At 36.4% G+C, this 102217-nt stretch overlaps 1 protein-coding gene across 9 annotated transcripts; it reads left to right on the top strand.

Moving 5' to 3' along the window:
• The first annotated feature begins 9396 nt into the window (after window positions 1-9396).
• On the top strand, window positions 9397-82935 carry CEP152 (centrosomal protein 152). Of its 9 annotated transcripts, XM_045528610.1 has the most exons (29): window positions 9415-9514; window positions 9753-9969; window positions 15022-15115; window positions 22272-22375; window positions 22602-22674; window positions 22763-23041; window positions 24095-24260; window positions 25994-26137; window positions 26978-27117; window positions 30120-30320; window positions 35196-35343; window positions 37342-37433; window positions 38240-38403; window positions 46919-47120; window positions 53637-53765; window positions 54396-54505; window positions 55168-55296; window positions 55435-55567; window positions 57914-58096; window positions 59309-59590; window positions 61701-61832; window positions 65973-66623; window positions 69719-69860; window positions 73387-73554; window positions 75970-76066; window positions 76645-76748; window positions 78648-78804; window positions 79054-79157; window positions 81565-82935. In XM_045528610.1, exons 3-29 carry the CDS (start codon window positions 15029-15031, stop codon window positions 82617-82619), a joined length of 5376 nt encoding a protein of 1791 aa, XP_045384566.1. In that variant the 5' UTR covers window positions 9415-9514; window positions 9753-9969; window positions 15022-15028; the 3' UTR covers window positions 82620-82935. The 9 variants fall into 9 exon arrangements, with proteins under 9 accessions (XP_045384573.1, XP_045384566.1, XP_045384582.1 ...); XM_045528617.1 differs by lacking the exon at window positions 9753-9969 and having other exon boundaries at window positions 9397-9514; XM_045528626.1 differs by lacking the exon at window positions 9753-9969 and having other exon boundaries at window positions 25997-26137.
• The last annotated feature ends 19282 nt before the right edge of the window (window positions 82936-102217 follow it).

Below are 102217 nucleotides of genomic sequence, written 5' to 3'. Positions count from 1 at the left end.
ATTTCGGCTATGTAGATACAACTTAACCTTTGTGATTGTGATATAGTTGCTAAGTTTTAAATAAAATATGGGAAACTTCTTTCGGATAGAAATCAACAGCAACCAAGCACACTGAACTCTAATATTTTTATGTAAAGCTTATGATTTTATTTCTACTGCCATTGATTTTTTAGAGAGGTTTGTTTCCTTTTATACAACTAGGAAATAATGTATTGTCATCAGTTTTCCATATACTTTAGTTCTGGATCATTTGTCCTCATAAAGAGGATCAGCATGGGTCTAGATAATAGAAATTTATGGGTAATCTAACCACTTTTACCAGAGACGGACCGGGCAGGCCTGTGGTCTCAGTTTGGCTGTGTAGAGTATTAACCAGATAGTAAGAAAGAGTTCCTGATACAAATAGATGCAAAGAGTTTCAATGGTGTGAGCAGTGCACATGGATAATCAGTATTTGACTGTAATGGGATAGTAGTTAGATAAGCAAATACTGCACTTACAAACACCACAGACACAGTTAAAGCAAACGAAACAACAAAAGAAATGTCTGCATGCTATTTTAATCTCTCATTTTTATCTTCATCTGTCTTAAAGTGGAAATCCCTTTCTATAAATACTTGTAAATGACTTTTTAAAAAATAAATGCTGTGTGAAAATTGACATAATATGCCTGGTGTTTAAGATTTGAAACTTTACCATTTGTAGGATGTATCAGGGTCCTGGCAGTAAACATATGGCTCACTCAAATTGGGTAATTCTAGGAGAGTTTAATAAAGGGACTATTTACAAAGGTGTAGTCAAAGTATAGGAAAACCAGGAGAGAGAACCCAGTGCTCTGGGGCCAGTGAAGGGGAAAGGAGAGGGAGCAGTTAACAGAATCCGGAGAGAGTTGTGTGCAAGGGCTGCCTTTTGGGAGCTGTGGCCTATAGTGGAGGGATGCAACCAGCCCTGCTGACTCAACAGGGAGGCAGCTAAGGACATTAATACCCTGAATTTTTTTCTGCTCCCTCTCTCTGATCTCCTGTTGAGGTTCTCCACTGGCCCAAGCAACTTGAAAACAGAGCAAGGGAGCTCTTTGATGCAATCCCGAAGGTCAGCCTCCTGGGTCACAGAGCAGGATGGAAAAGAGGAGAGAGGGAATCTGGAAGGGCAAACAAAGCATATCCAGCTCAGAGGACTTTGGAGGCAGTCAAGCTTCTAAAATCATCAAAGGGTTTGGATTAGCCAGTAAGGTGAAGCTAACTTGCAGAGGAATAAGTACAAATTTTCAGATAACCCAATATGAATTACAGCAAAAATGTCAACTTTTTATTGTTAAAAACCAAATGAGCTATATTTTGAGGCATTGGTTATTTTGCTCAAGAACAATTTTATGTACACTTCAGTCTTGCAGAGATAGTTTTAATCTTGTTTCTTTCAAGTCTTTCTACTTATTTTGCCATTTTCTTACCTATAATTATATATGGAAAAATAATGAATCTGACCCTGCTACCTTTTATGATTAGGATTATATTAATAGATCCACAGAGATTACAATATGAGATCATTTCATACTATGTTAAGCACACATGTGAAACATACCATCTGCATTTGTGGAAAATATTTAAATATCCACATATTTGTGTTAAAAATGAATTATTAATTTAATGTCTTTGAGCTTTTTGTCTTATATGAGGTAAAGAATGGCTCTTTTCTTAGTTGGTATGCTCTTCTTGCTCTGGTTGTGGGCACTTAATCTGTCTATAGTTTGCCACAGTCTTACTAATGAGCCAAATGGACTTAGTGTGGGAATTAAAGAGACATTATCACCACAGATCCTGAAAACATCAAAGGAATAATAAGGGAATGCTATATACAATTCTGCACAGATAAATTAGACAGCTTGGGAGAAATAGATCAATTCCTCAAAAAGCACAAACTACCACAATTTATCCAGTATGAAATTTATCATTTGAGTAGCCTTCTAACTATTAAGAAATTTGAATTCAATATTAAAAATCTTCCCAAAAAGAAATTCCAGGCTCACATGGTTTCACTGCAGAACTGTATCAATCATTTGAAGAAAAATTAACATAAGTGCTATATGATTGCTTCCAGAAGGTTGAAGAAAGGGGAAAACTTCCTAATTTATTTTTTGAAGCTAATATTACTCTAACATCAAAACCCAAAGAGAATACAAAAGAAGAAAACTACAGATCAATATGTCTATGAATATAGAGGCAAAAATCCTTAGCAAAATATTAGCAAGCAGCAGTATTCATCAATATATAAAAAGAATTATACACCATGACTATGTAAGCTTTATTCTAGGGATGCAATGCTGGATCAATGTTTGAAAATCAATCACTTCATCCACCATATTAACAAGCTAAAGAAAAAGAGATCACATCAACACATCAATTGATGCAGAAAATACATTTGACACAATTCAATACCCATTTACGATAAAAATTCCCAGTAAACTAAGAATAGCTAAAGATCACCTACAAAAAACCTACAGCTAACATTATATACTTGACAGTGATAACCTGAGTCCTTTTCCCGTAACATCAGGAATGAGGCAATGATGTTTGTCACTATTCTTAGTCAACATAGTACTAGTATTTCTAGCCAGTGCAATCAGACAGGAAATGGAATTAAAAGGCATACAGATCAGAAAGGAAGAAATAAAGCTGTCCCTATTTGTAGATAACATGATTGTCCATATACAAAATCCCAGGAATCTACAAAAACAAAACAAAATTAAAACCCCCCCAAAAACCTCCCAGAACTAATAAGTGGGTTTATCAAAGTTCAGAGGATATAAGATAAACATAAAAAATTCAGTTGTTATTTCTATATATTAGCAATAAACACACAGACACCAAAATTTAAAATGCAATACAATTTACATTGCTAAGAAACTAAGTACATGTAAATCTAACAAGATATGTACAAGATATATGCTGAAAACTACAAAATACTGATGAAAGAAATCAAGGAAGACCTAAATAGAGAGACATACTGTGGTCATAGATTGGAAAATTTGACATAATCAAGATGGCAGCTCTTCCCAAATTAATACACAGACTTAATGTAATTCTTATCAAAATTTCAGCAGGATATTTTGTAGATATAGATAAGATTATTCTAAAATTTATGTGGAAAGACAAAGGAACTAGAATGAGTAAAACAATTTTGAAAAAGAACGAAGTGGGGGGAATCATCCTATGATTTTTGAGACGACTTATATAGTTGCAGCAACAAAGACTGTATGAGTCAGGCGTGGTGGCTCATGCGTGTAATCCTAGCACTCCGGGAGGCCAATGCAGGAGGATTGCTTGAGCACAAGAGTTTGAAACCAGCCTGAGCAAGAGCGGGATACTGTCTCTACTAATAAATAAATAAATAAGTAAAATAAGTCCTACTTAAAGAAGAAAAAAGACTGTATGGTATTGGTGGAGGTATAGCCTCATAGATCAATGGAACAGAATAGAGAACCCAGAAATAGAACCACCCAAATATGTCCAATTGGTTTTTGACAAAGTTACAAAACAACTCAATGGACAAAGGATAGCCATTGAAAAAATGGTGCTGGAACAATTGGACATCTGTAGGCAAAAAAGTGAACCTCACACTTTACACAAACATTAACTCAAATGGATTATGGATTTAAATGTAAGACATAAAACTATTAAACCTTTAGGATAAAAAAATAGGAGAAAATCTCTGGGATATAATGTTAGGCCAAAAGTTCTTAGATTTGACATGATCCATAAAAGGAAACACTGGTACATTGGACTTCATCAAAATTACAAATTTTTGCTCTGTGGAAAACTCTGTTGAGAGGACGAGGGACAAGCTATAGACTGGGAGGAAATATTTGCAAATCACATATCTAACAAAGGACAAGTATCTGGAATATATATATATATGTGTATATATATATATAACCTCTCAAAACTCAACAGTAAGAAAAAAATCTAATTAGAAAATGGGCAGACATTTCACTGAAGAAGATAAACATATGCCAAATAAGCTCATAAAAATATGTTCAATATCATTAGCCAGTGGGGAAATGAAAACCATAATAAGCTATCACTATACACCTATCAGAATGGGTGAAATGAAAAATAGTGACAACAGCCTATGCTGGCTAGGAGGGGATAAAGTAGATCACACATAGATTCCTGGTGGGAATATAAAATAGTACAGCCACTATGGAAAACAGTTTGACAGTTAACTAAAAAACTGAACATGTAACTAACATTCAACCCAGCAATTGCACTCCTCGGCACTGATCACTGAAAAATGAAAGCTTATGTTCACACAAAAACTTGTAAAAGAATGTTCATAGAAGATTTGTTTGTAATAAGCCAAAACTGGAAACAACCCAGATCCTTCCATGGATGAATGGTTAAACACATTGTGGTACATCTATACCATGGAACATTATTCAGCAATAAAAAGAAGAACTATTGAGAGGTACAACAACTTGAATGAATCTCTAGAGAATTACAAAAAGTGAAAAATGCTAATCCTCAAAGGTTATGTACTGTATAACTACATTAATATATCATGCTTGAAATGATGAAGTTATAAAAACAGAGAACAGTTTAGCAGTTGCTATGATCAGAATGTTTGTGTCTCCTAAAATTCATATGCCAAAATCCAATCATTGATGTGATGATATTAGGAGGTGGAGCCTTTGGGAAGTGATTAAATTAGTACTCTTATAAATGAGGCTTCAGAGAGCTGCCTTGGCCTTTCCACAATGTGAGGATGTGTAAGGAGGTGCCATCTATGAACTGGGAAACAGGCTCTCATAAGACAGCAGATCTGCTGATGCCTTGGTCTTGGACTTCCTAGTCTCCAGAACTTTGAGAAATAAATTCCCATTGTTTGTAAGCCACCCAAGTTATGGTATTTTGTTATAGCAGCCCCAACAGATTAAGGATTTTTTTGAGACAGAGTCTCACTTTGTTGCCCAGGCTAGAGTGCTGTGGCATCAGCCTAGCTCACAGCAACCTCAACTCCTGGGCTCAAGAAATCCTTCTGCCTCAGCCTCCCGAGTAGTTGGGACTACAGGCATGCGCCACCATGCCTGGATAATTTTCTATATATTTTTAGTTGTCCAGCTAATTTCTTTCTATTTTTAGTAGAGATGAGGTCTTGCTCTTGCTCAGGCTAGTTTCGAACTCCTGAGCTCAAACGATCCTCCCGCCTCGGCCTCCCAGAGTGCTAGGATTATAGGCATGAGCCACCACGCCGGGCTCAAACTAAGGATTAAAGAGGGAAGTAGTAGGAGGGAGGAAAGTGAGTACAATTAGAAAAGGGCTACATGAGGGATCCTTTTGATGAAGGAATTGTTTTGTATCTTGATTGTATCGATGTGGATATCCTGGTTACGATATTGTACTATAGTTTTGCAAGATGTTATCATTAGTGGAAAATGGGCAAAACTTACAAGAGATCTTCCAATATTATTTCTTGCAAGTGAATCTACAGTTTTCTCAAAGTAAAAAGTTTAATTAAAAAAAATTTGGGGGTAACCTAGATATGTCAAGAGATTTTAAGAAGACTGCTACTTTACACTTGGCAGCTTCCACAGGACATGGTGGTAGGATCATCTTGGTGGTCCTAGGTCCTATCATACTAGGACTAAGAAGAAGCTGCATGAGTCCTCACATTCTTAAAAGGCCTCAGATGGAAATGTTTGATATCATCTCCTGATATATGCTGACAAGATCAAAGGATGGAAAACAACGATTGACACAGTCAATGCTCTGTCCGGATCCCCTGGGGTCCCTTAAACCATTTCAGTCTACCCCTCCCCTGGCTCCTGTGTGTTTTGCTTCTAACGGCCTGCACTGTCACTCTGTTCATCCCGAGGACAGACTCAGGCTAGTAGAGCCACTTAGGTTTCCCCAAGAGCCAGGGGTGCCTGTGAGCTTACTTCTTGCCCTTCCCCATCACCACCACTCAGGCAAGAGTGTGACAGCTCAGGTCCTTTGGTTCTGTCCCAATCACACACCAGAGAGTTCTTAGGGGATCAGGCTGGGGCCTGTGCTTCTCCTGAAATCACACAATTGCCTGGCCTTTCCCCTTCCCTGACCATCTTCCTCACTCCATTATTGGCTGCTTTTGAAAGTTCTTCCTTAAAAACTCATGTGCACCTGATTTTTCATCTGGGAACCAGATCTAAGACAGATATACATCAAACAACTTTAAACATATATCCCATAACTGGAATATACTATCAAAGTATTCAAATACAAGAATATTTTTAATAAATTCTGTAATTTTCTTGTGAATGGTATCATACTATACTGTATTTTGTCAATGTGCATTAAACATGTTATGTAAGCATTTAAAATATATACCAATTTTATAATATGGTTTTGGTACTTCTTTCTTTTTTAAACTACTGTTTCAAGAAGCAGAAGTGAAATGGTCTGAGCATCTCTTGGCATTTGGGTGGGTCTGTGTTCCATGTGCAAATATAATTCTTGCAGCTTTGGATCTTTATCAAATGATCAATATCACTTTTGATAGATTTTACTGGTTTTCCAATTAAAAATCTTGTTATGATTGAAAATCCTAAACATTAAATCCAGGCATTTGGCTCTCATACTCTTTTGACCAAAGAAGCAAAAGGCCTGCTGTCCCACATACCTTTTATCCAGCCCATCCCTTTTTTCTGGTAGGGAGAAAAGAAAGAACTGGATAGGAATAATAGGAATTGTTTATTTACTTACTTTTAAGAGAGGAATATCATCTCATTCATATGATTTTATATTCCAAAATATTGCCCTAAAATTTTTTCAAAAAAACATAAGTAATTTTTCACACTTGCCTTTATAATATGTTGAGTTATTTAAATAGAACAAATTTGGAGCCAGTACATTTCCATAAAGTATAAGCAAATTCCAAAGGATTTACAAGTTGATTGCTTTAGTAACAGATCATTAGATTTACGCCCACCTGGATCCAGAATGGTCTCATATCAACCAATTACATCTGCAAAGACCCTATTTCCAAATAAAGTCCCATTCTGAAGTTTCAGGTGGACATGAAATTTTGGGGAACAGTATTCCATCATGATCCAAGCCAGCTCAAATCAAAAGGTATTTTTAGGTTCAGGTTTCACAGAATCCAAGGCAAAACAGAATTGTCCTGCTTTTCAAGGTACAGGAACCAGGCAAGATCCATGGCTTTCAGCAGCAGAAGTTCATGGTCTTCAGTCTAGGCTCTACCATATATATGATACCGCTATGGAGGCAGCATATTTCCCATAAAATACAGACAAGTGTAATAAACGTCTGTTTCTCTTCTATGTGGCTCCCACCTTACTTAGTTCCAGGGAGTCTTATTTCAGTTATCTAGGAAGGGAATATGATTGGCCCAGCTTGGGTCTTGTGCTACCCCTCTATTCAGTCAGGTATGGCAGGACTGGGGGTGGTAGGGTGGTGATGGTGGTGAGGTCATAATGGCTGTGAACAGGCACAAATTCTATGACAAGGGATTGAGCAGGGCTGGCATTTTGACCCACATGTCAATATTAAATGAGCTTCTAGCACAGTGCTTAGCACAAGGCAGATGTTCAAAAAATATTGTTGAATGAATGAGCTACAAACAGTGGTCCTATCTTCCTCAGTTCTTTCCAAGCACTCCTGTTTCCATCTTCCTATTTTTGTCCTGTTCTCACAAAGCCATATCCTTTGGGTAGGTAGACTCCTTGTTTGTCCTATCCCATGAGCTCCTGTTGCCCTCAGAACATGTTCACCTTTGTCTTTCTCTGCCATCCACTCCCAGAACACCTCAGTATTTGGGCTGTGGCAATTATACCTTCCTGGTTTTTCCTTACTACCTCAGACTCCAGTGTGTACTCTAGTCCAATAAGCCACAGAACATAGAAACACAGCAGAAAAAAAATCTTTAGTGTTTCTACATTTAAAAGCTCTTTCACACGATCTTATTTCATTTTCTCCACAATCCTGAGAAGTAGGTCTTATCATTCCTATTTTCAGACAAGGACTTTGAGGTGTTTGAGGGTTAAATTGTTGTGGACAAAAGCTAGTAGGTAGGAGAGCTGCAAATTGAACTCAGATCTTCTTTAAGTTCAGTGTTCCTTTGAGGATAGCACTCCAAGATGACAGAATTTTAGATAGCACTTTCGTGATGGCATTGCTTTGGCCTGATAGCTTTGACATCAAAGAGAAGGAAGGAAAAAAGAGAAATGATGGTTTAGCTCCACCTTTATACATTCTTGTTAGTAGGAGGGACCCCATCTCATCAACAACGTGACATTTTTCCTTGAAATGACTCACCCAGCTCACAGGTGTGTCTGTTTGAAACATGCAAGGCAAACATTGACCCAGCATTTCACAAATAATCTCCTGTCCAGGCTTCAAGATCTTTGGCAGTTTTTCTCTCTTTCCCCACACTTGTCTTTGTTACTCCAGAATGCCTCTGTCTGCTTGCATTTCTCTGGACATGTTAAGTTCATTCCTGTGTACACCATACCTTACCTCTGTAGAACGCCTTTCCTATTCTTCCAGGATTCATGCTCTTTTATGGACCACCTCCTTCCTGCTTACTTCTCCAGTCTTACTTCTAAATAATCCTTCACTTCTGCTAGTTTGGCCTTCACACTCTACTGTCATGCTGATCAACCTGCCTGTTGAGCTCTTTCCTTCTCTTCCTCCTGGAATCTTCCTTGATAGATTCCCTTTTCACACGTTCACTTTCCCGGATTTATTGCCTACTCTACCCATATTACACTAAGTAAACAATTTTTTGTGTGTAAAACTGTGTGAGGAAATTCAAGTAGTGAATAGACATGTGGCAAGAGGTGCCATCTTATAATTAAAAAAACACAAATTTAAACAAGGCGGGACCTAGCAAGCTAGGAAACGAAGCAAAACATCTAACGGTGTTAGGTGATGCGGAAGCAAGCCCTTTTAGAGGACAAGGACAAAGGCAGAAGCCTCTAAGGCAAGCGTTCAGTGGGACAACTGTGGGATTCTGTGTGCTGAAGCGCGGGAGGCACGACTCACAGCTCCAGTGTCCTTCTGCACCAAACGGGCGAGGGGTTAGCCCGGTCCCGCTGAGTCTAAAGCCAGACGCTTCGGCGTCTCTAGGCAACCGAAAGCCCGCCCGCCCCAGAGTAAACCCTTTTGTAATTGGCTCACGAATCCACCAATGGGCCCACAGGGGCAATTTCCCGCCACCTCTGGCGCCCGCTTTCAAACAGCAGTGCATTTGCAACTGCAGGCGACGTCTCAACCAAGCTTGAGGAAGGCGGAGACTTCCGCCTCCTCGCCCAGCCCCAAGCCGGCATGGCCCCGCCCCCCAGGCGAGCTTCTAGCCGGCGATTGAAGGAGACGGCTGCTCCTCAAGGGCCTCAGCTCCTCGAGTTCGGTTGTAACTAGGAAGGAGCAAGTGCATTAGATCCAGGGCAAGGGGGTTCAGTAGAAGTTGGTCTTTGACCCAGGCTGGAATTTCCTTGCTGTGACAGCGTCCGTGTCCGCCGGTGAGTTCTGATTTTTGGGCGGGCTTGGGGCTGGGGTTAGAGGAATTGCGAGGTCCTTGGAATCTTGGTGGAGGCTTCCCGGAGGGCTGACCTACCCACTCCCCAATCCTGCAGTGGCGGACTGCCCGCGGGTTGCGGGGCTCAGCTTTTGACTTTGAAGTGTCATCAAGACCTCTTTATTCCTCCAAGATCTTCCTTAGAAGTGGCATATGGAAAGCCCTCCTCGTCTCTCCTCCAGGTTGCTGGGGTGGCCCCGAGACCCTACCGTCGGGACCCCGCCGTGGTCACCCTGGCGCCACGCCTGGCTCACAGTGGGTGCTCTGTGCACGTGTGTTGACCGAATGCAAGTGGTGCCGGCACCCAAAGCCAGCAGCCCCAGTCATCCTGGGCTCCGTGCAGCTTTGGTCTCGTGGTACCTGTTTGTTGTGCCGTGGCTAACGCCAAACAGTTCCTCGGTAAGGTCATTCGTTTATATCTTCGTTCAGCCTGTGGGTGCCTACTATGTGTTAGGATTACTCGTTTCGTCCTCTGGGCAGGTTGAATCGATTTGTCCAAAATGCTTGTCATTAGCACTGATCACAGATGTTGTTATCATTTGTTTATATGTATATTTTCTTGACCTCCGTTATGTCTTGTTAAACTTTGTAATCTTGAACAGTGCCTTGGTAAATTGTTGAATGAACGACTGGGCTTCTTTAGCCAGGTGTTGCAGGTCTAAAACAGCCTATGCGCTCTAGCCATTTCCGTTCTAGAAGGGAAGGTAGCATGTATGCAAAAGTAGAATTTCCTAACTCCCAGGGCAATTCTTATACACCCCCTTTGTGGCACTTACCCTTTCTATCTTGTAGTCATGAACTTGAGTCTGGTTTAAAACTAATTTCATTTCATCAATTTCATAATGGGTGACAATTTATATGCACTCCCTAGATTGGTGAATGCACTCCGTTAACAAAGAGAGGCTAAAGTTGAAGCCATAAGAAAAGTGTAAGAAATACAATCTGCAAGTGCAAGGAGTGATTAATTCCATAGGGGAACAGGTTTGGGGAGGGCATCTTAAGGGAGGTGGCATTACTTGAAGTAAGGTTTTCCACAGCCTGCACATTCACCTTTTCTCAGATATGCTGAATCTCTTTGTTTCCTTAACCCTTCCATAGCTGGGAGGCTCCCATTCATCAGTAATAATGTCATAATAGTAATAAAACTAAAATGTATTGATTGGTACATAGTGCTAAGCAGTTTATTATCTTGTGAATCCTCATAACCAATCTTTCAGGTACTGTTTTTAACTCCCATTTTATTAACAAAGAAATAGAAACCGTTTGCTCAAGATTGCACAGTTGATCAATAAAAGAGCCAGAATTGGGCCCAGGTTGTCTGATTAGTGTGCCCTCATTCTTTTGCCACTTGCACTCATAGAGTGTCCTTTAAGGTTTATTTCTAATCTAAAGTCTTTTCTTTCTGTGAAACTTCTCTAAGCCTTCCTTTCTTCTTAGGCAAAATTAATTTACTACAGAATTTATTACAATGTATTATTGTAAGTATTAGTTTGTATCATTGTCTAAGAGACTGTGAGCTCCTGTGGCTGGTACCATATTTTAGATGCATCTAGGATGTATTCTGGCACACAATAGATGCTTGGTGAAATTTTACTGAAATAATAAATTCCTATAGGGTAACATGCATATATTATATTCAGTCAAGAAATATTTCTTGTGTTTCTACCATGTACAAGGGGGCAGATAAGTTTTAATTCTGCCTTTAGGGTGTTACAGTTTATTAGATGAGGCAAAAGCAATGTTATATTTGCTTTGTACCCTTTTGTCCAACTAAACACCCATTGGTCTTCTTGTTGCAAGGAGGCCAGAGAAAACATAACCAAGGACAACAAAAGAAGTGCTGGGTCAGAGGGCTGTGTGTGACAGATCTGAGAGAATAGAGAAAGGACATACTTTTTATAGTCTTATTAATGGGTTCAGAAAAAGTTATCTAGCTAGGAAGAAAGTCTTCACCAGATTATTGTATTTAAAGAAGCATACTATACACTTATTCTGACCCTTGATTTTTTGAATGGTCAGCCCTCTGAGTCAATAAATATTAGAAACATTTTATTAGTTTTACTAGTGGCATAGTATTGCCAAATTAATTAAAAAATAATTTCAGTCGGGCATATGTTCATTCTCAGTATGTTAATATTGATAATTTTCAAGATGGTTTTAGCAGTTCATATTTTCACCAGCAATTCATGAGCCACACAAAATACAAAATAGCCACCACTGGGTGATAACAGTTTTTTTTTAAATCTAGTGTTTGAAAATGGCATTTTGTTGTTTAGATAGCACTTCTTTGAAACTCCATGAACTTCAGCATCTTTTCAAGTTAATTGAGCATTTACATTTCTTTTTTTAATGAATTGTCATTTCAGATGCCCATTTTTAAATTGGATTGTTTGTCTTTTTCTCATTTCTTTGTAAGAATTATATATTGGAATTTTGTCATGTGTTTTACAAAATTTTTCTCATTATTTATTATTTGATTTTTTGACTTTATTAGTGGTGTATTTTTCCATACATAATATTTGACTTGTTAATAATGTCTGCCTTACACAAATTTTATTTTCATAGTTAGGTTTTCATCAAGTTTTTTCTTTATGGCTTCAGGATTTACTATCTTGCAATTTTTTTTAAAGCAGTCTCTTTTATTCTGAATATTAAAGTCTCTGATAGTGGTGGTAATTAATTAGTGGTGATTAATAAATTAAAGAAAAACATTAGGTTTTATTTTAAATTTCATTTGAAGTACTAATTACCTTTTTTAGTTTTTTTTTTTTTTTTTAACCACAATAAGTTGATCAGATTTCCCTTTATTTCTCAAAAGGTCTCTGGTAGTACACTCTTCAGGAGGAAATTTTATTTATACCTTTTCTTCCCAGGTGGAGGAGATTTTGGTCTTTTCAGATATTTTCAGATTTCTTTTTTAATGACATGGTTTGGATTTAAAATGCCATTAAACAATATATTTCGGTTTTTTACATTCTCTTCACTTAAAAATCCCTTTTAGAATTAATTATTCTCTGAGAAAAAGTGGCTCTTTATTTACAACAGCTATATTTAGCAATAGGCTCTTGTAAATCTTAATGTTCTTTTTTGGTAATCAACGTCAATTGATGGCAGGTTAATGTGAAGGACTGGAAAAGAATCTCGCTCTTCTTACCTAATAAAGGAGAAATTAACCCAAATTCCATATTTTGTGTTGTATTTATAGTTACATACAAGAAGAGATAGAGAACACAGTAAGAATTCAGAAGCAGAAAGGTTTGTTTTTTCCTAAAAAATTCAAAAATGTCTTTAAGGTCCAGCTTAATCTCATCTCTTTTAAAGAGATGGGATTTAAAGGGACTAGTATTTTCATTATCTAGGTACAGCGTTCTGTAGGCTATCAAGTTCACTTGCAGTAGTGAAAGAACCTGGAGACATGAGATTCTGTGTTTTCCCCTCATTATTTCAGCTATGTTATAGGCTCTTTACCATACTCGGATCTTCATCTTACGCTGGTATACAAGAGGATTCTTTTAGATGGAGTTATATTTACATTTCCCAAGCTTATTTATTTTCCCCCTCAGTGAAAGAGTATGCATGTCCCTTATGTCTTTAGCCTGGCACAAGGGGAGAAAGGAGTAGGTCTGGTCTAAGTAGCAGAGGCTGGAAGGGTTTAAGTTCATGTGAAGAGTTTGAGTTGATGTGAGTTGAAAGGGACGGGCAAGGTGTAAGGACCAGAGAGGAAAAGATTAGAAGGTGGACAGCAAATTAGAGCTTGGCCAAGAAACATAACTCAGTCTTTGAAAAACAAAAATTTGACCTATGGGGATTTTTAGCACTGAAGTTGATATTTGTGTTAATCTTTAATACCTTATTTATTCTGACTTGCACATTTTCTTTTCACATTTTCACATCTACAAGATACGCTGCATTTTGAAATTAATGATGTGTCATAATTTAATTGGCTACATCTTTTTCTTAGTGGAACAAATAGAACTGCGTCATAGAATCAAGGCTGCCTTAGATCTGATGAAATAGAATATCTTCCGCTGTGGAGCTCTTGGCTTATGTAAAAGTTTGTGGTGTAGTTCTCAACTGGTAACACAAGGGAGCTAAGTTCTTTATGGTAAAATCCACTTGAATTTCTGGGTCTCTATGCTTCTAATTCCAATTTAATGACATTTTAGAGCCTAAAAGGTGTAGTGAATGAGTTGTGGCTCAGGCCCACATCCAAGTGCATTTCACTGGCATGGACAACAGTGCATTGAATGGAGGGCAGTGTTAGGCCAGGTAATTGATGACACCTACCTACTTTTTTTTTTTTTTTGTCAGGATTGTTCAGAGCTTTGAATTTCTGGGGGGGTTATGTGTAGTGTCAGGATCCCTAAGTATAATTTAAATCAGCAGCTGCCTTTCTGACTGTAAGTAGTTGAAAACCCATTTCCTGCTGCTGCGTCTGCCACAGCAGTGCCTGTTCCCCCGGGAACTCTTGCTGTTGCTTTTGGAATTGGAACTCCACAGTGGTGTAGCTTCACAGCCTTCACTTCTGTTTTTCTTGAGTATTTTGCCAGAACCTGATTTTATCAAGTTTAAGGGCAGGACATTTAACACTTATATTTTTGTTGTGTGCTCTATGGAGTTTACCAGCTTGTAAATGTTTTCTGGGTTAGCAATCATTAACTCAGGATTTAGGAGCCCTCTTTTTGGAAAGCATGAAGTTTGGATTTGTGACATTCAAAGAAGCAAATTATAGAGAATACTACCTGTGCCATGTTTAATACATCAAATTTGAAATTTTGTTTGAGCTTATTCTTAAGATTTTTATATTTGGCACATTTCTAGTTTATTATTATTACCATCTTATTTTTTTTGTGGGCAAAAATCTTACTGTTTTGAATTATACTTTACAGACCAGTAGAAAAGTCTGTTCATAGTTTTATTACCTATTTGCATTTTTTCTTTTCTTTTCTTTTTTTTTTTTTTGAGACAGGGCCTTGCTCTGTCATCTGGACTAGAGTGCAGGGGTGTTATCATAGCTCACTGCAACCTCAAACTCCTGGGCTCAAGCGATTCTCCTGCCTTAGCCTCCTGAGTACCCTAGTAGCTGGGACTACAGGTGTGCACCACCACACCTGGCTAATTTTTCTCTTTTTTTGTAGAGACAGGGGTTCGCTCTTGCTCAGGCTGGTCTCAAACTCTTGGCCTCAAGCAATCCTCCCGCCTCGGCCTCCCAGAGTGCTAGGATTACAGGCGTGAGCCACCTCGCCCGGCCTTGCAGTTTTTCTTTTCTATGAATTGCTATCATACGGCTATTTTCTATTAGTCACAATTAATTTGTATTTTTCATACATGAATTATGAAACTCAAAACTTGTTGTTGTCTTTTGACTTTGTGTATGGCATCTCTTATGTAGTTTGTTCTGGGGAGATTTTATGGGATATTTAGAAACCAAACATCTTCCCCTTCCCACAGGAGGACCATGTCATTAGACTTTGGCAGCATGGCACTATCAACACAAAATGAAGACGAAGAATATGACAAAGAAGACTATGAAAGGGAGAAAGAGGTATGTCACTCAGAAAAAGACCCTGAAAACTCAATTCTTAACAAGTTTTATTTCCTGATCAAAATTATATCATCTTGTGCCATTTTGAAGGGATTTATAATACTTTTTTTCCTTTTTTAAAAAACAAAACAACCCTAAAACCTGATCAATATTTGGACTTGTAAAAGGTGGATGAGTGCTTTCTTTTTTGAGACAACAAAACACAACTGTGAATGATGCCATCAGACAAATGGTTAAATTTTTCAAGACCTTTTCATTTAGGAGGTAATGGTTGGCTTTGGAAGCAGAAGCCTAGTTTCTAGGTGCTTGGAACATTGCTGTGAACAAGTCTGAAAGGGCTCTTTGCTTCAGGTAGTTTACATCCTAGTGGAGGCAGATAGTAAACAAGTAAATGAGTAAATAAAGTAATTTGATAATTTATCATGGATAAATGATAGGGAAACAAACTAGGGTGATATGAAAGCAATTGGTAGGAGACTGCAGTAGATAGAGTGGTGAGTGAAAGTCTCTTGGAGGAGGCAATGTTTAGGCAGAGACTTGACTGTTGAGAAAGAACTGGCCTTGCAGCAGCCTGAGGAAGAGCTTTCTAGGCCAAGTTACCAATGAGTGTAAAGGTGGGAAGTCAGGAAGAGACCCCATGTATCTGTGGAACAGCCAGAAGGCCATGGTATTGGGAATACGTGAGCCAGTGGTGAGTGGTGGATGGAGGGTGAAGACGTGGGCTGGGGCCAGATCATGGTAAGTCATGATGAGATGTTTGTATTTTATTTTAAGAGCAATGGGAAGCCAGTGGAGGAATTTAAGTGGTTAAGGATGATATCTGATCATGTTTTTGAAAGACCTTTTGGAAGGCTGGGTGGTGAATAGATTATAGCAGGAAAGGAGTAAAAGAAGTAGATCACATTATTTACATATAAAGTGTTTAGCAATATTCTTGGCACACAGTAACAGTTCAGCAAATGGTGGCAATAGTAACAGCAGTAGTAGTGTTATTGGTGGAAGCCAATTTACTTGTTATGATTGTTTTTAGTTTGAGTCAGATTTCTTGGTTGACTATGAGATGCTTCTTTTGTCCTGAGACAATTTTTGATAGCACCTGTTTCCTACTATGTAAAGTAATCCTTATTAATAGTTGCTGTGGACCATTAGTATTAACAGGAAGAAAGGAATAGGGCCAATTGACCATCGCTCACGTGGCTGGCGGAAGAATTATGGTAGAGATAGAAAACTGGCAGCTTGCTGGGTTTTGTCCATAGACATGTATTGTTTGGTTGCACAGTGCTTTTTAAAATTGATCTATATTTAAAGATTGGAAAATTTCATGGAGTACTCCAGAGTTCCTGGTTTGTCTTAAAACATCCAAAGCCCTGGCCACACCTGGCCTGTGTTTGCACATGGCAGCGGGTGGGCTGGAGCTGAGCAGTGACGCTCCTTTCCCAGCTGGCCGTGGTCCCCACTTCTCACACAGACATGGGGTTATGCGCTCAGACCTGCCTGCTTTGCTCTTGTAAATTCTCTGCCAGGTCCCTGAGGGCATTTGAGTTTGTGACCCTGGTGAGAGTTTCTGGAGTTTGGCAGGGTCCCTCACAACAATTGTCGTGGCAAGGATGGGGATGAGGATTTTCTGTTACTTTTTGAACCTGCAACATGAGGTTTTCATGACTGTGATGGCTTGGATAGTTGGCTGGGATTTAGCCACTGGGATTCTTGAGAGGGTCCGGTTAAGCAATCACTACTGTAAAGAAGAAAAAAATATTTTGACAGGTGATTTTTCATTGGAAAAGATTATTAGAGAGATGCATAATGTATTAGAGCTTACTGCCAGTGTATTGTGTGGTGAAAATTTTAAAGGGGCTATTAATTAAGAAGGTGATTAATTCTAGATAATATAGAAAATAGCCATTAGGATCACCTCTGATAGATTGTTTGCTGGAGTAGGGAATTTCCAGAGGAAAAAAAGAGTTCTTTAAAAGATGAAGTATCTAAAAATGAGTATTTCTAGCAGAGAGGAAGAAAAGAAAATTAAGCTAATTTGACTCTAACATGGTGATTATAGTTATATGAAGAAACATCATGTTAATAATAAATGTTTTTACTTTTTACTTTTTTAATTTTTTTCTGGAATTCTAAAATTTTTCCTGAATGTTTTCACTTAAAAAAAATTGCTGCAGGGGAAAAAGTGAGATTAGAGGCTAGAGAGTTCCAGATTTTCAGTAATAAAATTCAGAATTATTGATAAAAATTTACCTGTATGTATACTTTGTCACTGCAAGTTAAAATAACAAATTGGCTGATCAAACCCAAGCTTGCTTGCATATCCAGAAGCCTTTTCAACCCTCTTGGTCTTTATGACCCTACAGTGGCAGAAGAGTTCACAGCCTTAAGAGATTAAAGAAAAGAGCTTCCTGACAAACCTGGCTGGTAGCTTTGGGCTTGTGGCTAGGTTATAACTGTTAGCAGTGCTTTAACGCATATTGTTTTCTCTACTTAGTGAATCACTTTGTGTTCAATTATGTAAGAGAAATGCCTTTATTCCCAATACCAAGTATACCACATGTGACTCATAGGCTGTCCTGTAAACGTTTGTGAGAGCCTCTCTCTGTAAATGGTAGCATAATCTTGATTTTGACCTTCTAATGTGAATGGCTAGTTGGTAAGGCAACATTCTTTGCCAAACTGTTTAATTTTGTTGCTTTGATGCTAGTTGGGATTTTGTCCACATTTGCCCATGTCTCTGTGAATAAGGCGTAGTCAAACTCCAACCTCTACACCATCCTAATTAATAGCCTTACAATTATTTCCATTTCTATTCCTTCCATTGTTTGCGTTGAAGATGAAATAGAGAAAGTGTATTTAATCTTTAGAAAAGGAAAGGATTTAGTAAATAGGTGATTCAGTATTTAGAGAACATTTAGACCAGTGGAATCTCAAGCCACAGACCACCATGAATAGATCCATATTTTGAAAAAAAAAAAAAAAAAAAAAAAAAAACAGCCTCCAAGAATTTTGCATAAAAGCAAGGCATTGTAATCATTTCTAAATTGCTTCAACTCTTAGTGGTACATTAGTGAAAGTTGGGCCACTGTGGGCTAACACGCAGCGGAGAGGTGCTTAACCCACAGTTTGTCACAGTGTTCCAAATGAAACTCCATCTCTTACATAGTTGACAGAGCAGATTAGGGTGTGAGTGAATGAGGGTGATGGCACCATGGAGATATGGTATCATTTCAATTAACAGTCACATGTTACATTCCTCACAACTTACCGGAGCATATTACTTTCTTGCTGTACCACTTCAGAGCTGCTGATATATTTGTCCTTGGTACTAAGTAGACCTCATCCAAAGCAAACTTTTACTTATAAAGCTAGACCAGAAAATAATTCAAAAGCTCTTTTATTAACTCATTCATAATATAACAATGTGACTTTGTAAAATACGTTTCACATAAAGTCACTATACTTTGTGATTTCATAGTTAGATATTACAGAGATATAGTTGTTGTTCTCTTGGTCATAGGAATGGTTGTTATAATAAGCTCCTAAGTTATTGGGAAAGCCATAACTTAAGGTAGATTGTCTTTTGGGAATCTCAAAGTCTGTAGAATGTATATATACTTTATTCAGTGTCACCAGATGTAGCTTCATGATTATTGCTTGGTTCTAGATAGTAAAATTATCTATGTATGTATGTGTATATTCTGAAGCTGGTGATTTGTGGCAGAAATACTTGCTAAACTGTGATATCAAGATAATATTTACTGATGATGGGTCACTTAGTGATGATGTATTTGAAATAATCTTATGTAGAATGGTAGGTGGTTTAAGTAGCAGATGGCAGACAGAAACTTGCACCTGGCAGTATGGATTTCGGTTCCTCTTGGTTTTTATATTGGTACTTCTCTAATAGAATAATGAAGCTCCATTGAGCTTGGAATCATGTATTTTAGAGGCAGGGTTTCCATTGCATAGCCTTTCTTCCACTTTCTACCTTGTTTGATGTAATTATAGAAGCATTTTGATCTTTTGTGTCCACTAGAGGGAGTTGTAAAGCTAGTATTTGTTTACATTTAGTGTGTATGCATGAAAGTATTATTTAATAGTTCATATTTTTAAATATCAGAATCTTTTCAGAAACATACTTAATGAGGTAACCTGTTCAAAGGGAATATGACTGTTAGCTAGTCCACTTGCTGCTTGTCTCTTGGGAGAAGAGTATGGTTTGTAATTTGATGACTTTTGCTTTCATGAATATGAGAGGATTATGGGCTTAGAATACAGTCTGTTTAGTTAATTTAAGTTGAAAATCCTAACAAAAGGTTTACATGTTCTCTGTTTTACATTATTACTGAACATAGGCTTTTTGGGTGTTCTCCATGAGTTAGTTGTAAAGCGTTTGTTGACAAAGTTCTTTGAGTAAAATGCCCCCCCTTTTTTTTTCTTGTGAAGAAAGAAACGGAAGTAGATAGGGAGAGGAGTTTATAGAATGATTTGGATTTTATTTCAGTCGAAGCCTTAACAATGGCAAATTATCTTTTTTCTAGGGAAGGTATCTCTTAAATTTTTAAACTCAGTTGATACATAATAATATCCTATGAGAAGATTGCTACTTGTAACCAAAAAGCAGTCTGATGAATCTGAAATTAATGAGTGAGACTAAATCTTGTCATTTATAAGGATTGTTATCTCTGTCTTTGAATCTCTATTTGGAAGTTGAGTGGATCTTTAATGAGGAAAATTTATAGTTTCTAAAATTTTCTATTTTGTAACATGCATAAATAGATATGGCAATTTTGTGTTTTATGACACACAGTTCAATGAAAGAAAAGCAAAATCTATTTGACAGTGTATATGAGGAGAGTACACATTGATCCTGGGAAATGGAAACGTTGTAGGTGGGATTTTGTCCCTGAATGGCCTTAATTAGGAGGACTTCATTTCATTTAGCTTTTCTTTGCCCTGAAAATTATAGAAGCCAAGGAATATGACCCAGCTATGCCAAAGAACTTGATGGAGAAATTTTTTGAAGGTGAATGAAACTATTTAAAAATGTTAGCACATATATATTATTAAAATATCTTGTGAGACTCTAAATACTATAGGAATGATTTTGCTAGTTAATAAGTTTGCCTGTGGATCCAGAAGCATTTTGATTAGCTGATTGCCCATGCTCAAATTAATTTTCCTCCATGGAGGCCAATTTTGTTAATTTTGTTGTGTCACAAAGAAAGCTACAATAACTGCTTAATCATTATATAGCTTTTTCTGTTTTTGTGAGGGGAAAAAAAATGTACTGTTCGGATGTCCCTGTCATGGTTCCTCTGAATTATAAGGCTATGTACTTGAACCTTACCGAAGGTTTAGAAAAAGATATTCTTTCTATTCAGGAATCTCTACTTGATGTAAGTATAGAAGATTTATTTTGTTGTTATTTTTCCCTGTGTAACATGTGGGGGTAGTCTTTTTCTTTAAAGTAGTGGTACATAATTATAGACAAAACAGGCTGGACTACTTTTAAAAGACCTCATATATGTCATTTTTTTTTTCTAGTGCATTTTGTGTCTTTGTGGAATTACTTTGCTATCTTTCACTTGAGGCAGGTAGTATACTGATATGTTGATGTGTTCTGTTTTTAGTGTGTTTCTTTTGTGTTTCTTGTTCTTTATATCTTTGGGTGAATTCTGACTATGGCTAATTCTCAAAATACTTTTCAAGCACCCTGCAGTAAATCAAGGTCTTGGTTGCTAATTTTAGCAGCAAACAGATTTAGAGATGAAAATAACTTTTTATTGGAGAGAATATCTTTCTCTTGTTTCATCTTTAAAGAACCAAATGGATTGAGAAAACCTTAAAAAAATAAAAAATCATGTTGTGAATATCAGAAATCTATGTGGAGTGAAGATGTATCCCCTCTTCCCACCTCACTCCATTCCCATTCCCAAATTTTAACAATTTGGGGCATTCCTTTCAGGCCTTCCATAGAATATGTTCATTTAACTTTTACCATATGTATTTTGTTTAAGAATTTTTTTTATTCTTAACATAATACTTGGATATGTTTTATAGGTATATTCCATTTCTTTTATACTAATGACAGAGAAAGTAGGGGGAAAAAAAACGCTGCCGTAGACCAAGAAGCATCTTTTTTTCCTCCAGGGTTTTACAGGGTATTTAACATGTTTAAAATTCACTTGTTGCATAATTTTATGGGTTTGATTATTGGACTTTGGAGGGACTTAGTCAACTTGTTAATGAAGCTGGTGCTTAGTTTCTTAAAGAGAATTCATTATTATAAGCAGTCCCCTACAAGCTATTCAGTAACATAATATTTGATCTTTTGATTGTTACAAATTTGAAGACACTTTATGAGATTTGAAGAAAGACAATTGCAGATATTGAAATTTAACAAATTAGACTATTCATCTTTTTATCAGAGTTTATCTTGACACTCGAATGAATTTTGTCTATCTAGTTTATATAGGCAGAATGCTAAAATTGTAATGTTTCTAGAAAAAATAGGAGAGCGAAGTCGAATTTTTAATGTCAGGTTTAGTGTTATGCTTTTGAGTGTGCTATCTGTAGAACACTGAATCTTCCAACTCTCCTTTTACTCAAATGTTTTGTAAGAGCAGAGTATTGTATGTCTTTTCATCTTTGGAATTAGATGGCTGTCTACTAGTTAAGTCTCTCCCCAAGAGGTTTCAGAGCTTTTCAGGGCTTCTGGGCCACCTGTTGCTGCTGCTGTTCTCATCACCTGCGCGGAGTGCATCTGGCCACTCCGATTCCCTGGGGGGGTGTCTGATTGTCAGGTCCTCAAGGTCTGATTACTGGTAAAACAGGATTCGGAGACTCAGTCTACCCTGTGATAACATAATACAATGATTACACCGTTATTGTGACTTGCTGTGTTTCCATAAAAAAGTTTTTCAATTCTGTTGTATGTGTATTTAAATCTGAGACCTTTGTAGAAAAAAAATAAAGCCTTCTGATATAAATCCTGACATTACTCATTCCCCTTTCCCCAAGTGAAATGATGAACATAATTTGTGTGGAATTTAAGTAATTAATTAAAGGAGGAATTCACTCATTCCAAGGCAGTTTCGCTTTGGTATCTTGTATTGAAGTCAGTGTGATATTAATGCAGACTTTTCTGACTCAGTTGCAGCAATTACTCACAGACCTTCCTCATGATATGCTGGATGATGACCTCTCCTCCCCTGAGCTCCGCTATTCGGACTGCAGTGAGGATGACACAGAGGGAGAGTAAGGACCGGAAATCACTTTCACTTGTGTATTGCAAGTCTATAAGTCTTTTTCTTTTGCTTCTCTGCAGATAATAATAATGTACATGATTATACAACTGTAGACTGATTCTTAAAATGTTGAGTGAAGGATGGAGGGAAAACATGTTAAAGTCTTGGGATTGTTTGTGTAATCTATGTCCAAGTAAATGATAGTCTTTAAATCTAAAGTATTGATTTTTCTCAAGACCACATCATGCTGAGCAATTGGAGATGAACTGGAATGAGCATCAAGTGCTGCCCAAATCTCAAAGTATAAATGTAAGTTGTAAGTGTCTGGAGTGATCACGTCTTGGATGAGGTTGGGAATAGATCTTAGTGCTTTTGTTTTACTCTTGTTATCTAACAGGACTATAATGAACTTCAGAGTTTATGTGTTGGAGAAAAACGTGGTAATGGCTGGGAAGAAAATCGAACTGAAACTGAAGACCGGCACCCTGGGTACCATCCTGCAGAAGGTGGAGACGAAGGCGGAAGTGGCTATAGTCCTCCAAGTAAATGTGAACAGACTGATTTATATCACCTTCCTGAAAACTTTCGACCATATAACAGTGGTCAGAAGCAAGAATTTAATAACCAACCGACCAATGTAATTAAATTTTCAGATCCCCAAAGGAACCATTTTCAGGTATTGTAAGACCTTGACTTTCAAGAATTTGTGTATATGTGCGCAGGCATCTGCATGATGTCTGTGTGTGTTTAAGAACTGTATGTAAGTGCAGTGGTAAGATGATTTATTTTAACCACACAAATTTCTGAGAGGGCACTTATTCAGGTTCATGGTGAATTAGTCATGCTGTTTTCTATTTATAATCTAATACAATCATGATCTTAAGTCAGAAGTTTAAAATAGAGGCTCTTTGGAAACAGTTATTTAAACACCAAAAATTAAGTCTGCCAAAGATTAACTGTCCTCATTTACTGGTGCCTCTGGCTTCTCCCGCTTCACTCTGCTTCAGGTATCTTCATAGAGTTTTTAAAGCAGTAATTCTGTGTAGATGACAGAATTGAGTTTCCTCAATTTTCTTGCTTACCAGTTATAACAAATTTTAGGTTAAACATTTCAAAGTTGATATCTGTTTTATATGATGATATGACAGTAGACAGAATGAATATTACAGAAAAAAAGCACCTTGTTTTTTCCTGTGGGAGAGTTTAATGAAGTAAGACCTCAGGAGATAGTTGTTTCTCAGAATTTCTCAATGACAACAAATGTCTCATTTCGCCAATAGCTATTCTGTGTCACCCAATAATGGGATTTTTTTGGTCCTTCTAAGGTGGTTATTTTCTCTTAATTCTATCTCTGTAGAATGTTCTTCATTCCACATGTTCTTATTGTTGAACATTTGCATTTTTTTGTTCCCAAGATGTTGGCATCATCTAAATCATTTGTTATAAAATATTTATATATAGTCTCATTGGAATTCCTGGGCTTTATTTATGAAATTGGCTCCATTATGTGCTCAAAAGTGCATTTAAGGTGTTTGTAAATTATATATTGCAGACTTCTAATTAACAGTATTAAATAACAATAAGTACTATTTTGAGCAGATATATGTGTAAAAATTGTAATTATACCATTATTAAGTTCTGCAACACAGAATTAAGGTGTTTAATTCAGATAATTTTGGAAGAAAAGGCCAAATCCTAATTGGCACTTTCATTTGTCATCTTATAATAGCAATTCGGTTCATCACGAGGTCCTGGTTGTCAAGCTTTGGAGTCATATAAAGTGACATATAAACCTTATCAGTCTTCTGCCCAGAATAATGGCTCACCAGCCCAGGAGATAGCAGGAAGTGACACATTTGAAGGCCTGCAGCAACAATTTTTAAGAGCTAATGAAAGTAGGTATCAAATTTATTTTTTAATAACATAATTGAGGAATTGTGAACACTGAGTGGATATTTGAACACATTCAAGAATAGTTTTTTAAGTATAACAACGGAGTTGTTGTTGATAGTTCAAAGAGCCCTTATTTTTAGAGATACATACTGAGGTACTTATGAACTGATAAGAAGTCTACGATTTACTTTAAAATAATATGTTGTTGGAGAGTGATGTTAGATGTAAGTATAGGTGAAGCAAAACTGGCTGTGGTTTCATAGTTGCTGAATTTGGGAGATGGATTTATGAGGATTCATTGTGCTGTTCTCTCTACTTCCTTATATGTTTGAAATTTTCCATAATGAAAAGTCAAATGAAAACTATTCTCATTGTATATTTCAGTCATTCTGGTTAAAGCATTCTCATTTATATAGTGGTTAGTATTCCTGCCTGTCGTGCAGGAGACTAGAGTTCATTTGAAATTTTATAAAGAAAAGATTTTGTTTATTAACATTTTTTTTAATTGAAAACTAATTTGGAAAGAGAAATATAGATTTGTCTTTAATCTCAGATTTTTGATTATATAGAAATGTAATTTAATAAATCAGCCATTATCATCTTGACTTTTTCTTTTGATTTTACAGTTTTAATGTAATATTAATAATTGGGCAACTCTGATATAAATTACTTTATATTCAGAATTAGACTTAGATATTGGGTTCAGTTGTGTTACTTGCCATTTGTATAGTATATATATAAATATGAGAATGAGAAAAGTGCTTACAGCTTTACTAGAGAATTTTGAGATGAAATACTGGTATTAAAAAACAAAACCCAAAAACCAAAACTTAAACAGTGACTGTGCTGAATTAGTGTTTTTGTAGTCTAACTTTTATTGTCATATTCTCTGGCGTATTAAATAATTTGTAATTATTGTGTGTGTTTAAGAGCCAGTGTGATTCTAGAGTGTGACAGTGAGTTTTTGTTTTTTCTTTTTCCTTTAGTTGGTGGGGGAAACGTCATAGTGGATATTCTGGACCACCTGTGCTAGACCAAAGAGAAAACTAGACTTCCCACTGATCTTTTTTTTTTTTCATTTTTCACTCAGTCGTTCTTAAGAGCTCCCTAAAATGACTTTTTTTCTCAAAGAAGACTTCAGAATTCTTTATTAAGCTATTCATTAGTTAATTAATTCAGGAATTATGTCCCAGCATAAATATTAACATGATATTTATATCCCATTTAAAATAAAATATTTTGAGAAGGGTATCTGAAATTTTCTTTCAGAATGATTTTATAGAAGGTGATGTACTTATTTTTAATTTTATGAGGGCATATTACTCTTTTCTGTTGCAGTTGTTATATACTGATTTTTAATTGGCCACAATGGTAGTGATTCAGGTTTACATCCTAAATCAGTGACTTTCAAAGTTTTCTGGCAGTGACCCACAGTAAGAAGTACATTTTTAAACATGGTGATGCAGTCTGCAATATATATCTATGTAATCAAATGTATATAAATGAAACAAAAGTTTCACAAAATAATACTTATTCTTACTACATGGTGCACTCTGTATAGTCTATTATATTCTGTCTTAATTTTTATAAAAAAATACTAGTCAGAATCCACTGAATTGATTTCATGATACTCTAATAAGTTGTATATCCACAGTTTTAAAAACACTGCTTTAAATGACCACAAATTTATATTTTGATATGTTTTTAATCTAATAAACCATCTTTAATTCCAAAGCAGATTCTGCAGAAAATATGCAGATTATTCAACTTCAGGTTCTTAACAAAGCAAAAGAGAGACAACTTGAAAACTTTGTTGAAAAGTTAAATGAAAGTGAACGTCAAATTCGATATCTGAATCACCAACTTCTGATAATCAAAGGTAAAATAACAACTGCAGGGTGTTGTTTATGAGGTACCCTAGAGATAGATGTGAGCTATTATAGCAAAATATGTGAGATGAGTTTAAGATTAGGTGAGTTTAAGAGTTCAATGCAGGCAGGGCGCGGTGGCTCACGCCTGTAATCCTAGCACTCTGGGAGGCCGAGGCGGGTGGATCGCTCAAGGTCAGGAGTTCGAGACCAGCCTGAGCAAGAGCAAGACCCTGTCTCTACTAAAAATAGAAAGAAATGATCTGGCCAACTAAAATATATATATAGATAGAAAACAAATTAGCTGGGCATGGTGGCGCATGCCTGTAGTCCCAGCTACCCGGGAGGCTAAGGCAGTAGGATCGCTTAAGCCCAGGAGTTTGAGGTTGCTGTGAGCTAGGCTGATGCCACGGCACTCACTCTAGCCCGGGCAACAAAGCGAGACTCTGTCTCAAAAAAAAAAAAAGAGTTCAATGCAAGTCTGTGTAAGATCATTAATGTTAGATACATTCTTTGATTAGCAGGGGTTTGTCACATCTATGTGGCTTCTCAGATAAACAAATGCTGAAATTGTTAGGAAATCTTTTGTCCCCCAAAAGGATACAATAATATTTTTAAAGGAAGAGGTTCTGGTTCTATAAGATTTTTTTTTTTTGGTGTCACTCAGAGTTGTTTTCTTTTTTTATTAAATCATTATTTGTTTTTTTCTAAATCGACTAAAGTTTATTTGTCTGAATTGAATTTAATTCAACAACATTCATATATGATATAGATCTGATATTTGATAGGGATTGTGACAGTCGGGGTCCTTCTACAGTAACATTATTTATACAAACATTTTTATGCCCTAGATGAAAAGGATGGTTTGACCCTCAGCCTGCAAGAATCACAAAAACTCTTTCAGAATGGAAAAGAAAGAGAAATGCAGCTTGAAGCACAAATGAAAGCACTGGAGACCCAAATACAAGCATTAAAAGTTAACGAAGAACAGGTACATATTTTAACTTCATTATTTATGGTGAAAAAGTTATTCAGTGAAAAGTTTAGTTACTTAGCTAAACTTTTGGCAGGGTAGGACTAAATTTAGAAGAACTTTGAAGTTTGTATTTTCCTCCACCATGAGCCTGCTTCTTCTTGCCTTACCTTGGAGGAGTGGTGCTACCATCCACCAAGTCCTTGACACTACACAGCTGGAGGAGACCTCAACTCCTCAGTCACCCACTAAATTCTATTGAGTCTTCTCATTTCCATCCATTCAGGATTTTACCCTCTTATTTACAAAAGTCTCTTAACTAGTCTCTAGTCTTTTACCCTTTCCACAAATTCTCTATGATGGCTATCTGAGTAAGCTTTGTAGAGTACAGTTATGATTATGTCATTCCTTTGAAGCCTTTCAACGACCCCACTTTACCTGTGGGATGAAATATGGTATCAAGATGACCATCTTATCCTTGCATAATTATCTATTCTTTTATTCTCCTCAAACTCAAGTTTGTTGTTTCTATATACAGTACTTATATGTGTCATGTCTTCTTTCTGAAATGCCCTTAGCATGGCCTGCAGCTATTTGATTGACAAGCTCCTGACCACAGGTTTCCCTTTCCTAAGTATCTCCTGCTTTTCTCCCCAAGCCAGATGATCATGTCTATTATAATAGACTGAGGACACCTTGAAAGCAATATTGGGCTGCCCTCATCTTTGTAGCTCCATTACCTATGCCCAGCACCTGGCACACAGTGGTGGTCAGTATATATTGAGTGAACATTGTTGTTCAAAATTGACCGAACCTATATACATACATATATATATGTATATTTTTTTAAATATGTTTTTCTATTCCTGCTTGGATACTATCCTGACTATACCTTTTATGGTGTTTTGAAATTTGTAAACAAGTTCTGTTCTTAATAGTCTTCAAAAAATTTTGTAACTCTTTTTCACATTTTCACTTCTAGATCTTGCAAATCAACATCTCATGTTTTGTAAAAAAAATTTTGTCAGAATTTTGATTAGCAAGGCATTGTATTTTACCATTTTATAATGAGTTAACCAAGTCTTAGATCAAATTACTTGCCAAAGGGTATAAAGCTAATTATTGACAAAGCATCAGAACCTACATTTTCTGACCCAAATTTTCCCTTCACAGTTGTTATCCTAGAAGCTTTTTTTAAAAATGGATTCTGCTGCTTCTTAACCATTTGGGGAACTGTTCTTTAGACTTGCCTTTAAAGTGGTAACACATTCTTTGATTAATGAGTAGATGGCTATTTGCTTTTTGGAAATAATCACAAGATATTGGTAGCCAAGCCTGGTGGTGGGTGATTCCATTTTTTGGTAATACCATTTTTTTCTGGGGTGGGAAAGTTAAAAATGAAAGTGACTGTAAAATAATGAGCTTGGTTTGGGGTGAGACTTGTAGCTAACTAAGTCTGAGGATGGTTTAATAAAAGACTTTAAACAATGTTTTCTCATGGCTGCCTCCTCATCCTTCAGGTCTCAACTAAAAAAAAAGTCATCTTTTCTGAGAGGACTCCCTGTTCACCTTGTATGTAAAGTAGCCCAAGTTCCGTACTCCACTCCCCTTCATCGTGCTGCATTCTAGTACTCTATAACTATCTGAAATGATCTCATTCATTTACTTGTTAATAATTGTCTCTTCCCACCTGAAAGTAGTAAGAGCTTGGACCTGGTCTGTCTTGTCATTGTGTCTTTAGTGCTTGGAACCCTGCCTAGCACAAAGTGTTCATGTTATTTATTGAGCAAATGAATAAATATCTTAGTGATGAAAGCAGTATTAGAATAAATTGGCAATCTCTGGAATAGAATGAAGAATAATCCTCATTTGAAATATTAATTTTATGTGTAATATGGATTATTTTTAACCTTTTGAAAACTGACAAAGTTATTATACTGAAAAGTTAAATTGCTTTTATGTAGTAAAAGGTTATAACTTTATAATCTTTTTATGAGTTAGAAATTACATTTATAAAAGAGTAGCATAAATAAAAATATAAAGGGAACAGAATCATTAAGTGTATTATTTAATAGTTTCCTGTTGCTGCTATAAAAGACGACCACAAATTTAGTGGCTTAAAACCACATACATTTACCTCACAGTTCTGGAGTCAGAAGTCTGATATGAATCTCACTAGGCTAAAATCAAAGTGTCAGCAGGGCTGCATTGCTTTCTGGAGACTCTAGAGGAGAATCCATTTTCTTGATTTTTCCAGCTTCTGGAGGCCACTTGTGTTCCTTGGCTCGTGGCCCATTTCCATCTTCAGAGCCAGCAATGGCTAGTTGAGTCTCACTGGTTCTGACTTTTCTGCCTCAGTTTTCCTCTGAAAACTGGCCCCATCTGTTCTTGGGCCCATCTAGATAATTCAGGATCGTCTCCTTAATTTAAGGTCATCTATTAATAGTTAGCAACTTTAATTCTATGAGCCATCTTAATTTTCCCTTGCCATGTAACATAACAATCACAGGTTTTAGGGATTAGGATGTGGGCATCTCTGGGAGGCAGTTGTTTTGCCTATAATACCAACTGTGCAGTTAGAGCTTTCAAAACTTTGTTTTTAGTAAGTGACCATTGGCAGTTTTCAACAGTCTTTCAAGGAACAGTTGTCATTTTCCTATGACCTAACAATTGGGTTGCCCCACACTTTGCTCACAGAGCAATGCAAACGGCACTGAGGCCAATACAGTAGCAGCAGATTACTTGCCTGAAATCCGCATTGCCATCATGCTGCGCAAAATCATCCTTCACTCTCCTGAGGTAACTACAAAATGTATTTTCTCAATGAGTATTGTTTCCAACAGCCATGGGCCTGTTGGGTCCCAGCTAAGGACATTTTAAGGAGCTTGAGCTATGATATGGGGAGATCCCTTCTTCTCCGCTCTCATTAAAGCATGGTTGAGTTTTAGGGTTAAAGTCCATAGAGAGCACAGAGTTAAAGTACTGTAAACGTGGATCTCGTGTGTGTGTGTATTTGTCAGATGATCAAGAAATGCAGAACAACTGAAATGGCTCTGGAAAGCTTGAAGCAGCAACTGGTGGACCTTCATCATTCTGAATCACTTCAACGAGCTAGAGAGCAGCATGAGAGCATTGTTATGGGCCTCACAAAAAAGTATGAAGAGCAAGTACTGTCCTTACAAAAGAATTTGGATGCTACAGTTACCGCACTTAAAGAACAGGTTGGGATGATTTCAAATGAGCAACTGTTATAAGCAAGTAAACTGATTATTATTATTTTCTTGAAACCGACCTTTTTTGGTTCATCATATAAAAATCATGGATGTTTGTAGTAGGTGTTAGATTATAAGTGAAACTTAAAAGCCAATGATTTTTTAATCTATGAATACGTCCTAAAGGTATGATTTTGGAAACCCTACTTCTTCTTCTTGTAGGATTGGTTAGTACTTTCTCAATTCTCACATTAGTAGTCCTTTATTTGTAGAGTGTTTATGCATATTATTCATGTGGTCCTAGAATAAATGCAGACTGAAAGGAATGAGTGTGCTGGGGGCTGGACAGAAGTTGAGAGACTATCTTGGGAGCTTAACCAATAGGAATCCTTTCTTGGGTCTCCGAGAAAGTTGGGGAGGGTAACCAGGTGGTAGGTTTGCTTGATCTCTAAAACCCTAGATAATCGTGAATGAATAAAATTTCACAATGCATTTGTCTTAATGTAATTTCAGAATTGGTTTAAACTAAGGGAAGAGGAGAAGAAAAGATGTTAGGGTATGGAAAATTCCAACACACTTAAAATAACAACCCAAATCATAATGGGGTTGTGTATGCAGTTTTTTGGAGAAGACCCATGAGCTTCTTCAGATTTTCTAGGAGGTTCATGTCTCCTCTCACAAAAGGTTGAAAATTATTGCTTTATAAAAATGTTCTTAGTAAAAATGGACAACTACATTATTGACTAATCATAATATTCTGCTTTAACAAACTTATTGATTAGTAGCTAAACATAAGTATGTGAACAGACTTTACGTATATTTAATTTTATATTTGTGTGTGTGTGTGCACATACACACTCTCTCTCTCTCTCTCTTTATTTTTTAGAGCAGTTTTAGGTTCATAGCAAATTGGGTGGAAAGTACAGAGATTACCCATATATACCTCCTGTCCCCACATGTGCATTGCCTTTTCCATTAACATCCTGCACCAGAGTGGTACTACTATATGGGACTCCCCATATAAACTTTATATAATCAGTTTTTTGATATCCACAAAATAACTTGCTAAGATTTTGATTGGGATTGCTTTGAATCTATAGATCAAGTTAGAAAGAAGTGACTTCTTGACAATATTGAATCTTCCTATCTGTGAACATGGGATATCTCTCCATTTATTTAGTTCTTTGATTTCTTTCATCAGAGTTTTGTAGTTTTTGTCATGTAGATCTTGTACATATTTTGTTAGATTTATACCTAAGTATTCGTTTTTTGAGGTGCTAAGGTAAATGGTATTGTGTTTTTAGTTTCAAATTCCAGGCATTCATTGCTGCTATATAGGAAAGTGATTGACTTTTTTGGAGTCACCTTGCATCCCATACCCTGCTATAATTGTTTATTAGTTCCAGGAGTCTTTCTGTTGGTTCTTTCAGATTTTCTACCTGGATAGTAATGTCATCCATGAATAAAGACAGCTTTATTTCTTTCTTCCCAATATGTATACCTTTTATTTCCTTTTCTTGTCTTACTGTATTAGCTAGGACTTCCAGTATGATGTTGAAAAGCAGTGATAAGAAGGGACATCCTTGCTTTGATCCTGATCTTAGTGGGGAAGCTTCAAGTTTTCACTGTTAAGTATGATGCTATAGGTTTAAAAAAAAAAAAAAGTTGAGCAAATTCTCTTCCATACCTAGTTTACTGAGAGTTTTTAACATGAATGGGTGTTTAATTATAGTTTGAAAGAGAAAATTCAACACATGTAATGGGAGAAGTAGCAATCCATGATGCAATTGAGTTTTTGAATGTCTGTGTAACTAGTATTTTGAGAAATATATGGCTTGTAAAATTATTAATGTTATTTAGTATTTTCTTTAAGACATCAGCTTTTCTGCATAGTGATTGCACTAATTTACATTCCCGCCAACAACATACAAGCGTTCCCCTTTTTGCACATCCTTGCCAGCTTTTGTTATTGCCTGTCTTATTGATAAAAGTCATTTTAACTGGGGTGAGATGGTATCTCATTATAATTTTGATTTGCATTTCTCGATTACTAATGATGAGCATTTTTTCATAAGCCTTTTAGCCATTTGTATGTCTTTTGAGAAATGTCTATTCAGATCCTTTGCCCATCTTTTAATCAGATTATTTGATTTTTTTCCTATTGAGTTGTTGGAGTTCCTTATATTCTAGTTATTAGTGCCTTGTCAGATAAGTTAGGATGTACTTTAAAATAACTAAAAGAGTGGAATTGGAATGTTCCTAACACAAAGAAATGATAAATGCCTGAGGTGATGGATACCCCAATTACCCTGATTTGATTAATTCACATTATATCTCTGTATCAAAACATCACGTGAACCCTATAGAGGTATACAACTATTGTGTACCCATAGTAATTACAAAGAAAAAAAAAGAGCCAGTAAAGGAAAAAAAGATACATCAGCTTTTTTGGGTAAAAAAGATTATACGCACTCACACCATGAAATCTTTTTGCTTTGGCTGAGTTTCCCTTGATTGTGTGTGTGTGTGTGTGTGTGTGTGTGTGTGTGTGTGTGAGAGAGAGAGAGAGAGAGAGAGAAAATGGGAAGAAATGGGCTTCTTGGAGCTCATAGTCTTCCTCCAGTGATATAATTCTCTACTAGTAAACTATCTCCTGGACACTCTCTCCACCAAACTGCCTTTTACCTCATTTCAGTCGTAGAAGTGCCATGTTCTAAGAGTTCTAGTTATTTCACCAAACTGTTTGTAGAAATATCATGTTAAGATCTCTGATTACCTCCTTGATGGAGATAATACCTTTGGTCATTCTGGTCTTCTTGAAATCTTCAGCTTTTGGTGAAATCGTGGACTTTGGTTTCTATCTCTTACCTAACTTCACCTGATCTATTTTCTACCTTTCCTTTCATGATATGTTTAAGGGCTCCACTTTGAATACTTTCTGTTGGCTAAGAGACTCCTGCAGACCTCTCTGTGTGGTCTAATCCTCATTTTTCTGTGCACTAGAACTCTGTCCAATTATTTTCCCTCCTACAGATTCAACTATCATCTCTTTATCATTACACTTGTCTCATTTGGGATTAAAATATGTCTGCCCATATCAGTCTTGAACTGAGTGTTCGCACTCAAGCTAATCATGGAAAAGACAGAACTATTCATCTTTTTTTGTTTGTTTTTTAGTACTAAAATTTTATAGTTTTTGAGTATATCTGTTTCCCTGAACTTGTCAACGGGAAACACCATGGTTTAATTGATTGTTGCATATACTCAAATTACTGCCTTTTCTTTATAGTGTTTTTCATATCTACTTTTTCTTAAAACTTGTTTTTCGTCCAGTTTCCAGTTGCTTATAAAAACTATTGTGACCACCCAGAACATAAATACTAGCCATCTCCCCACCCCTTGCTGTTATTACTATTGTACTGTCATTAATATTAGCTCATTCATTGTGTTTGCCATGTTACTTTTGCAGTTTAGAACCAGGCTTCTCAAGCTGGCCTGGGAATCAGCAGCAGTGTGCCAGGAGGTTTGCAGAGCTGAATAAACATGGACCAGTTTCCAGAAGCTTCATTTTGCTCAAAAATTTGGTAGAAAAAATTTAAAGCAAACATAGCTACATTATGAAGTAGAATGCAAAATTCATATGAATTTTTAAGCTAAAGTGAGAGACTTCAGTGTCCCTTTGCTCTGCTTAAGGGAACTTCTGTGTTAGTAACCTTACGGTGTGTACCTTGTGTTAGTATTTTTAAGGCATTATTGGGCTTTAGGTTATCCTATGAATAAGGCACCAAAACCCTAAGGCCTTCTCTCTACTGCAAAGCCCTTTCTTGATATTCCTCTTACTACTTATTTTCTTTAAAATTTTTTTTAGGTAATTTCAACCAATTACCTTAATTCACTCCTCTGCCTTTCCCATGCTCTGCCATTTGCCTGAAATTCAGCCTGCGTAGCCTCATTTGTATGAAAGGTGATGATTTCCACAGTGGTGATTTGTTCTTCCTGGGCTTGGGACTCTTGTGGCTCATTACTCCAAAATTGGAGAAACTTGAGTATCTTGCATACGCACTCTGTATTTTCTATATTTCCTCCTACAATTACACACACACACCCCCACCCACCCACCCACTGTGTTTGTTTTCCTTTGTCATTCGTTTTTCAAGTGTTTATTGTAGCCCTTACATGTATAAAGCACTACAGAGGTACCCTCAAGGAGATTATTAAGAGAAATAAGACATGTAAAAGGTAGAAAGAGAAATGTAAAAGAGAAACAGATCAAATTTAAAAGAAGTTAAGAGGAGGGATCAATTATTTTTGGCTGCCCCGAACAGAATGAGCTTTTGGCTGTACAGAATAGAGTGAGTTTCCATGTTTTTATCTGTATCCTTGCTGTCTTGGGATACAAATTGCATGATTCAAAGTGGTCTCCTTAAATATGTATACATACGCTTATCCTGACAGCATAAAATGCAAATAAGAATGTAATACATTTCCTTTGACTTGAATAAAATCAAATTTTAAAATAACAGTGTCTTGTGAATGTGGAGTAGAAGGGGATTTTAGAAGTCATCTAAATAAGAAAGAAAAAAAGCAATTTTTCTCTGAAGCAGGTTAGAGAAAAATAAATTAATTAAAAAATAAGATAGAAATCATCTAATTCAGCCTTTATTAGCATAATTACAAAAGAAGAAACAGACTGAGTTGAAGCCTCACCCAAGATCACACAAGTTTGTTCTCCTGACTTCCAGTCCTGTGCACGTAACCCTGTAAAAGAAGTGATGCTATGTGATGACGGTGTATTTGCCATAAAATGCAATTACGTATCATTATTTTTAGTTTAATATTTATTAAAAGTGATCATGAAAATGATTGAACTCTTTTTCTATTTAGGAAGATGTTTGCTCTCATTTGAAAGATCATGTGAAACAACTGGAAAGGAATCAAGAAGCAGTCAAATTAGAAAAGACTGAGATCATTAACAGGCTGACGAGAAGTCTAGAGGAGAGTCAAAAGCAGTGTGCCCACTTGCTACAGTCCGGTAGGTGTCTGGGCGGGCTCTGTCTCCCCAGAAGGCTAGTTCAATATGCAGAGGGAACACAGTAGGATCCATGAATTACAAGAAATCCAGAAGAGCCAGAAAAGGCAATTGGTGACAGATTCATTTTCTTTTTTAAAAAATACTATTATATATGGATAAAGGTGTATTTTATTTTTATTAGATAATTTCAAAACTGTGGACAAGCATAAAGTACCAAATAAAAATAACCAATAATCCTACTACTCAGAGGTAATTACTGTTAACATTTGAATGTATTTCCTTCTAATGAAATGAGTGCACACACATTGGCAATGCCCTGCTTCTCTGTAAGTGCATTTCTGAAAATATACTAAAGCTGAATGTGCAAAAATTGAACAATAAAATATGTTTTATAAGGTAAGTTCTATCCCTGAAAGCTAAAAATGATTGTAAAATCCCATTATATTTTGGTTTTTTAGACCCAATATTTGATGATATAGTTCTATCCTTTTGTATAACTTCTTTAATTTCCCCCCTCCCCCCCCCCCAATGGAATAGCCACCTACCCGGTCAGTTGACACCAGAGAATTACATTCTTGTCATGGTGAAGATTTCTAGTATGGTCTCTACAGTATTAAGTTTGAGACATATGCTTCCTGTCATTTTAGTTTCAGCCATAGTTTTATTTCTTACTTATTTTTATAAAATGATATTAGATTAAAAGTCAAGAAAATAATCAAATGTTTGTATAAACACTGCTGTACAGAAAAACCACCCTGTTGGCTGGTGAATAGCTCACACTGAAAATAGGTCAATGGTTATTCATTAGCTGATACGTGAAAGTCACACTTTGGCACATGAAAGGCAATTCAGACTGTTGGTACAGTGTGTGAAAGGGTGGGTTATTCAAAAGCTGAAAGTTCTAAAGTCAATGACTGCCTAAATATGTGTGTGTATATATTTGGTGGGGGGCAAAATTTGGATCACACTCTGTTTAGGTGCCCCTCCCTGTTTAGTTTTGTAGCCTTTGTTTTCTCTTGGCATTATTGGTAAGTCTTTTTCCTGGCCATTAAAGGCTTTGAAAGTATGATTTTCTTTAACTGCATAATATGCCATCACTTAACCATTTTCCAGTTGGTCATTTTCTTTGGAAACCCAATAAAGTCCCTTTTAAATGGGAACTTCCCCTGGTACATTTAAAATATTAGGTTACTAAAGTTTCGGAAGCACAACCCTAATATACTTATTTCACATGTGAATCTGGGAGTGTTGGAAATAAAAGCATTTAGAAAGAAGTTACAGGCAGCAAGATGTAGTTTTCTTATTAGAGGGCAGAAATGCGCTCTGAGGAATTTTTTCTTTGGCCTTCTATGGGTTGGAATGTTATGCTCCTATTGAGGGACTTCTGGGCTGGTGCGGTGGCTCACACCTGTAATCCCAGTATTTTGGGAGGCCGAGTTGGAAGGATAGCTTGAGGCCAGGAGCTGAGACCAGCTTGGGCAACATAGCAAGACCCCATCTCTATAAAAAATTTAAAAATTAGCTGTGTGTGGTGGTGTTCGCCTGTAGTCCTAGCTATTCGGGAGGCTGAAGCAGGAGGATCACTTGAGTCCAGGAGTTCAAGGTTATGGTGAGCTATGATTATGCCACTGCACACCAGCCTGGACTGCAGAGTGAGGCCTCTTCTCTAATAAATAAATAGATAGATAGGTCAGTAGATAGTACTTCCGGAGTGTTAAGGTCTGTAGATGTGGCTGATTTGATTAATAAGAAGGTCATAGTAGCCTGTGCCTTCAACTCCCTAAGGACATAGGGGAGCCAGACTAAATCTTGGAAATGTCTGGACCAGCCCTATGCCTTCTGGGTCCTGCTGGCTCTATTCTGTTATGTCCCTAAAAGGATAGTGGCAATAAAGCAGAACTTAACTGTCTGTAGCCTCAGTGGATTCAAGTTCTTCTGTAGATCATAGGTCCTTTGTCTCCTTACATTTAGTGTATCCTATAATTCTTTCCTCCACAGGGTCAGTACAGGAGGTGGCTCAGCTTCGGCTCCAGCTGCAACAAGCACAAAAGGCTCATGCTATGAGTGAAAACATGAACAAGGCTTTGCATGTGAGTGTCACCACTTGGAAGAGACTCTGTGGGCAACTGAATTGGGCAGTGGTTATATCACCTTTTTGAATCTTGGGTTTCTTGGTATGCGAGAGGTGGTTGGACCATTTTCAGACCAGCGTATGGGAATTGCTCACAGCTTCACGCACACAGCTGGGGAGTCAAGCTCAGTTCTGTCTAGCAGCAGAGTCAGAGCCATGCCCCTCCTGTCAGTCTGCCCGTACCTTCTTCACATGGTATATCCCTTCCTCTAACCTGTAATCCAGAGATCAGTTCATCTACAGGTGTGGGGAACATTAAGGTTCACTACAATTCTCTCACATCCTCCTTCGGTACTACTTACAATTTCTACTGGAGGGAGAAGAAAATACTGGAGAAGAGTTCCAGTGTTACCTCCACTGATGGAGGTATTTTGCCTTTTCACCACTGGCAGACTGAAGTACAACACATTCTTGTCAAACCAGTCTACTTTGTCCCCTATTCTAGTAAGCCAAAAAGTGCTTCCATCAGCATCTCAGCTCAAGGGACACTTTCCATGGAGGACAAAATGTAAGACAGGGAGGTCTGAGCGAAACTACTTATATTTGTTTTCTCGTTCATTTATTCATTTATTCATTCAATTTACTTGAAGACCTGATTCATGCTGGCCTTTATAAAATTATTTATAATGTATCCTAATAGTGCATTTGAAGAAGTTTTTCTGCCTTATACTGATCATTAAAACAAAATTTAAAGCATAGATGGAATGATTGTTTTCTTCATATAGGAAAATAATAAAAATTATTTTCAATAATTTTGTGTTGTAGGAAGAATTAATCGAACTAAAAGATGAAATTTCTCTCTATGAATCTGCTGCAAAACTAGGAATACTTCCAAGTGACTCCGAAGGAGAATTAAATGTAGAACTCACTGAATCATATGTGGATTTGGGTATTAAAAAAGTCAACTGGAAAAAGTCCAAAGTTAACAGGTATTGAGAAAATAGTTTATTAATTAACTGACATTAATGATACTGATGATACATGGTAAACAGGTGGACCCAGGCATGAAATGATGAGCTGAGTAGGGATTCTTGAAGGATGTTTTAGTAATTTTTAATGAAGTATAAATGTCTGAAATCAGATAATGCACAGAAACTTCAAGTATTAATATTGTACTGTCTTTAACACCCACATAGACACATCAATTTTATTAAGTTAAAAAGTGATTAATGTAGTTAAAATATACAAAGCAAACTCTAAAACTTAGATTATGTATCTGTATCTATTTTAGCTATTAAAGTGAGGGCATATTATTTTTATATGCTAACACTGTGTGTTAAAAGCAGACATCTTGCATTTATCAATAGTGTGTAAGAAAAAAAAAGCATTAGTTTCTCATGGAAACTTTACTGTGACCTTACTTTTAAAATAGGGATTCTGCCTTTTATACTACTGCTTAATACAGATAGATATCTTAGCAATCTCACAGCACTCCCTTGAGTGCTTTTCTATTGTCCCTCTTGGGGACTGACGGGGGAGGGGTGGTGGTGGTGGAAGAGGGAGTATTAAACATTTAAAGGATAAATGAATGAGACTTCGTTCATTCACACTTTAGAAGCACTTGCCACATGGAAAGTGCTATGCAAGGCTCTGGGAATAGAGTACAAAAAATGAGATAGAAACAGTCCTCTTCACAGGGAGTTTACATTTTGCCTAGTCAGGGAGAAGGAGACATGCTTGTAAACAACTATTAGTAAGTGCTGTGTGTTCAGTGTTGTGCTTGATGTATAGAGGGGAGATTTACACATTCCCTCTGCTGGTTTTGGTTAGGGAAGAGAGATGAGGTGTTTGGAAGAGATCGTATTTAGGTCCAGGAAAACTTTTCTTGAATGCGTCTGCCCCTCAACACCACCATTTGGTTTATAGTGTAAGACTGAGTTTGCCGTCATTACTGCATTATTGTTTTGCGAGAGCATTTGATACGTGTGTTTCAGATCTCACACAACTAAATACAAATATGTAAATCTGAAAAGTTTTCTCTAAGATAGGTCTTCGAAGTTATGTATTTTTATACTGTGATTCCAGTTTAAGAACAGTAAGATGAGATTCAGTAAATTGAAAGCTAAAGTAAGTGATCAGGTGATGCTGTGAAAGCAGGTTTTTATTAGTATTATTTTAGTTTAGTAAGGCCCCAGGTACCTGGAGGTCTGTCTTCAGGGACTCTCATCCCACAGATCACAGCTACCATCCAGAAGGAAGCAAAGAAGAAAATATCAGATCTAGATTATATGATGTATTCAGTAGGACCCACCTTCAAACTCTTGTCCCAGGGCCGTATTGACTTAGATTTATTTGCACCCCATTAGTTACCTGATTTCCTAACTGACTGCAGAGCAGCTAGGGCAGGAGTTTGGGAGAGGTGCTGTCAGTGCTTAGGCCACACAGCTCAGCCTTAGCAAGGAGGGAACGAGAAACCCAAGGGGCTGGGGTGACTGAGCATCACAGCAAATGGCTTTACACATCCATGTATATTCTGATCCACATCAGAATGTCCATAATTACGATCCCAGTTGTCGAAGAAAGGCTTCCGTTTTGGTGGACTAATTAAAGCAAAAGAGGAAGTGCATTTTATGTTTTTTAGACAGATAAATGTAAAATTTTAAAGTTAAAATACAGTCATCTAGAAAATTCACTGCCACGAATGCCTCATTTCCTATTAATGCCGGATTAATTCTAAGGGGCTAATCAAAAGAGCATGGGGTTTAGATCCTAACTGTTTTAAATCGTAGTGTTGGCATTTATTACTAGCTTTGTGACCTTGGGCAACTTTTCTGAGCCTGTTTTCTAATCAGGCTTGATGTCTCTTGAAGGTTAAAATGAGGATTAAAATAGATAATGAATGTAAGGGGCCTCATGTGTGTGTTCCAGACATATTAGGCCCGTGATAAATGATAGGTATTGCTAGTATTATTCAATAGAAGATTGGTTAAAATATACCATTGATCAGACTTTATATTAATCTACTTTTAATTCAACACATACTTTGTAAAAAGTTCTTGATCCTCAACCTTGTGAAAAATGTCAGATCCAGTATTAACATGTTAGAGTCAGAAAAAAACCAGAGTTCAGAGAGGTGAGCTCCTTTGCTCAAGAAGACGGACAATTAGCAACAAAATCAGTAATTGAACCCAAAACTGCTGAGGGTAGGCACAGTTTTCTGTTTGTTCAAATTTACATGACAGTCAAACCTTTTTGCCTTAGACTTCATTCTTTGTCTTTTATTTTTGAGGATTAAAGATGTAGTTCCTGCCAAAAAAGATTTTTCTCCAATTTGTTATTACCTTATTTTAGTTTGTGCCAAAATTGTCCTGGGAATTGGGAAAATAATTCATTATATATATATGTTTGCTTTTCAAATAGACTTAGTTCATCATGATGTCTAAAGTATATTCTACTTTTGCACTTTCTATTTACTTAGCGTTCATAGCCCAAATACTATAGTAATTTTAAAGCCCATTCCTATAAATAATAAACCTGAGACATCCTATCATTATTATGGTAAGAGGAATAATAGACACATTCATCTGGAAAAGTAAAGAATAACTAAGGTACAGTGTGGTTAGTTGCTGAGATGCAGTGAGAAGACATCCAGGGTAAAGCAGGGCAGGGGAACAAACGTTTAGCTTATAGTCATCCCACCCACCTGCAGTTTAATAGATGATCATTTAGATTTGAGCAAAACTAAAAAATATTTATTATCAGATCAAATTTAAAGGAGATGTAGGAGAGAAGAGATTTGTAACTTTCCTCTGGTGGACTGTGATTCTTAGAATAAAAGGAAGCAACAATTTTCCCAGTGTTGAGAATTTTAGTTCTTTGTTGACTTGAGCTGCTTTCAAATCACTGACCCAAATATTAGTGGCTCTAAGCTTTTATTACCAACTACCACCTCCCTCAAGCTACTGCCTAGTAAATTTTAAGGGTTTAGCCTCAATGTTCTATTTTACATTCATGGAATTTGAGTAGCTAAATCTGCATGTAGCTTGCAGACAGTTTCCTCTCTCCCTTATTATAGTTGGCTGCTAAGCTCAAATAAAAAACATTTAACAAGTGGAATGCCTTTTCCCTTTGGTCTTCTCAGCAGGATTCATAAGGGACTACAGTTTATTTGGATTTAAGGGAACCGACTTCCATAGGGCTCAGTAGTGAGCCTTTTCAGGATTGGTCCCCATCACTGACTTTTTCCCTTTTGAGGAAAGAAGAGAAAATTATTTTAGCAAGCACTTTCTCTGCTCTCTGACTTGGCTCTCTCTAGGAGTACAGGATGTGCTATTTCAGTGGTCAACTTTCAGTAAGAAAAGAAATTAGGGATGCATAATTTGTTAACTGAGCAAAATAGGCAATTCTGCTTAAAGTTAGCTCACCATATCTTACAGCACAGGAAGATACATTGTAATATATTTTATTTATATATTTCTATTTCTTATAATTGTTTATATCTTCTGTTTCTGTAGAAATAGAGTGGTTTAAATAGGTGAGATCTATACAGACTTATATATATCACATATATAAAAGTTGCATATATGTATTGCAAGGAGCTCCTTTTGTAACCTTAAAAAAACCCTACCTACTATTTTGTTCATTGTCTCTCTCTCTACACACACACATGCACACACATACAATATTCTAACATTTTATTTGGAATCATCTGAAACTGAAGAACAGTAAAAATTTTAACTCAGATACTGTCTCCTTTTTTTAAAGAACGGTTATAAATTTACAGAAAAATTTATATTGTATGGATTTCATATATATGTAGCACCCATTTTCCCCTACTAACATCTTACATTAGTATAGTCCATTTGTTATAATTAATGAGCCAATATTGATACATTATTATTAACTAATGTCCATCCTTAGTTTTTACCTAATGTCCTTTTTCTGTTCCAGGATACCAAATTACATTTAGGGGTCGTGGTTTCCTTAGAGTCTTCTTGACTTTCCCTATTTGTGATGATCTTGACAGTTTTGAGGAATACTGGTCAAGTATTTTGTAGGAAGCCCCTCTGTTGGAATTTTATGTTTTTCTTATGATTATGTTTTTCTCATGGGTTTTGGGGAGGAGGATCATAGAGATGAGATTGCATTTTCATCACATGTTATCAAGGGTACATACTGTCAACTGCTTATTTCTTTTCAAAAGTAACTTTATCCTCCATTATGGAAAAATTATAAAATACAAATTAAAAGAACAGAAAAAATAGAAATCACCCATAATCTTACCTCACCTCCTGTGAAGAAAACCACTGTTAACATTCTGGTATATAACTTCAACATTATCTATTTTGTATGTTTCTAAAAGATAAAATAATATTGAATATACTGTTTTATAATGCCATTTAACTTAGTATATTCTGAAATCTTTGAATGTCAGTAAATATTGTTATATATAATTTTTAATGAATATATGTATGAATGAACCATGTTTTAGTTACTAATGTACTGTTTAAAATTTTATTATATATAATACAATATCATTATTATAAGCATCCTTCTAGTCAAGTCTTTATTCACATTTGATTATTTCCTTAAGATGTAGAATAATTTTCTTGCTAAAAGGTATGCACACATTTGAGGATTTTGATACCTGTTGCCCTAAAGTTGACATTATTACCCACATCATGTGGCAGTACCTATTTCTCTGTACCCTGTCCACTGTTGAGCGTTATCACTGTTTATGTTTAAAATTTTTATGTAGTTAGATCTATCACTTTCTTCATGATTTCTTGATGTTTGAAAAGATGTTATTTTTCTAGTACTTTTTATAGTTTTATTTTACTTTTTAAATTTTTAAAATTGTGAAATGGTACACATAAAGAAAAGTGCATGAAATGTAAGTATAAAGTGAATACTCATGGGCCTTCCACCCAGGTCAAGAAATAAACATTGCCAGCCACTGCCCGTATTCTTTTCAGTAATAACCTTGAGATTAACTACTATCTTAACTGTTAGGGCAATCATTTCTGGTATTTCCTTATCCTTTTAATACTCAGTTATTCACACCTAAACACTACAGATTATTAGGTTTGCCTTCATATATACAGAACTCATACATTGGGTGTTCTTTTTTTTCTTTACAGCTTTATTGAGATGTCTGTTGCATACCATACAACATCCATTTAAAGTGTACAGTTCAGTGGTTTTTCGTATATTCATGGAGCTGTGCAACCATCACCACAACCTAATTTTAGAGCATTTTAACATTCCCCAAAAGAAACCCCATACCTATTCCCAGTCATTCTTCATTACCTTTTCCTGCCCCCACAGCTCCAAGCAACCACTAATCTACTTTCTGTCTCTATGGATTTGCCTGCTTTGTGCATTTCACATAAATAGAATCATATAATATGTGGTCTGTGATTGGCTTCTTTCACTTAACATGTTTTCAAGGTTCATCAATTTTGTAGCATGTATCAGTACTTCCATTCCATTTTATAGTCAAATAATATTCCTATAAATGGACATACCACATTTTGTTTATTCATTCGCCAACTGATAGACATTATTTGTTTTGTTTCTACTTTTTGGCTATTATGAATAGTGCTACTGTGAACATATGTGGATAATGTTTTGTGTGGACATATGTTTTCATTTATCTTAGATATATATTTTATATATACACATACACACACGCACAAACACACGAGTAGAATTTCGAGGAACCATCAAACTGATTTCCAAAATGTCTTCACCATTTTACATTTCCACCAATGATGAATGAGAGTTCCATTTCTCCATCTCCTTACCAATACCTTGTTATTTTCCATTTTTAAAAAAATTATACCCCCCCTAGTAGATGTGAAATGGTATCTAATTGTGGTTTTGGTCTGGATATCTTTTCATGTGTTTATTGGCCATTTGTATATCTTCTTGGAGAAATGCCTATTCAAAAGTTGCCCATTTTAAAAGTAGGTTGTATTTTTATTGTTTAGTTTTGAGAGTTCTTTATATATTCTCAATGTAAGTCCTTTGTCAGATTTGTAAATATTTTCCCCCTATTCTGTGGGTTTTTTACTTTCTTGATAGTATCCTTTGAAGCAGGATAGTCTTTAATTTTATAAAGTCAAACTTATCTATTTTTTTCTTTTGTTGCTTCTGCTTTTAGTATCATATCTAAGAAACCATTCCCAAACCCAGAATCCTAAAGACTTATACCTATATTTTCTTCTATGAGTTTTATTTCTTACATTAGGTTTAGGATCCATTTTGAGTTAATTTTTGCATGTGATGTGAGACAGGGGTCTAACTTCCTTCTTTTGTATGTGGATATCCAATTTCCAATTGTCCCAGTACTGTTGTTGAAAAGGTTCTTCCCATTAAATTGTTTTGGCACCCTTGTTGAAAATCAATTGACTGTAAATGTGAGGGTTTATTTCTGGACTTCCAATTATATTCCCTTGATCTATATGTCTGTCCTGTGCCAGTACCACACTGTCTTGATTGTTGGAGCTTTGTAGTAAATTTTGAAACTGGAAAGTCTGAGTCTTCCAATTTTGTTCTTTTTCAAGACTGGTTTCATGTTTCTGGATCTCTTGCATTTCCATGTGAATTTTAGGATCAGTTTGTCACTTTCCGCAAAGGAAGCAGCTGGGATTCTGATAGATGTTGCATTGAATCTGTAGGTCAATTTGGGGAGTTTTGCCATTGTAACAGTATTATCTTTTGATCCCTGAACATGGGATATTTTTCCGTCTATTTAGATCTTCTTTAATTTCTTTCATCAATGTTTGGTTTTCAGGGTACAAGTCATATGCTTTGTTAAATTTATTCCTAGTTTTAAATCCTAGTATTTAATTTTATAGAGTTTTATTGCTATGTTTTTATGGTCACTTATCTTCTATAGTGTTAAGTATGCTTTTAATCCTATCCAGTGATTTTTTTCATTTCAGATATCATAGTTTTTTTTTTCTCTGTAAGTCCAATTTGGGTCTTTTTTACATCTTCCATTTCTCTCCACATGTTCATATTTTCCTTAACTTTCCGAAACACATGGAATGTATTTAACTCTATTGTCTGTGTCATTGCTGGGTTAGTTTCTACTGATTGATTTTTTTTTTTTCCTGGTCATGGTTCATATTTTCTTTCCTGCTTCTTTGCATGCCTGGTAAATTTTAATTGAATGCTAAACATTTTGAATTTTATGTTTTGAATGCTGGATTTTATTGTATTTTTAAAAATACTGTTGGGACTTTTTCTATGACACACTTAAGTTACTGGAAATCCACTTAATCCTTTCAAAGCTTTCTTTATAGGCTTTGTTAGATCAAGTTTAGAGCAGCTTTTAATCAGGGGCTAATTTAGCCCCACTACTAAGGCAATATTTGATGCCCTGTAAATTAGGAGGTCTTTCCACCATGGCTCGGTGGATCACAACGTATTCCCAGCCTTATTCTTTTCCTGTAGTTATTTCCCTGGAGACACATACACACACGCGCGTGCGCGCACACACACATACACACACACACACACACACACACACACACACACACACACACACACACACACACACACACACACACACACCTCCAGAGCTCTTTTTCTGTGCAGCTCCTTTTTCTCCACTATTTCCCTCTCCCTTCAAATTCTAGCCATTTTTGCTTCGCCAAACTCTGAACTCTTTCTCTGCAATCCAGTGAGATTGCTGGGCTCGTCTGAGTTTTACTTCCCTGTGCTATGGCCTGGAGACTCTCCAGGCAAAAGCTGGGCATTTGTGTTTTTGGTAAACTGCATGTTTACCAAATCCTAGGGTTCACCTTGTTTGTTTTCCTTTTCTCAGGAATCATTGTCCTGTTGCTGCCTGTTGTCTAATGATTGAAAACTATTGTTTCCTCTGTTTTATTTGGTTTCCTGATTTTTTTAAGGAGGAAGATAAATCTAGTCCTTGTTAATTCATTATGGCAAGGAACAGAAAATCTCATCTTAATCTTTAAATTTATGGAAACTAAAATTGAGTTTAACTTAGCATGACTTTATTTTTGTGTTTTTTCAGTTGCTCAGATATTTACCTAGACTTGTGTTTTAGTATTAATAAGTTGAAAGAAATAACAGAAATTGTTAGGTAGGATGGCTAGCGTTTAGTATTCTTTTCCTGTTTATTATTCGTATTGTTTCTCCTAAAGTCATAAAGGATATGTATATACAACACACGGTTTACCAAAAACACAGATGTAAGTCATGGCAGCGTTCACATATCTAAACTCCTTTCAGGGAGGCAGCAGAACTAAGCTTGAGAATGATCTTCCTTTGAATAAACTTATTGCTGTACATGGGGACATGGCAAAGATGATATCCTTGTATATGACAAAGTTTAAAATTGTTTTGAAATACTAGTATATAATTGTATAGGTGACAAAATATAGCTACACTGCAGCTAGTACTTTTAAAGAATAACCATACTTGATTTGTTTCTTGATTTAATCTTAATGATCACAATTTCTCCATTAGCATTGTTCAGCAAGAAGACCCAAATCAAGAGCTTTCAAATGATGAGTTTATTCTGAAGTTGAAAGCAGAAGTGCAGCGTTTGCTGGCTAGCAACTCAATGAAGCGTCATCTGGTGTCTCAGTTACAAAGTGATCTCAAAGACTGTCGTAAGAAAATTGAAGATCTCCAACAAATGAAGAAGGATGAAAACATTGAGGCTGAGGTTTGTAGAGCCTCTAGAGTTAAAAAGCCATTTTAAAAAGACTTAATAAAGAAAATTTGTACATTTTTATATTTAATAAGCCTTTGGCTTCCAGGGGTTCATTTGACATTTTTAGAAGTAGAGTTTAAACAAGGAAATGCCATTTAAAGGGATACTGACAGTCTCTGACTTAGGATGTTTTGACTTTACAGTGGTGTGAAATTGTCACACGTTCAGTAGAAACTGTACTTTGAGTACTCATACAACCATTCTGTTTTTCACTTTCAGTACAGTATTCAATAAATTCCATGAGATATTTAGGACTTTATTATAAAATAGGCTTTGTGTTAGATCATTTTGCCCAACTGTAGACTAATGTTTAAGTGTTCTAAGCATGTTTAAGGTAGGCTAGGCTAAGTTATGATGTTTGATAGGTTAGATGTATTAAATGCATTCTCCACTTTTGATATTTTCAACTTATACTGGGTTTATCAGTATATAACCCCATCGTAAGTTGAAGTGCATCTGTATATTTTTGGGTTACCCTTGCAAGAAAGAGTACTACATTGCAGCTAGTAAATAAGATACCAATTAGGTAAAATTCCTTTACCACAAATACAGGGAAGTATTCTATATAACAAGGTAACTGCACTTCTTCAAGATTGGCTTGTACCAACAGTGCTTTAAAATTTGGTTAAAATAAGTCCTCCATATTGAAAAGCTTTAGCATTTTGTCTATGAGATTTCCCTGGCCCATGTTTTTATAATAAAAGTCCTTCTCTATAAGGAGATTAATTACATAGATAGAATCAGATTATGTCAATCATTGAAGTCCACCTCTATGTCCTTCACTTAGTCTTCTGACTTTATAGGTGAGGAAGATGAAGCTGGAGGAGTTTGTGACCCTTTTGAGGTTACAGAATCAATCTTAGACAAACTGAGACTAAAACACATGACTAATAAATAGGTCCAGGTTAGTTCCTCAAGATCATGTTATTGCAGAGATCTTTAGGGCTGCCCTCCTTTAACTGCTACCTTTTTTACCTTCCACATTTCATCCTCACCCATCTACACTCCCAGTAGAGAATAATGCGTAAAAGACGTAATAACTAAGAAAAGGGAAGGGAAAGGGTAAAAGGAGTATATACTCCTTTTCCTCCTGAATGGAAACAATTTTTTATTTCCTATTTTGGTGCTGTTTTATCTCTTGATCCTTTAAACTAGGAGTTGTGTTCATTAAAGCAGTTTTATTAAAGCAAAGTATGTAAGATGTTCTGTGCTAATTATTATGGAATTTTGTTTGTTTGTTTGTTTGAGACAGAGTCTCACTTTGTTGCCTGGGCTAGAGTGAGTGCTGTGGCGTCAGCCTAGCTCACAGCAACCTCAAACTCCTGGGCTTAAGCGATCCTACTGCCTCAGCGTCCCGAGTGGCTGGGACTACAGGCATGCGCCACCATGCCCGGCTAATTTTTTCTATATATATTTTTTAGTTGTCCAGATAATTTTTATTTTTATTTTTAGTAGAGACGGGGTCCCGCTCAGGCTGGTCTCGAACTCCTGACCTCAAGTGATCCACCTGCCTCGGCCTCCCAGAGGGCTAGGATTACAGGCGTGAGCCACTGAGCCTGTATTGGAGTATTATGGAATTTTATTTGTGGCTAATTTATTTTTCAGTAATAATAGTGTGTTTTTACTGTTAAAATTCTGCCCAGCCTGGTTTCCTCTTCTGAGTAACTATGTTTGATAAGTAAAACACTGATTTTAATGTTAACAACAAATGAAAAAGAACCACCCCCCACCCCAGCACATTTAACATCTTTAAATCAAGTTTGTTTTAATTGTTGCCGTACATTTCTTGGAAAGGATGGGGATGAAAGCTTATGCCTCAATTTGTATTAGGAGATTAGAGTTATTAGTTTAAGCATTTCAGTGAGAATAGCCTAAGATGTAGGAGAATAAGATCCTGATTTTGAGTTTGAACCTTAGCTCAGGTATCTTAGTGTTTTCTTTGTTCTATATTGAAGTTATTAATGGCATTTCCTATACAGATACACTTTCTCATGTGTGGCAGTTGATGGTGGCCATGCCTTGTATTGTTTTTTTAGCCTTTCCCTTTGCCTCTATGATCTGTTTGATCAATAGATCAAAGGGAGGTATCTCATCTTTTTTTTTTTTTGAGACAAGTGTCTTGCTCTGTCCCCCTGGGTAGAGTGCAGTGGCATCTTTGTAGCTCACTACAACCTCAAACTGCTGGGCTAAAGCCATCCTCCTACCTCAGTCTCCCAAGTAGCTGGGACTACAGGAGTGCACCACCACACCTGGCTAATTTCTATTTTTAGTATAGATGGGGTCTTACTCTTGCTCAGCCTGGTCTCAAACTCTGAGCTCAAGCAATCCTCCTGCCTCTGCCTCCCAGAGTACTAGGATTACAGGCATGAGCCACTGTGCCAGGCCTTCATCTTTGAATACTCTTTTTGTCAAGCTACTCTTTTGTCATAGCGATTTTTCAGTGTTTATCAAAACTCTGATTTTTCTCAAAGTGTCACTTCAGTTCTTCCTGCATATATCTGTTGTGCTTCAACTTACTGTGTAGGAATTTCCTGGGAATATTGTCTTGATAATTCTCTGCATATTTGCTCAGTAAATCTTTGTTGCATTAATATATATATTGATCTGCTTCCTAGATGGGGAAGAGAGAAGAAGTAGTAACTTAACCAACAAGTGGTTTGGTTTTTTTTTTTATACTCAAGTCTGTAGTTATCTAATTAGCCCATAAGCACCTTCAAACTTTGCCTTTGCCTCTTATTTCCCAATCTTTTATGATGGGGCTTTCTATTTAGCCTGTAAAGTTAGAAAGCATGGTTGGGAGGTATGTAGAGAAAGAGCAAATCATTCAGGGAAGCTTTTTTAGTTTTTTAAAAGCCACTCTGTGCAAGGCCTTGTGGGATTCAATGATGAAAGGAACAATGGCCTTTTCTTAAAGGAACTTATCATCCAGAACAACAGTGTTATCCAATAGAAATGTAGTGGAGCCACATATTAATTTGATATTTTCTACCAGTCCTGTTAAAGTAAAAATAATAGGTGAAATTAACTTAAATAATGTATTTGATTTTAATATTTAGCCCAATATATACAAAATATTATCAACTCAATATGTAATCAGTATAAAAATCATTAATGAAATGGGTTACATTTTTGTGCGCACAGAGTTCTTGAAATCTGGCATGTATTTTATACTTACACACATTTAAGTTTGGACTAGCCACATTTCAAGTGCTCAGTGACCATAAGTGGTTAACAGGCACCATATTCAGCAGTACAGATCTATAAGGAAATGGGCATCTATAGCTTTGTGAGTACTATGAGAAGGAATGGCTGACTAGGCTTGAGGGTGAGGGTGAGGGTAAGGTGGCCTTCGTGAAGTCTTTAAGGAGGGAACATTTGATCTTTGTCCTGAAGGACTAATGCAGGAGAGAAGTGGGGAAAGAGCATTTCAGCACTGAGCAGAAGTGCATATACAAAAGGATGTAGCAGATCATCTGGTATACTAGAGAGGAGGGCCTGTGAATAGAAGTTTGTATTATACAAGCTCAACCTTTCTGAAATCTTTAGTGAGGCCAGAAAGATGTAGCTGTCTCAGTATCTATTTTAACAAAGAATGATCACAGCTGTCATTAAATCCTCAGGTTAATGAAATGGTATTGAACTTCTCTGCTTGCTACAGGGAAATCTATTAAGAGAAAGAACACATTAGTTTAAACATCCCTGGATATCTTTTTAAAGCGATCTGGATCATCAAAATTCTCCCCTAAGCATTTCTAAGTATATTTTCCAAGTATTAAGAAGGCCAGCAAAAATGTTTACTGCATAGTGGATTTGGCATGTTTCTTTTATGAACATTTTGAATATACTGATTTATTTATTGTTTTATACATATTAATATTTTGTAGTATATTTTATGTTCATTTATATCTTATATAGAACAATTTAAAATAATTATAGAGTTACAGTTTTTTTTTTCTTTCATGTCATATGACTGTTTATAGCAGTGGTTTATTTAAAGCTGAATTCTTGTTCAGGAACCTTATAGTTATAAAATTGTTTCTGTAGAAAACCAAAATATGCTGCTTTATGACATTTCCAGGATAGTGTGATGAAAATTAGTAGACTTCCCCTATATAGCACTGATTGGCAGTGATCAGCAGTGAACCAAATATTATGCCATTTACTCCAATTGACCAACTGGGCCATTAAGGTGGAATGTGGTGAAAGCCTCAGGAAAATCAGACTAGCTTACTAGCAGTCAAGGCTCACATCTACACTGAATTTTTTGTGAACATAGTAAATAAAACAGAGAGGCCTTTTTGTGTCTGATACGTAATAAAGATCATTATCTTATCGCAAGTTGTGATTAAGGCTACACTATGATTCTAAAGGCACTTGATAGGCAGTGATCAACAGCCAGCTCAGAAAGTTTCTAGCTAGAATCCTTTTAGACATAGAAATTAGGAAGATAGTCTGAGAGTTGGTGTATTAAGTTTCTTGTTTCTTGAAGATGATGTATCTAGTAGTCCACATTTAGAAAGAAATTTTGTTGTGACATTCCCAGTGGTCCTTTTTAAAGATCTGCATAAAGGTACTGTGCTGACAAGTACCCAGTCCCTGTGTGCCTGCACTGTGATCATATGTCAAAACTGAGTATAAAACCCAGTCATGACAGGAAACTCACCTGCCAGGAAAGAAGCACAAATGAATGGCATAAACCTTAAAAAATGGAGGCCAAGTATAAGAGAATGAAAGCCATTCTATTGAGTCAGTAAAATCCTTAAAAGTCTCATTAGTACTCCCCCATCCAGAGAGAAGCTAACAGAGCAGATATTCTTAGCTCTTCTCTCTTCTTACTGAGATAGTAGAAATGATTTCTGAAAAAAGATGGCAAGTGAACAGGGAAAAGTCAACAGCTGGAGGTGTCTCCCTGTGAAGGAAGTGAAGACTCTACTGCTCTACACCAAATTAGAAGACTGATCCAAAGCCTTGGTGTTCTGTCACCCTACATGGGAATGAGATACACGTATCTTTTCTTCCACCAATGAGTAGAATGAACCTTGATACGGGATACTTTTTTAAACATTGTAGAAGAGAGCTCAAAGTCCAGGTATATACATAAACAAACAAGTTGAGTAGATATATTTAAAAAATCTTTGTTTCTCTTTGTCAATGAATACAGAACTTACAAAAATAGATAAGGAAAACACTCAGATGGTAAAAGGAAAATGTGCCAAGTTATATAAATAGACAAATCTGGGAAGGTGAAAAAAACAAATGAACCATGAAGGTAAATATGTAAGAAGTTCCACTTTGGTGTCAACATCAGAGATGCAAGTGAAAGCAATTGTTAGGTAGCCTTTTCCCATCAAATGTGAGTCTATCATGAGTCTTAAAAATTATACTTATTGAATAAAATGTATATCCATGAGTTAAGGCTGGTATAAATAAATACTAATACATATTTAGAATACATGCTAATCTTAGTGGGTGAACGTATGATGAAAAAATAGAATGTTTGCATTGTCTCAAAGAACCTGCTCACAAGATACTTATCATTAATTGTAAGTTAAGGCCGGGCGCGGTGGCTCATGCCTGTAATCCTAGCACTCTGGGAGGCCGAGGCGGGTGGATTGCTCGAGGTCAGGAGTTCGAGACCAGCCTGAGCAACAGCGAGACCCCGTCTCTACTAAAAATAGAAAGAAATTATATGGCCAACTAAAAATCTATATAAAAAAAATTAGCTGGGCATAGTGGCCCATGCCTGTAGTCCCAGCTACTCGGGAGGCTGAGGCAGGAGGATTGCTTGAGCCCAGGAGTTTGAGGTTGCTGTGAGCTAGGCTGACGCCACGGCATTCATTCTAGCCTGGGCAACAAAGCAAGACTCTGTCTCAAAAAAAAAAAAAAAAATTGTAAGTTAAAAAAATAGTATGTTTACGATGGAGATGCCTGGCAGACACTACCTTCATCAGTTGACCTTCACTAGTGATGAGACATATTGACATCATGTGTCTTCTGCAAAGAGCACACATCACTTCTTGGGATTCATGCTGAAGATGCATAAACTGAATTTAATAAAGGAATAATAACATCAAAAAAAACCCAATTGAGGGACATCCTACAAAATAGCTAGTGAATATAGATAGTACTCTTAGAAAATGTCATGGGTTTGAAAGACAAAGACTGAAGAACTGTCCTAGATTGGAGGAGACTAATGAGACATCACAACTAAATGCCATGTGGAATTGTGGATTTGATCTTGGATCCGAGCAAAGGTCATTAGAGGAAAATTGGAGACATTTGTATTAAGGTCTGAAGATTAGTTGATAGTCTTGCATCCATTTTAATTTACTGGTTTTTAGAATTGTACTGTGGTTATACTGGGGGAAGATTAGTGAAAGATATATGGAAATAATGGAATTATTTCAAAATGAATACTTAGAATGTTTCAAAAACCTGAAAAACTTTTGACTTCCCTTTAACATTCAGACTAAAACAGATACCTCAGAAAAAACAAATAATGAATTATGGCCTGACTCTTCTACTTCTGATACGATTGTCAGAGATGATATTCTGCAACTTAAAAATGAAATTCAAGTTTTACAACAACATAATCAGGTGATTAAAAATATTTTCTATATTTTATGAGAATTTTCATGGCCTTGTTAAATACAAAGTATATAATAGACTTTTTAAAAATACAGATGTTAGTAGACAGAGATATATATATATACATATATATATATATTAGTGAGTGATTATGAGTTCTATTTATTTTCCTTTACTAGTGATGTGTAGTGGCTTCATCAGAAGGTAGATAGTGTAATTCCAGTTTCCTTTCTATATAGTAGCATAACTAATAGAGGTGTTCTTTCCTCAGCCAGCCCTTGACCAAAAACTGAAACCTTGCTTATTTAGATGATTCCTGAAGATTATTGAATACTAAAACTTATTTTAAGGCTCCAGTTAGCCAATACCTCTCTGGTTAAATATTTTCATTTTATATTTTTCAAAATAAATACAGAATTTAAACTCTTACTCCTGTCAGAAAGCTACTAGTCAAAGAAATGAATCTTTGCTCTTATCAAAACATGGAGAGACTTATTCTTTTGGAGAATCAGGAAAATGATATTATATCAAATGTTATAGGGCAGAGATCAAGCACAGAGGATGTTAAAAAGTAAGATAAGACTAATCAATGAATATGATGTTTATTTCATCTAAATACTTTATTCTTTTGTTATCTAGGAACTTAAAGAAACCGAAGAAGAACTGAGAAATACAAATCAAGGCTTATGTAATCAAATGAGACAAATGGTACAGGATTTTGACCGTGATAAACAAGAAGCTGTGGAGAGGTATGGTCTATATAGATCCCTGTAGAGATCTTAGATTAGCAGAGATGAGTCTCTGGCTTCTCAGATTAGAATTTGGAACACGTTTTCCATAGACACAATGTTATGTAGTAGGTTGGGTTCTATAGCATCATCAAAACTGTAGTTCACTGAAATATTATAGCTTAGTGTCTTTTCCAAGGCTAATCTGGGAAACTATTCTTTATAAAGAAGCAATCTGTGGGAGGGAATATGTCTTCCAAATATGAAATCATAAACTTGGAAACAGACTTTTGGAACATAACTTACTTGTGAGTTGGGTACTGCTAGTATTTGTGTTTAATAAAGATGACTTAGAATTTTGGAACCATACCCTCAAGTATTTCAGTTAATTTTTTATAAACAAAAGTCTTCACAATAGACTACTCTCTCTGAAACACACCAGCATTCTCACTTCCAAGTGTCTACTTTTTCTCTAAAAGCATTTGAAGAAAGAAAATTTTGAAGATTCTCATAAGATCATTGGTTGTAAATTATTACCACTTTTGGTTGGGGGAAAGCAATCTGACCTCAGTTATAATAATTGGCATTAGAGCAAAGGGGTGGGAAGGAAGGAAGGCAATGAATTCATTTTGGTGTTTGTACTAATGCTGGGCATGGCCTTAGGTTCTGCTGTCTGTTTCTAGGTGTGAGAGGACTTACCAGCAGCACCACGAAGCAATGAAAGCCCAAATACGTGAAAGCCTATTAGCAAAGCATGCTTTGGAGAAGCAGCAGCTCTTTGAGGTTTATGAGAGGACTCATTTGCAACTTAGGTGAGAATAAAAGAGTTTAGCTGCCCTTTGAGCTATAGAGACTGCATTCTTCTATTCCATAATTTAGAGGAAAATTGTTTGTTGTGCAGCCCTTGTCATTTTTGGTGGTCATTTAGTTGCTGGTTTTGTGTGTTCAAGGTCTGAGTTAGATAAGACGAATAAGGAGATGGCTGCTGTGCAGGAATGTTACCTTGAAGTGTGCAGAGAAAAGGATAATCTAGAATCGACTCTCAGGAAGACCATTGAAAAGGAGCAACAGGCTCAGGAGAAGGTACAGTATGAGTTATGTTGTATCTACCTCATTTGACTTCTCAGGCCTCAATATTGTCATTGAAACTGACCCACTTGTTCTGGGGAAGTGAATGGGGAAGATACTCATACAATCTCTTCACTTTTGGCTGTATCACCCTAAGGCAGCATGCTCAGAAAATAAATATTGAAATGATTATAAATGCCATATAAATAGGAGAAAATGAAATTTTTTTTCTTCTAGATTTATTCTAGAAGGCAGAAAAGAGTGGATCAGACTCACTTTAAGTCTGAACCCCACGGATCCTCATTTTTCATGGCTGACTGCTCAGCAGACCCTGCATAGCCTGTGAGCACTGCCCCGAGTACGCCTTCAGAGACCTGTTCCTCTGGCTCATTCTCTCTCAGTACCTAAGTGTCACTGTACTCTTCTGTAGAGAAGGGCAGGAGTTTGAGCATGGGTCTCATAACAGGGAAGGTGATGGTACGGAGGACGTGGCGAGAAAGGTCAGAGTGTTCGTATAACTTCCTTCAGGGAAGCTGGAGGGGCTACATAAAGTAGATTCTCCAACTCTTCCTGATTCTTCCAAGTTGCCTTTGGTGAGTGTCCAGGAATAAAATCACATGTAAATAGTCACTGCTCCTCTTTTCTTCTCTGTCCTGGCTTGGAGCCTCACCCAACCTCACACAGGTCTGACTGTCCCTTACTCTTCGGACCAGATGGCAGACCACAATTTGAAAGCCACCTGCCTCAAGATTAGAAAATATTTTGCAAGGCTTGAATAAATGTTCTATACAGAGGGTTTTGAATAAGTTATATTAAAGCAAGCTATTGCTACCGCAGACTTAAAAAGAATAGTAAAGAGCAGGGGAAGAATTCAGTTCATTTAATATTTTGATTATTTTTGAATAGATTAATATGATGAGAAAACATGCCATGCATACATATCATCTGGTGGAAACAGAACTTCTAAAGGAAACTGTTTTAGTTAGTGCTGACCGTACAAAGGTTAGAAAGGGTCTTAAATTACTTTGAAATTGATGACTTAGCTTTCAGCAAGGTTTTAAAAATTAAAATTGGGAGATCTCTAGTGTGGTTCCTTTTTTTTTTAAATATATAAATTGGCAGGAACATAAGAGCAATTTTCTGAAAGAGGTCATTCTTTTCAGGAATATTTTCTGATACTTTTAAAAGAATCAATTTGACTATAAAATTTGATCTCATGTATAATAGGTCAGTTGCAATTAATAGCTGCTGCTGACTAATATTTTGACTTGTGAGTATGTACAAGTACAAGAAGGAAAGTTAAAACTGCTATTTGGCCCCTTAAAAAAAAAAAATCAACCTTAGAGGTAAAATTCTTTTTCCTTAAAAATTTAAAATTCTTGTTCCATAAAATTAACTGCCCCCCCCCCCCCACCGCCCCTGCTTTGGGTATATAGTCTATACATTTTTAGCACATTTATAGATTCATCATGATACAGAACAGTTTTATCCCCCTAGAACACTCCCTTGTGCTGTCCCTTAGTAGTTTCACCCACCCCACGTGCCCACTTAAAGGGCCAATGTACTTAAAGCATTAGAAGTTTAATTTCTTCCTTCTCTGGGAATTCTTTAGTTTTTTTAATTATAGATTTTTATAAGCCTTCATAAACCAGTCAGAACTGAAACACCTGTATACTTAGAAGGCTTTATCTAATCTTTTCACATCCTCCAGAGGTAGGCAAAGATATACCAATTTGCTTTTTTAGGGAATGTTTCACACACACAATGGAAGAATCTTATTAAACTCTACAGCAAGCTAGGGAATGTTTGGGGTAGCCCTTCTCTGCAGGATGTAAGCTATTTCCCTGTGGTTGAGCTCTAGGTAGGGGACTTAATATGGATACAGAATTTATGAGACAGGTGGCACCAACAGCCCAAGGGTGTATTTTCATGTTTCGCATGTGCTGTTTTCTGAAACACTTGTTGAGTCAGGCTGTGGGTTAAGTAGGAGCTCAATTCCACGTTTAAAAGCTTTTATTAGCACACGGAACTTTCCTCACATGTTAACCTGGCTCATTCAGAGAAGGAGAAAAAAAGTCATATAACACAGAACCCTTCAGATTGGGTAGTAACCAGAAGAGACTATGACTTCGCAGACAAGGCCAAGATGTTCAACATTCCCATTCATAATGCCATTCTTATACGCATTGTTAAGCTTTATTTATAAATTATGATACAAGCTAAGTAGGTGCTTCTTAGAAGTTAGAGGAATTTTTTTTTTTTTTTTTTTAGCTATCCAAGTTATGTACAACAAATTTAAATATTTTTAACTTGGAGACTATTAGTGTTGTACAGAGATGTTTACTTGAATTTTGTTTAAAGAGACAGCTATTGGAAGAAAGAGAAGAATATGTAAGCAAACTGCGGGTGGAACTTGAAGAAAAGTACCAAGATACTCTTGTGATGGAAAAGAACAAGTGGCTAAAAGAACAGGAAACTAGTATTAAACAGCAAGTTGAAAATGAAATGTTAGCCAAAGCTCACTGGGATAAGGAAGAGAAAGAGGTGTGGATTGAAATTTCTTTCTGATCACCGTGTTTAAAAAATGTAGTAGTAGTTGCAGAAGACAATTCTTCCTGAACAGACATATAATTTTTAATTGCCAGGCACCCATTTTATCTTTCAGAATTGAGCTATTAACAGCTAACCACACCAGTTTTATTGTTAAAAGTTTAGCCCCTCATGACTCTTCAACCCAATTCAGGATATAACAGACTTTATGGGGACTTCTTTGGTTCCTCAGAATGAAACTATGATCTAACTTCATATTGTGAAATGCTTCTGGTAACTCTAGACCAACATCTATAATTAACAAATAATCCATATCATAGATTAAAAGAAAGAAGTAATAGACCTGCTCAGAAGCACAGAATGTATTATTACCTCTATTTCCTATGTAGCAAATGAGATTAGGAAATACTAACAGGGCCCTAGAAAGTTAAGGACCAAATTGTGATCTTAAAAATTTATTTGGGGAGGAAAGAAAATTCTCAAGCTTATTTAAACTACATTCTTCTGTCTACAGAATTGCTATTAGTCTGGTAGCCAGGGGAGCAGTTTGAGAACCCTGGATATCGAGATGGGGAACAGGAAAAGGAAAAAGCAGATTTTGCTATTTCACAGGTTTGCCTAAGACTGATTGTGTTTAGATCCACCCTACTACACTGTTAAAGTGGAAAAATCATTAAGACCTTCTTCCAATAATGTCTTCCCCTTGAATGCAGTCTACTTAGTAAAATTTCACAATATAACAAATAAGATTCTAATATGTTCAAGTGAGTAAACAATTTTTTAGATTGTTCAGTTTTGGGTTCATTCATTAGATTTACTTAGTACCTGCTTTGTGAAAGTGTGGTGCTGATGGCAAAACACATTAGTAGCAACAGTGTTTTTTTTCTTTTTATCATGCCATCTTTGTACTGGCAATATGAAAGCTTCCAGAAAGTTGCATATTGAGAGCAAGGTAGTCTGATCTTACACAATAAATTTGAATCTTTCATGTAATTTTTGTCATCTAGTTAAGGTCAAAGAGTGACTCTCAGGTTTTACTTGAGAATGTATTTTCATTGACTTAAATTTCCAAGCCTCTTTTATTACTACAACAATGTCTAGAAGGTTTTCAGACACAGCTGTGGTTGCTTTCTTGGCTAGCTATTAATTCTAGTTTTTACTTATTCGAATATTTTTCTTCTCATACGACTTTTCTTCTGAAAACAGATCAAACAAAAACTCATTCAACAGCTTGAAAAGGAGTGGCAATCTAAGCTGGATCAAACTATAAAGGCAATGAAAAAGACGACCTCAGATTGTGGCAGCCAAACTGACCAAGTAACCACCATTGATGTTATTTCCAAGAAAGAGATGGCAGCCATGATAGAAGAGCAGAAGCAAAAGATCCAGCAAAATTTAGAACAGGAGAAGGAAACAGCTATCAAGGGGACTTTGAAGAAACTTGAAACTGAATTGGAACTCAAATATTGTGAAAAAGTTGCAAAACAGGTAATAGGCAGATTTATTCTGGTAAAATTACTGGAAATGCCTGTCTCTTCATGAAAACCTGTAAAATGCCACCGTTGAACTTGTACATAACTTTATACTTTTAAAATTTTGTGCATTTCTAGGACAGTAAACCTGTCATGTTATTCCTAAAATTTTCTTCAGTATATTTCTGTCACAAAACTGTCACCCTTCGGTTTTTCTGTATATTCTTTCAGTTTACAAAATGTTTGCTCCTCTGGAGTCAATCTGAGCATTAAGATGCCTGAGGTTAAAGTTAAATGGTGTTTTGCATCTGGATGAAGCACAATTTAATGATGAATCTTTCATATCTAATTCTGTAGAAAATATTCCACTAAGTTAGTTATAGATAAGTAAACCTAAGCAAATAAGGTATTTCACAATATTTGCATTGAGACTCGATGCAGAGTTGAATCTGTAAGCGTGCCCTCAATGGAACTTTGTCTATAATTCCCATTAGCTACCCAAAAGTGGTGCCATTGCCTTTCCTTTGAAGCACTCACAAAACTAGCTTTTAACTGAGGCAAGTTACTTGATTTCAAAGAAATGACATACTGAGAAAAGTATAGCCTGTGTTAACAGAATAAAGATGAGTTATCTGTTATATCTACCTTATCTATTACAGTGATTTTCAAAATTTTTGGTCTCAGGAGGACTCTTTTTACTCTTTTAAAAATCGAGAACTCTAAAGAGCTTTTGTTTGTGTGGGTTATATCTACTGTATTGGAAAATAAATCTGAGAAATTTTTTGAAAACAAGAATTTCCAAGCTACATTCCTTTGTCTGTCAGAGCAATGACATCATCACATAGCCTTTGGAAAACTGGGCTGTTTACACATGCGAGAACGGGAGTAAAAAAGGCAAATAGTATCTTAATATTATTTTGGAAATAATTTTGACCTCACACAGACTACCTGGCATAGTTTCTAGCCCTCAAGAGTTTCCTGGACCTTTATACATCTATTATATATTTATTATTTTAGATGTATTACTCATTATAAACTCTTAAGCAAGATGATACCTGAAGTAAGATTTTTTTCAAATATACTCAGATTTGATAAATACTTAACATTCTGCTTATTTGTTCCATCGTTCCACACGATTTTACAGGGCACCCTAAAGGCAAATATATGTAATGGTACCAAGGATATTTTCAATCAGTTAAATAAATAGTTTCCTGAAATGTTTACTGTAATCTTTGAACAGAGTTAAGTGAATTTTCCATAGACAAAAAGAGGAGTTTAAGTGTATTGCTTTGGTATTTATGAAGTTATTAATCATGTGAGGAAAAAATAGCATAATATAGAAAGGAATTGTTTCATAATAACTTTTTAAGTAATATAAATTTCTATAGGAGCATTATCTTTTCCCCATATTTTTAACTCCCTGGAGTTTACACGTAGATATAATATTTAGCACTTCAGTGAGAAATACAGCTTCTTAAATCAGCTGTGCTTTTGTGTGTATGTATGTATGTATACATATGTGTGTGTCTATGTGCATTTTAAAATAAAGGAATAAGGAAAATCTATTTAATAAACAATATTCTGATAACTGGTGACAGATTTACAACCAGATCACCCTCTTAATCCATTAAGTCTTACATTTTTGTCTGAATTGAGCTATCACCCTCATTCTTTAGTATAAACTCATTCTTGACAGTAGGAAAATTTGCCAGGTGTAAGGCTCTACACTGTTGGTGCACTTATGTGTGTGTGTGCACGTAGGGCATGAAGAGTGAGGAGGTGGTAGGTGTAGTGATTGGACAGTAGCCCTCTGGCAGTCCTCTTTTTTCCCAGAGTAAACAGGAGTTGTAGGAAATGGCGATCAGTATTTCATATAAAGCCTTCTAAATTAGTGTTGGTAGTCAGACATTTACAGATTCCCACTTCCTATTGTGGTATTTGTATGGGACACTATGGAAAATTTAGAACAGAAGGATTTAAATGTACTGTTCGGATAAGGTAGGGTACTTGAGGTCATTGTAGTGAAATACAATGTAAAATATACATGAAATCATAGTTGCTATTTGAAAATAGGGTCTTTTTGAAAGTCCCTTTTTTTACTGTTTTTCTTTTACAATGTACTACAGGTAGAAATAGCTGTGCAGAATGCTCGTCATCGATGGCTGGAAGAACTGCCTGACCTTGCAGAGTATCAGGCACGTGTGAGAGCAGAACAGAAGAAGTGGGAAGAACAACAAGAGATCTCTGTGGCCAAGCGGGTAAGAGCTCTCCTGGAAAGAAGCTTTAGGAGGTGGTCTCACCTAACCCCCTCTTTCATCTAAGTCCTTGGAATTTGTACCTACTCATAGTGTTGTTAAAGTTTTGAATATGATAATACATGTTAAGCATTAGTTCATGGCCTAGGAAGTGGAATCTGTTCTTGTCATCAAGTTGTTTGGGGAGAGATAATGTATTTTAGCATCTTAAACCTCTCATAGTTAGGAAGATAACCTTAACTTAGAAACTAAATCTCATTCTGTCTTGCCCTGTCTTTAGGGGAGATTGAGAACAGGTATTTATATATTTATTATTAGCTATACAATATTCTTTCACATGCTTAAAAGGTGGTTTTCTGTGCTGTGTCAGTAGTCTTATAATATATTCTTATTGGTAAATAGCCAGCTCTACCTTCCAGAGATGTCATGTTCCTTGGCTAGAAAACACATATTATAACCATGTGTACTCTTCCAACTTAATTACTGGTCTGAACCAGTTCTAATCAAAATGTCAACAAAATGAACATAGTTTTGAAAGTTGATACAGTAATTCTATAAAATTTATTTGGAAAAATACAAGGACTGGAATTTTTCTTAATGTTCTGGAAAAGAAGTTGTAGTCTAGCCTTAACGCAAATATATTGAAAAGCAACTACTCAGGCAATATTGACTTGCAAAAATATAGTTGTTTTTAACTCAGTGCAATACAGATTTCAGAGATAGCCCCAACTATGAATAAAAGCTTAATAGATTATGTGAAAACAGGGGAATGAGGAATTATTCCGTAATAAGTAGTCTTATCATAGCCAGATAACACTTTGGAAAAATTGTTTACCTACACTATGTATTACAATAAACTCTAGGTTGATGAAGGAGTTAAATACTTTTAAATGAAAATGTAGAAAAATTAAAAGAAAATTGAATAGTTCAAATCTGTATCATAATAACAACTCAACAGCAAAGATAAAGTAGTAGGTTGAAATATGTGCAAACACTTAAAACTCCTTTTTTTGTAATAAATAATAAAGTAAAACTAAGGGAACAATAATGAAGAAAATGAATCAAACATGAAAATTACTAATATTAATACGATAAAGAGCTCATACAAATTTATAAGAAAAAGGAGAGTCCGTGGATAAGTATGCCAAGGATATGAGCATATAATCTTCATGAGATATCCACATAGCAAAAAATTAGCAGAACATTCATTCGTACCTACCAGTATTAGGGAAATGCAGATTAAACCAAACTGAAGGCACCATTTTTTGCTGTGTGTATAAATCTTCTCTTCTGAATTGTAATGCACAGAATAGAACATAATTGCAATGTCCAGTGTATACTTCCCTTCTGATGTTACAACCATTTTGGAAAATAATGTGGTGTAAACATAAGTTGTAAATGATTTATAACTTGTATTGATTACATTATTCCACAGATTACTTAAGGAAATAATTCAACATAAGTAAAAATCTATTTTAATATTTTTCTTTTTTTTTTTTTTTTTTTTTTTTGAGACAGAGTCTCACTTTGTTACCCGGGCTAGAGTGAGTGCCGTGGCATCAGCCTAGCTCACAGCAACCTCAAACTCCTGGGCTTAAGCGATCCTACTGCCTCAGCCTCCCGAGTAGCTGGGACTACAGGCATGAGCCACCATGCCCGGCTAATTTTTTTGTATATATATTTTTAGTTGGCCAGATAATTTCTTTCTATTTTTAGTAGAGACGAGGTCTCACTCTTGCTCAGGCTGGTCTCGAACTCCTGACCTCGAGCGATCCACTCGCCTCGGCCTCCCAGAGCTAGGATTACAGGCGTGAGCCACCGCGCCCGGCCAATATTTTTCTTAAGTTACATGGTGGTACATGGGTGTTCATAACATTATTCTGTATACTTTTTAGTATGTCTGAAATATTTCAAAAGGAAATTAAAGAAGGAGAGAGAAAGAGGCAACAATATGATGAGGATATGTGTCTCAGCTCAGTAGTCAAGTAGGATAATAAAATTGGGTATAATATAAAAAATAAAATAGGCCAAGAGATCTTTCCTTAAAGAACACAGAAGGCTCAAATGTATGTGAATGCAGAAATATAGAAATGAGAGAACAGTTTGTGTTACTTCTCAAACTTGAGCAGGCTTGAGAATCACCAGGGTTTGTCAAAGCGTAGATTCCTAGGCCTTCCTCCTAGAGATAAAGATTTGGTAGGTGTGGAGTGAGTCCTGAGAATTTGCATTTCTAACAGGCTTGCAGTATCATAGTGATACTACTGGCCTTTGGACCACACTGGGGTGTGAGAAACACTATTCTAGATAATCGTGTCAGCCACAAAACATAATGCTAACTAACATGTGCATTCTTCCTCCAAACCAGAGGAGGTCCAGAAAGGTTCAGCTTCATAGCATTGGCTGGAGAGTTCTTTTAAGATTAGAGTGATCAGTTGACATCTGTGGCAATTTAAAGCCAGTTTTACAATTCAGAAATAGTCAAGTTGGTTCAGTGATTCTCAAACTTTGCTGCACATTGGAATAACTTGAGGCTCTTCAAAAAGTACTGAGGTTTAGCCCCCACCCTCAAACTTCATGTTTTTATTGGTATGGGAGTGGCCTGGGCATCAGGAGTTTTAAAAGCTCCTCAGGTGGTTCTAATGTGCAGCAAAGTTTGGGAACAACTGAGTTGATTAATGCTGTCAAGTACTGCTTGTAAAACTTCACATGAGAAGATGCACATTTTTGGTAAAGTTGGACAAGTCATCCAAACTCCATGGGATCCACCACCTCCATGCAAGTCACCTGGTAAAGATTTCCAGGCATACATTGCAACATGACCTGTTTTCTCTAAAACCACTATTTAAACATGTTTCAAATCACTACAGAATTATTCTGCTGGTAACAAAGGAATTTCACAGTGAATCCTTTGTAAAACTCACCTTAGATAGTGGGTTCCTTTAGTAGAAAATTTAGTAAGCAGATACCCCTGTCTCATCATCCTGGACATATATAATACTATTTATTGATTAATGGCAAACGCCACTCTCTAGGCCAAGCCTTTGGAGATCCCCAGTTCTGTCTTTTGACACTGTTGTGTCCTTGTGACTTCTTTGAATTCAGCCAGGGAATATTAGAAGTACAAGAGACTCAAGGTCATTATCCAATCTGCTCATTATATTGGTGAAGACACTAAGTGCCAAAGAGATTGACTTTTCCAAGACCACTTATCCAAAAGTAATACTAACTACATATTAATAATATTTATTGAGTCTTTATCATCTGCCAGGCTCTGGGCTAAGTATTTTAAATGGAATGTCTTATGTTATTTAATCCTAAACAACCCTATCAAATTGGCATTGTAATTATCCCCATTTTATAGCTGAGGAAATTGAGGCTCAAAGAAGTTGAGGAATGAGCCTGTGGCTTCACAGCTGGTGAGTTAATTTCAGCCCTTTGTCTCCAGAGTCTGCTCTGTTGAGCACCTGTGCTGGGCAGCCTTTGCAGTCAGTGGCAGGATTAGACCCAGAGCTCAGGTTTTTTGATATCCGCATTATTTTCTGGTTATGCACTATCTGCTATTTTCTGTGATCCGCTAGTCCTATTACTTTGTTATGAAAAGAAATTAGATTAATGAAAAATGACTTTTCCTGTTTGGAGTTGTCTTTAATGCACTATTCTAGCCTCTCAAATTGCATTAAAGCATAATTATGCTTATCGCCAAATAATTATGCAGGTATGTTATATTCCTAGGTAATATTAAGATATCCTTATCAGACTGCTTTGGCTTTAGGTAAAAGATACTTAATTTGTTGGGAGCTTAGATAAAATTTGAGACTATATCTGTATTAAAAAAATTAATATGAAATATTTTTCTAACATTAGTTTTTTTTATAATTTTATATTTTTTACATATATATATTTTAGGGGGGGCAGTTTCAACATTTAGTTTCACATGAAGAAACCAATGTTTTGTTTCTCAATAACGTGAGGCATAAACTATTAGATGATTTTAAACGAAGGAAAAGATCCTTGAGTATTGTGTATTTTTTAGAATGTCTTATCTAAAGTTCAGAGGTTAACCCAAGTAGTTACTTTAATTTTTTTTTTACTAATGAGAAGAATCATAAAGACCCTTTAAATGTATATTGTTATATTCTTTAGATATTGTTTGCTGTTTCTGAAGCTAAAGAGAAATGGAAAAGCGAGCTTGAAAGTATGAAGAAAAATGTAATATCTGGAAAGGAATTGGAAGAGAAGATTCATTCTCTTCAGAGGGAACTAGAATTAAAGAACGAGGAAGTCCCCGTGGTCATCAGGGCTGAGTTGGCCAAGGCTCGGAGTGAATGGAACAAAGAAAAGCAAGAAGAAATCCACAAAATTCAAGAACAAAATGAGCAAGATTACCGGCAATTTTTAGATGATCATAGAAATAAAATTAATGAGGTGCTTGCGGCAGCTAAAGAAGACTTTCTGAAACAAAAAAATGAACTGCTTCTTCAGAAGGAGACAGAATTACAATCATGTCTAGACCAGAGTCGTAGAGAGTGGACTATGCAGGAAGCCAAGAGGATACAAGTGGAAATCTATCAGTATGAGGAAGACATCCTAACTGTACTTGAGTTTCTCTTAAGGGATATCCAAAAGGAGCACGTCAGTGGTTCAGAGGACAAACTGCTTTTAGAAATCATGTCGACTTGCTCTTCAAAATGGGTGTCTGTCCAATATTTTGAAAAACTAAAGATCTGCATACAGAAAGCATTTCAAGATATACTTTATCTACTTATAGAAAATACTGACTCAGATTGGGAAAAGGTATGTCCCTGAGAGTAAAAAGCACTATTGAACATAAAGGATGATTGTAGAAGTTGTATGTGGTGTTTTTCCTTTCTTCATTGTACAGTTTGATAGATGTAAGACTTGTGTTTTTGCCAGTGGTTTGAAAAACTTTTTGCAGCAAATCCAAAGGCTTGCATATTTTGTTGCAAAAAACTTTACTACTTCATAGACACTACTTCATAGTGTCACAGATACAAGCTTTTAGCCTCAAGACAACTTTTTCGTAAAGAATATATGCTATTCTTTGTAAGGGCCTGAGGTTTTAGAAACTGGATAACTCTCATTCCTATTTTTTGTTTTCTGGGCCTGACCACTTCAAGAAATATGCATCATATTAAACTAGAGTTTCTTTAAAGCTTCTAAAGTGTTTGGAAGCCTATTTCTTGCCCTCAAGAAATTTATATCTATTTGGGTAAAATATGCCATTATACAAAAAGTATTGATATGGAAACAGGCAAATAGAGGTATGCCTTACTTACACAAAACTCTGATGCCCAGTTTCGTTGGTGTCCTGTATATGGGCATGTGCATATAGAATGGATTAATTGTAATCTTTTAGTTATATAAGTACTCTCTGAGAGCAACTTTTAATTTGTGTGGAAATTCTGATAAAACAAAAGTCTTACTGCCTTATGATTAAAGAAATGAGGTATGCATGAAAGATCCAGAATGCTAGTCTAAGTATTATGATTAAACAATTTCAACATTTGGAATTGAGGTAAAAAAAAATGCCATTATAAGATTTTTCTTATAGGAGAGTTGTGACATAAGAGTTAAGGTCCATCAAGAAATATCATGATTATAGATTTTCAAGGCCAGGATTGAGCATTTGGTATTAATATCTACTTGAAAGAGTTATAAACTAGAAAAAAAAATCTGACTTTCAGTGTCATGCTTGATGATAACTAGCTCATTACTTGGGACAGTCATATACCATAGTTGCTCATCTGAAAAAAAAAATACAAATTGCAGCCTAATTCCTTGGGTTTTGGTAGGATATGCATGTTACAGCTTGGACTTTCTGCTTCCTACACTTGAAACAGTATAGAATTTTAGAGCCAAAAGGGACCTGAAACATTAGTTGACTCTATCTCAGTTCACCTCAGTTGATATTTTTATCCTTGATTTCACAAAAATGTTAGTACTGAGTAGTTGCTTTGATTGTAAAAATAACTGGGCAAGATCACTTCACATGAATACTATTTAATATTTTATTGGGCATTTTTGGAGAAAATAGCAATTAAAATAAAAATTATATATAGCAGGTTTTTGAGGATGAGAAGCAATGGGAAAATCATGTTTTGTGCTTTCAAGTCTGCTTTCCTGAAAAGGCAATCTCTGCTATAAAAAATCAAGAAACTACAGCACTTTGCTTCTACTATATATATAGTAGAATATATATGTATATGTATATATATATATTTATAATCAATCCTGGGGTATTTTTACGGATTTATAATTGTGTAAGCAGTGTAAGATCATCTGTGTGACTTAATGTGGCTCCTAAGTCTATGGAGACAGACCCACCATATAACCTGGTTAAGAATTTAGACGTTTGAAGCATTTGTCAGGTGGGTCGGATTCTGTTCCTGAGTGAAGGATGGCTTGGAAATGCTTAATCTGATATTTGTCATAGAAGTAATACTTGACTTTCTGCCATTTCCAAGCTAACTCAGCTCAGGGCCTTGAGGTAAACTAATGATTATAGTGATTATAAATTTGTAATATGTGTGCCATAAATATAAAGAACTATGATTTATAATTCATTAAATCTAGTGTTTAGAATTGTTCATAGAAATTAAAACAAAAAATTATTTATCGGTGTATATAAACAAGTCCTCATTAAAAAAGCCAAGATGATCGGAAGTTTTTTAAAATGGAGAGGATGCAATGAATGAAAAAATATAGTTTTCAAGAAAACAAATGCCTTATCTAAATATATTAATACAACAATATTAATCAAAATACATTAATATAACAATAGATAAAAGAAAACAGAAATATCAAATGGAACAAAATGTTCAAGCAAACTTAAGGATGTGTGTTCCATCTCTTCCTATCACCAAAGTCAGGTTAAAACTAAGACAAAAAGATTGCTGCTTTCCTGCCTGTTTTGTCATCTTGTCTTTTCCAGTTTTGAGTAGAAACTGGAAACGTTGACTGCCTTGGGGTTCAGCTTTTCTTATTTCTTTTGGTTTCGACCCACATCCTCTCGATTGTGTAGAGTTTGCCTTTTCTCTATAATTGCTGACCTCTGCTTCTGTTGGATGTCATAGGTAGGTTTCCTGACATCAGAACATGGGTTCCTCATAATCAAAATCAAGGCTTCTAGAATCAAGTATATATGTTTTTTTAAATAATTAAATTAGGCTGCTTTCTCAATATCACATATTCTGTTCTTTTTGGATTTAATAGATGTCTAAAATCTGAAAACAGCTATAAAAATCCATTAATGAATTTAGTATTATAGCTGTGTTGCTTGTGACAGGGACTGGAACACAAAAAGCATTCAATAAATGTTAGTGAAGAAATGGTCTTGTGCAAGATGTTTAATTTAACTAAGTCTGAGTTTCTGTCTTTTAATGTTGGAATTCAACTGGCCTTCCCTACAAAATTACAAGTGTATGTTAATTTAGAAGCATATAAAGTACTATATAAATTTAAAATGATTTTATTTGACTCCTGCTGTAGTGAAAATGTTCTGAATTTTCAAAAACAATTCTGATTTCATGTTGTCCATCCTGTGGTTTGATCACATAAACCATTAAAAATATCTCAAATTCCTGTATGTAAGTTTGCCAGCCATATCTCCTGTCTGTCTCATAGCAAGCCCACCAGTCCTCTGTCAGACAGTGTTCTGATTTGGAAAGTATGGTCATAGGAGGCTAGTTCATAGTATGGTGGCAATATTCATGGAACATCCTAAGAAAAATATTAGTGATAGTTCAGGCAAAACTTTTTTCAGGCAGTTTTTTGTTTTGTTTTGTTTGTAATTTTAACATTAGCATTTTAAATAGAAAATTGTATAAAGCTTTTTACTAGGCTTTAACTATGAAGATAATTTATTTCAGAGGAATACAGCCGAGATCTCTAAGGATCCTGCCAGTCGGGGAACTGGCAGAGGAGACTCTGGAGTCCCGGCAGCCCTGCCTGCACCCACTTCTGGACACCACACTCAGCCCTTGACCTTGCAAGGAACAGAAGCGAAAGCTGGTAATTGCATTTTGTTCCCTCCAGTCTTTGTAGCATCCATAATCACCCTTCCAGAGGGCTGCTTTGAGGATAAAAGGAGATAAAAAATGTGAACAGTTTTCTGAGTGAACAAATATGTAATAGTACTCTGATTTAATGTGTATCGTTTGCTTAGATTTCATTTTGTATTTAGAGGACAGGGTTGATTTGGACCCTCTTACTACTTCTATCGTGTTGTAGTTTTCCCTCCATTTACAAGTGATTCTTATAACAAGGAGAATAATGAGAATTTTAATATAGCAGTCATGTTTTTATTCCATGACTATTGAGAAATCAAGGGTTTCACATAAGAGAATTGCCAAAGAGACTTTTTCATTTAAATTACTTACTGAAGCTTATTTCAACCATTTTTTTAGTGGAAGTCTTTCTGAAGTATATTAGATGTTTTCTAATTTATTTGTAAGTTTTTTGAGGGAGGGGCAGTATTTTTAATCTCTTTTCCAACACACGGCAGAGTGAATTATGTATAGTTTGTGCTCCTTAGTCAATAACCTTTGTTTCTGTACATTTCTAATTCAGTATGCAATGTTACCAGAATCTTAGAGAATTTCTGCCTGTCCTAAGAGGTTAGTGGGCAGTTATTTTTCCTTAGTGTTCACAGACCCTTTTCCCTTACTTCTGGGTTCTAGATGGCTGAGAATAACTTAGAGCCAATTAGGTGGATGGTAATACTGCCTTATTTGTATTTTGCTTCTTTTTATTTTATATCACATTTGGGATAGCCTGAAAATTATGTTTTAATCTGTGAAATGGGTAGAGACAAATTATAGGTGTTATTTGAGAAGTCCTTTCAATATGAAAGAAATTAGTTTTGGCCAAAGACAAATCAGACTATATAAAATGATTTTTCTTTCTGTAGTCTTTTTTCCCTTAAAAACACATTAACAAATGCATTAGAAAGGATTAAATAATCTAAAACGTGTTAAGTGAAAAAGTCTTTTATAATCCTAACACTAGAGAGTACCACTGTTGACTGTTTAGTTATATTCTTCTAATATCTTACTATTTTTAAAGTAACTTAAATGTAATTATGAAATACTTGTTTCATGCAAAGACTATATGTAATGCATATGTAAGTTATAAAGTCTAATGACCAGGAACCCACTATTCAACTTAAGGCAGAGAACATCACCAATACTGTTAATCACAATTCCATCCCACTTCTCCACAAATCTGAGGTAACAGATACTCTGATTTTTAAAAATTACTCTCTTGCTTTTCTTTATGTTTTGACCAAATATGCATATCCTCAAATAGTTATTGATTTTTTTGTCTTTTAACATTACAAATACAGTTTAATACTCATTATATTCTTTGTAACTTTTTCCCACTTAACGTCATGTTTCTAAGATTTTTCTGTGTTGTTGCCTATAGCTCTAATTCATTCATTTTTCAGTGCTGTATAGTATTCCATTGTATGAATATACTATAATTTATTTATCTATTTTCTTGTCAGTGGGCATTGGCATGGTTTCCAACTTTACAACAGTATCTTAAATGAAAAATATAAATGTATGGTACCAGTGTGATGCTTCATTGATCCTTTGATGCTCATGAACATAAACGTCTCCATTTAAATGAAATTAAAATGTCAAGAGAGAACTAAGAATAATTTTGTTGGACCAATGACTTTACATTATCATTTTGGATATTGACCTCTGAGTCTATGCCAATTGTATTCCTACTTTATTATATCACTTATAATGAATTGCTAATAGTAATAATCTACCTTTTATATCATTTTTATATATTTTAATTTTATGAAGTCTATATTACTAATGACAACAGCTATTACTTATTGTGTACATGCTCTGTGCCAGGTACTGTGGCAAACAATTTTTAATTTGTCTCCCAACAGTTTTAAATCCTTTTTTAAATTGGAGATAATTTCAAACTTATAGAGAAGTAGCAAAAATAAAAATAGTTACAAAGAACACTCAGATATTTTTTAACTAGATACACCTATTGGTAACATTTTACTGCGTTTTGTGCTCTTCTGTGTGTGTGTGAATGTTTTCTTTTTTTTATGAACCATTCGAGGGTAAGTTATATATACCTTGTGACCTAAGTACTTTGTACTATTTTCCAAGAATAGGAATTTTTTTTTATATAACCTTAGTATAGTAAACTTAACATTAGATAAAAGTATTGTGTCAATCTGCTGTTTGTATTCTAATTTTGTCAATTGATTCAATAATATCTTGTGTGGCAATTTTTTCTGCTACAGTACGAGAATCTGTCTGGGGTCAGGTGTTACATTTATTTGTCATGTGTCTTTAGCCTCCTTTTATCTAGAACATTTCCACAGCCTCTCTTTGACCTTTATGACATTGATATTTTTGAGAGAAATGTTCTCTCCCTGCTTCATCCATGCTTTTTTAACAGAACTTTTCTTATTTGGGGTTTGTCTGATGTTTCTTCATGATTAAATCCAGGTTGTGCTTTCTTGGCTGAAATACTACATGGGTGATGTGTTAGCACATCTGGAAGTGCATGGTGTCCATTTGTCTTTTATTGGTCAGGTTAATTTTGATCACCTGGTCAAAATGTCCAGTTTCTTCATTATATAATTATTGGGGTTTTTTCACCCTTGCAACTAATAACCAGTCTATGTGAAGACACTTTTAAGACCATGCAAATATCATTCTCTTCGTTAAAACTTTCTCTTAGATTTCTCAATTATTGATGAGTCTTGCCTGATCCAGTCTTTACTATGATGGCTGCAAAATTATAATTTTTCTAATTCCAGACTTCCTTCCACTTATCCCAATTGGCACTCAGCATGTAGTTATAATCAAGAATCCTCCATTTTCATTTGCCTGTTTGTTTGTCTGTCTGTCCATTCATCTGTCTACCTACCTACCCACCAACCTACCTACCTCTCTACCCATCTATTCATTCATCCATTCATTTGTAGGCTTATTGATGTGACTTATAAGTTTCTATATTTTCAATACTTTATAATTCATTATTATATTTAATTAGTGGTCAAATTATCCCAGATTCAGCTACTGGAGCTCCTTCAAATTGGCTCCTGTGTCCTTCTGACATGCCAATAATTTTGAGTATTTTCTTACTTCTGGCATAGCAAAATATTTCAGTCTTATTTTGTATATACTCTCTCCCAGTACAGGAGCCAGCCATTTCTTGATGATCCCTGGTTCCTTTTAGTAGGGAATGGTATTCAGTAGTAAGATCCCAAGCATTAGGTTTCATAGCAATTTTTAAAGTAGATGGTATTATCCAATATTACATATTTAAAAACTAAGCCTCAGAGAGGTTAAATAACATGCTCTAAGTCACACAGCAAAAAAGTAGTAGAAACAGGATTTAAACCCAGGTCTTTCCATCTTATGCATCATGCTCTTTCACTTACACTGTAGCTTGTAATCATGAGTCTCATCATCTGGTTTTCTTTCTTTCTTTTTTGAATGGTAGTTCTTAGTCTAAACTGATGTAAAAGTTTTTAATCATTTAATTTTTGCAGATAAGAAAAAGATCCTTGAAATTAAACATTTGTGCTGTGGACATTGCTTCCAAGAACTTGAAATGGCAAAGCAGGAATGTCAAGATCTGAAAAGAAAACTGGAGAAATGCTGTAGGCATCTTCAGCATTTAGAAAGGAAACACAAAGCTGTAGTGGAAAAGATTGGAGGTTAGCATTTAAGGTAGCACTGCTACCAGTATGAATCTCTTTGATCCTTGTTGAAATGTTCAAATGTGACATTTTAGTTAATGGATGTACTGATTCTCTTTTGGGATTAATGTAAACTAATTTGGATCTTATTTTTACTAACCAAATTGTTATTACTAAACTCAAAAGAGGAAGATTTCAGCTCTGATTAAAAGGTCACATATTTTTCCTCCTTTCTTGATTGGATACATATTGGGATCCCAATATGTGTCAGGTAGTATTCTAGGCACTGGGGATATAGCAGTGAATAAGTCAGAGAACGTTCCAGTTCTGATGGAGATGTAGAAAACTGTGTTGCCTTCCTTCAAGAAGCTTATAGTTAAGTGAGGGAAACTAGAAACAGACTGATGAATAGTGTAACATTGAGTGCTATTGGCAGTGTGTTATATATAATTTCAATAAGAAAGGATGTTAATTCAGCCTCTTATTAGAGTTAAGGCACGTTTGACTAAGCCTTGAAAAATCCAGGTGTTTGCCAGGGAGAAGAACAGCATTCTAGGCAGAGGGAAGAGGCATAAGCAAGGGCATATGGGTCCAGTCTGGCCTCTGTCCAGTCCATTCATCACAATGCTGTCAGCGATATTTCAGAAAGGGGTATCTTCTGCCATTTCCCATCCCCTTCTGAAGAAGGGAAGCTATTAGGCTTAAATGGCTATTCCCTCTTACCTTTCACTATCCACTTATATCCTATGCTCTATACTCTTTCCATCTGAAATGTTTCAGATTCCTGAGCTGGTCATATTTTCTTTTACTGCTGGACCTTGCATATGATATTGTCACTCTATCCTGTACTTTATCCTACCATTTACTTTTTGGTCTAACATTCTAGGATTCAACTCAGAAGATGCTTCATCTGCAAAGCTCTCCTCAATTTTCGCCAGTCTAAGTTGTTAGCTGCCTATGTGCAGCCCTATAGCACTTGGCTCTTCCTCTGTTCCTTGTGTAACTGTAACCATTCTATATTTTAATTGTTTAATTACTTGCCTGATTACTCCAAACTCTAAGTTCCCTGAGGATAAGGAATACCTTATCTTGTTCATCCTTGTAGTCATGTTGCCCACTACATACCAGAGAATAAATGTTTCATTACTTAGCTCTTTAGTGGAGGCCAGGAGAGTAAATGAGATATTTGTCCAACTATAGATATAGATACAATACAACTATTATAAAATTTGTTGAAGACCAAGAAAATTTGTTTTATATAATAAAATGACAAGGGAAGTTGGGCATGATTATTCTTTGTAAATAATAATATTTGCTGTCATAAATTGTGATCATAAAATAGTTATTCTACGTAGTGCTTTTTGAAGCTGATATCTTCTACAATTTGTAGACTTACAAATAATCCAAGAAAGTTGGTACTTCCCTCAAGATAGTAGCCTGATAAAAAGGATCACGGTCAGAATTTAAGTCACTTAGTAGTTTTATTTGAAATTTTTTCTTAATATAAATCCATTAGGTGATATCTTTGCTATTGCTTCCTTTTTGTTTCTTAAGTTCCATTTTCTACTCCCTTGGTGGTATTTATTGAAAAGTGATGGAGTGGGAGTGAATAGTTTAAAAATATGTCAGTCAGCAAAGGGAATAGAGTGACTTTGTTCCCCATCTCACAGGGTGTGTTGAGAGGGTGGCAGAGTAGGAAACATGAGGTGCCATGTTCACATTTATTGAACATTGGTATTGCCAGTCTTTGTGTAAGGTGTTGGGCATTTGTTGTTTTATTTCTATGATAATCTCTAAGGTATGTAATACTATCCCTATTTTACATGTGAAAAAACTCAGGTTCAGAAAGGTTAAGTAATTACCGCTCATCTAACTGGTAAGAAACAGAACTAGGATTTAAACTTATGTCTCTCTGACTCTGAAATTCATGCTTTTTCCTTCAGACTACATGGACTCTGTCTCCTTTTTAAAAGTTCAAAAAATTGAAAATGTTACGTAATTTCTGAAAATGGTACCTACTTAAGGTTAATTTTCTTTTAATTTTATATTGAGGTGCTTGTTCAATGATCATTTATATGAGCATAGACTGTCTACCAGGATCCATGGGGACCATGGGATTAGGAAACCTAGTCGGTTTCTATGGCTCTTAACTCTAGCTGGAAAATGAAATATATGCATATGAAACCATTGGAATCCAATTCCAGGACAGTGTATAACCCAAATCAAGAAGAAAATGGAATACAGATTTTAAGTGCTGAGAAATCAGAGCAAGGGACTGATCAGGCTAGAGTTTATCAGAGAATGAAAGACACCAGAGAGCAACAGGAAATCACACAGTCTCCTCTGTAAACATCTGTTTTGGGAACTTAAGGGAAAGGAAGTCTCAACCAAAAAAAATCAACTGACCAATATGCTATAAACTTTCTTCTATAGAAGAGAATAGTAAAGTTGTTGAAGAATTAATAGAAGAAAACAATGACATGAAGAATAAATTGGAAGAACTGCGAACACTTTGTAAAACACCACCAAGGTAGACTTTTACTATTTTAAAGAAACCATTTATTTCTAAGTACAAGTATCTTTAAATTTTTTAAAATATAAGTTATTATTTTGTTATACAGCAAAAAGTATTAAAAAGAAGAAAATCTCCCAAAACCCTATTCCCTGAAGATACTGTCTATTAACTCTTATTTTATATCAGTTAAGCCTCTTCATACACAAACACCATGTGTTCAATGTGTTTTAAAAGTTGAAACTATTGTATAAGGTATTTTTGAAACTTGTATTAATGTAATAATTATTATTATTAATAATTAATGACTTAATTATTAGATGAGCATTTCTTCATGTTATTAGATATTCTACAGCATGCTTTTCAATAACTGCATAAATTTTTATCATGTGGATTTACCATTTATTTAAGCAACTACAAAATTTGAGTTTCTATTTTTTCCCTCTTTTCAATGTTTGTATAGAGGAAATCCTTTTATATGAAATTTTTAGCACATCTCAGTTTATTTTATTAGAATATATGGATACGTATGTATTTTTCAAATGATGATTTTCACTTAACCATCTCTGTTTTTGCCATCTTTGGTTTGTTTTTAGGTCATTGTCAGAAGGGGCCATTGAAAATGCTTGCCTGTCATGCAACGAGGGGGCCTTGGAAGAACTTCGTGGGCTGTACATTAAAGCTGTGAAAAAAATTAAGCGTAAGTCCCTAAAGAGATGCCCAAGATTTTAGGGATGGATTGGGCCATTTTTATTGTTGGTGTTAGATATAAACTCAGAGTTTACAAGCAGCAGTATTTTTAGGGAATTCTCCAAACTGCCTTATTCAGTTTTAGAGGAGATTATTGATATCTTTTCAAAATTATGCAGTAATGGATCATTTTGCCCAAATAATATGTTTTCGATGTGATGTGAGAATAAGGTTATTTTTATATTGTTGATTATCCTGTTTCTTTTTTGAACACTAGTATTAAAATAAAAATTTAATATTCTTATAACTTATAGCAAAGAAAATGTCACAAGTTTTAAATTAGCAATTAGTTATTACTTCCTCCCATAAACTTTAAGGACTGTGGAAGTGGATCTAGTTAGCAGTTGTTCTGTTGTTTTCCTTTATTATTTCCCGTAGGTGTAAATTTGTTTATCAAGTCCTTGTCAGGTCAGGTGGCACCAGCATATCCTGCAGAGCATTCCCCTGGTGTGTGTTTTCCCAGTACAGAATACTTCCTGGTTTTTAATTACAAAATTGCGTGGAATAGATGTATGTCCCAATATACTAACTATGTTTATGTAGGAAATATATAGATTTACCTCCTGAAATTACATGCATTTTTAACAGGAAGAGCAGAGGAAAGGTCTCAAGTTTCAAATATAATTGGTAGATAACAGAATCATATGTAGCTGTTGTGAAAAAGCTCATTTAGTGTCAGTAAAGGGGATTTACTTCTCAGCTGCTGCTGCTGTTAACAAAGGGCATATTACTACAGACAACTTGTTAAGAATCTGTTGTTTAGGAAGTGAAATTTTTATATAATAACTTGTATGTATTTGTATATATTGTGTTTAAGTTATATTTCAGATACGTGTGTTGACATGGACTCCATTTTATTTTTTCCCATTTCAAATAATGAAAAATAGTCTCCCATTTAGTATTTTTGCATAGAACAACACTGAATTTTCAGATGCTACTCTCATTAAGAGGGAGATTCCTATATGAATTGATAACCTCAATATAACAAAGATGGTAAAGTACTGGATGTAGAAGGAAGTCTTGATTTAGTAAAAAAAAAAAAAAGTTAGCCTTAACTAATTGTAGTCCCAATCAAAGCTATGTTGAGTTAAAGATAAAAAGAGAACTTGAAAGCTGTGAGCTATGTTAATATGTAGATTTCAGAAGGCAACAATCGTCTACAGCCATACCACCCTGAACTTGCCTGATCTCGTCTGATCTCAGAAGCTAAGCAGGGTCGGCCTGGTTAGTACTTGGATGGGAGAAGGCAACAATAGTCGTATCACCCTCCTTGCAGTCACATTTTGTAAATATCTCTCCTGTATTGTAATATTATATTTAGTTAGACCCTCAGTATGTGCTGCAGAAATGGTAAAAGCAGAGGTATTGCAAATCAATAATAAAAAATGGAACAGGGATTTTCAGAGCATAAGAGAATGAGTCTCTTCAACTTATATTGCTTCCTTTCTTCTTCTTTCAGTGTCTGCTTTTCTCTTCCTTTCTGCTTCACCTTTTCTGTATATTTCTTTTCTTTCTCCTTTAAATATGTAAGTTTCCATGCCTCGTATTTATGGTATTTTCTTGCCTATGTATTTTAGAGTATGACAGAATTTCTCTGGGGAATAAGCCATGTTTCCTTACTATATGTAAGCTGTCGTCATTACAAAAGGACTTCTAGATTATTTCTCACTTGAGTCTACCAAAATGGTGATCTAAAATATTCCATTTTAATAATTGTTGATAGTATAATGTTTAAACTATATCTCCAATCACTTCATCTCCCAGAAAATTGGTCTGAAGTCTGTCCCTCCTGTTTCTGAAAAAGTGCTAATAAACATGTATTTTGTGGGGATTTCCTCACCCCCTGTAGGAGACATGCTTCGTTACATTCAGGAGAGTAAAGAAAGGGCTGCAGAAATGGTAAAAGCAGAGGTGTTGCGAGAACGTCAAGAAACCGCCCGAAAGATGCGCAAATTTTATTTGATTTGCCTCCAACAGATTTTGCAGGATAATGGAAAAGAAGAAGGGTAAGTTCAGTCTGAACAAATAATGTGTCCTGAGAGTACTAGGATAGCATGTTGTCATTTTGTAAGCATTTTCCTTAACCGCAAAATTAACTATTTCTGCATGATCAGCCATTGGAGGTTAAGAGAGGTTTATGGCTGTGCTACCCTAAATGTTGGCAGAGCTAATAGGAAAATAGAAATCCCGGGGCTAAAGAAACTCATTTTTTCCTTTAAACTATATTAATTTAATATTGTGGAATTTCCCCACAGGGCCGAGAAAAAGATTATAAATGCTGCTAGCAAACTTGCTACAATGGCAAAATTGCTGGAAACGCCTACTTCTGATAGATCCCAGAGTAACACTACACAGTCAGGTATGTCAAAGTGGGTGACTTGAATGGTTTTTCTCCTCTTCTTGTTTGGCTATTTAATATAATATTTTTGGTATGAAGAAGAGCAGGGAATGTAAGGAATGAGAGTTAATTTATAAAGTTGTGTATGTTTTACTTAAACTGCAAATTTATAAAAAATTATATAGAGTTTCCAGTTCAGGTAGGCAGACTGAGCATGCCCTTCAGCTTCCCATCACTGTTTTCATCCCTAGAAATGATAGAAAAGATTTTAACAAATAAAAAATGAAAAAAGGAAGAAATTATAACTGGGTTTTAAAAGGTTGCAATGGATAGACCAGAAGCTATAAGAAATTCCTTAAAGAAAGAAAACAGTATAGGATTAAAGATGGAAACCTCAGTTCAAAACCACCAGATGACAGCCACAAGTAGGAGCAATATCAAAACTCCTGCCTATATGAAGGTGGTATGTTCCAGGAGAAGTAGTAGACCTAGGAGATACCAGTGGAGTGATTAGTTGATGTTCTAGAGCAACAGCAACCAGGTGGACTCACCCTCTCTTTATTTCTTTTTCTCCCCTTCCTTCCCCATCCCCAGTATTGGGCTGGGCAACAGCAACAGGAACAAAGAGTCTGGGGGCAGAACAGGGCACCTGTGCTCTAGGTGCCTAGCCATATCCATTGGACTGGGAGCCCCGTGCCCAGAGTACCAGCTATTAGATCTTTCTATCCTGCAATCCATCCCATCCCCCACTCACTTCCCTCCGAAACCCTTTAACCAAGAGCACACACAGATACGGTATTCAGTATATCTTAAAGATAAGTATTTAATCAGGAATCATTGTATATTTACAGAAAGCCATCACCATGAAAAAAAGACACCAAACTATCAACAAAACAAAATAAAAAAACCAATAGAACTTATATCTAAGGAAATAGAATTAGTAGAACAAACAATAGGACCTGAGAATATTAGAAAAGTAAAATATTCTTAGATATAAGAGGATATGGTAAAGAAAATGAAAAATACACTTTTTACTGTTTTCAAGGAGAGGATATAAATACTGTTAACACTAGCCATTGCTAGAAAGATACAGGTTTAAGTATGTGCATTAAAATTTAAGAGTAACTACAGAGAAATAAAAATAGAATATACCACCTTAAAACTGGTAAGGGAAATACTTGGAAGAAAATATTTTCAATCTAACAAAATCAGGAAAGAAGGAAAAACTAGAAAGCATGGGTAAATAGAATACAATAGTAGGTTGAAACATCAATCACACTAAATAAGTTAAACTCACTTATTAAAAGACTACAACTTTCAAATAGGGTTTTAAAAATTATGGATAGTTGCTATTTTTATAAGAAGAACATCTAAAGTTCACAATACTTGGACAGAGAGGGAGATACCAAGGAAATGCAATGTTGATATTAGATAAATTATGCAATAAATACAATATTAGGTAAATTAGAATTAGCATTAAAAGAAACAAAGGTGATAGTTCATAATGATAATGGAACAGTCTCCCCAGAAACTATAAATTGTTTCTTTCTGTGTATAATAACATAGCTTTAGAGTATGTAAAGTAAGAGCTGAAAAAAATACATGAAAAAAATTGGTAAAATACTCAGTCACACTGGGAGATTTTAACATTTTAAATATCTGTAGGGAAATGGAGTTTTTTGAACCTCTGGAAAATTTGAAGCCTCAGTTGTTCAATTGTTCAGGAATCCATGAATCTGATGTTGGTAAACATTCCTTATGTAGAAGCACAAATGTTGTTTGTATAAATTTTGCAATGGTGATGTGAACCTTAAGTATAAAAGGGCAATGGCATATAACAAGAAAATAATTTTCTAGATCTGGTTCAACAGCACACAAATAATGTCCCCAATAGAAGCAAACACTTTTCATGGACTCTAGGGATCAAGGTATACTACTCTGAGATATGATGCCTCTAATTCTATGCTGTATGGCTGCTTTGCTGTTGATCAGATTTAGTGTCCTAGCCAATTAAATCGGAAACTTTATTTAGCTTTTACAGAAGTGTGTGTGTAGGTGTTGGGGAGTGGGTGGGGTTCTTTCAGTAAATTCTCTTTGTCAGAAACTCTATACTTAACATCGAAATAAAAGCAGGATTGAACACATTGTAGTTGGCTCTTGAAATGCTGTAACATCTGTTGCAGAAAATGTAATAGATCAGGTGGATGGCAATAGTATACCGGATTTCAGCAACTAAATGACCGAGCTTTATCTAGAGAATATATGTGAAAGAATATTTTTAAATATCCAGCACTGATGTATTTTCTTTAAGAATGATTACTATATATACATTCTTTGAAAATACATAAAAATGTAATTTTTTTCTTCTCCTTAAATGTGAATTTTCTTAATTTTCTGTTCCCCTAATTTTGTGTTCCCTTGCACATAGTAGCACTGCCCCTGACTTCAGAGATGCTAACTGGAGTTGAAAAATCAAAAAGAAATGATGTGAATCAGAATATACCACGTTACGTTGAAAGCAAATCAAACAGTGCAAAAACTATCCCCAGAAGTATGTGCGAACAAGTTCCTAAGAGGAAGGCTGCTTGTAACTTACGAAGGCTGTTAGAGAACTCAGAGCGTGGGGACATAAATCATGTGGGTTCCAAAGAGGCACATTCCGACTTTCAGTTTGGGGATAGTAGTTGCAAGCACCTAAATGTTTTGCCAAGGAATGTTTCTCCTGAATTTGTCCCTTGTGAAGGTGAAGGAAGCTTTGGTTTGCACAAGAAGAAAGATCTACTCAGTGATCCTGGTTCTGAATCACTTCTGCATTCAGTTGCGCACCCCTCTCTTGGAACCTTTGGAAATAAAACCTCACCTAGATGTACCCCTGGTCTTTCTGAATCAGGATCCACGCATATAACCTCTGGAGATCCTAATGAAAGACCTGGTTTAAAAGTATATACATGTAAACCAGCAATGGAAAGTGAAAATGCTGCATCTGAGAAAAGTCAAGGTTTGGGTATTCAGGAAACTCCTGTAAAGGATGGAGGGGACCCTGGTGACTCCCTGAGCTGGCCTTCCAGCAGTGCAACTCTACCCTGTGACAGTCATGAAGTGTCATTTGTACATGGTAGGCCACAAGGAACTCTGGACATACTAGGTGAATCTGTTGACTTCAAACAATTTTCAGTAACCAGTTCTCTTTCAGTAACCAGTTCAGGTACAGAGAAAGGTAATATGATTTGTCAACCGATGAAATGTCAGTATGATCAAACTCCAAACCTATCAGAAGGAACCATGTATTCCCAGCCAGGGAAAATCAGTGTGACTCTTGGACACCCATCTCATCATAAGACAAACATATTAAAGTCAGATTTCAAAAAACTGAGCAGTACAGTACCATCTTCAATGTGTCGGCCGCCTTCAAGAAAATTAATTGCTCCCCTATCTAGCCAACAAGATAGTGGCTTCGATAGCCCATTTGTTAATCTAGACTAATTGTTATACAGTATTTATGAAGAATCATTAATATATTGACAAGAAAACCAGGTGGGAAGATTTCATACTGAAAAAATTATGGGCTCTGCCTATTTTGAGATGTTTTAATAACATCTGTTATATGAGTAAAGTATTCTCATGAAATTACTTGAGGTATTTATGTTGCCTTAATCTTCTAAAGGCCTGATGGTGTATGTGTAATATGCTTCCGTGTGGTGCTTGTATTTGTTGCTAAAACATCTATTTTTATACTTATAAATTGGCTCACTCCACAGTGTTAAATTATTTAAATAAACTTGGCATATGGTCTGTAGAATTGTTATGAATTATTTTATTCTGTTCATAATACAGAAATGTTATATTGATATCATGTTTGAATTCACCCAGAAAAAAACAAACTTTGATTATTTGTTTGTATAAGAAGCCAAATTTAAATTTTGAAATTAGCCATGTTTAATGAGGTTATAGACTTAATGTAGACATACTTTTCCTGGAAATATCTACCTAAAATCTCGATTCTTGTTTTCAATTAGAGAAAACAGGTTTGCCAAGGTTTGCTACAAAATAGCTGTGTCCTGGGTTTATTATTTAAATTATCAGTCTGAACTTCTTTAGTTGATATTTGTGTTATTTCAAAACACTGTGACATACAGGAACTTTGTCTCTTTTATGGTTTCATAGTTTTTCTTTAGTCTAAAATATCACTTTTTAAAAATTGAGATAATAAACTTTGTCATGTAGCGAAACATTTAAATTATTAGATTTTTACATTTGTAGTGTAGAATTGGCTAACTTATTAATGCTATGGGTTGAAGCTTATAATTCTGAACTGAAGAACACGTGCAGAAATGAATAACTACATAAATATCATTGTTTCTAGATGAATTCTTTTGAGATTCCTAGAGAAGAATGTGAACATTTTAGGTGTATGCTAGTGCTTCCTGAAAACAGTTATTATAGCTTTCTCTCATAGCTCTCACTCCAGCCATATTATGAACTGTATTTTAGGGTTGATCCTGTATATTTTTCCACCCAGAACTAGGTAACTTGGGTGGTGGTGAGGTGGATGGCAAGGCACCTCTAAGTCTAAAAGGAAGATAAGGAGGATAACTATCTTTAAAAGGAAGAAGTTTCACTTCTAGGGCTTGGGAAGTTCTGTCACCTTGCTGGTGACCAGGTTTAGATAAGCCTAAAAATTAGCACTAGATTTCAGTGCTGAGTTCACATGCAGCTGTAGTAAGGAACAAACCATCTTGTAAGACAATACAGGTCTTACCTGTATTCCTGAAGATACAATGCCCCTTATCCAACAGTTAGGAGAAGAAAACTGTCACTCTAGGAAAACCTCTAAACCAGCCAAATTTATGTCTTCCATGGGTCTATTTGGTGCTTGATCATTTTAAGACCTGGGTATTACTGAACTGAGAATCTAGCTCATTACTCACCTACCTTTTTATCATTGTTTCAAATCCATAACAGTGATTTAAACCCTCAACATGAAGGTTGAAATTGGAAATTCTCTTGCTTACTGCTACTTTTAGGGTATCTTGAATCTTTTTTCATACTTATAATCTCAATTGGATTGTTACTTTATTTCATAAACCCTATATCCAGTCACCAAGGGAGTTATGCGTTTATCAGTGTGCAAATGAAGGGACTACACAGCCAAACTATGACTAGTGATTTACATTGATCTGAAAAAGTGATGGAAGAGGGAGGGCGTGAGCCCCATGGATGTCAGTGGTCACATAAATCTCACTTTGTTGTGGTGTTTAATCCTTTTTATATGTTGCTGGATTTCACTTGCTAATATTATGTTAAGGAATTTCATGTGTATGTTCACTGGGGATATCAGTCTCTTGTTTTCTTGTGATATGTAATAATGTTCTCATAGAATGAGTTGGATTGTACCCCTGCCATTGTTTTCTGAAAGAATTGGTGTAGGGTTGGTATTATTTCTTTTTTATATATGGATAGAATTTACTAGGTGAAGGCATCTAGCCTGGGCTTGGTAGGGGGAGGAGGGAATTAAATAATAATTAATTTTCTTGTTATAGAGCTATTCATAATTTTCTTTAGTCAGTTTTGATAATTTTTGGTTTTTGAGGAATTTGGCCATTTCATTTAAATTGTCTAATTTGTTGACATAAAGTTGGCCATAGTATTCTCTTATAATCATTTTAATTTCAGTAGGATCAGTAATGATGTCCCTTCTTTCATTTCTGATTTGGGTATTCTGTGTCATCTCTTTTTTTTTTTAATCAGTCTAGGTAAAGGTTTATCAAGTTTGTTGATTTTTTTTTCCCCCCAAAGAACTTTTGGTTTTTTAAAATGTTTGTCTATTTCCTATTTCATTAATTTTTTTCCTTCTGATCTTTATTTCCCTCTTTCTGCTTGCTTTAGGTTTAATTCACTCTTCTTTATTTTTAAAGTCGAAGTTTAGATTATTGATGTGAGACCATTCTCTCCTGATATAGATGTTTAAAGCTCTGAATTTCCCTGTAAGCACTATTTAAGCTGCACCTCACAAGTTTTAATATGTTGTATTTTTTCATTTAGTTCAGAATATTTTCTAAGTTCCCTTATGATTTCTTTTTTGACACATGAGTTATTTAGAAATATATTCCTTCATTTCCAAGAATTGGGGATTTTCCAAATTTGTTTATTGTTAGAGAGTATACTCTGAGTGATTTCAGTCCTTTTAAATTTCTTGAGACTTGTTTTATGGCCTAGCATGTAATCTAACCTGGAGTATGTTTCACATGCATCTGAAAAGAATGTGTATTCTGCTCTCCTTAGATGAAAATATCAAAAATGTTAGTTCAGATTGGTTGATAGTATTGTTCAAATCTGCTATAGCCTTGCTAGTTTTCTTCCTATTTGTTTTGCTAGTTATTAAGAGTGGTATATTTTAATCTCTGATTATAATTGTTAAATTGCCCGTTTTCCTTTAAATTCTGTCAGTTTTTGCTTTGTGTATTTTGAGTCTCTGTTGGGGTACATGTGGTATTTTGATACTTTCATACAGTGTGTGATGATCAAACCAAAGCAATTGAGACATCTATCACCCTAAACATTCACCTCTTCTTTATAATGGTAACATTCCAACTCCTCTCCTCCAGCAATTTTGAACTATATAACAAATTTGGGGTACATGTGGTATTTTGATACTTTCATACAGTGTGTGATGATCAAACCAAAGCAATTTAGACATCTATCACCCTAAGCATTCACCTCTTCTTTATAATGGTAACATTCCAACTCCTCTCCTCCAGCAATTTTGAACTATATAACAAATTATTAACTATAATTGCCCTACTGTACTAGAGAGGTTGGTTAATAGGTATTAAAATATAGTTACATTTGGCTCTTTATAGTTACTATCTTAAAAAATTGATATTCCCTGTTAAGTCATTGTCACCATGTTTTCCTTTAATTCTTTAATCATTTTTCCCTTTAATTTTTAAAACATTTATAATAGCTGCTTTTTGCAGTCTACTTTTTTTGTGGTAAGCACACAAGAAGATAAGATATACTCTCTTAACAAATTTTAAAATGTATGATACAGTATCCTTAACTATAGATACAAGGTTGTACAACAGATCTCTCAAACCTATTCATCTTGAATAACTAAAACATTATATCTATTGAACAGCAACTCCCTATTTTCCCCTTCCCTCAGCCCCTGGTAAACAACATTCTATTTGCTGTTTCTGGAGTTTGACTATTTCAGGTACTTCATATAAGTGGAATCATGCACTATTTGTCCTTCTGTGACATATATACTGTATAAACTTCAATATCTGAGAACATAAATAGATTTTCTTTCTTTTTTTTTTTCTGTACTATGCTGTTGGTTCCTTTTTTTTTTTTCTTCTCAAAATATTACCAGGGTACAAACAATTTGGTTACATGAGTTGCTTTTGTACAGTTTGAGTCAAAGTTATAAGTGTGTCCATCACCCAGATAGTGTGCATTGTACCCCTTATGTGTGATTTCACCCATCCATCCTCCTCCAGCCCACCTGCTCGATTTCTGTTGAATTTTAATACCATATGTACACATGAATGTTGATCATTTAGTTCCAATTTAATAGCGAGTACATGTGATATTTGTTTTTCCATTCTTGTGATACTTGACTTAGGAGGATGGTCTCCAGTTCCATCCAGGTTGTTATGAAAGGTATTAGTTCACCATTTTTTTTATGTCTTAGTAATACTCCAGGGTATATATGTTGTTTCCACATCTTTGCAATTATGAATTGTGCTGCTATAAACATTTGAGTGCAAATGTCTTTTTTTATAAAATATCTTTTTTTCCTTTGGGTAAATACCTAGTGGTGGGATTGCTGGATCAAATGGTAGGTCTACTTTTAGTTCTTTGAGGTATCTCTATACTAATTTCCATAAAGGTTGAACTAGTTTGCAGTCCCACCAACAGTGTATAAGTATTCATTTCTCTCCACATCTACGCCAGCATTTGTTGTTTTGGGACTTTCTGGTAAAAGCCATTCTCACTGGAGTTAGGTGATATCTCATTGGGGTTTCGATTTGCATTTCCCTGATGATTAGAGATGCTGAGCATTTTTTATATGTTTATTGGCCAATAATCTCTCTTCATTTGAAAATCTTCTGTTCATGTCCTTTGCTTATTTATTGATGGGGTTGTTTGATTTTTTGTGGTTGATTTTCTTAAATTCTATATAGATTCCTGTTAACAGCCCTTTATCAGATGTGTAGAAAGCAAATATTTTCTCCTATTCTGTAGGTTGTGTATTCATTCTAATGATAGTTTCCTTGGCTGTGCAGAAACTTTTTGATTTGTATCACATACAAATTGCATTGCTGTTGTGATTGCTTTAGGGGTCTTCTTCATAAATTCTTTGCCTAATCTGATGTCTATAAGAGTTTTCCCAACATTTTCTTGCAGAATTCTTAAGGTTTCATGCCTTAGATTTAAGTCTGTTATCCATCGTGAGTTAATTTTTGTGAGAGGTGAAAGGTGTGGGTCCAGTTTCAATCTTCTGCATGTGGTTATCCAGTTTTTGTTCTGGGTCTTTTTGGTAAAAGCCTTTCTCATTGGAGTTAAGTGAGATCTCATTGTGGTTTTGATTTGCATTTCCCTGATGATTAGAGATGTTGAGCATTTTTCTATATGTTTGCTGGCCATTATTGTATCTTCTTTTGCACAGTTTCTGTTCATGTCCTTTGCCCACTTTTTAATAGTGTTGTTTGATTTTTTTCTTATTGATTTTCCAAAGTTTTATATAGATCCTAGTTATCAGCCCTTTATCAGATGTCTAGCATGCAAATATTTTCTTCCATTCTGTAGGTTGTCTATTCATTCTAATAATAGTTTCCTTGGCTGTGCAGAAGCTTTTTAATTTGATCAGGTCCCATTTATTTATTTGTGTTGCTGCTGGATTGCTTTGGGGATCTTGTTCATAAATTCTTTGCATAGGCCACTGTCTATAAGAGTTTTCCCAACATTTTCTTCTAGGATTCTTATGGTTTCACATCTTAGGTTTAAGTCTGTTATCCATTGTGAGTTGATTTTTGTGAGAGGTGAGAAGAGGTGTGGGTTCAATTTCAGTCTTCTGCATGTGGCTATCCAGTTTACCCAGCACCATTTATTGAATAGGGATTGTTTTCCCCAATGTATATCTTGGTCTGCTTTGTCAAAGATCAGATAACAATATGAGGATGGTTTTATATCTGGGTTCTCAGTCCTGTTCCAAAGGTCTACATCTCTGTTCTTGTGCCAGTACCATGCTGTTTTGGTTACTATAGCCTTCTAGTATAGCTTGAAGTCTGGTAGATTGATGCCTCCCGATTTGTTCTTTTTGCTTAAGATTGCTTTGGCTATACAGGGTATTCTCTGGTTCCATATGAAGCATAGAATTATTTTCTGTAGATCTGTGAAAAATGATGTTGGTATTTTGATAGGGGTTGCATTGATTCTGTAGATCACTTTAAGTAGTATAGACATTTTAACAATATTGATTCTGCTGATCTATGAGCATGGTAGGGTTTTCCATGTGTTTACATCCTCTGCAATTTCTTTTCTCAGTGTTTTGTAGTTCTCCCTATGTAGATCTAAAACCAGACAACATTGCCCACTGTCTCCACTTCTATTCAACATAGTACTGGAAGTGATTGCCAGAGCAATCAGACAAGTGAGGGGAATCAGGGGTATCCAAATGGGGGCAGAAGAGGTCAGACTTTCACTCTTTGCTGATGATATGATATTATATCTAGAAAACCTCAAAGATTCAACCAAGAGATTCCTGCAATTAATAAATGAATTTGTCAGAGTCTCAGGATATAAAATCAATGTACACAAATCAGTAGCTTTCATATATGCCAGTAACAGTCAAGCCAAGAATCAAATCAAAGACACAACACCTTTCACAATAGCATCAAAGAAAATTAAATATTTAGGAATATATTTAACTAAGGAGATGAAAGACCTATATAGAATGTTCTGTAAATGTCTATTAGGCCCATTTGTTCTAGAGTTCTGTTTAAGTCCATCATTTCTTTGCTTATTTTCTGCTTGGAGGATCTGTCCTGTTGTGTCAGTGGGGTGTTGGAGTCCCACGCTATTACAATGCTGCTGTTTATCATTTTGTTTAGATCAAGTACAATTTGCTTTATGAATCTGGGCACACCTTTGTTGGGTACATGAATATTTAGGATTATTATGTCTTCTTGTTGAATTGTTCCCTTTACCATTATATAATGACTGTCTTTGTCTTTCTTTACTTTTGCTGATTTGCAGTCTATGTTATCTGATATGAGAATGGCTATTCCAGCTTTCTTTTGGTTTCCATTTGCATGGAATATTGTTTTCCATCCCTTCACCTTGAGTCTGGATGAGTCCTTGTGGGTTAGATGTGTTTCCTGGAGAAAGCAGATACTTAGCTTCTATTTTTTTCATCCATTTGGCCAGCCTATGTCTCTTGTGTGAGGAGTTAAAGCCATTCACATTTATTGAAAGAATTGATAAGTGGGGTAGATTTCTGTTCATCCTGTTGAGTAGAACTTTATTGCTTTGTCTTACTTCTTGAGCCATTGTGGTATCCGGGCTCTGACCTTCAGCTTTTGGGTGATTTTATACTGGTGGGTGTCTATTATGGTGATCCATGTATAATGCAGTTCTGAGTCCTTCCTGCAGGTCAGTTCTGGTCTTGACAAATTCCCTCAGTGTTTGCTTGTCTGAGAAAGTCCTTATTTCTCCCTCAGATAAGAAACTTAATTTTGCAGGATACAAAATTCGAGGCTGTTCGTTATTCAGTGTGAGAACACTGAGGATGGGTCTCTAATCCCCTCTGGCTTGTAAGGTCTCAGTTTAGAAGTGTGCAGTTAGTCTGATGGGTTCTCTTTTGTAGGTTACCTGCTGCTTTTCCTTATGGCATGTAGGAGTGCCTCTTTGTTTACTTTGGTGATTGCCTCTGGGATGAATCTCCTAGGGGTCTTTTGAGCTTCTGATACCTGGATATCTAGATTTCTAGTAAGGCCAGGAAATTTTTCCTAAATTATTCCCTCAAATAGGTTTTTCAACCCTTGTGTATTTTCTTCTTTGCCCTCAGGGATGATTCTTATTTTAGGCCTCTTTACATAATCCCATTATTTCTTGGAGGTTTTGTTCATTCCTCTTGTTTTTAACTCAACGTTTTTGTCTTCAGGCTCTGAGATTCTTTCTTCTGCCTGATCTAGCCTATTATTAAGGCTTTCCACTTTTTTTGCATTTCATTGAATGAATTTTTCATTTCTAGAAGTTCTCTTTGATTTTTTTTTTTTTTTTTGAGACAGAGTGTCACTTTGTTGCCCTGGCTAGAGTGGGTGCCCTGGCGTCAGCCTAGCTCACAGCAACCTCAAACTCCTGGGCTTAAGTGATCCTACTGTTTCAGCCTCCCGAGTAGCTGGGACTACAGGCATGCGCCACCATGCCCAGCTAATTTTTTCTATATATATTTTAGTTGGCCTGATATTTTTTAATAATTCAATTTCCTTACTAAATTTTTCATTCATTTCCTGCATTGTTTTTGTATTTTCTTTGTGTTGGGTTTCTACTTTCTGTTATATTTTATTGAGCTTCCTTACATCCATATTCGGAATTATTCATCTTTATTTCAATGTTTTTGTTTTGGTTGGTATCCACTGGTAAGGAGCTATTTGGGGGGTGTCCGTTTGCTCTGATATTTTATGTTTCTGGAGTTCTTTTGCTGATTCCTTCTCATCTGGCCTTGGATGAGACCTGGGGGTGCTAGGCCTGGCTTACGGGCCTGTCTCTGGGTCCCCTAACTTCGATGCCTTAGTGTGCCAGTGAGAGGAGTGCTGGTCCTGAGTTGCCTATGGGGTTTTCTAGCAGCCTTGACGTACCTCTTGAGTTACCTCTAACCTGCTGTCTTCACCTCTTCCCAACAGTGTGTAGTGAGTTAGTTCCCCAGCTTCCTCTCGGTAATGGTGTGTGGTACTTGTGTGAATTAGCCACACCCTGTTTGCTTGAGTTGGAAGACACTATGATGAGCTGTATCATTGTTTTCCCTGTCATTGGTTGTTGTTTGTGTGATAGAGCCAGCTGCTGAGATGTTCTTTTGTGTCCGTGGTAGACCCTGGTCCCCCAGGTGGAGTACTTCAGTGCCCCAAGCTTTAGGAGGGACCCTGTAGCTCCCAGGGGGTTTCTTTCTCTACCACCACTGAGGCATGGAGAGGAAAAAGGCAGCTTGTGGCTAAGTTGTGGGAGCCTTGAAAGGCTTTGCAAAGCCTCAGTGGGGCTCAGAAGTTACTTTTCTGGCCACTAGGGGGAGCCCCTGGTAGCAGGGTTAGGACAAGCTCTTCAAACTGGGAAAGCTGTTCATGGGAGAAGGCGCTAAATGCTCATATGCTAAAGCCCCAGCCTGGGTTCTTTCTGCCCTCTCCAGTAGTGCAGTTTTTCTGTGGGGTGGGGTAGGCACTCCCCTAAATGGCCACTCCTTGGTCCCTTACACATCCTATAAATTGAGTCAGTAAATGCTATAAAGGGTGTGCAAACTGACCCCCCTGTCAGTAGGTGGCACTTGCCAGAACAAGCTGCAGTGTTGTTTTTGAGTCATGTGACTGGCTCTAGTCCCTCAGAGGAAGCACTCAAATACCTTACGTGGTGGGTGAAGCCCAGGAACTTCCAGGTGAGTCCTTATTCTCTCCCACAGCAGAGGCAGGTGGGGGAGTGTGGCTGGGCAGGGCTGGGTTGGGTGAGCCTGCCGTCAGGCTCCACAAAAGCTAGCAAGGCTGCTGTTTTGGCAGGGGTCAAAGGTCTCCCAGCTTCTGCACACAGCCTTCTGGGAAACCAGAACCAGAAAGTGTGCTTGCGGAGGCAGGTCCATCTGAGATGCACAAACTGGCAGTCGCAGTGGGCCTCGCTCCTCTGCTCCACAGTCTTCCCTGGCGCCTGCTAGCAGGCAGGAGCCCAAGCCAGCCGAGCTCCCCAGCGACTGTGCTGTGGCCTGGGAGGTTCCCGTCCAGGATCCCTGCCTGAGCTTAGTGCAGCTCTCCCGTGGGGGAAGGGGTGCCCCGCGAGTGTGTTGCAGCTAGGCCCCACACTGCACTCTCCCCCCAGATCTGCCCACACAGGCTCCCTCACCCCCCGAGACCAAGAAGATCAATCCCTGGGAGATGTGTGCTGGTCCTGAGTTGCGCACAGGTGCCTGAGCAGGATCAGTGTCCCTCCTTCTCAGGGCACGACCTGCTCTGATGGAGCCGCCGGCAAGCAACACCGGAGAGGGCTGGTGAGCAGGGAGTTCACAGTCAGAGCGCCCTTCAGTCCACTACAGGACCCCAAGAGGATAGGCCTGAGCCCCACTCTCTGTGGAAGCCTAGGTATGGTGGCTCAAATGTCTCTCGGCAGCTGCAGGTGGGGGAGAATAAGGGGAGGAAAAGAGTCTGAATGGAGGAAAGGTAGCATTCTGGTCGTCTGCGACCCTCCCTCCAGAAGGCAGTCTGCCCAGAGTGTCCAGGCTCTGGAGTCATGCAGATCACCTGGGCCCCACTGGCCCCCTGTGGCTCCTGCAGTCTGGACTGGAGTTGGGAAATGTCTGTGTGGGAACGAGCAGGGTGAAACCTGAGGAGTTGAAGCCGCTTGGGAAGGACAAATGTGCGTGGTGGGTGAAGAAACAATATGGCGCCTGCTCTCTCTGCTCTCATCTGTGGGGGCAGGAGGTGCCCCAGGGGGGGCTGGGATCCTGGGCCCCTGTCCACAAGGAGCTCCCAGTTCACTGGCGGCAGCCGCCTGTGGGCTCGTGTGGGCAGAAAGTCTCTCCAGCAGCTCAGGAACTGTCAGACACGGAGGGAGAGACAAACAAACCGCTCCACCTACCCTTCTCGCTGGACTCCAAGCCTCTCGGGGGCTGATCTTTGCTGATACCTTGCTCCTCCTTGTTCTGTCCTACAGCTTCTTCCCATGGAGTCTCCTGAAGGCTCTGGCACCCTTGCTTCAGACCCACGTCTGATCTCTTTGTCTGTCCGTTTTTTCTCTTTCATCTAGAACTTCTCTTTACTGAGATGCTCTGGCAGCTGGTGTCTCCGGTCAGTCATCTTCCATAGATTTTCTTGACAGCTTTTTCTTCTTGAGTGTGGGTCACACTTTACTATTTCTTTACATGCTCCATAAAGTTGTTGAAAACTGGAGATTTTAAGTAACATATGATAGCAACTCTGGATTTGATGTTTGTTCCCCTGAGGGTTGTTATTATTGGGGTTTTTGTTGTTTTTGTTTGATTGTTTTGTAATTTGCTTGGACTTAATCATCAAAATCTCTGTGGTGTGTGCCTGCTGATTTCTCTGCTCAGTTATTTTAACTGGCATTTCTAGCTTTTAGCTGGGCTTTTTAGGGGATCCCTCATATCTGTAGTTAATGATCATGCAATTGTTGGTGAAAGATCATGTTCACCCTCTGTTGGTATAGCTGTGGGTGTGTTGGGGCATGCATGCAAAGTTCAGGCAATTTTCTAGTCTTGCTTTTACTTTGCTCCGAGCCCTTCTAGGTCTTCTCTTCCCTGCTTATGTGCACATCCTCCCCATCAGTCCAGGGATATGTGATGGGCATGGGCCCTCTTAGGTCTTCCCTAGATGTGTACACAGCCTCTCATTCAGGCAGAGAAGTGTGGAGAGCTTATTAAGTCCATCATTTCTCCAATTCTCCGTGTTAAGTTTTTAAATTAGTCTATCAGTCTTTTGTTCCAAATGGGACTACAATCTCAGGCTAGCAGAGCTGTGTATCTGCCCTGTTTTTACTACCTCTAACTTTGCTGTTTTCACTAACAATACCACTGGGCATGGGCTCCTTGCTTTCTACTCCAAATCAAGTGAGCCCACTCCAGCAGGGAAGATGCTAGTTTTCACTGCCAACCCTGCCATGTTGGCACTGCCTTGCTGATCAGGCTGGGGAGGAGAGTGGGAGTAGCCCCAGGTAGCAGCGTCTCACTGAGCTTCCAAAGTTCAGCAGCTTCTCAATTTGTTATTTTCCTTTGGTTGATTTTTCAGAGCCCTGAGATGGTTGTTTTTATTCTTTTTTTTCCAGTGTCATAGTTATTTTGGGGGAGGAGAGGAATTGCTGACCTCTTTACTCCACCACGACCAGAAATTCCCTTATTTATTCTGCTAAGTACTGGGGCTCAATCTCTATGTATTTACTTATTTTTTCTTTATTTTTCCCAACTTTTTATATTGAAAATCTTCATAATCTATAGAAAATAATGCCAGCATACCCTTCATTTAGATTTACCACATGTTAAATTTCTATTTGCTTTAAATTTATTTATAAATATATGTATACATATACATAGGATACATGTATGTGTGTGTATATATATAAAATTTTTTTCCCTTAGCTATGAAGGTTATTTGCAGACACCATGACTGTTTCTCCTTAAATATTTCTCCTCAGAACAAAAACATTTGCTTTTATAAATACAATTGTCATATTTAGGAAATTAAATATTGATAAACATGTGTACGTTCTATATTCAGATTGCCCCAACTGTCACAATAATGTGTTATATAACTTTTTAGATCTTTGCTATTCAGCTTCTGAGGACTCAACACTTTTCTTCAATTATGAAAAATAGCCATTAACTAATTAATTCATTCAACATATATTTATGAAGTGTCAATAACTGCTGGTTAATGTTCTAGGGGATACAGTGGTTTTCAAAACAGATGAGTTTCTACCTTTATAGCTCTTACATTGTAGTCAGTGAAGACAGTAAATACACATTATTTATATATTCTGTTAGAAGTTGGTAAGTACTATGGAGAAAAATAATATTAGGTAAGGGAAAAAAAAGGAGTAGGAGAGAGTTGATCTGAATTTTAAATGGAGTAATGGTGGTAGATCACCCTGAGATGGTAACATTTGGTTAAAGATTTGAAAGATGCAAGTATAACTTCTCCACAATTCCTTATGTTCCCTGCATCTGAAATGCATATTAATCAGTCTTATCCTCTGTGTCTCTTAATTGTTCTTTTGTAAATTTTTATCTTTCTATGCTGCTTTGTGGAATTTCTCTTCCACTGGAAGTACCAGCTTTCAGGTTGCTAATTGTCTGTTTATTCAATTTATTGAGTTTTTTTTCACTTCTGGGATTTCTAGTAGATGTTTTTCTACCTACCCTTTTTGTATAATTTCTGCTTGTGTGTTTAGTAATCTTGGTTGGTTTGTTATTTTAAAGTATAACTTTCTTTTTTTAAATTTCAAAATATTAAAGGGGTACAAATGCTTTTGTTACAAGAATAGCTTTTATAATGCTTAAGTCGGGGCTATTAGTGTGCTGATCACCATAATAGGTTGGGAATATTACAGCAATAGGTTTAACGACCTGCTTCCTGATTGAATCCAATGTCAAAGTAAAGGGAAATACCAAAAGAGGTTTAGAGCCCTGTGATTGGGAAGATTACTGGGTGATCTATCAGCAGGTATTGAGAAATCAGGAAGAAAACAGGATGTGGTGAATTTAAGTGTATGTGCCTTCCATTGAGCACTAAAGTGCTTAGTCCTTTGGTGGGCACACAGTAATGACGATTAATTTACAGACACTAACTTCATGCTGAGCATTGTGCCAAGCGCTTCATTAACTCCTTTAAGTCTCACAATAGCCTTTTGAATCAGGCTCCATATGGGCACTTTTTGAATGAATAAAATTGAGGCTTATAGGGGTTAAGTAATTTGCTCACAGTTAACACAAGCTAACACATGGCAAAGCCAGAAGTTATACCCAGGTCTTTTTTTTTAAATAAACTTTTTATTTTAGAATAGGTTTAGGTTTACAAAAAAGTTGCAAAGCCAGTACAGAATCTGTATACCTCTCGCCCAGATTCCTCTATTGTTAGCATCTTAGATCATTATGATAAATTTATCACAACTAAGAAACCAACATTTCATTTAGGTCTTTTTTTTTCTTTTAACTCCAGAGGCCGTGGTTTTAATCCCTACACTGTCTTTATTTGGTTTGGCTTACAGGTGAGCTGGAATTCATTTTAATGGGGAAAGTCCTTTCCTTTTTCCTCTCCCTCCACTTCTTCCCCATGCTTCCAAGAGGGAAAATGAGTTCAGCAGTCTTCTCCACATGTGAAATCAGTTTCACTTACTTCCTTGGTAGGATGTAGGAAAAAAATAGATCTTACTCTTTAATAGATGTTAATGGAATAGGACAATATATGGACATTATGTTGCAACCAGAAATTTACCAATACAACTGGAAAGCCTATAGTATAATGGAACCATCTTTTGTAATTTTAAAATTCAACCAGTAATGGTTCATCTTAAAAGAGAAATTAAAAGACATGTAGACATTTTCAGGTAGTAAATATGCTATTTTAAAATCTCTTGATAGAATTATAACAAAATTTTCCCTTAAGGACTACAACAGGACATTAATTAGAAATCAAAATGGTAAAATGTCATTAAAAAAACTTCTTTATTTTCAAAAGTAATATGAATGGAATGGCTTCTTCCATAAAAATCACGAATAATATGGAAACTTCAAGAACAAATTAAATCTTATGCTTTTAAAAATGTTGTTTGGTGAGTAAATTGAATAGAACTAACAACAAAAAAATCTTTATGTTTGGTTTTGGTTCAGGCATAGTCCTTGTTTGAAAGATTTTGTTTCCTCACAAAAATCTGACTTCACAATTTTATTAATCATGTTGTGTATATAATGCACTGGACAAAATTCTGTTTCCTATATTTCTGTGACCTCTGAGCCCTAGAAACACAGTTCATTTGTGTGAAAATGTAGAGCAAACCCAGTTCTTGTATTTTCACCATGGCCCTATAGCTGTTAATGATTTCACTGGCTCCCAATTAGTTTTCCTGGAAAACTTTTTTACACATGTAGTCTAGTGTCTTTAATTCGCAGATGCTCAATTGTTCACATATTCATGGTTTCTAACCTTCAAATTTCTGTTTTATTGGTTGGGGGAATTTTAGGTTTCTTAAGGCTTGGCCTATGTGTAAACACAAAATAATAGCAGATGCTTTTTGAGTACCTACGATGGCTCAGTTAACATGTTAAGCTCTACATTACACTTTTGTCCTAATCCTTCCAGCAACCTTTCAAACTAGGCTTTGTTGTCCTCGCTTTACAGATGAGAAAAGGAGACTGAAAGAACTGAGGGGACTTACGCAAGGACTCTCATTATGTGGCTGAGCAGAGGTCCAGAGAGGCCATGGAGTTACTGCAAGGTGGATATGAACTCATGTGCTGACCAAGCATTGTCTATAAACCAAAACAGCAGTATAGCTCCAACATCAATATAGCATTTTTCCAAACATATGTAGATGCCATTGCTATCAGTAATAAGAGGCCCTTATACTAAAAATGGTTCAGAGTTGCTGCATTGTTCTGAAAAATGCCTTGTGAAAATTGGGTTAGATCTGTGCTGAATAGCAAAAATCCAGTTAGTCCAAACCGGACTTTTCTCAGGTTAGAAGACGGAAGTAGTGACTAGGATCAGATGTGGGCATCAAATATGTTTCACATCTTTATTCTATCACTTACCAGCAAGCCTAGATTCCACATCTGAAAAATGGGGATATGTAGCTGACACTTGTGGTTGTCTACCCAACATTATTAACTACTTCTTCCTTGTTGGCAGAACAAGGAGAGGCATGGCAGTCCCTTCCCTTATGACTCAGTCCCAACTCTTACTGACTCCTATTTGGCCTGAGCTAATCACAGTGGCTCCAATTCCCGTTGCCAGTATTTACTTTAGAGATGGGCACATAACCCAGTCCCGAATGATGTGATATAACCGGCGTACCGGAGGGCTTGTGGAAAACGTTCCTTTCTAAAAAGCATTTCCTTCCATGCTAGAAAGGAGAACTGACCTTCAATGACAAATGTGAAACAACTTCTAAGTCAGTAGTGAGAGCCACTTTCTGGATGTTGCTGTATCTGGCTGTGATGCCTGGATTTGCTGCAACCACCTTGCTTCCATCCTGAAGCAGCAGCCAAGCCACTGAGGAGTAGGATTAGAGCCCAAACATACTGTCCCAGAGCTGACCAACCTCTCTTTCCTTATTGTGTGAGCTGATACACGTCCTTGCTATTCGGGAAACCCAAGTCTTCCTGTTACTTGCAGCTGAAAACATCTTAACATAATAGCATTTGCTTTGTGGAGGTTGTTGTGAAGTTCAAATGAGAATTTTTTCAAAGGACTTAATGATACCTGGCAAATAGTAAAGCTTCAAGACTAAATGTTAATTCTGCGTGATAATAATTAGGTGGTGTTTTTAGTTTTTTGAAGACCCTAAATCTGATATGAAATCTCCCTAACTAAACACTTGTCATTTCTTCCACATTCTTTAGTACTCAATAAAAATTGCACATGGATATATCAATTCTGTTAATAGATCACTATAGAATGATACAAACTTGTGTACCAAGAATGCTGGGAGGTTGAGAAACACCTAAAACCTAAAATTATGAAAAAGAGCATTCTTTTCTTCCCCTCTGATCAAAATATATTTGGCCCATTCCCCAAAAATGTAAATGATACTCCCATTTGAAGATAGAAAAAAGGTCTCACCAATTGAAAGCAAATTATCTTCTTCAAGCCACCTCCTAAATAGATGCTGTAGGAAGTTTCCTGTCAAAGAACTTTTCCATGGAGCAAATCAGATTATTTACATGTATTTGCCTGCTGTGAAGCAAAAACACTTGAGCACCAGAAGAAAGAAAATCTGTACTTGCTCAAAATCAAAACCTAAGATTAATGAAAGAGGCTTCCTTAAGAGAAATGAAGTTTTGTTGTTCTTGGAAGAAGTCTTCAAAGATTTTAGAGCCAAACACATATGGGTATGGATATTGGTATGGGCACCATAAGATAAAAAAAAAAAAAGACCTAAAAAAATGAAGATGTTTTGTCTCCAGTCCCTAGAGACACATTGCTGTAGTTGACAAAGTCTGTGGCCAAGTAGATAGAAACCTGCAAGCTGAAAAATTTGAAATCCTCTAGCTTCCCATCTCTGCCTAAGATCAAGGCCAAACATGCTGTCCTTCCTTTCCCAGAGCCATCAGCTTGTTCAGACGAGTCAGGTCAGTTGTCTTGCAGAAAGTATGCAGAGGTGAGTGGCAGAAGGGCCAAAGCCCAACACCAGACTTAGCTTTCAGAATGTGCCCTCTGATGGTTGCTCAGTTTAGAGCACCCAGATGGCCAGAGAAAGGCTTTTGGAAACAGCAGAGTGATTGACATCCTTCAGTACTCACTTGCCAGCAAGGACAAATATTTGATTAGATAATAAAGAAGTTGTCTCCTGACACCCAAGAAGCTGACGTACAATGACAAATGTGTGACTTATTAAGCAAATTCCATGAAGCCTGCAACACATACTAGTGGTTTTCTCAAGACACGTAGCACTTTACCACCAACAGCCCTTTCCTCGATGGTTCCAGCTGGCAAAACTCACTCTCATTTGGATCTGTTGCTTTGTAATCACACAAAGCTTCTCTGTGGGTTTTTCAAAATATAAAATAAGTTGATCTGCTCTGATTTCCCTTTGCTGCCATGATTCCAGAGACCATAGATAATTGTTTCAGCCCAAACACAAAATGCGAGTTTCTGTGGAAGAAAAAACAGACAACGAGAGCCCTTTTGTGATGTCTCTAGTATATGCTGGCTCCTCTGGGGTGAGTGAAGCTTTGTTTTCTTAATCAAGATGCACACCCTAAGCAGAGATGCCTGGTTTTGATTTAAATGGGTACAAAATGTGTTCCATTTATTCTGGAGCTCTCACGAAGTCTAGTCCAGAAACCTTGGCTCTATATGCTATTGGGGTTTCTCCTTTTCCCACAAAGCACATGCAATTGATCAGTGGTTGTGGCAATGGTGAGCAGGATCATTGCAGCCCATTAGGTTAACTGGCACAGATCATTTGTTTGCTGTGGAGGAATAGAATCACACGTGGAAATGCCTTCATGGGGAGTGTTGCATCACTGTCCTCACAGAGGAAGCTTTGGGGAGGCTTAGGAGGAGAAGGATGGCAATGGCTGCCTCCTTACACACTGTACTTACACCCAAAGTCATGTCCCAGGTGCAGCAGAGAGAATGGGAAATAAATATGGTGAGAATTCATTCATAAGCAAATCCATATTTTTAAAATTATTAATGTATATAAATGATAAGTTAAACTTACAAGAAGATGTGTAGTGAAAAGCCCCCTCCCAGCTCTTATCCTCAGTTGCTTAATTCTCCACCTCTGGAGCAGAATGTGTTGCTCAGAGTCTATGTACACAGGTATTTATGAATAAATATCCCTTATTTTACATAAATGGTAGCATTTCATACCTACTGTTCTGTACCTTGCTTTTACATAAAAAATTGTAAAACTAGTATATGAACAACAACAGATTACCATGCTTTTAACAAAATGCTAAAAAATGAAAATCTGAAACTAGTGAAAACTGGATTTTAAAAAGATGAGTCATGTGTATGGGGTGGTTCTCTTCAGATAATTTAGAACTGAGGTGTGGGGTGATTTGCTGGTGGGGACAGCCTTCCTTACCCCAAGCAGGGGACGATGGCAAAGGAAGACCAAGCTAAACCCAGGTGCGCCCTGCTAGTCTCTCTCTCCTCCCTCCCACATCATCCAGTTCGGTTTGGCCAGTGGGTAGCTCTGCAGGAGACAGGTGGGGAAAAGAGAGCGGAGCCCAGGTGTTTCATTCCCAAGCTTGAGCCCTGCAAGGTTGCTTTGGGCTGTGTCCTTAACTGAAGGGAACTCTTGCTCCAAGGCAGCCCTCTGTCCACCAGTGCTTCTTATACAAGGTGTGGTGAAGGAACAGGTTTTGTTGTTTTGTTTTCATTTCCATTTCCTTATGGACTGATTCTGTTTGTAGAATAAACTGATCACAGGCATGGCTATCTCAGCAATGTCAAATTGTAATAACAGTTTCTAAATACTTCCCATTTCTACGCTCTCATCTCCTTGCAGACTGCTACTGGAGCCAGTTCACAGACACACATTGAGGAGCAGTGGTCTCTGTGACTCTTTTGGAGTTCTGGTAATCTCGCTCCCCCCTCGTTTTTTCAGAGCCTAGGGGTGGTAACAGCTCAGTTTTTACCAGCCCTGGAGTTCCTACATTATCTCTTAGGGTTATGTCTACACCTTTGTACGTAGATCTTTGTAAATAAACCATTCTCTAGTTATTCTATCTTGATTATTCAATGTTCCTATTACCAATGCTTTATTAAAGCATCTGAAATAGTGTCCTTACCACCATTAGTACCGGATCACTTATGGTTTACCTCACAAATGCCCCAGACACACTGGACTGTTGACACCCCACACAATAGCTGTTGCTGCAAATCTAAGTATTTTGTCAGTTCAACTTACTTTTCATTCAGTATTTAATTCATTAATATTTTGATACAATTTTAGTACCTGAAGCTGTTACTGAGTTATTTAGGTCATCAGCTCAGGACAGCTAAGATCATACACTGAATCTAGAGGATTCAAGTAATAGGACATTCTAATTTGAGTCTGATTTGATCTAGGTAGGGTTGGGCACAAGACCCAAGGCAATCAGCATCTTTCCCTAAGATTTTATATATGGTTGTCGAAATAATGAGGTTCTCTTTTTCTGGGATCTCAGTTTTGAGCTCCTCCTCCCTTAGCCAAATAATGAAAGCAGTGTGCTATTATATCAGAATGAGATACAGGGACTCTGGGGTCAAGATGTGGAGAGAGGAGAGAGAGGCCAGCTTGATGGCATTATATGCTTAACCTGATTTGAGTTGGGTTTCTGTACCTTGTAACCAGAGTTCTGCTTCATGTATTGCAACTCGGGAAAGGTTATATAGAGCTCCAGGTCACATGGTTAAAATCAACTAGTTGATCTAGGATTTAAATTCTTGTTCAACTGACTCCAAACTTAATGAATGATCTCACTACTTTATCATTCTATAACTACTGGGAAACTATGAAAATTAGAAACAGAAATTAAAGAACAAGTGTGTGCCTGGATTATCCTACTACCTGCCCTCCGAGCTGATTCTCCAGTGGAGTCTCAGTAGTGACCGCCTTCCTTCATCCTCTGTCCCCTCTTCCCTTCTCCCGAG

The sequence above is a fragment of the Lemur catta genome, chromosome 1 (genome assembly GCF_020740605.2).
Source record: "Lemur catta isolate mLemCat1 chromosome 1, mLemCat1.pri, whole genome shotgun sequence".
NCBI lineage: Eukaryota > Metazoa > Chordata > Mammalia > Primates > Lemuridae > Lemur > Lemur catta.
Note: the sequence above shows the minus strand (reverse complement) of the source record. Positions and strands in the feature narration are given on the sequence as shown.

Bases quoted from the DNA above. Each gene is read 5' to 3' on its own strand.
- CEP152 (XM_045528617.1), top strand. From the start codon at position 15,029: ATGTCATTAGACTTTGGCAGCATGGCACTATCAACACAAAATGAAGAC. The intron at 55,297-55,434 runs GTGAGAATAAAA...TGTGTGTTCAAG, and splicing joins AGGACTCATTTGCAACTTAG to GTCTGAGTTAGATAAGACGA. The intron at 61,833-65,972 runs GTAAGAGCTCTC...TATATTCTTTAG, and splicing joins AGATCTCTGTGGCCAAGCGG to ATATTGTTTGCTGTTTCTGA.